Below are 121,896 nucleotides of genomic sequence, written 5' to 3'. Positions count from 1 at the left end.
TTTTAGCAACCAAAAGATGATTTATGAAGAAATTTGAAAGAAAAAGGAGATGTTTTAGATGTTGGTCAAGCTGCATGAAGTTTTTCAGGTAACTTTTTATGTATTTTATGGACTTTCTAAGTAACTTTTATGCAAGTTTCAGTTTATGTTTGCAGAATAAAATGATAAACTAATCGAATACCTTATTTATTTATTTGGTTCGCTATGCTATAGTATAGGCCTTATAGGGCAATATTCAAGTGTCTTGAGCAACCTCATTTGCACAAAATTTTGACCCAAATGTTTTGGCCAGATAGGGAACCAAATGTTGAAAAAAAAAATTTAACCACTGTAACATAATACAGATGCGTGCACACACACACACACACACACACACACACACACACACACACACACGTGCGCGTACACACAGGCTTATATACATATAGTGCGGTAATAGCACTATTACTGCACTTTTTCAAACTGAGATGTCTGATGTTTTTATTGATCAGCTGTTTTTCAGAGGAAAATATGAAAAGAATGGTAAAACACTGAATAAATGGGTTATGATGGTGAGTCAATGATAAAAAATAAAATAAAAAATAAAATAAATGATGCCATTAATACTAATAAAGCCATGTGTTTGTAGTTGCAACAGTTTGGGTGCAGAAAGAGATCAAGTCAAGTGATGGCTGATTACCTGAGGCTCAGAGAAGGCAAACTAATAGTAACAGAAACTACTGTGAATGCTTTGATGAGGGAACAACATTATTACATGGTTATATGGTCAAAAACAAATAATTTGCATAAAATACTTGTGTCCCCTTTAATATTCAGTGTGTTCCTAGCATTCTGGAATAGTATACATATAATGTATAAGGACAAAGTTCATCAGAGTTCATGTTCATCTGCAGGCCACAACTGCAGGCCAATCAGACAAAGGGTTCTACGCCCTGTCTCTTGTCAATCATTCACTTCACTTTATTGCACTTTTACGCACTGACCCTCACCTCCTGCATCATCAATATCTGATAAAATATATAATAATAATGTGAATGTTTTTTTTCAGATTGCATAAAAGTAGGTGGTCCCTCAAAGTCCCCTCCCACCTATACACATAAAAGTTCAGGCACTCCAAGACCAAGTGCTGTCTTTCTAGTACAAACAGCCTGTATACACACAGAGAAAATGGCAGTTCTCATAGGAAATTACTCAGTTTCAATGATACTGGTCAGCGCTTTCATTCTGGCTTTAACATATATCACCTACAAACTCCTAGGGGACTATGTTTCCAAGTATATTATTATGAAGCCCATTCCTGAGATGGGACCAACATACCCCATCATTGGAAATGCACATCAGCTGAAAACCGAAGCAGAAGGTAAGACTCTTTTTTAACATGTGCAAATCAAATGTTGCTAAAGATTTTATGTTTAAATGTTATTCTTCCCAGCATTTTTTAAACAAGTGGTGGAACTCAGTAAAGAAAAGTTCACACTGCCAATGTATAAGATTTGGATTGGAACCGTCCCATTTGTCATCCTGTACCATGCTGACACTGTTGAGGTAAAGCATGTTCCCTAGGTACTATTCATAATCTTAAATAGGAGCAAATTATATTCCAGGTACTTGCAAAATGTTACAAACCACTGCATAGCCCTATACTGTATATACTACATACAGAATGTTTATATCTTTCCTTATGTCAGTGTTATTGGTCAATCTTAGTAAGTAGAATTCACAGTCAAAATATTTACCATAATTTCTTTATTATTTAGACCATTCTGAACAACGCCATTCACATGGACAAAGCTCATGCATACAACTTCCTGCACCCCTGGCTTGGCACAGGTCTGCTCACAAGGTACAGCATTATTATGACTCACATTTATTGTATATTTTAAAAGTGAGATGACATTTATATATATTATTTAATGTTAAAAACGTGAACCTTATGTGGCAGTGGGTCTGTGTGCCTGCCGGTAGTCTATCGCGTGTGGCCTGAACATTTGAGAGGGAGGGTCCCTCACCTGCTCGAGCTCTTGGTCGCCTCTGACGTCACCCGCTGTTTAGGAGCAGTGCAGCAGCACGAGCGCCGGATTAAACTTTAATATCTCTTTCAAATCACCTTTCATAGGTTTAAAACCTGGTGATTGTGCTTCGTGTTGCGTGTTCCACACCGGCGCGCGCACGAGGGTCATCTCGGGACATCTCCCGGCTCGTGCGTGTAGCGTGGCGTCCAGAGCTTCTCCGTGCACCAGGACACCTTCAGCCTCGCGCTGCGCCCCTTTCATTCATACGCTCTGGTGGGGCTCCCAGATTTCACCCACTCTCTGCGCTTGGTGCTTCTGTGCGTGCGACGCATCTTTAGAACTTTGGTTTGGAGGCTCCCGAGCTTCCCCTTCTCCCCTTCCTCCTCCTCGTTTTCTCCTCCTCCTTTTCTCCTCCTCTTCTCAAACTGGACTCAACCTGTAAATCAGTGTTGTTGTTTTTGATTCAAGCCGCTGTGGGTGTTGGAATTGTATAGCAGATCTAACCTAGGTAAATACTGTCATTATTTACACTGAGAGTGAGTGGAAACAACCTTTTATGAATCATGAAAAATTATTTTGTGTACCTCAAGCCAGTAACTTCATAAAATTGTATATTTTTCCTAGTTCATGTTTTTGTCACTTCATACTTACCCGTGGTGCCTTTATATTATAACTTACCTGTTCCCTTCAGGGTGGTGTTGTTGGACAAACATTTATGGTTACAAGTTGGGGATAGTGAGCAAAATTGTCGCCTATTTATATTTTAGGCCCTTCTGCCCCTGTGGCACAACAATCTACTTTGAGTAATTTGAAGTAGAGAGATAAGGGATAGACGAAAACAAAAACATTTTCTAAGCATGAACATTCCCAAATTCAATTTAATTCAATTTAAATATATAAGTTTGGGTAGCCAGTGATGAGTGAATACCATTATAATATGACTGAAAGCTCATAAACATTAAATTTTTGGATCAAGTGTCTCCTTTAAGAAGAACATAGTAACCCAGATATTAAGACAAATATGTCATCATCTTTTGTACTTAGAAACTGTCAAAAAAAAAAAAAAAAAAAAAAAAAAGATTGATTTATCTTAAACTGGCTCATGCCAGCTCTGAATTGATTTCTAAAAATTATCAGTCTGGGATGGCTCCTGTTTTTTTCAAAAACATAAGAGTCTATATTTTCACTAAAATATGATGAAGTATATCCAAGTACCAAACTGAAAAACAGTTCTGTGTAGTCTGCTCCCTAATTATGACTTTTTTGTTCTTCCTTATTCCCACAGCACTGGCACCAAATGGCGACAGAGGAGGAAGATGCTGACCCCAACCTTCCACTTCTCTATTCTGGCTGACTTCCTGGATGTGATGAATGAGCAGGCTGAGATCCTGGTGGAGAAGCTGCAGAAGAAGGCTGGCATGGGAGTGTTTGACTGCTTCCCCTATGTCACCCTGTGTGCTCTGGACATTATCTGTGGTAAGAAGATAGAAGATAAACGTTTATTTCACTTGCTGTGTGTGTCAAATGTTACACACAATGTTTCAAATGCTTTTCAATATGTCTCCTTAGAAACTGCCATGGGAAAGAAAATCTATGCTCAGAGCAACTCTGAGTCTGAGTATGTCAAGTGTGTATACAAGTAAGGAAAAAAAAAAAAACTTTTACAATTTTATTTGAATTTTTTAGTTGTTTACACTTACATTCATTGGTTTTCTCAGAATGAGTGACATTGTCAGTCGAAGACAGAGGGCCCCCTGGTTTTGGACGGACTTCCTGTACTATATTATTGGAGATGGCAAGGAACACGATAAGACACTCAAGGTTCTACATTCCTTCACATACAAAGTGAGTCAATACTTCTCCATTACACTTGTACTATCACAGAGAGCCAATAGTCCATTTTTAGTGCCTACATTCTAGGTTGGCATATACAAAGTTGCAAAATATTGAAAAACCTGCATCCAGCTAAAATACATTTTATAGGTGATACATGACAGAGCGGAGAACATTTCCAACATTGAATCAGACAGTGAGACAGACGGGAAGAAGAGGCGGGCATTTCTGGACATGCTCCTGAAGACCACAGACGAAGAGGGCAACAGCATGAGCCACCAGGACATTCAAGAGGAGGTGGACACCTTCATGTTTGAGGTGAGCCATTGTTACAGAATGGATGAAAAAAATATTCATTTTCAGTTATAATGCTGATGGTTATTTGCAAGATAATTTACATGCTGATGTTTAAGATGTAACAATTTGAATCCGGCTTGTGTTTTCAGGGTCATGATACCACAGCTGCTGCCATGAACTGGACTCTACATCTGGTGGGCTCCCACCCCGAGGTACAGCGTAAAGTGCACCAAGAACTGGACGAGGTGTTCGGTAAGGGCAACATGCATAAATCATATTTACTTCCTTTCATTTTTTATATGTTGTTACATAAGAAAATAACTATGCATTGGTCAAAAATGATTTGTGTGTGTATTTATTTATTATCTATTTATATCTGTTATTTTATTGCAAGCTATGTGAAATAAAAATAAATAAATAAATAAACGCATATAAAAATAGCAAAACAAGTATGACAAAATCTTATATATTCTTGATGGTGAATGTTATCAACCTGTTAGACATTAATGAAAGCATGTAGTGTAAACATATTTGTGTGTAGAATTATCACAGCATGTTGTTGAGTTAAGACTCCCTTGCAAAAGAATAGAAAAGATCAGTGACTGTTTATGTAATGTTTTCAGGGACATCAGAGAGGCCCATAAATATAGAAGACTTAAAGAAGCTCAAATACCTGGAGTGTGTGATCAAAGAGGGACTTCGGCTGTTCCCCTCCGTCCCATTCTTTGCCCGCACCATTTGCCAGGACACTACCATCAGTAAGTCCAGCTGCTTCTCTGACATGTGTTTCAATATTTGGTCCCAGACACAACAGAGATTTTGAAGTTATAGACTGCATGGTACTGCATTGATTCAGTGCACAAATATACTACTGTCTATCTACATCTCCAAAACTCAAAATACTCTGTTCCACCTTATAATGATGAAGAAGCGGTAGTTTTCAAGTTAACAGCTACTGAACACACAGCTTATATACTGAACAAATACAGATACTGAAACTTCTGTTCAGTAGAGACGGGCAATTCCAGCTCTGAAATTATCCAAATGATTCTTGTGAAGTTGTATGGAGATTAAAAACACAATTATTAACATTACAAGGTGGAACAGAGTGTTTTCTGTTTGAGAGAAGAACAAAACACAACTCCTGGTACATTTTTGATGAGGAAAGAACATTATAGCATAGATCAGAAAAGCATAATATGGGGCCTATAACTATGAATATACTTTCTAGATTACAGCAGTCAGCCAATGGATTAGATGGTCATGTTTCTGTGTAACAATCTCTAAAATCTCTGGATTGCATTTTTCGGCAGAGGGCTTCAAAATTCCTAAAGGTTCCAACGTCATAATCTTCGCATATGTGCTGCATCGAGACCCACGGTACTTCCCAGATCCTGAGGAGTTCAGACCAGAGCGATTCCTCCCAGAAAACTCAATGGGACGACCTGCCTATGCCTACATACCCTTCTCTGCTGGACTCCGCAACTGCATTGGTAAGACGACAGACTACGTTTTTGAAATGGACTTGATCAAAGTCTGATAATCATATTTAGGAACAGTAGCCCAACCTCTTGTTAGTATATATATCCCTAAAATGGACACTTTTTCCTTCTTTCATTTTACTGTAGTTTATTTAGTAGTTTTTCCCCTTTAGTTTGGTGGTTAACGTACTGGCGTTTGGTCGTCTATCTTTCTCTTATATCTTTTTTACTGGACATAGGATGGATTGTGACTCTCAAAGGACTAAAATAAATGAAAAAACGTGATTACCCTTCAGTGTAATGTGTAGATGAGATGGGTACAGAAACCGACACTGATAAAGCTAAAAGTCCTTTATTATTAAGCAAGGAATTCCCAAGCTTAGTTGTTTATTTGGCCTTCTTTCAGGCCAGCGTTTTGCCCTGATGGAGGAGAAGGTCGTGTTGGCGTCCATATTGCGGAGCTTCACTGTGGAGGCGTGTCAGAAACGAGACGAACTACATCCAGTAGGAGAACTGATCCTACGTCCAGAGAAGGGCATCAGGATCAAACTAGAGAGAAGGACTCCATGTAACACCAAACATTAACTGTGTTTTACTATTGTTCTTTGCCCAGTGTTTTGTATTTATCTAACTGAATTAAAATATAAACCTGCCTTGGTCATTTCCATCTGTATTTTCAAATATTTCATAAATTATATTCTAATGTAATGTAGTAGCCTAACAGTGTTTTTTATCTGTTGTGCTATGGATGGTATGTTGTCAATATATTTGGATTCAACATGTATAATGTTTTTGGATATTTAGTTTTTAATTATCACGTGTCTGGGGTCAAGGCCCCTATAAATGGTCACACCTGCTGCTCACACATTTCAACTAAGTAGGACTAAGTATACACCACAAAACAGAGTGCCTCTGCCATCCTGTACACGTAAGTTTTGATCCAGTGCAGGACTCCAATATTGTTATTTTTAACTCAGAACTTACATTTGGGATTTTACCCCTAGCCACTTTTAGCACTGATCACAGCTTTACACTCTTGACATTCTTTGACCTTAACCAGACACAGCTGTGATGTGAAAACCATTTCAGGAGATTTCATTAAGAATCTCAGTGAGAGAAAGCAGAGAGTTTTAATATTAATAATGTATTTTGTTAATTTTTTCTCTTGACTACATAATTCCCCAGTGTTTCCCACAGCACTTTATCGTTAAGGCCTCTGAAAAAATCAAATCAAAACAAAACAAAAAAACTATATCTCCGTACCCCCCCACCCCACCCCCCATCACCACCTTGACTAACCAATGAAACATATGCCGCATATTTTGCTTCAAATATTTGATGCCTTTTGTATGTATCTGAGATGTACAGAGTAGGAAATTAGGAAAAAAAAAGTATTTGAAATTGTTAATAATGTCAGAGATGAATCACAGAATCAATCGCAAAGATCAGGCACACATGCAGTAATAAGGTGAGCAAAGTGTACAAATGATTAGTCCTAGTCTAAAGTACATTATGCAGTTTTAAATGGCTGTCATAAGTAAGATATCATTGGTATAATGAAATCTCCATAAACAGTACCAGCTGATACCTGTTACCACAGATAAAGATTTAGGAAAAGAGCCAGTACGCTGTGCTGTCCCAAATACAACATGTACTCTGGACTGACAGTGAAGAGTCCAGTGTTCAAACTCAACTCGGTGACAATTTCATTACCTTTTTTTCCCACACAGACCTTTTGTCGATATTTAAATGTTTGTCCTATATCAGCCTTTAAATAAATGCAAAGGGACAAGAAGTACTGTGCAAGAAACTTTTCAAATAAATGATGCTTCTCAAATCATGTCATATAAATCATGTCACTACCAAGAGACACAGTTCAGTTCTGCTCCAACTCAATAAGGCCAGGTCAAACTGAACCAGGTCAATTCCCTGTCAATTATTAACATTACTAGACTGCAATAAACGCAACAAGGTTTATAGCTCTTTGTTCACCCACCCACCCTCAAGTTTTCCTACGTTATGAATATGTCTAATAACACTGTGCACTTTGCTGAGTTAGTCAGGAAGTAGGCAGTGCCCCAAAAGCCCTCCTCCCACCTTGATTTGTGCACATAAAGTGTCCAGGAACCAGAAGACCAGCTTTTCTAGTACAGACAGCCTGTACACACAGAAAAAATGTCAGTTCTTATAGGCAGTTACTCGCTTCCAGTGATATTGGTGAGTGGCTTCATCTTGGCTCTAACATTCCTCACGTACAAACTGCTAGGCGACTATGTGTACAGGTACATTATAATGAAGCCCATTCCTGAGATTGGGACATCATTCCCAATTATTGGAAATGCACACCAGCTGAAAACCAATGCAGGAGGTAAGACAACATTTTATACATCTAATAGCACAGAGCAGTGTATCAAAAATTATATTACTAAGTAACAATGGTAACAGTAAGTGTGGTATAATAATAATAATAATCATCATCATCATCATAATCATCATAATACATAACAAGTACTGCTTTTAAAATTTCTTGTTAATCATCATTGTAAATGCGTTGCAGAATTTTTCAACCAGATTGCAGAGCTCACCAGGGAGTATTACACATTACCACTGTTCAAAATCTGGATTGGCACTGTCCCATTTGTCATCTTGTACCATTCTGAAACTGTTGAGGTAGGAGCACAAATAAAATGATAACTGTAAAAACACGATTTGATTTTGGTCATACTTGATTTTAACAAATGTACATATTTGTAGTTATCATAGCAATGTAAAATGTTCATGCACTGTATCACATCTACTTTATGCTGCAGTCTCTTTGATTTTGATCTGTTATTTAGTTTCATTGTAAAAACAGATGTAGAAAACAGTACAAAAGTAGAAATAACTGTCATAAACAAAACTAGCTCAAGATTAATTAGCATCTGGTTCTCTAACCCTAACTCAAAATACTGTAAGACAAATATTAATGAACTTCTATATTTGTTTGTGTCATTTCCTGTATAGGTGTGCTTGTCACGATACTAATATTTCAATCTTGATTTCGACGCTAAGGAATAGGGCTCAGAATACTCAATACTGTTTCCAATTTGGCTCTTTCTTTAGACAATAAAATCCCATTCTCAGTATTAAATAAAATCATAGTACTTTTTATTGTATGGTCTTATGCAGCCTATCTGATATATCTTATGATCATTCTAAAGCTGTTGAGGAAAAGTTAATTTCTGTCCTATAAATGTGACTTTATTAGTGTTGATACCTGCTCAAATCAAGTATCTAGTTTCAATACTGGTTTTAGTATCACTTAGTATCTTATTTTTGACACTTCTGACAAACTTAAGCAGTTGAGTGTGTTTATTGTAACAGCCAGCATGAACTGAGCTGAACTACATTCCCCTTGTTTACTCTTTGACGGTCTAAACTCAGCTGAACTCCAAACCATGGTAACGCCCCTGTTTATCATTATGTGCACAGCGTGGTAGGAAAACCACCCCCTTTGGATACTTAATGTTGATTCTGAAACCACGATGGTAATAATACTCTAATAATAATAATATCATTTTTAGACAACAGAATGTCATTTTCAACATTCTGCTATTAAGGAAAGGTTCATTTATGAATGTAACTTTATTAGTGGCGATACCTGTTCAAATGTGTATCTAGTTTCAGTCCTACTTTATGATGGGACATGACGGGATTTGTTTCTACACAGACCATTTTGAACAACTCCATCCACATGGACAAGGCAGATGCATATAAATTCTTGCACCCCTGGCTTGGCACTGGTCTTCTCACAAGGTACAAGCTCATAATCAAGCATGAAGAAGTTGACTTAATTTACATCTAAGTTTTCATGAATGTATTTAAAATGGGGGTGTTAAACTTCTATGGACTATTAATTGTTCAGTGTTCGCACATTACGTATTTAGATCACATGTTGCATTTTATTGTTTTGAAAATCCTATTCACATTCAAATGTTTCAGTCACTTCACCTTCAGAGAGCCATCACAACACAATCAGCAGTGTTGTGCAAGTTCACACTTTTCATGAACTAGTTCAAAGTTCAGTTCATTTTATATTTAGATGAGATCTGTAAATGAAAGGCTGCATTTATTTTTCAAACTGACTTCTAGTTTACAACAACTTTACAAGATACACTGTTGGACAAGTGACTTTAAAACTGTAATGTGTTATTTATGACTTGTTACTGTCATTTCAAAGTCATTTGTTACATTACAATATTACTGTATTTAAAATGTAAAACATTACACAACTATTGCAGCACTTTTAATTTACTCTCACCAAAAGAACTGTTAAGATGCTGAACTTTTGCGACGTATATGGACTGAACCAGGACTGAACCAGACTAAACCAGGACTAAACCAGGTCTAAACCAGGTCTAAACCAGAACTGAACCAGGTCTAAACCAGGACTAAACCAGGTCTATACCAGAACTGAACCAGGACTAAACCAAGTCTAAACCAGGTCTAAACCAGGACTAAACCAGGACTAAACCAGGACTAAACCAGGTCTATACCAGAACTGAACCAGGACTAAACCAGGTCTAAACCAGGTCTAAACCAGGACTAAACCAGGACTAAACCAGAACTGAACCAGGTCTAAACCAGGAATAAACCAAGACTAAACCAGAACTGAACCAGAATTGAACCAGGTCTAAACCAGGACTGAACCAGGACTGAACCAGGTCTAAACCAGGAATAAACCAAGACTAAACCAGGACTGAACCAGAATTGAACCAGGTCTAAACCAGAACTGAACCAGGACTAAACCAGGTCTAAACCAGAACTGAACCAGGACTAAACCAGGACTAAACCAAGACTAAACCAGGACCAAACCAGGACTAATCCTGGACTAGAACTTGGAATCTAGGACCGCCCCTGAGAGAACCCCGAGTGCGATCGGGCGTCAGCTGCGTTTAGTTCGGTGGAGCGCGGACTTCTGCGTCGGTCCTTTCGCTCAGGATCACGGTCTACGCGGGCGAACCTCCGGCGTTTCACCGCTGCTGATATCGCGGTGATTTTAGCAAATTTGTATGAAGAAAAACGAAAAACCCACCATTTCAATCCAGGTTAAAAAGCATTGTGACGCGCGTTACTGACATATGTACCAAGTAAAATAATACGCGCGCGGAGCAGCACGTCCTGTGCGTGTAGATTTCAGAAAATAGAGCCATCCTATTTTTTGACGCTCATACACGAGGCGCGTATCCCCGTCAAAATACACAGAGAGCATGTATCTATTGTTGTATCTGTGCATTTACCATTGTGCTCCCTGGGCAGTTGTGTATCATGTGAAAGAGCCCAGATCCACATACACTGTTAATTAGTGCTTTGAAATTTACTTTTGAAATCCTTGCGTTTGCCGTGGTCAGCCTGTACAGAAGGTAAATACAAGCAGCTAAACGCGCCCAGTCAAGTTTAATTGACTTCCCATTGAGAGACACAAGAGCCCGTACGTTCCGTTAAAGCTGCCGGTGGAGTCGCCTTCGCGTTGACACGCGGCTGTGGTTTCACGAGGTGAAGTGCGAGCAGATCGTCACTCGTCAGGTGAAAACAAATTCCGACGTTTAACTGAACCCCAACAGTGACGTACGTCGTTCATCACACATAATTTGAACAAATTCACGTTCAAGTTCTTGATTTACAAAAGTGTTGCGTTCAGTTCAAAGTTCACTGAAAAATGAACGTGTTCAATGAACGCGTTCTTTTGTACTCGTTCATGCACAACACTGACAATCAGCATGTATTTACTAATGAAACTACTGCACATTACATAAAGGGAAGTGAAGTTGTAGTGGATTGTTTTGTATCATGCTTTTGTATATTTATGAAAAATTGTTGTGTGGGGGCATGGGTGAGGTTGGCTTGTGGGCTGAGCCTTACAGACTCACACTGTTAACTGCGAGGAGCATCTGAATAGTGAGAAGACCATCCCAAGCAACTTTGCATAATACAAATATAATATGATTAAATATAATATAATACAAATATAATATGAACAAAATAAAAACAAAACAAACATATAAAACAGCCTTTTGTATGCATGTGGGTAGGCTATCTTGTTATAAGTATATGTTGGCTTGAATTACTGTTTTGGGGGGAATAATTCAATAATAAAAATATGTGATAAAGATTCTGCCCTCATTACTGTTAACCCATTAACAAAAAACATACTTCACAGTTCATACTTGCCTTACTATGTGTAATATTTAGGACTGTCAGCAGATGGCACTATAGGAATGCATTTGGTTAGTGCTTTAGTCTATGAAGATGTTCAAGACCAGCATGAATGACAAGTTGGTAGGTTCCTGTTTTATTGTATTTCTAATATTTTCTTTTTCTTATCCCCACAGCACTGGCACCAAATGGCGACAGAGGAGGAAGATGCTGACCCCAACCTTCCACTTCTCTATTCTAGCTGACTTCCTGGATGTTATGAATGAGCAGGCTGAGATCCTGGTGGAGAAGCTGCAGAAGAAAGCTGGCATGGGCGAGTTTAACTGCTTTCCCCATGTCACCCTGTGTGCTCTGGACATTATCTGTGGTCAGTAGTGTACACCAAGTCATCTCAGCCACATACACTGCATCTTCAGCAGTTGGCCGCTGGGCTAAGAGATCCACCTCACATTATTATAAAATCTCAAAATCATTATTGAAATTATATTCATCTGATCTTGACCTCTAATCCAGCAGGATTTTATGTGAGGGCACCCACAGTTAATTCAGTAACAGGCCCTCCACATGTTTACCATCATGCATGTGCAATTGAGCAATGATCAATTGACTTTTTTATACAAGTCAATTGGATGGATGGAACCAATTCATGTCCATGCTCACTTTCCATTTAGAAGGCTACAACTAGCAGGCTGGCTGTGCCCGTGTATATCTATGTCCATCTATATATAAGGTCTACAGTCAAAAGCTACCACATTAAAATTGCAATATGTATGCAATATTGGCAAAGTTGTGATGTTGCAAAAAAAAAAAAAAAAATATATATATATATATATATATATATATATATATATATATATATATATATATATATATATATATATATATATATAAACCTTGATCACATCTGTTTTTATTATTGTTATTATTGTTGTTTGTCTTTGTAGAAACTGCCATGGGAAAGAAAATCTATGCGCAAAGCAATGCCGAATCCGAGTATGTCAAGTGTGTGTACAGGTATGTGAGTATGCTTTTTTTTTTTTTTTACAAAATATGTTTTATTACGTTAAATTATTATAATTTACCACTGTATTTGCTCCCTCAGAATGAGTGACATTGTCAGTCGGAGACAGAGAATGCCATGGTATTGGCCAGACCTTTTGTACTATTCTATAGGAGATGGCAAAGAGCATGACAGGATCCTCAAGGTTCTTCACTCCTTTACGTACAAAGTGAGTGATCACATCCCCATTCTTTCAAATAACATAAATGTAAACAGACATGGGGTAATAGGTGTGCTACAATTTGAATAGATTTAAATGATTAAAATTTAAAGTCGAAATGAAACCATGTCTAAATATATAAAATAGTCATCTAATATCCAACAGAAACCAAAAATGAAAGTTCACTGAGGGTAATATGGGAGCTCAAATGCATAGAAACTAACATGTCACTTCTAACACTGCCTGCAAGGTAATACATGAGAGAGCCGAGAGCATTTCCAACACTGAATCAGACAGTGAGACAGACGGGAAGAAGAGGCGGGCATTTCTGGACATGCTCCTGAAGACCACAGACGAAGAGGGCAACAGCATGAGTCACCAAGACATTCAGGAGGAGGTGGACACCTTCATGTTTGAGGTGGGTGTGAATGACTAATGAGTAATAAAAACAATCAGCAAAATCCATAAGGCTAGTACAGTGGCCCTCAAACTTTTCACACAAAGTACAATAGAAAAGATTTGTTTTTTCAAGTACCACTAGATCTACAGACACAGGCTAAAACCATAACTATTCCAGGTAGGGCTGGGTATCATTGCCTGGATGATACATACCTCAATACATAGGCCATGGTATGATATGTATCTCGATACAGTGAGCTTTCGATGTGATGCGATGTTTCAAATCCATTCGATACAGTTCAGTAAAAAATAATTGGTAAATCATGGCTCTGATACTAAGTCTTTATTAAACCTTTTCTTCTGCAAAGTTACCATGAAACACACCCATATGTTAAATGTGTTGCATAAACAAATTTTCTTCCTCTGAACAAGCAACAGAACTGTAGGGCTATAACAAAATAATTAGTAAAATACATACAAAAAATACTTTTGCCATTACTGATACAGCACAAAAATCTATACTGTATCATCATATTAACTGATACAATATATTGATGTTTATTATTATTTATTATTGATGAATATTTTTTCACACTCCTAATTCTAGGTCTAATTAAGGGCTATGTCAAGTCTAAAAATGTCCAAAGAAGAACAGAAAAGAGGACTAAATTAACTTTGAATTAGGCAAACCCACAAACTGAAGAGCTGTCCATGTACCAACTGAAGGAGCTTGCATACCACCAGTAGTACATGTACCACAATTTCAGAAACACTGGACTAATATTCCACATTGTCACTTTGCTTACGCCAGGTTCCTATATAAATGAAAAAGTGCTGTGATTCTCACCTCTTCTTCTCCCCAGGGTCATGATACCACGGCTGCTGCCATGAACTGGACTCTACACCTGGTGGGGTCTCACCCAGAGGTGCAACGTAAAGTGCACCAAGAGCTGGATGAGGTGTTTGGTAAGATCAACATTGCTGCTCTGATACTGCTCACCTGCTGACTTCACATGTGGCTTTTGACTCTGGCACAATCTTAGACCAAGCACGAATTTCGAATGAATAAATAGACAGCAATTTAATTTGTGTAGATTAGTGTTGTCGCAATAAGGATATGACTTGATATACTGATGACGATATCACAAAGAAAATAAAACATGCTCTTTTTTTATAATGGAATGTAATTTTCACATACAGAATAATGGTACTTTATTTATTACTATGAGATGTTAGACTTGTTCTGATGAAGCTCAAAATGACACAAAAAATGATACATTAGGGTTGATCATCGGGCATATTCTGGTTTTTATAAAAAAATGTTAAGCAATTTTGGTAACCTTACTTACTAGTAACTAAACCTACACATTTTTATAAGCTTGATATCATAGTGTTCCCTCATAACAAACTTACTCTAAGTTGTTTGTTTAAGAATGTAGTTTAATCATTGGCTTGTAGTATAAAACTTACTTGTGATTGAGTGAAAAATCATATCATATTTTTTGCTACTCTACCAACTATTACAGGTATTGTACATACAGCAGTACAACAATATGACAGCATTATGTGGGTGTTAATGTGATGTGTTCAGGAACATTAGAGAGGCCTGTCAGCACAGATGACCTGAAGAAGTTGCGTTACCTGGAGTGTGTAATTAAAGAAGGGCTGCGGCTGTACCCATCAGTCCCATTCTTTGCACGCACCATCTGCCAGGACACCACCATCAGTGAGTACTACCAGGTGGCTCATTATGCTTACCACATTGTTCACTATTAATACTTTGCAACTGATATCATCAACATTCCCGGTGGTGTGATGCTAACCATATGCACTGCTCTGTCTGAGGGTCTGTTAGACTTTTTAACACAATATGACCAAAAAGAAAGAACTGACTTCTTTCTCAAATAACATTACAGTCACAAGCTAGCTAGCATTAGCCAATTGTGTTTTAATATGTCACACTCACACTTTTTGTTGAAAATCAAACACCTAAAGCTGGGCTTTTCCAAATTTTTTTCAAATTTACGAAGCTCACGACGGGAGTATGCACACAGTAAAGTGCAATGGTCGTATACGCTGACCTGTTCACACTGTGCGAGGGACATGAGCAGGAAGACTGTGTGCAGGGCTGTGGACATGGTTGTGACCTTTTCTGTGTGATCTTTTCATATATGCCTAAACTCCCAAAACATCATAGAAGTACATTAGGAGTTCTGGCAGTTGTATGTGTGGTGATGTCATCAGTTGATGTGTCAGGCCCGCTTTATTGCCTTACTTCACCTCTGCGTCTTGCCCAACACACCGGAGCTGTGTTTACAATTACAATGTTTACATTTACAACGTCATTACGTTTACGCTGCTCTCACTGGTTTACAGCAGTGCTTCTTAAAGCTTCTTTGGCTGTGTGCTAATGTGGGCATTGTGTCACTATGGTAACTGCTGAACGTTCCACCATAGGCATACATGAATTGACCCTTCCCCCCCATCCTCAAAGTATCAATACACAATAAAGTAGGCTATAATGCTGTACAATTAATCATGTACAATACATTTTCATCCTTTCTTGAAATTCAATGTTGTCAAATTTTGCAGAGGGCTTCAAGGTACTCAAAGGTTCCACTATCATAATTGTGACATACGCACTACATCGGGACCCGAGGTACTTCCCAGAGCCTGAGGAGTTCAGACCTGAGCGATTCCTCCCAGAAAACTCAGTGGGACGTCCTGCCTATGCATACATACCCTTCTCTGCTGGACTCCGCAACTGCATTGGTAATCCTGACTTTTCAAACTTTAAAGATGAGTTAATATGCCAAACTGATTTTTTGGTGCTTTCTGCAATGATATGATGTTATCTTATCAAAAACATGCTTGAAAAGGTTTTACAAGTCTTTCATGCACGTTGAGTAATCTAGCAATCCCTCCAGGCACTATTTGAACCCTTCTTACAGTTGGCCATATGATCCAGTACAATTTTAATTAAAAGGTCCCATATTACACGAAATTAACTCTTGTGAGTTTTAAACCATGTTAGTATGTTATTATTGTAGTGACCCATTCACTACAACAGGCAATTAAATCACAGTGTGTGGCACAGCACAGAGGAGTGGAGAGGCATTTGGTGGAATCTGCCCGTTTGCCATTTTAACTTCATCTCCAAAATGCAAAATCAAAATGCTTTGTTCCAGCTTGTGACATCATGAAGAGGTAGTTTTCAAGTTAACAGCTACCTTTTACATGATTGTTTACATCACCTGTGTTTAGTAGAGATTGGAAATTCCAGGGCTGAAATTATCCAAATGTAGCACTTCTTGCATTACCACATGATACCACTGGTTTGAGTGTTTTCTGTTTGAGAGAAGTCTAAATATGCAGGAATTGTGTTAAAAGTGTGAATGAAACAAAACACAACTCCTATGTTTTTGATGAGGAAATAATATTGTAACAGATCAGAAAATAGCCTAATATGGGCCCTTTAAACATGTCAATATATTGTTTTCTGTGAATATAGCTTTTTAAAACTATAAATGGTAACATGATCTAAATGTTATGTCTTAGCAGTTAATGACCCATATAAGTGTAATACCCCTTCTTTATACATGACCTGCTCTTCTTGAAGAGACACATTTATTTGTATGATTGTTTCCAGGCCAGCGTTTTGCCCTGATGGAGGAGAAGGTGGTATTAGCATCCATATTGCGGCGTTTCACTGTGGAGGCGTGTCAGAAACGAGAGGAACTACAGCCAGTGGGAGAACTCATCCTACGTCCAGAGAAGGGCATTTACATCAAATTGGAAAAGAGGACTCCAGGGGCGTCTGCACAGTAACTGTATTTCTTTATTCAATATTTTGTAACTGTCTTGAATAAATGTGTAAATAAAACTATTGTTGTCACCTTATTATGGAAGTAGCAATTACTTAAACTGATAAATATAGCACAGTAACTGGGATGACAGTTCTAACCTTGCACAGCAACATGAACTCTTGCAATATTTATAAGTGAGATTCAAATAGTGGTCATGACTTTCAGCTATAGCTGTTCTAGATTGATAATGTGTAGAACTCAAGGCCTTTTAATGTGTAGAATTAAACTCTGAATTTACCATGTAATAATGTTCCCCTAAAGGTCAATCATTTTAAGATTTGTTCTACAATCTGGGATAGCAGCAAAATATTACATATTATAGTACATAATAATTCACAATTAATTCAAAGTATAGCATGTAACTTTCTGGAGTTGAATGTCACCTGAATGATTCCATTGAAATAGAAAGTTAAAACCAACTTCAGAACATTCTCCATGAAGAAAAGAGTCAGGTTTCTGGAGATGCAAGCCTGTACAGAGACCCATATTTTAAGTGAAATAAACACACCCAAAATGGAAAAAACAAGTTGAGTTTTTTTGGGCTAAAAAGTAAAAGAGACCTTTAAATTAATTTGCTGGAGGTGTAATATTTTGACTTTGTACAGTAAGCCCAACTAAGCAAGAATGACTTTGAAGATAGATTGCTCAATCTCATCATTCATTCCTGCAGCTCAAAAATAATGAATGGAGTTTTAATGTATTCAGCATTCACACACGGCCTTCCTCGTGTGCTGCTGTACATTTATGCAGATAATCATTTGCTGTGAGGACATATTTGTGTGTGCGTGAGAGTTGGAACAGCACACATATGTGGAGATCACTGACCCCAATAATCCTCTTTCTACCGGCATACACATCTCTTTCCTGGTTGGAGCTGAGCTGTTGTCAAGGCAACTGGCACGAGTGGGCGGGGCGATGGCAGATAAAAGCAAATGGTCTTGTTTCTCAGTGGGACTCTGGGATGAGCAGTAGAGCGGCAGAGACATTAGCCCTGACACTTCTCGCTGGGATGCAGGTTAAAGGTCTTAATCAGGAGTGGTTAACCTTGTAAGTACAGTAGGGGTTAGGGTTGTCAAAAGTGTCAAAAATTAGATACTAATCGACTCTAAAACTAATATTGAAACTTAGTACTCATTTCAGCAGGTAACGATACAAAAAAGTTACATACACAGGACAGAAATTAACCTTTGCTGAACAGCTTTAGAATGATCTTGAGCTGTATCAGAATAAGTTCAAGATCACATAGACCAGGGGTGTCCAAACTTTTTTCGTCAAGGGCCACATATCTAAACACAGATGAAGCAGAGGACCAATCGAGGGCCATAGACTGGTGCTCAATTCAGTGAATAATTGAAATATGTGCACGTTTAACATGTTAGAATGAACCATCAGACTTTATTCATGCTAAGATTCTTAACACCACACACTAAATGTTAAATATTAGCTTTTTCAAAATTGATTTTCAAAAAACTTATATGCCCATGGACCACTAGGGAACCTACCTCGGTGACTAGGGGATTACATGGATATAACATTGCATGGTAACATAAAACAAAGTGTGAAAATCACATGATATTGTCTAAACACAGTGAAAAATGTTTTTTTCATTGTAGTATCAGAGTCAGTATTGAGTATCGCACCTGCTATAACTTAGGACTCTTCTAGGCTTCACAGGTTCATCTACTCTGCAAATACCAAACGAGTCCATTTTGCAGCAATGATAATTTGATTTATTTTACTATGGCTAGTAGAAACGAGTAACCTTTATTAGTCAATTATCTATTTGTATGGATATTTGAAATTACTATCAATATTAAAATGTGGTGTAATCCATTTTTAAAATCAGGGTAAACTGAGGCTGCAAGGTGGCCACAAAAGGGCACCTTGGGCACAGCAGACACAAAATAACAACAGTCATATAATAATAAAATAGGAATAGTATTCCTACTTTTTGATCTTTTACAAATGGCTCATAGAATTTCATTTGTTTTCCAACCAGCAGATCATGAGTCCCCAATGTTGACCATCTGGAAAAATACAAAGTGGTTTAACTGAAGTTTAACTGGCCAAGCTAGTAGTCAATCTCTGTGAGTGCTGAAGCCCTCCAACCCACAGTTGTCACCATGGGGCTATCTTGGGCTGGCACACATGAGGCACAGCTGATAATCAAAACAAAGATTACAACTATTATTAGAACTATTTGTTGTCTGAAAAAGTGTCCTTCACTCGCTCATGAGAAGTTAGATAGGACCTAGGAGTTGCATGAATCCTGATGCGTTCTTGTAGCTCAAGGAAGGATGTAACTTTTACATAGCCAGTGGTAACAAACAGCAGTTTTACTACTGAGAGGTCTGAGCTAACCTGCGCTGGGGTGGAGAAAGGCAAAGGGGCACCAGTCAACAGGGGAAAATGCAGGATTATTGTTTGTTTGTCCAAAACAACCAACACTACAATGTATAACAGCAACTTCTCCTATCTGCAGACACAATGCCTGAAGAAACACAGATTTATAGCTTACTGAAATTGGAAATCTTTAGGTGGCTCAAATAATTTAAATCTGTGTGTACTGAAACTATGTTTTTGAAACAGAAACAATTGTTTTTGCACATAATAATCATTATAGTTGACGCATTATGAATGTTATGAACCATTAAAGCTCAGGCTAAAAAATATGACATTAATGGGCTAATACCTTCATCAAACCTACGCCCTTACTCTTCATATGGCCTTTCCCTCCCCCACATCAACCACTTCAGTGTGGAAACACTGCCCTTCCCCTATCCCTGCACAGCTCCTCCTCAAAACTCCCAGCAGCACTTCAGCCAACACATGACGTATGCACCCAGATATACACACCGCCACTCTCATTTATGTATTTTTCATCCATAACATGCAAGGAAAGCTATTCTAGTGTTGTCACCAGACTAAATTCCAAACTCGAACCTGAGACTAAGGAATAGACTCAATACTCTATATTGATTCCAATACTACGATGATAAAAAAACAAAACAAAAAAAAAAAAAAAAAAAAAAAAAAAAAACATTTAGACAATAGAATGTGATTTTCAACATTAAATAGTTAAGATTTTATTAATGAGTAACCTGCACCACCTACAGAAACCAAAATGTTAAATAAATGTATTTATATTGAAATTCCACCCTTTCCAAAAAGCGAACTATTATCCTGTCATAACTGTTGTTTTTTTTCCCAATTTCCTCTCAGTGGTCAGCAGGGCCAGTTTGCTTAAGCACTCTTCACCCACTGTGTTACGTGTGTAAGACTTCACATTTTTCAAGCTGAAGTTTCTCTCTACCTCAGCTGATGTAGCAAGCAAAAGCTTGTACGGTTCTGGCATTGCTCCATATCTTTAAAAAAAGAAGTCACATAAATCGCCACATTAACTGCATCCTGTGGAAACCTGTGCCTCAAACTGTTTTTTATTTCCTAGTTCAAGAAACTGCAGGCTTTAGAAGTTCGAGAAACACCTTGAAATCTGTTCAATGACATTGGCAATGATTGCCATGTACACATTTCTGTAGTATCTTGAGAAGCAGCCAGTTGTGACTGAGTCCTCTTTCTTCTGGGCTCATCTCAAGGGTCTCTCGTGAGGCCGTTTCCTTTTGAGAAAACCAGTCGGAAAACCTCCGCTGATCTTTTCTCTGAAGATATTCTATTTTGTTTTTGCAAAAAATACATACATTGCCCTCTGCTGGGCAATGTCAAAAACAATATCTGTTTCACAGACAATCCGGTTTAAGCGTGCAGAAAGAAAACAAATTCCTCAAGCTGCATAATGTACCCCTCTATATCCTCATCATCCATGTTCTTATCTGCTTTTACCCTATCAAACACCTGTGAGTATCATCATACTTGTGCTCAATATTTGAGGTAAACTTTCATCTGTTTGGAACATTTTTTGGCAATTTAGAACACTGTAGAAAAAACTCCATCTTTGTAGATTTGGAAGATAAAGTGGCAAACCCAGACAGTGTTGCAAAGAATATGTTTGACTGAGACGCGCATTGAGCCTCCTGAGACAAGCTTCAGCCTGTGTACATAAAAATAAACATAAACATAATAATACACAAATGCGGAACAGCAGCAGCACATATGACACTCATTGACTTCTTTAAACTCGCACACGTCTTTCCTTAAAATGCTTTTCTCCCTCTCTCCTCTGTCCCGTCTCTCCCTATCAACCAGCACAAGCGTCAAGGACCACTCTGTCCACATACACACACGCTGTCGCTTGACGTCTGGGCGGGACTTTTTTTTGCACATTCTCCAATCAGCGCATTATTTCTTCACTGTTCTGATTGGCTAAGCATCTCTCTCACACACTAGCTGAAGCTGGCAAACAGCCAGCTGCCCTTATGCCCTGCATCAACAAAGTAGTGACAAAGAGGTTAGGAACACCTTAAAAAACATACTCATGAAACACAAAAGGGACAAATTTTAGGGTAAGTTTAACCTGTCATATAGTCAAAAAGAAATTGTTTGGTTAAATGCAGAGGACAAATTTCCCTATGGGGAAAATAAAGTGTAACTTACCTTATTACCACTGGAGTATATAGAGATGCAAATGGAAATATTAAGCTGTCAAAGATGGTAAATAGTAATAAATATGCAAATTGTACTTACAATATTTACTGACAACAACAGTGTTGAATCATGCATTCATATTGTGTTTCTCATGAAAACAACATTGTGGGATAACTCTCTACACAAACCTGGCATTATCCCCTGCAGATTCACCATGGGTTGGTTGTGTGTTCTCTCACTACTTCACTGCTGGAATGACTGATTCATAAAGCCTTCAATTATCCATTAGATAAGAGCTTGGCTGCTTGGGATGATGATGATCATGATTATGTTCAGCAGGGAAATCTATGAATCATGGACTGCAAAGAGGAAAGCAGAATGGGAGCTTCAGATAATCATTCACAATTACAAATATTGGTATAAAAACTATACTCATTATAACTTCACAAACAGTTATCTATTATACACAATATTCATGTACCCATAAAACATGGATTAAATCTGAGCAATATTTTTGTTTATATTACACAAATAATCAAAAACTCATCAAGGAACTACCAGTGACACCTTATGAATGATTTATGACAATCAATTAGCCTACTAATAGCACAATTATTAGTGTTTCTACTTCAGTGGCTGATTGTACTAAGTTTCATATATTATATTATATTAACTTAAAATAAATGGTGAGAGGAACTCATATTAAATAAAGGAGCAGCAGTGATGGTCAGACGTTCTGGTGTTATTTTCTATATTTTATGTTCTAGGCTATGTTACAAGACTGAGAAACATTTAAGTGAAACCACAGAATGCCAACCACATAAAGTGCATTAAGGTAGAAGTGTCCGTGTGGTGGTAAGTGTCCAGCATCAACATTTTGGCAGAGCTGGACCTCTCTACCATCCAAGTGAATGAGTGCTCAAGCCTCAGGCACTGTTTGTTGACGTGAAAGATGAAATGCCAACAAAAAGTCTGCCACAAAATGGAAACAAATTTTAGGGCTGTTATCTGAGGATATACAGCATGCAGCCTACCTGGATCGAGACTGTGACATTTCAGTTGTGCTGTGCCAGTAATGAAGTAGTAATGAATGAAAAAATTGCCTAAAAAATAACTTACTGACTTTAGGCTACTTTACTTGGGTTATCTAGCTGAATTCACTAACTTACCTTAGATTATGACACATTGCGGAAATGTGTTGAATTGCTTATCTAATGATACATTATAATCTAATATACATACAAGAATACCTTAACATGTAGCCTGCATAGGCTATGTAGACTACGTTCTTTTTAAGCCCTTCTACACGTGCCGAGATTTTCACTGAACAGTTTAAAACGTGAATGATTCTCTTGCAAATAATAATGAATGGGCAGCTGAACTAAAGCTAAGCCATGAATGGGAGCGTGGATGAAAAAAGTAGGACGCGCTCGGGAGCTTATAATGCAATTCCTACATACCGCCGCCATGCGGCCGTGTTTCTCCCTGTAAATAAAAAGCGCTCCTGCCCGGGCTATTTGGTCACATGCTGGGAAGGTTTGAAGTTGTCACACACACACGCGTATCGACAAAGTGAATGGCACAGCGGAGCTGGAGTGATACCGAGGCGAGAGAGCGCAGGAAGGGCAGCATCACTGCCAAAGCGCAGAGCAACCACCGGCATCCAGAGCGCGCATCCAAAGCACCGAGAAGCGAGAGAAGACCAAGCGCGGTGAAAGGATGAGAACCGCGGGGGGCAACAGCGTCTCTCCACCCGCGTCTTCCAAACCCAGGCTCCGCTGATTTCTTCTGTTCGGCTCCACTTTGTGAAAGTTCCGCGGCTGTATACAATGATTATAAATGGGTCTGACCTGAACAGCTCCACAACGCCAGACCCCGCTGACACCGTCCTGAACCGGCCGCCTTGGGTTACCACAACTTTGGGCTGCTTTCTCATCTTCACCATAGTTGTTGACATCCTGGGCAACCTCCTCGTCATCTTCTCTGTGTATCGCAACAAGAAGCTGAGGAACGCAGGTGAGTGATCAGACAGAGGGAATAACACTACAAAACTAACTCAAAGTCAAAATTCTTTTGTACTTTTACTTAAGCCTACAGTTGTTGGATGCATGGTGACATTGCTATACTACATGCTGCATCACAGCGAGGAAAATGCCGTGTTTTCTACATTTATCTCCACTAGCTTGCTCACCCTGCCGTGTCTTAAGTGGGCTAAAGCCACTGTACACTATAAAACAATAACATCAAAGGAACCGCTATAAATCCGCGCGGAGGGATATCTTTTAACCGATTTTTCTCCATTCACTGTTTAAGATCTAGTTTTCCCACACTCTGCTGTACTTTACCCGTGTAAGCACGGGTAGGAATAGATTTGAATCGACCTCGCACTGGCCATAGCCTACTTCTCAAGCGGATATAATTTCCCTGACCTCCAGCAAGTGAACGGGCAGAGTTATAAGCGCGGCTCGTGGAGGAGAGTCAAGCCAAGAGAAACATTAGCAGTTATTGACAGGGGAAGCCCACCTCGGCTCTACTTATCCTAATGCTTCCAGGCTTTTCCACAGTCAGTGCTGCTCCGCCGGGAGCTTAAATTCAATAATCATAATGACAATATTACATTGTTATTGCCAAGTCCGTGATTTCAGTAATGACATGGGAGTTTAGTGTGTTTTATATATATATCAGAGTTTTTCATTGAATTGAGGACAAGTGAAAAAGTGCGCTCCATACAGAGTATGGCCAAGACTAATCAAACCATGTCAAAATAATTTGATTTGTGGTGGTGAAACGCGTGTGCCTATGTTGAAACTAAGCAGATGTATGCAGGGCTCTTGTCTGTTTTGATTCACTTTCAACAGCAGCAAATGATAATGACATCTGCTTGTCTTCTCTGTATAAGGGCAAGTTGACTGGCCAAGAATTTTAGTTGGAAACAGAGCACTGATACAACAATAAAGTAGAATTTATTTTTATGACAGTAACAGTATAAAATTAGGTTGCCACCAAAAAGAAAATTATTTCATATAGCCTACTGAATATTTTGTAGCCAGTGTTATGAGCAATTGGTTAGATAAAGACAACTTCAAGCTTCAATAAAGTTTTACTGTTCTGAATCAGATGCCAACAGGTTTCAAGATTTAGTATTGGTTGTTCGTAGAAATATTCCGTAGCCTATTTAATTGAACTGAATCTATAAAATGTGTTGTCTATAAATGTGGGTTCGAAGCAGGACTGGGGAAGCGTTGCATGTGTACAGCTCACAAGGACAAGACTAAACTACCAGAGTTTTTATGTGCTTGATATCCAATGTAAACTTTTGTGTTTATTAGCAATTGTAAGTGCTTTTTCTACATTCCTAGATGCGCCCGACCATCGCTCAGTCCCCTGCTGATGCCTTTGCAATGAATTAATGATAAAGCTACAGTTTGGTGTAAAACGTTAGGAAAAAAATCAAATGTACTGGGAGACAGCAAAGGAGTTTGACCTTGAACTTCTTGTGCTTCTTTTCAGTTTAAATGAATACAAATGATGACTGTATCACTCTTAGGGCCAAATGAAACAAATTAGTATCTAGTATAAACACATATACTTGTTATAAACTTGAATAAATTACAGTTATTTATCATCCACTATTTAAAAAAAAAATGTAAGCAAGTATCTTAAAACATTAAACCCAAAGTAAATCAAATATAGAATGAAATAAATAGATTTCCATAAGTGCTCAGCCTGATCACGGATCTACAGGGATTTCATTGCTTTGTCGTAATCTGTATTATAGAGAAAACGCTGTGGCATGACGGGCAAAGTGGGACTATTTTTTAGTTTTTCAGGCTTAAAGGTGCACTGCGTAACATTTCTAGTAGAGGGTCCGCCACCTGATTGTCTCCACTGAAATTCTATAGCTTTTCCTAGAATGTTTCACAGTTTAGGTTAAACCTATCACGAGGGAGACGAGCAGGGATACAGCAGTTCAGGCGCTACATTACAATTCAGATCTGTGGAGTCGCCCCTATTCACAGAAGGAATTATTGTATTTTTGAGCAATAAAAACACCCGTAATGAATAAACGCTTGATGAGATGTGTATATCTTTAATGTCTTACCATGGGACATTCCAGGCAAAGCAATAACATCTCCATGGAGACAAATAGGTACTAGAAAAGTTGCGCAGTGCACCTTTAACCTACAGCTTTTGAAAATAGAGATTTAAAACAGATTATAAATCTCTCTATGTCATCCTTTGCATTTCCAATTGAAAGAATGTGCTGAGGACAAGAGGCGAGATAAATTTAGGAAATCTTTGAAGTTCCATTAATTATGACTAATTACATGGAAAGAGGTCAGAATACAACATCAAATTAACCATGCATGTATTTAACATATATTCAAGGCTGTATTGAGAATTACCAGCTGGGATTTTTGTTGGACCATGCGATGCTATTTTTAACAAGCATATTTTCATTATCTAAGCTTGTTTGAAGATCAATGCTTGTGACGTCTCTCTCATATCCAGGGCTTTTGGACACTGTTTTCCATTCAAGCTCCAACAGAGTACGTGCTAAACTCAAAGCTGTTTCAATATACTCAAAAAAATGAATGCAAATTGGCAGACATATTGATCGACATCATTCATATTTGGTTGGCTTGTGATGCCCTTAGGTTGGTTTATTTTAGCAAACTTTCTCAGTGAGAATTTGACACGATTTTGGCAAGTTGAAATTTAGCTTGGAATCTGTAATCGGTGGAGGGATCAGAAGTGTATTTTAGCTGTCAAGAAAGAACTTCTAGATTGTTGGCAAGATTAGGTGTCTGTTATAAAATGACCCATTGTGTAACTGTTTTGGTATATGGAATAGTTTTGTCATGGGGATAAAATTCAATCATTTAGATACTAAGGAATAGACTTGATTCTGATTCCACTACCATGATGATGAGAATTTAGACAGCAGAATGTGATTTTCAACATTACATATTAGTGGAGCGACGGTAGCTCAGTTCATAGAGTCCGAAGGCTGTCAGTTCTTATCCCGTTCTAGAAAAAAACATCATTGACAGAGCGGTTAGATCCACTGACCTACAGGTTGGCGTTGCGATTCCAGTTCCGACAGATGAAAACTGTTTTTATGTCCTTGTACAAGACACTTAATCCATCTCGCCTCACAGTGTCTGCGTACACTGGTGTATGAGTGTTTATGTGAATGGGTGAGTGGTTCCTTGATATGAAGTGCTTTGAGAGCCTTGAAGGTGGAAAAGCGCTATATAAAAATGTTACCATTTACATCCACAGTCGTCCATGTAGGTTCTTTAGTGATCCACTGTTTATGCGGTGTAATACTTGTTCTGATACAGCTCATGATCATTCTAAAGCTATTCAGGAAAGATTCATTTCTGTCTTGTGTATATGATTTGTTCTTTACTTTTTTTTAGCATCGATACTTGCTCAAATTAGTATCTAGTTTCGATACTGGTTTTAGTATCGATTAGTAACACATTTTCAATACTTTTGACGTCCCTAGTATAGAAGGAACATTAGGTAACTGAAAATCTTTTCAATAAAAAGTGCCAGGCTTGATGATGGATTGTAGTCACGTATTGAAAAGTTAGTCTATACCTCTGATTCAGTGCAATAACATGAAGAGGCAGCTTGTGTGCGTGGAGCAGGCGCCACATGGTGAGCGGTCCAAACTGCAGGTGAATGTAATTTAACTGCTTAACAAGGAATTGATGTCTTTGGTCACAGGGACCACAGACCCTTCATAACGCTAAACGAATTTTGCTTCTTGGTAAGATTTTTTTCTTTTCAAAATCTTTATTGTATTTTTTAAAGCTACAGTATGTAAATTGTAAGCGACTTTTGAGAAAAATACGCATCCTTCTTTTTACTCTTCTTTGTACTGAGACTGTTAATTAATTTTTTTTAATGTTATATTAATACAGTCTGTAAACTTGTGTTAGAAAATGCCTGTAGGTCAGAAGTAACTAAAATATTTTCTCTTCACTGTGATGGTTAAAACACCTGTCACTCAGACAAGAGACTGAAAAAGAGGAGTGGTTGAAACAAATGCAGAGGTCTGGGTAGGACACTGCGCAATATGGGGAAAAAAAGAATCACGACTCTCCCCCCTTCCCATATGGTAAGGAAATAGCCGTTTACTTTTGTAACTTGGAGTATAAAGGTGAGAAACACCAGAGGAGAGAAAGAGAGAAGAAAAAGTGAGGAGCTGGAGCTGGATCAGAGAGAGAGGGAGGGGGACGCAGAGAGACACTGGACTTTTAGTTAGATTGTGCAGATTTAAGTTTTAACTTGTGAACACGTGAGGAGACATGTGGTTCAGGCTGCTTCTTCCTAACCAAGAGAGCACAAATCCTCATCAGCACCACACGCTCTTACTGCCATTGTCGATTAATATGCGCTCGCCTTATCTACGAGATCGTCTAAAGTAGTGATCGCTCTTTCGGTCTCACAATTTTTGGCACAGCCCTAGATCTGGGTGTGGATCTTTTCCTTTTACAACATCTACAACACATTGTGCCGAACTATTTCTTCCCATGTTTTGCTGTACTGTTCTGTACAAGGCCGTCAGCTGGTGCATGAAATGGCCAGTGTGCTCACAAGCGTGAAGCTCTTACACCACATGGCAAACGGTCAGGGGCTGCATGGCCACTGTGAAATCAGCTCAGAGCCAATAAATCATCTCCAGTGTATCTGCTGGTTTGGAGATAAAAACCTTTGTTGAATTAACTCAGAAGAAGCGAAAGATAGTTGTATCCAGTTCTTTCAGGCTCTCTCACACTGATATGATTCCAGCATCGTCTCTCACATCACACAGGGACAAGAAACTGATTGGACATGCCCGAAAAGCGGTTAACATTGAATTTTAAGAGCAGCAATGGAGTGGAAAATGGGAGCGGTTTGTTAAGTCTGCGATGGGTGTCAGCAGTCTTCATTGGCAAACAGTGATCTGGCATCAGTTCCCTCCCCACTCTTCATGAGCTGTCAGCTTCACTTAAAGAAAGTACTTTGTAATAGGGATGTCCCCAGCCTCTGTTTAGCCATAAATCATCCTTTGAGGAAACAGCCTGCTCTTTTCTTCCCATACTACTGCATAGCAAAACTTGGAGATGGGGGATGTTTACATTTATTTGGAATGACTGGTGCAATGTGAAATTTAAACCATATTTCAGTCCGTAATTTTACCTGAAGGCCTTGCTGGAAATGGAGGTGAATTGATTTTCCAAACATATAAAACACGAACTACTTATCCCATGGCAGGGGCACTGCCAGGTCGGGGCTTGAAGGGGCACTAGCCTCCCCTTGAATGGCCAATGCACCCCCGTACCTCTCCCAAAGATTACCCCATTTTCAAAGGACATTCAATCTTGAATAAAAATGTTCAAATGGCAACCCCAGGGAATTTAAAATGAGACTACAATAAAAAAATAAAAAATAAAAAAAAAATCTACATTAATAAATCACAAATCAGGATGGGACAATAAACAATAATATAATTTATTGATAATAATTGTTTTATATAATCATGATAATCACCAACAAAGATAATGTCCATAAATCACCAGAATGTGCAGAAACAAACACATACTTACATGATGTTTTCTTCTAGATCATTGTTGTTTTCACTTTCACTTTTTCAAGTACAACACTAAAACAGTTGTTTAAATATGGAACCTATTCTTAATATTCAAATGATCCTTCTGCATATCCTTAACATTTTAAAACTGTCAGCAAGTTTCATATTTATTATTGCAATATAATGGTTAATTGCAATTATTGTGGCCATGATAATCGTGACACCACATTTCCATATCGTTCCATGCCTAATCACTACAGGGGCAAACCACATGTAAAGCTGTTTTAAAACAGCAAAGCAAACCTGGTAGGGGGTGTGCTCACATCCATAAAAGGCTCTAAATGAACATGTCAAGTGTGCAACCCCACTGAAGAACTTAGCACCCCCATAGCTCCTGTAATCAAAAATGTCAGGCACTGCCCCTATCTAAAGGTGACCAAAAGCACAATTGAAGCCACAAGAATGCATAGATAGTCAAATTGCAGCTCAAATGTATTATTCTTGCTACTTCTCTGTCTCTCCCAAGCAGTTCTTAGTCAAGCACCAAGTATCAAGACCTCTGCAGTGGTTGAGTCGCTATGACAGTAACTCACCTACTGTAGTGCTGATGTGATAAGAGGAAAAGGATCTGACATATGCAAGGCCCAATACTTCACTGTTGTGCTGGTGACAAACCCCAGCACTGTTCCCTTCTTGGCTATGTGCCTCAACAATGTTATTTCTCATTGTCAGTGCTGCTAGCGTAAGGAACATTTTCGAGCATTAGCACAGATTAAGTGGCATTTGGATGCATCTTTAATTAAGATGGATATTTTAGTTTTTTCTCAATATCGTACAGCCCTTGTTTGAAGCGGAAATTGACTCAGAAATACACAGGCCTAATGACGAAAATGAGTGTGTGAAGAAAACAAATAGGGACGGTTTTACAGGAATAGTTGATTTCACAGCTTCCTGTTTGAATTTAATCGGGAGGAAACCCCAAACAAAGACTGGTTTGGTGAGAAACTGTGATCCTCTTGGCTGAGACTTATTTTCAGCTTCTGAGCCCTCTGCTGGCAACATGCGTGAGCAAAGCAGAATAAAATATGGCTCAACACAATTTATTGGTATTCAGTACTTTTTTGCTTACTATTAAACATGAATACAAACTAAACAAAACTTGAGATTGACTCCGATCCAAACCAATTTGCTGGATGCGATGTCAGTTCCAGGATATCGGTTCAACAAGTGTCTTTATGATCATTCATTTCTCAAACTAAAGCATTCCCCAACCCTAACATGTCTGTCCATAGAGCTGTGGCATCAAGGTCACTTCAGACTGTGTTATGCAAGAAAAACATGTTCCTTTATTTATTTTTTTTAAGCAACATATGGTACATAATTACAAAGTTGTTCATACTAAATAAAGAGTTGCTCATGACAAAGGTTGCCTCTAGTTTACTACATTAATCTTAATATATTGAATATTCCTAATCTTACGAAAAGTTGCAAGACAATGACAGTAGCCTCAATTTCCCTTCGCAAACTTACTTAGATCAAAAAGCATCTAAATTTGAACAGTTACTATGTGGCCACACTCTTCCCTCAGTGTGAGTCCTTTGATTTAAAAATACACCGACAAACACTGCTTTGTTATTTTTAGACCCCATCAGTGTAGATGACCACTTTGGCTTTTTGGAAGTCCATTAAACCTCAGCAGCAGCAGCGCGGTTTGTTTAGTGCCTTTATAATGTATCGCCAGTCACTGTATATATCTGAAGGCTGTATCATGTGATGCCAGTCAGGCCCCCCCACAGCGCCCCCTGCATCTCCCCCCGCCCCACTCTCACCCACAGCGTCTAATGGTATACGGTTCCCAACCTTATCTTCACTTGACTGGCCTTAGCTCACCCACCATGCTCTGTACCGCTGCCAGGTGAGCACTGTCTGCACCTCAGTGAGTCTAAAGGCAAAGCTGTGCATGAGAAATGTGCCCATCAGTCAAAGAGTCTGTGTCGAGTAAACACAGATACAAGTGCCGCTGCTACAGCCTGTAGCAACTGTTTGGGATATGTTGACTGGAGGGCACATTTTAAACCCTTTGAAAAGAGTTTGCACAATAACACTTTCATATTCAACTCTGTGATATTGTGGTTTTGAGGTAGGCGGTTGTGGAAATGTGAAACATCTAAAACATGTCTACACAAAACTTCTAGGTACCTTTTTGTAAGTAAAGAATACACATAAAGCTTTATTCGAACACTTAAATGTTTAGAGATTACTGCACAAAATGTGACTGCACTGTACTTTTATAGATTTGAGACAACAAAATAGGGTGTGCAGAAGTTTGTAGTAAATTTAAATAACATATTTGGGGGGAAATAATCAAAATCAGCCCTACATATGTGCCCAAAAATATTGGTCTAAAAAAATATTGGCAAAGCTTATGGGCCATGGGTTTCTCTGGATTCTAAACAATCGGCATCAGCCATGAAAATACCTACATCAGTTGATCTCTAGCTGAGACCCATTGAATCCTGGTTTAATCTCGGCTTTACATTTCTTGATTATTTGTTCTTGTGCCCTATCATTGTTTTTTTTAACTGAATGTCTTTCCTGATGCACCTGTCTGGAAACTGAGACAAAGAATATCCTGGAAACATTTATGGTTCTTTAAGTCAGGAATGCATCGATGTCAATACTTGTATCAGATATCGACTCTGATCCAGACCAATTTGCTGCATGCGATATCAGTTTCTGGCACATTGCTTCAGTCAGTGTCCTTATTATTATCATAGTAAGGTTCCCATATGAACTTCTCAAACTGAAGCATAGCCCTACACTAATATGCTTGTCCATAGAGCTGTGCCCTCAAGGTCACTGCAGACTATGTAATGCAAGAAAAACATGTTCCTAACAGTTTCCTTTTATATAAAGTTCAGGTCAGGCCCTGGCAGCTATTGATACCCAGCTGAAAAGATTGTTTGTTGACACAGAAGAAATATATGCCGCCTGGACATTATCTGCTTTTACGACTAATAAAACAAACTTCTATCCAGAATCTTGATGGGAATATTGGTTTAAAATGTGAGAGCAGAGCAGGTTTACCCTTTTGCTCAATAAAAACACCACGCATAATAGCATACAGACTAGCTTATTTGTCCAAGGTCTATGTTGGTGTAGTATGACCTGTCTTGGTGTAGTGTATGCTGTCATTCATGTCTTTGTTTTGCTGTAGACTTGGCAGAGTGCAGAAGTCACTCGGTGCTTTTGAGTTTCTGGGGAGACGGTGGAGATCGGCATCAGAGCAGCGCAGTAAGACGGAACGCTAACTACTACACGCTCAAGGCTCACACACTAATTGGAGCCCTGTCTGAGTTAAGGGGTCAAGACTTAGCAATTAATACAAACAGTGCGGTGGTTACAAACAATACGTCAACTATGTGAGAGTCAAAGTAAGACAGGACATGTTTCATCAGAAGCATACCTGGAGTTTTGTTTGTTCATTCATGCATGTTAAGGTAATCTTTTCATCTAAGCTGCTGTCTCTTTGATAAGGCTTTATTTGCCTTGCCCCACCCACTGTCCCCATCTCCTCCTGCTACTCGAAAACTGTGCTATTCCAGTTTGCTCTAGAGTTGTCAAAGATACTAATCTATGCTAAAACTAGTGATGAAACTAGATTCTCTTGTGAGCAGATATTTACTATTTTAGTATTAAGACAACACCTCTCTGCTCTAGGGGTGGTCAATATTGACAAAAATATAACGATTTCCAAACCATATTCTACCAACAAAAATGTGCTAAATCATGTAGTTGAGGTTTAAACTTTCCACGGAAACATGAACGTGAACTGATTAACTGATTATAAAATTATCCAAAACATTACCCTATATTCTTTATATTTCAACATATATTTCACATTATTTTTTTTATATTCATTTATATTTTTAAACAATTCTTTTTCAACAATATATTCAAAATTATCTTCAAAAAAACTTTTAAAAATATTTGTCTAAGCAAAGCTAAAGTTTTAATAGTGTGTAGTTTGGCATTATGCGCATCTTGCACTAATATTGTTGGCAGTAGGTAATTATTAATTGAAATGGCATCTTTGCTAGTTACTTTGTTCTTCTGTTATACGCAAGTGGCACTTGAGATATTTGCAGGTTACTCACAACTTGAAAGACTTTACAGTTCAATACATGCTGTCAGTGTTGTGTAAGTAAAAAAAATTTTTCTTTACATAAAATCAATGCCAACACTTTGTCCTCTTCTTGATGTTGGTCTATAGTTTCCTGAAACAGAACAGACAAAGACAAGGAGATAAGGATTTCCATTCGCTGTCCTTCCTCTTAAGTTGCACTATAGATTAGTTAATGTCCCTATTCTCAGTCTGCGCATAAAAAGAGTGTCCTGAGAGTGTGCCTGAGGGCTTCTCTGCACCTGATAACTTCTTAAGCGTCGGTGTTGACACTTCTGCTTTTAGAGCTGGACTATGTGCCATTTGATTCATTACGACAGATTTACTTTCAGGGTTATCCGGTAAGAAACCTGCTCGACTCTCAAAAGGATAGGATTTAAAATGGTTAAAAGGATTTAAAATGCAAATATTAGGTCACAAAGGAGCAAATGAATTCAGTGGAAGAAACCCAAATGAATCAGTATTAAAACTAGTAACGAAACTAGATCTTCATTTGATCAAGTATCACTACTGAAAAAGCCACAGTCACAGGTCAGTAATAAAGCTTTAGAATGATCTGTAGCTCATTCTACAGATCTCTATCAGAACCTGGACAACTGAGGGAGTTTATAGATATAACACCATATGTTAATATAAAACAATGTCCTGCTATTCCATGCTCATGTCACATTCTAATGTTTCGAGAAAGATTTTTTTTTTTTTATTATTATCATTGTGGTTTCAGAATCAGTTGTGAGTATTTAGTCTATTTCTTAGTATCAAAATCAAGATTGAAATTTGAGTATTGTGACTACACTAGTGGTAGGACTGGCACTGGCTGTGTGTGCACCTTTTGTCATGTCTTCAAACAGGTCCTGCCAGTGGCTGCTTTACTAAGTCATGGAGAGCATCAGCACTCAAGTTTAATACTGGAGATAAATATGCGAACCAGAGGCCTGGGCTAGTATTGTATGTATTACACTGTTTGAGTAACTTCTAATAAGGGTTGTGAGATATGATGATACATATCTAATTGTGATCCTAGTCCTTTGGCAGTTTCTGGGTTTTAGTTACTTGACCAGCCAGAACCACACGCTTTGAGGTTGTGACTGACAGGTGGATTAACCAATCAGAGAGATGCATGGGCCATTTGTTTTAAAACAAACATGGTGGTTTACACATAAAAAAGGGGGGAAAGTCTTAAGAATGCTGTAGGTGACAGGTGGAATCAATCAATGCAATGTGTGAACTTTCAGAGGAATCAGAAGACATCTTTAGGTCAATATAAATATACACATGAATTGTGATAGAAATCAAAATTGTGATCTGGCTCCAAGAAAATCATGCTATTAATATTTTGGCATATCGTCCACCCCTACTTCTGATAAACTTTTTTGATCAGTGCATGCTTTTACTTGATATTGATGTAACAGTATATTTTTTTCTTTCTCTCTCCATTATGACCAACTGTATAAAAATACAGTGCATAGACACTGTTACGCTCCCCTCAAAGCAAGATGTTTCTAGATTTAGTTCCTGGATCATGTGGAGTCTGTATTGTTCTCTCTGTTTTTGGGTGGGTTTTACTTCTTCCGCCAATTATTTTAAAGCATGCACAGTTAGATATTGTTATAGTCAGGTTCTCTTGATCAACTCCAAGTCTTTTTCATTTGTCTTTTCCATGACTTTTGGAGAGCTGGCAAGCTCTTCTTTTAGATGCACATTTTTCTTTAGGCCAGAGCCTTCAGGTTGAAGTCCTCATCATAGAGGTGGGCGTAATCCTCTGATGTATAGAGGTACCAGGGCTTTATTGAGAGTAGTCGAGCTCTCCATGTTTGCACATATTCACCAGTGTACTGAGAAGTTATGAGCCAAAACTTCTCTCTTGAGAACAGAAAATTGTCACAATCTACATATAGAATGTAACATCATATTTATGGTGATCAAGGAATATATCGTCTCCATGGTCAAGCTTTAGTCTGCTGGCTCAGAGGTTAGTTTTTATGTTTGTCCTTTAATCGTTATTTATCCTGATTGCATCTTCTTAAACTTTGTGTTGTAACACTGTAATTTCCCCTTTGGGGGACAAATAAAGGTTTCTTATCTTATCTTGTATGAAAGAAGAAGTGCCCAGTAAGGCATCATTTGACTTCTGCTGCTGTTCACAAGGTAATATGTGAAGGATGAAGGCAAAGAGCGCTTACAGTAGCAGGTTTCTTATTATGCCCTTATCCACCTTGATTCTCAAATCACTTTTCTTTTGTTGACATCATTGCCTTTCCTCTTTCTGTTGGTTGATGTAGCATGTGATATTACAATTCCAGTTTGAACACACTCTCTCAGACATCAAATATATGATGCAATATTTTTAGAATTATGTAGTGAAGAAAATAAAGTTAAATAACTTTATTTTTTTCATATTCAAAGTAGCCACGCTTTGCTTTCAGCTGTCAATGACCTCCTTGATTAAGTCTTCTGAAATGGTTTTCATTTTAAGTTGAGCGATTTCAGGGTCTGTTTCTTTCATTCCTTATGTGTTCATGCATAGTTTTGATTATCATGGAAATAAAGACAAAACATACATTAAAACTGTGTCCAAACTTTTGACTGGTGGTGTTTATGGAAGAACGATATAAATTGAGCTCAAACATTTTGCAGGCATGACCATAAGCAGGGAGAAGCAGATAGACGCTCACGCACACGCACACATGCACACACGCACACACACACACACACACACACACACACACACACACACACACACACACACACACACACACACACACACACACACACACACACACACACACACACACACACACACACACACACACACACACACACACACACACACACACAGAGCAGGGCATTTTAACAGCTATGACCACACCTTCATAGGGCTCATTGAATATCATTTTGCCAACCCTTGAACCACGTCCACTGCAACTTTTCCAAATTTTAATGTAAAAACATCATATTTACCCCAGTTTAATTTTCGTCTTGGTTTAATCTCTTTCTTAGACCTCTTGTTGTGTCAAAACTGTCTGCTCAAAAATCTTGTACATGTGAGTTTTAAACGAGTCCCCCCCAAATAAAAACAGGATAGTAGTCTGTAATACAGTCGTCTTTATGATTTACAAAGTGTGGCCTTTAACATCGCCTCTTCAGTACAATTATGATTTGTCTTGCAGCCCCTTCATGCATATAGGGCCTATAGACTCTTTGTAGACCATAGCACTTTTCTCTGTAGTCTGTGCCTCACCATACTCCATATTATTTTTGTACAATAACTAAATCACTCTGATCCCAAAAGGACTTCTTAAGCATGCAGCAAGAACAGATCTAAATAAACACACTCCTCCTGTTAAATTTATTCTGCCTGTCACTGTGGTCCTGCAGTTTCTTTGTACTCTTCCGGCGCTTATCCCGTCACATGCTGTCCGGATTTCACATTGTTTTTCACTTAATTTCGAACCCTCTGGGCAGATATTCCATGACTCTCTGTCTGTTTTCATCACTCTGATCCGACACCCCCACCCCTCTCCCAGGAAGCCATGTTGCCGGTGCGTATACCTGTGGAGGGCCTCTGCCAATAGCAATCAAACTGCTCAACCAGTAAGATTATTCATCAGTGCAGATTTCTTAAAGGGCCCATATTATCCTATTCTCTGATTTCAGTTATAATGTTGTTTCCTCATAAAAAACAAACATTGTTTTGTTTCATTCACACATGTTTGAGTAACTCTTTATCATTCTGTCAGTCTGTCTACGTCTCCAGATCTCAAAATGCTCAGTTGCACCTTTTCCCCATTGTTCAGTAGTGATTCGCTGTTTCAGGGATTATAATGAAGGTTTATGGAGTTTCAAGACACAGCAGCACTTCCTGTGACATCACAAGGTGAAACAGTGTTTTCTGTTGGTGAAAAGAACTCTGCCTAAATCTGCAGGTTCTGAAAATAGTGTAATACTGTATGGGTCCTTTAATGCACAAATCCTGCATGTTTAGGCTGTGTTCATCTCTCAAGCAGAAACACTGTTCTACTTTGTGATGTCATGTGGTAGGAAGTGCTCAACTGTGTTTTTAAAATCCATGCACCTTCATTAGAATCATTTGGATCATTTCAGCACTGGAATTTCCATTCTCCACTGAACAAAATGCAATATATTCATGCAGCAGCACTACCTGATCCACCACTCACAACCAGCCCCAACAACATCAGCGAAACTACAATCAGAGGATTTTCTTTTCTTGCTTGGCAGAAAGGTCCCACTGAAGAGAAGACATATTACTTGCTAAAAACTGTTCCTCTAATGCACTTTGACTTGAAGTTGAACTAGTCATAACTCCTGTAGCACATAGCACTGTCGTTATCCATTCATTAGCCTATAGTAGCAAAATGCCGCCGGTGGAGAGTTGGCTGTGGGCGGGAGAGAGCTGCACGCTGAATCACAATAGATCGGGTGTGTGATAAACCAATCACTCGCTTTGAGTTTGCCCCAAGCTACACCCCCAAGACACACTTCAGGGCTACAGTGTAAAGTAATGGATAGAAGTGCTGTATTTGTCAGCAAATTTTCCTCTCTCCCATAGAACTCCATTGAGTTTGCTCCACCCAGTGAACTCAAAGGGCAAACACATGAATCAAATAAAGTGATATGACTACATTTAACGTGATAAAAATATATCTATAGAGATACACATTCAGTTTGAACCAAATATGAAACATATAGCCTAATGCAAAATAATTGTATAAATGTTTCATCTAGGTTGAGTTAGGGAGCACTTGCGCCCTCTATTGACCAGCTGCCACTGTTGGAGATGTAGACAGACACACACTAGAGGAATACTCAAGCGTGTGTGAATGAAACAAAAGACAACTCCAGGTATGTGTTTGAGAAGAACATTATAACATGACTTAAAGCTCACAAGAGTCAATTTCGCGTAATATAAGACGTTTAAATTTACTTAGCTGAAACATACGGGGGTTGGTTTGAGTATTATATAAAGAAGAACCTTTTCCTGATTTTGTGGCAATGAGCTTTTCTTACTTCTAGTGATACACATACTACAAATGACTTCATTTGTCTGACTGTAAACATCCTACTTGCTACTGTACCTTCCCCCTACTCCCTCCTCTTGACATGCTTTCCCCGTGCTATTTTTAATCATTTACAATATTATACAGTGCAAAGTTGTTTCTGCTTGATAGGAGCTGGGGATGACGCACGCGGGGGAGCTTGGGCAGTGAGATTAAGTAAAACCTAATGCTCATCTGAGGGGAAGTACTCAACACATGCATTCATACTGCACACGAAGCCTACTGTAATGCACTGTCTGATGGCATATAGAGACTGATATTGGCTGACGTAGAGGAAGATGTGAGTTTAAAGGAGATGTATCATCTTAAAGGGGACGTACAAGCTTTAAAAAAGACATATTGTGCTTGTGTCTGCTTTATAGTTATAATGTATGGTGCTTGTGGATCATTATATTATAATTTGCACATGAAATATCGATCTGAAACAACTTAATAAAATGAACAATTTCGCAGTCCTTCTGTTTAGAAAACTGTGGTGCCCAATGGGTGCTGATGTTGCCGTAAATGTTATAACAAAGAGCTCTTATATCTTCTTCATCAATATATCATACTTCAAAATTTGTTATCGTGACAAGTAGGGTTGTGAGTAATGTTGAACATCAGATCTTAAAACTGGTATCAAAGCATACTCATTTGAGCAAGTATTGATTTAGGTATGAGCTTTAGAATGGGATTTAGTTGTATATATAAGACCACATAATATGCCTATGGACCACTATGGAACATACCTGGACAGCTGAGGGATAACATAGATATGACACCGCATGGTAATATAACAGAAAGTACTCTTATTTAATGTTGAAAATCACTATCTATTGACTAAAAAAAGAGTATTTTTTGTAATTATCATGGTATCAGTCTGAATCGGCTTTTTAGTATCGTGACTACATATTGTGACAAGCCTACCACGTGTCCCCTTTAAAGTGCACTGGCATTTGAAGGTGCTCTTGGCTGCAGCACACAGTTCACCATTAAGTTTTAAGTCTGATGCTGGCGAAGCCCTCAGGTTCGACCCAGAGACCTCCTGCTGTGAGAGCGTCACATTGCATGACTGTAAAAGCTGCACAGACAAAAACAGAAGAAGAAGACTCCCCAGTGAGACCTGCTCTTACGTGGCTTTTAGAGAGTGGCCAACAAGGAAAGGGTTTTAAAAATCCCAAGTATTGATGAAGCCACACATTTTTGAATTGCTGATTTTTGTGGTTAAATATTTTGTGATTTTGTTCCATCAATAAACTAGACTGGATATAAGTCGAGAGCTAATCTGCCAGCTACCACATTCTAAATAGAACAAGAATTGGCTCCATCAACTCTGGGTCTAGTTCATGTTCTATTGAAAAATCATTTCGGCTCTCTCTGTAACTCTGCAGATGCAAAAGGTTGAGATCTTTTTTTGTCTTGCATACCCCCAAAGCAGTGTCTCACACTCTTGAGTACCCCCTATTGTATTATATTCCATACTGGTGCTCATTAAGAAGTTGCCAATATGATACATACATCGATACATAGGCCATGATACGATACATATCTCTATACAGTGTGCTTTTGATTCAGTACGATATATTTTAAATTGATTTGATACAGTTCAACAAAAAATAATGGCAAAGTCTTTGTTAAACCACTTCTTGTGTGAATATGAAACACAAACATTTTAAGCATCAAAACAGTGAATATATCAAATGTGTCGCATAAACGAGTTTCCTTCCACTAAACAAGCAACAAAAATGTAGCTCTGTGACAAAATAATTAAGTAAAATATACCAAAAAATATTCTTGGTGATATATCGATACAGTAGCCCATGATATCGATACTGTATCATCACATTAAACGATACGATACATTAATATTTTGATATTTTGTTTTAAATCTGATATAATTTCAAGCATCCCCTGGCAAGTGTTCGTGCAGGAGTCCGATGGGTTGGGAAACACTGCTGTAACTGCTGCTGTCAGAGTTGTTGTTCTGGCCTTGTTCGTATTGCATGATCCTGCTGTTTGTATTTCGCTATATTGCCTGTAAATCAAGATATGAAGAATAACCAATCAGATGTCTTCTTGCACTTCTTAGAAGCAATAGCAAGAAGTTTAACTGACAGCTATTGCACCTCCCTGTCAAATTAGTGTGGGTAGGAAGGGGGCAAGTACGTCACTCTTGATTGGCTCTGGTTGCCATGAAACGTACACTCCGAATAACAATTATGGAACTTGTCTTCAGATTAGCTGCTATAACTACTGGCCTTGATTGTACGACGTCCCTTAATCCCTATAGTATATGGTTCCACTCTGTAATATGGTACATTCTAGATAGTGCTCCCCTGTCTTTAGAAAATCTACACACAATTTGGCCATTTCCGCGCTGGAATTACACTTATTTAGATCCACTGCATCTGTTTCCCTCATCAGTGTAACAGCAGAGGGCAGATCTTGGCTCTTTACCCTAGGGATGCTTTAGACTCAGGGCTGTGTCACTTGCAATTTTGGTTTTCTATTGAAGTATATAGAAATGTCAAGGCATATCCTCCATATGTGTTCAGTTAGTTCTGAAATCATGTAGTGCCTTGGATTTTTGTTTTGGGGGAAATTTCACATGTCTTTTTCACCCAAATAGAACAGTTTTCTCCTATAAATAAGCACCCATTTCTGCAACTGAGCACTTAGATTACAAAAATATAACACTGACAACTCTGTCAACAAATAAACCCCAAAACAATGCCACTTTTTAATAGTCTATGTACTCATCTTTATCTATATTTTGTATTTTGTATGTAGTTTATTTCCTCCATATTTCTTTTTGTCTGTCTTTAAACTAAAAAAAAGTCTGCCTCATTTAGTCGACAGCTCTACCTAAAAGCCCCATCACTCTACATTGTATTTCTGGTGATTGTCGTGGCAGACACATGAATCTAAATGCAGTCCTGCTTGATTCGGGACATGATTGTTGTCACTTTATATCTTCTGGTGCACCATTGTTGTTAAACCCCACAGAAGCTTTGAGCAGTAGTAAACAAATGCAGAGTGGAGCTTTAATGACAATAATAATAATAATAACTGTGAGGCCATTTCAAAGAGCTGTATCTTCCAAAACATTCAGTCAAATCCAGAGCGTTCACTTATCTTTTAAAGACTCCTTTTGTTGGCTGTTTGCGTCACATGGAGAGTACATTTTAGAGATGTGATTTTGTATATGTGCTTTTATTTTGAATTACCGTAAATATCCATGACTAATACGCTTGTGGACCAGATTTGTAATGTGATCCATATTCGTGATTCTAAAACCTTTACTCCTGACAAGAACAATTTAAATGTAGCCTTAATCTAATTAAATGCCCTGCACAGATTTTTTTTTCCCCATATGAGCAAAATCTGCCTTGCCCCGGTGATATATTGAAATAACATCTCTTCAGGTCAGCTTCGTGCTGTCGGCATCTAATTAAAGTATTTTAATCAGGAAGAGCACAATAGCATGCTAGTTAGCTTTACTTTGTGGCAAAATCACGTATAAACTCGTGGTGAATAATTAGGAAGGCAAACGAGGAATAACGTTGGACCACTGCAAACTGTTTAAAATGAACTAGTTATATTTCTCACATTTGTGCCTTTAAAAAAAACTACCTTAAAACTAGTGAGTAGAAGTTTTTTTTTTTTTTTTTTTTACAAACACTGACCCCAACCAATGAGTAAAGTGATAAAAAAGTAAACAAATATCCAATGTGGACCAAGCAATTGAGTCTCAGGGAGGTTTTTCCTTCCTCCTAAAACCTTTTAACACAGTGGACCCAAGTAAATGTGGGTGATGTTTCTTCTCACTATTTGACGGATGTAATAGGCAAGACAAAATCAATATATTTTCACCTGAAGGAACATGTTTAATTGGCTAAATTGCTGAGAGAAATCCAAAATCATAAATTAAACACATCCAACTATATTATCTTACCAGTGACAAGGAAAAGATTGGCAATGTGGCTTTCAAAAATATTGGATTAGCCCATAGTCAAATGAACAATATTGAGCTCAGTTTTATGGTACACGGAGATCCTAAAGAGGCTCTGACAGTGATATGAACCAGTATTGGCAGAGGGGGACTATGGGAGATGATTGACAGGATGATTGGAATGGCTGTTCTCCGGAGAGATTGTCGCTTCCTGAGCTTCTGACCTATGAGGGCACCTAGGGGGGCTAAATGATATTTAAATGAGCCCTGGAATACTTCTCCTAAATGTCTTTTTGCAAGCAATAACAATTAAAAAGACTTCATTTCTCTGCATGCAGAACATTGATGACTTAGTGACTACAATTGCAACAAAAATAAATTAAACTTGGCATTTTGCAAAACAGAAACAAATTAATAAAATAAACTTACATTACGCTATAACAATGCAAATGAAGAAAAACGCAAAATTATACACTGCTGATATGTGTAGGGGCATGTGCGTCTTTTATTTTATGAATGGAAGTGTTGTGTCCATACTTGCACTTGTGCTCTGTCTGCAACTGAATTTCCTAAAAGATAAATAAAGTTATGTTGATTTTAATTGGAAACTTCAGGGGCACTGTGTAACTTTTTGGTTGGGGTCCATCACCTGCGTGTTCTTCTGGATATGTCACGACTCATGTTCTCATGTCATGTTCCATGTTGACATTAAACAGATCTACTTTACATTTATTCAATTACAAGTGGCTTTAAAGCTCAAAAGTACCTAGAAAAACAGGCATTCTCTCTGAGCGGGGTTGCCTCTCCAGAGATCTGACCAGTAATTTGGCCTGGTTTGGGCTCCACACTGTAAAACATTTCTGAAAAAACAATAATATCTCGATAGAGAAAAGCCTTTGACAGACCCTCCACCAGAAAAGTTACACAATGCACCTTTCTATCCAAATATAGTCAGCTGGAAATGACATTGCATTTTTACATTTTATCTTCAAATATTAAATTATTTCACAATTTGATCAAATCCGAACAATGACTAACAAACAAGCAATGAGTTAATTTTTCAATTCATGCCATGACTGAGAGGGCAAATGGCTGAACAGAACAGAATCTTTCATTCATGTACTCATATGCCCCCCCCCCCCAAATATTATAAAAAAACATTTGTATCACTTTAACAACAATCACTTTGTTCTAGCTACAAGCTGCTCTGAAACCTCTATTGCAAAAAATTCAGCTGATAGAAGTCACAGTATCGCCTGAATAAGCAACAAAAAACAACCTGACCAGCACACGGAATAAATTACAGTTCGATTAGCCACCCAGGAGGTAAATTTAACATTACCTAGCATGGTGCGTTCTTTAATTAGCAGCGTGTGTTTGTGCGAAAATTGTGAATCACACTGTGCTGTTCATTAGGAGCACAGAGACCCCCTCTTTTTGTCATCATGGACTAAATGAGGGTTTTAAGCACGTTTCATTTGGGTGATGCGGAGAACAGCTGTGGGATAAAGTCAAATGTAGCAGTGGGGAGTTGAGTTTAATCAGGAGGTTTTAAGAGATTTTGTTTTGTTTTTTAATAAAGGGCCTTATTTAAAACAGGGTGTCAGGAAAATCTAGCTGAGCACATGATCTAGTCTAGTGGATCTTCCCTGGCCTTGGGGCACATGAAGAAAATAATTTCTCATGACTTTTTGGTCTTGGGCTTAATTTGTGTAATGGACAAAATACAGCAGGTATGCAATACAGACACAAGTTTAAATGGACTGAATTCCTTGTATGATATAAATGTGATTTCCGGTTTTATACTCCTCACTAGTTTAATTAAAAGATCACTTATATGGTGAGATAAGGGACTTGTGAGGAATGTGTGGTTATTAGGCACTGTTTTTTACTGTTTTAAAAATGTGATGAACAGAGCGAGTTCAGTACAAACTGTTTTCACCAGTCCAAAGTCATTCCTCCCTTCCTTAAAGAGGGGATATTAAACAAAAAATTGATTTTTGGAGCTTTCTACATAATGTTGTTCCCTCATCAAAACATGTCTGAAGAGGTTTTATCCTCTTATGTCATCCATGCATGCTTCAGTAATTTAGTGATCTCTCCTGGGCCCTATTTGAACCCTTCACAGCCCATAAGCGCACATTATCTATATTGCCCTACAAAGGCAAAAGACCTTAACTTGCCAGAGTGTGAAACTGAGAAAAATGACTTCAAAGTTTCTGTTTTGTCCAAACAAGCATATAATAGGGCTCCAAAAATTTGACAAATAGTTGCTAGAATGAAAAAATATTTGTATGTGAAAAATACTGAGCTCAAAATATGAACTTTTTTTCAGTTACTGTACTGTACTTTTATACCATATGTCAAAAATAAGGAATCGTGCAAAGGCAAAAGGCAAACTGTAACAGTAACTGCCAAATAAGAGTCAAAGGTAAATTCTGAGCTCAATATTTTTCATGATATTTATTCACATGATGAAGGAGGTCTCAAATACCCCCAAATGACATTAACTTAAGTTTTCACCAAACATGATGTTACTGCCTTCTGTCTTTGTATGGCAGCATACTCCCAGGTGCCAATTTTCCATACTTTTACAAAAGCATGATACAAAACTCCACAACAACTTGACAAACCTGATGCGACTGATTGTGAGCTCTGAAGGGGAGTGACTTAGCATGGAGATATACAGCAACTATAGCATGGTGTATAGCATGGTGATCTAAATGCATTTTCAAATTAAAGTTACTGCTGGTTTGAAACTCATCTTGAGAATGTTTTTCTTGCAAAGATGGTTTTCTGGTCCCACACAAAAGGTGACGAGGTAACATTTCACTTAGCATAACAAATTGGGCTATTTTCAAGAAGTAAATCATCTCAAAATTCACTCACTTGTATTGTTATCCTGTTGCGTGGTTAATGAATGGATGCATTGTGTGAGAATTTGGCCCCATCTTGCAATGCACTCCAGAGCAATTACTGTCCAAATGATGTGTATTTAGTCACAAAACGAAACACATTAGCACAGCGCTGGACTTCCTTGGGCCCATTCCAAAAACAACTGAGGATTATGAGTTAGGAAGCTGTCGGGACACCTACTCCAGCCCTAAGAGGATGACAGTGAACTGACATGGCGTGGAATGTGGAGTTAAGCAGGGATAAAGAGAGAGTTTATGGAAAATTTCACTGGGTTTTGTGTATGCAATAATAACGTGGCTTTGGAACACTTAATAAAGGCCGCTCTGCCGACTTCAAGGCCATGTCCGTTTTTTTATGTGACCACTCATGATATTAGAGCCACAGATTATATGGGAAAATCACAATATTGACTGACGCAACAATTGACATTGCAACATACTCGAAACAATTGCATGACACTGTCCCAGACCCCCTGTGTTCAGTATCATAGCAATAGAAAGTGGGCAAAGCTAAAAGTTCAACCTGAAGCATGTCCCTGACTCATGGTACGAAATCAGATACAGGTTTAAAGAATCTATATTACGCAGAACTGACTCTTGTGAGTTTTAAGACACGTTATAATGTTGTTTCCAAATCAAAAATATTGTTGTCTTTTAATTAGTGGAGGGTGTGCCATCTGCTTGTCTCCATGCCTGAAGTGTTCCACAGTATGGCATTTAAATTATCACTTACCATAGAGAAAAGCAAGTGATGCACCACATCAAATTACATGCTAGATTTGCGGAGATGTGAACCTTGTGCATAAAAGAAGGCATATTTCTCAATGTTTGTTTGAGCAATAAGGACATGCAATTGAAGATGAATAAAATAATACTACTAATAAATAAATAGATAGATAAATTTAATGTATAAGGGTGGTATATTCCAAGCAAAGCAATATAATCTTCATGCAGATATACAGACCCTCAAACCTAAATGTAACTTTAGGAATCTTTAAGAACGTATACATTTTTCTCCATAAAAAATCTGACTTTGAACTGGTTTATTTGGGACTGGAGTGATTTTTGGAGTACCTTTCCACTTCATATGATGTTTGCTGTTCAAATATTAAACATATATATTTTAATAACATAATATTTCAATATGAGCAAACAAGAACTAATAAAATTGACAAGAGAAAACTATATTAGCACACACCCACATAATCGAGCTCCATGTTTGTTTTGAGGGGCTGACCTCTTGTTCCCTTTGACCTCTCCAGTGCCCCTTTCCAATGACAACATAATTATTGACTCACTCCCAGAGGAATCCTGAAAAATGTTTCAAAATAACTTTTTTTTAATGTAATTAACTTATTTATTATCTGTAACATTTTTTCCAGCAAAAAAATTGAACAGTTTAACCTCAATATTAATGGTTCTGTTTATATTGTATAGGAACATATAGTCAGATGATAACAATAGGATTAAAGGTGATTAAAAACATGTTCTGTTAAACCTAAATTTACCAAAGTAACTATGATTAAGTATTAGTATTAGGATTTGTATTACTTAAGCAGTTACTAAGCCTGAATCATTCTTTGTTCAGGCTTTATTAAAGTGTATAAATTATCCAAAATGTACTTTATTTTAACCATGTTATATTGTTGTCCCCTCATCAAATGCATACCTGGAGCTGTATATGTTTGCATTAATGTTTGTTTCATTCATCTATTAATCCAAAATTATCTTCTCTAAGCACTCAAAAATAGTTTGTTTGCATTTTGCCCGCATTGTTGCATCACAGGTAAAAATACAGACTTTTCCAAGGCCTAAATACCTAATCAGAAACAGAGATGTAATTTATAAAATGTGTTTTCCAAATGTAGACATTATTTTAAGTTAGAAAATGTGAAATACTCCTCATAGGTCATCTATACTAACCTTCCTCATTAAAGCTTCAACTGATTTATTAAAGGTTAATTTGCTGGAAATTGAGAAGGATATCTAGCTGTATTTCTTATACAGATCCATGCCAACCACTGGTACAGCGAGTCTGGATTTTTCCAGGCAAAAACTAGACACAATTTGAGGGTAAATCTTAAGTATCATGATTTTAACTATGTGTTAGTGAAATGAATAGTCTAACCTGTCCTATGCACTTTAAATAATCCTTTAGAGAGCATAAAAGCGTTACATTGTGGAGAGACATACCCCGAGGTCAGGTGCGCTGACGTAACCACGGCAACTTAACCTAATTCCTGTACAGAGAGTGGAAAATGTATGAAGCTTTACATGTCAAAGCGGAGCCAGTGCAGAATATGAGATGTATTTGAGGATATCCTGATGATTCAAGTGGCCTGACAATGGCTGCTGCACAAGTCGTGACCAATTCTGCACATGGCCTTAAATACAATATCAAAACAAGATCACTCATTCAACACCGGTATGCAGCTCCAGCAAAGGCCAAAGTCAGCCTTAATTAGCCTTATCATTATTTTATCATTCAGTATACAAATGCTGGAACAATATATTCTGGGGCTCATAATTTATTGTGTGTACAATTGTTTTCAAAAGTGGGGAGATCTTGTGTATTTTTGTTTGTGTAAGGCGATACAATTTGAGCTGTAGAGGGTTGAATAAATAACTTCTATGAGTAATTATTGCTTCATTCTGCTATTTATTTGTTGCAGCTCAGGGCTTTTAAATAATACTGTCTATTTACTTGTATTATTGTTTTCGTATGAGACATAAAGTAGTTTCAATATTACCATTTATCACAATATTTCTCTGTAGCGATTGTGTTTCCTCAAGTACTTTACGAAGATGTGAGTCTGGTCATCTGTGAATCTCCCCGTATCAGAAAAAATAAAGCAAAAAATATCACAAGGGACTAAAAAAACATCACAGATTTCTGCAGAATCACTGAGCCAAGCACTAAACTCTTTTAATGAGTTCCTTTGTTTCACATGCGTCACTGAAATAAACAAACCTGATTAGACGATCATGTTTGGCCAGGCCTGAGAATAAATAATAAAGAGATATCATTTTGGATTTTCAGGCAAGGTAAATGCAGTATGTTTGTTTTGTTGTGATCACTTTTCCAGGAGCAGGGGTGGGCTATTACATGCTTGAGCCTGAAGATAATGACAGGTGCTGAGCCTGTCTCAAACTGAATTTGACACACACTGACAGGCAGGAGAACTCTTTTGTAGAAGAAAAAATATTGTAATGACAGCTTCATAAGATTAAAAATACTGTGGAGATGCACGATTTTGGCATTATGGGTACATTTTTACCTATAATTGTTCATTTTTTAAAGTTTTCCTGAAGTTGGTTTGTTAATTGGAGGGCTGTAGGCCTTTAGTTGTTTAGTCGATTAATCAGTTGATGGTGTTGATTAGTATGATTTATTTGGGACAGCAGTAGAAAGGAGTAAGTGAGCGAGTTAGCTCATAATTGCGAATCTGTCTTATATCTGTCTTTTTTCAAAACATCAAATTGGGAAACAAGAACAGCTGTTGTTTTCTGCTTGTTTAAACATACAGACTGTGGAAATGTCTGCTGATATGGACCAGAGTAGATTAGGGTCGTCAAAAGTATTGAAAATCAATACTAAAATGTAAGAAAACTCGAAAGTAGATGCTCGTTTGAGCACTTTGGGTCACGTATTAAAACTAAAATTTAAAAAAGTCACATTCACAGTACAGAAATTAGCCTTTCCTGAATAGCTTTAGAATGATCTGTATCAGAGCAAAGAAGACAAGTAACACCACAGAGACTAGTGTGTGTCCATGAACCACAGAACAGGGATAGCACTGCATACAGAATACAGTTATTACATTCTGAAAATCATATTCTATTGTTTAAAGAAATGGTGTTTGTTATTATGATCCTTGTATCGAAATCATCATTGAGTAGCAAGTCAAAATCGAGTTCCAAATGTTAGTATTGTGACAAGACTACAGGTGATGCTTCCATAAAAGGAGGCTTTGGCATTGGTGTGATGGATCATGTCTTCCAGCTCCACCTCTCTTTACACGCTATGGTCACATTATTCAACAAGGCCCCATTTTTCTACACGCTGGTACAGACATGTCAGCAAGAGAAATCACTATGTCAGCTTGGTGTTATGAATACTGTCAGAAGTTTTTTATTTATTTATTTATTTATTTTTGTTACAGTTGTCATGAACATAAACTATTAAAGAGATTCAGTATTATGTGACCTTGAGGTGGGAGATATATATAGGGATATGAGTGATATGGTGATGGCTGTGATTGAGACGTGCAAAATTGCGCAATTTAGCATAGTCCATAAAAAGTCCATAAAAATATTTGAAAAGGCTGCTAATATAAATAAAGGGCTGATTAAAACTAAAATAAATCAGTGTTTTCTAATAAGAATAAGAAGATATTAGTAGTTGCTTAGTTGCTTAACCACAAGATTTACAGGCATGTGTTCCATTGATATTCTGAATACGGCTATCGATATAATATTCATTCACGTCAATATTGCCCACCTCTTTCTCATGCTGTCATTGTGTTCTTGAGCAAGGCACTTCAGTCAGTTCCTTCCTTCAGTCTGTCCCAGGGGAGTTGTGCCATGGGAGAAATTTACCATCAATGAGTTTGCGTGAGAAGTGAATGAAAGATGCAATATTATAACAGTGGTTGGAGTATTCTTAGACTTTGACAAACTTCAATGATCCACAAGGGGATTATTTGGACACAGTGGCTCAAATATAAAAATAACAAAGAGCTAAATATAAATTCATAATACAGTTTCAAAATAATTAAATAAGCAAAAATAGCGACGACTTCTCTCTCATGTGGGTTGCCAGGTTCAATGCTGAAATCAATTGGTTTAAACCTAAAAGGACTTTGTCACTACCTAAACTCCAGCACCGGCAGCCAATCGTGAACCAGCTCTGTGTATTGACTATGTATTGTATTTGCAGGTTAAGGCACTGCAACCCAGCCTAATTCATCAGCCCGTTTCACTTCGTGGAAACCGTGTGACCTCGCAGCATTAGAATTATTGTGCTCGATGGTAGGCGGGTACTTTTTTTATTTAACCAATCGCTGCTATTTGGTCATGACGTATGTAATGCGCCAATAATGGGGCTAACTGGTATATTAAGCTTTTCCCAAATCCCAGAGGAAGAAAGGCAATAACGTCTTTCCCCTTGATAAAATTCACAAAACATTCTCTTTTTTCTGGCTTTAAATCCTCCATCTCGGGAATCGTTGCCAACACAGAATGTATGGCTCTTTGCTGAGTGACTGGTGCCTGGGCTCAAACTTCTGGGTTCTTGCAAACCGTCTAGTATATTCTGATTCCTGACCTAATCGCTGGAGAGAAATTAAATTGAGGAGAGACACTGCGGTGGCGCCAGACTGGCTACTGGTAACCCAAGTTCAGTTAAATATGAGCACAGGCTACATACAGCTCATTTAAATCACATATAGTCACCTCTAAAATTTCCATAATTATACTAACGGTAATTAATCCCAGTTTGGGGATCATCTCATTACGAATAATTAGACTTGGGAACATTCGCATGGAAAGGTTAAGCGACCCTGATGAGAAAAAGGAGGCGATCTACAAAAGATGGCGCCCTTTAATACGCAGATTAGGGAAAAATCTGACATTTGGGTTGCTTTGGATATGACTTTAAAGAGGCGATGCTGCGTGACGTCAATATGAAACCAGCTACTGTGTCCAAGTCTTGAATGCGCGACGAAAATGACGAGATAAGCCATTAACCGCAGCCAATCAAACGTGCCTCATTTGATCAAAGCTTGTAACCGTTTTGGCACGCATTTCTGAAAATAGTCCAACGTTGACATCTAAAAGAAAAAAAAAAACAGTGAAAGAATGCCAGCTATGAAATAAGAAGATTATATTGAGCTCTTTGGGTCAATTGGGGTCAGAGAGGATGATGGGAATGTCTGCAGCACAAACGAATCATATATAATAAAGTTCAACACATGCTTCCACTCAAAGTGACCTAGTTTTTCCATGGGAACATTGAGAATATAACCAAATATACAATGGGTAGCTGGATTACTGCGATTACATAAGACATTGCTCAGAATGGGATCGGTGTCGGTGTATAAATCCGACTGGACATAGTTGGTAATAAAGAACGGCAATGTTATTAGTATGTCAATGTTAAGGTGAAAATGTAAAGGTGAAACTGAATTGTATTTGAATATAAAGTTTTCTATGTAGTAAATGTTGCATTCTTAAGAGTTTGGACATCAATATTATTCAAAGTAATAGTAGTAAACAGATTTACTTATGTACCAAAGTTAGAAATATTATGGAGTTTTGTGAAAATGGGTAAGAATCTCGAGTGGCGACAAAGCAGTTCTTTTTGAGTAAATTATTCTACTTACAATGTAAAAACTAAAATCTAGCCATGTTAAGATTACATGAATTAAGAAAGTTTTATTAAAATGTTAGTAAATTTAACTTAACAAGCAAAATTATCTGCCAATGGAACAAGACTTTTCATAGTTAAAATATAAAAAATACATCTGGCTACTCTTAAAATAAGAAAAGCAACAACTCTTTGCACTTAAAATAAGAAACAAAATCAATTGTTGCTTGAATTAAGAAAAACACACTTTCTATTAGTAATATCATTTTACTCAAGTTGAATCCAATCAAATAAAGTAAAATGTGCTTAATTTAAGTCTTTTTAACTTACCTAGATATTGCTTTTTGCAATGTATATGTTGAAGTCAGTGGAGCACGTAGACCTATGTTTTCACAGAAGAAAGCAGATAGACACTCAGCCCACAGTCTATATGCCATGGATGTGTGTATATTTAGAATAGGGCAACATACGCAAACACACAACTAAACTAAACCGAGACTAAAACAGTACAAATTTTAAGACTAAAAAGACCACTATGTCTAAAATGTGGCATTTTTCTGAATATTAGAATTTTGCTAATTTTACAATTGTGTATTTTTCAGCTCTAATTCAGAATGTCAGGAGTAGCTAGTATTTCAAAGACATCACTTTCAAACACACTGAAAAATAGCAGTTTAAACGGGACCATGCAAAGTTTGTTAGCTGCATAATTGAAGGCAGTTTCACTCCTACAGTGATCACAACATGCTCAAAAATCCTTTAGCTATTCAAATGTTTGTAACATCTCTGTTTTTGCTAGGTTTATAATTGGATCTTATGCAAATAGATGAACTGCATACTACACCTACTGTGCGTCAGTTATCAATAAAGTGGATCAGCTTGTCCAAAGTATCGAAACCCAGATACTCAATCAGAAACTCGATCAAAACTAGATACTCATTTAAGCAAGTAAGGTTTCTGAAAAAAAAAAAAAAAATATCTGGACAGAATAACTGAATAAAATTACCTTTTCTAAACAGTTTCTTCTTGAGTTTTAGTGCAGTGTAGTGTAGTGTAAGACCACATGCTATAACAAACAAATACTACTACTTTGTGCTGAAAATGAAAATTCACGAGTCTACTTTTAGTATTGAAATCGAGTTTGAAATTTTATTATCGTGACAACACTACACCATACCATACAGCAGAGCAAGTCCTAAAGTTGCTTGTGACATGTTTAAGCACTAACTTCCCTGTGATGGCTGGCAGGGTCGAGGCAGGGGGTAAACATGACCCACTCCCACTGCTGAATAATTGAATTGAGAGCTGTGTTCACCACCTGCTAACTACATTAGACTGTCTGCAGCTTGGCATCAGCAGCATGTGTAAAGGCGTGTCAATGGGAGGTGGGAACAAACGCACGAATGAGCTGGACACTGCAAACATACAGAGCAAAGAACCATGCAGTACTAACACCGCAGTCATGGGTTAGTACCTGTACGTATCACAATACTTGCATTTCAAACTTGATGTTGGCAACACTTTAGAAGACTATGGTAAAAGTTAAACATGCACAATGTAACTTTTTGGTTGGGGGTCTGTCACCTGCTTGTTTCTATGGATATGTCATTGTTCTGTTTGGAATGTACATTAAATCGTTCTACCTTATGTTTATTAAATTACAGGTGGTTTTACAGCTCAAAAATATCTACAAAAACAGGCATTCTGAATGTGAACAGGCTTGCCTTTCCGCAGATATGACCTGTAACTTGGTCTGGTTTGGTCTCCTTAAAAAGATAAGAAGGTTTAATGCCATACTGTGAAACAAAGCAATAACATCTCCATGGACAAAAGCAGGTAGCTTCACCAGAAAAGTAACAGTATGCATCTTTGGATTTGGCTCTGGAGGAGGCTGGGCCCCTGAGCATGAGACTTCATTGCCTATTGATACTTTTCAGTGACATCGTGCTGGGGTGTTCTTGGTCTGGTTTAGGTGTTTGAATTTAAACATAAAAAGGTGACTAAAAAAATGTTAGTTTGTGACTGTAACGTTATTTGAGAGGGACTTGTTTAACTGCAGAAATCAGCTCTCCTCTTGTAGTTCCAACTAAGGTTACGTTTACACTGCACTGAATCACCGCACAGACATGTTGTTTCTGTGTCCGCAAGCCTTCCCTATGCACACAGCTTTGTGCATATTTGTTTACATTTTACAGAAGCGAAACTTAGTGCTAAACTAAGTGCTCAAAAAACAGCTCGCTCCTTATGCGCTGATGCAATTCAGCTTCTGTCGGACTAAAGGACATCACTCAGTGGAATATATGTGTTCTTTCTGTGACAAAGGGTGTTCTGCGAACCGTGTCTGAAGTTGCAGCAGCCGGCTTCAGGCTGAGGAAGATAGCAAGCGTGAAAACAGTCTTTTCATGGGCCGTGTACTAGCAAGTAGTTCTAGCTACGCAGTTTCCCGTTTGTGTATGGTTTGCTTAAACTGTTTTCCGCAATAGCATCACATAACCAATGCCACGAACCCAGAGAATCATGAAGAGCTCCTACGTCAGCGTATCAGTGTTTTCAGGTGTCCACACAGTGCCGTATCAGATCCATACTCAGATGAATTCGTGGGAGCAGGCCGCACCAGATCGTTCTGTCTCTGGAGCCGTTTTCCATTGGATTAGTGTGGACGAACACTGTAACGAAAATGACTCAAATATGTACTAGTGTGGATGGGGCCTAAGTCAGATCTTTATGATTAGATTGCATTAAAAAGCTTGAAGTCTTAAAGATTAAAGTCTAACAAAGACTCAGACAGAGCAGTGCCTACAGTTAGCATCACACCCCCAGTGAATGTTGATTACATTAGCATCAATGTATCAGTAGACATATAATCTACAATGAGCTGATGAAAGCTCAAGATGAAAAGATACATTTGAAGCTAGTTTTAATTGTATTAGGCTAAATTATAAAAGAAAAACCTACAGATAGAAAAGTCATATCAGTGAGTTATATAGTGGAAATATACCCCCAACTGTAATTACTATAAATGCATAAAATAAAACCATGTGCATGTGGACATGAGCCTGAGGAAATGGAGTAAGAGTTTTCCTCAGAATCAGCTGTGTGCAGTGATAAGCTTTGACTTCCATTTCCGCTGTCAAATATATTAATGGATATCTATAAATAAATCCATCTGCATGCATAAATATTTACTATCACTTTCTTACTTCATTTAGTGCCTGTTTAAAATTGGTACATCTCACAGAAAGCGATCTTCTCTCCATAATACTGGATCATATTTTGTTTTATGAGGATACAAATGAATGTTCAATAGAAAAGTCTAAGCTCTAATCATATATTTGAGTAAAATGTGTCTTGCTCCTGCTGTGTACTGTGTATCGGATGTAATCATGAAGTGTTTTATTTTCTGATAATCAGGAAGTACATGTTGGCATGCTAGTTTTTGTTTAATATAAGACTTTTATGAACTAAAAAGACTTGACATGTGATGGTTTAAGTTGTTAGTGAATACAATGAGCTTTTTGATTAATCTCTGGTTTAAAAACAAATATTTAGCCACATTTCACCAAACCAGGTTTTCTTAAGTCATGCGTTCTATAAAAAAGAAACACTACATTATGCATGGTCCGAAAGTTAATCTGTTTCACAAATTTTATAAAAATAAGCTGTCATATGTTTAACAATAGCTGTGATAGTGTTAGAGTGTTAAATGAGTGCTGCTTTATCAGTGGTGTTTTCACAAAGCTCCAATTAGAATAGAATTCACAACTTGCTTATTACCTATAAGCACCTATTGTTGCATGTGCTACTTTATTATATCCTTGTAAGTATATCTAACACAGTGAGTGTATAGCTATTTTTTATCACATTAACATCATGATGACTTTTTAAATTTGATTTGTCAAAGTGTCATAACATCAGAACAAGCCAAAAAATCTGATTTTGTTACATCCAGCTGAGAGAAAAGCACAGACATGTTCCCTGTCCACAAATGCACAGCGCTTACCTTCTGCACGCTTTTCACAAACAAAATAGTCTGTATTGATGCTAATATAGGCTGAAGTAAGTCTGTCGGCGTTGCCATATTTGTTTTGGTTTGTTTGAGCACTTGGCCTATTGTATTCTTTTTAAGCTTTTAGGACAACAGCAGAAAGGAGAATATATGATGTGAGTTATATTATGATATGGGATCTTCTTTACATTAAAATACACAGTTTCCTTGTATATTTCTGTTTAAATAATTGATTTTGCATGAACACCCACCCTGTTTGGGTCAGATACATGGCCAGTTGGTGAAAACAAACATTTTCTAAACACTCAGTACAGGATTATTCAGACTATTCTGGCTTATTTTGCATTCATACTTTATCATTTCACATTTCTTCTGGATGTATTTAAAATGAAACCTTGGGACACAAATAGTAAATCTAACCATAATACTTGTCAGAAAAAACGGTCCATTTCATGCATGACTCTTGAGACCACTTGAGACAACTTTGAGACCATTATAATGCAGTTAAAAGCTTGTCAAGTCATTTTGCATAATACGTCTCCTTTAATCTGGTCCTCCTCACCTGTTTGAGAGCTTTGCATGTCCCTTTGTATGTCCCACTAGTCAGTCCCAGTAAAGCAGATGTCTAATAATTCATGACTTATGCATGATTAATGTTCTGCACTCTTAAATTTGTGGCATTCCAGGTTGTCCCGTTGCCGAGCCTGGATTCTTATATAGTGGCGTGACCCTGGTACCCCTGAAGCCTGATGGGGGTGCTCTTTTCATAATGGGTGGCAGTGACTCCTCATTAAGGATTTGCTTTCAAGGGAATGACATAAATGGGATCTGGCCAATCTCCTGACAGGTTCAAGCTTCCTGGTAATTGCAAATGGGAGCTGGAGTTGCACTGTAAATGACGTCTTTGTGAGCGCTGCCGGGGTCAAATGCATGAAGTCGAGTTTGTTTACAGTGTAGATTAAAGGTGCTGTGTCTTAAAGGTCCTATATTATGCAAAATTGATTCTTATGAGCATTAACCCGTGTTATAATAATGTTGCCTTGTCAAAAATGTACCTGGAGTTGTGTTTTGTTTCATTCATATTCACATGTATAAGTAATCCTGGATAATTAATCTACATCTCCATTGCTCAAAATGCTCTGTTCCACCTTGTGATGACATGTCATGAAGCGGTACTTTTCAAATTAACAGATATCTTTTACCTTTAGTGCAGTGATTTTCTAGACAGGCTGGCGCCACCTAGTGCCTCCACTCAATTTCATTTCTCTCCAGCGACTAGGTCATGAATCGGAATACACTAGACGGTTTGGAAGAACCCTGGAAGTGCGAGTTCGAGCACCAGCCAATCAGTGAAGAGCCATACGATTCCCGAGATCGAGGATTTAAGAACAAAGGTTTAGGAACAAAGAGAATGTTTGGTGAATTTTATGAAAGATATTATTGCCCCTCTTCCTATGGGATTTGGGAAAAGCTTAATATACCAGTTAGCCCCATTAGCGGCACATTACATACGCCATAACCAAATAGCAGCAGTTGGTTAAATGCAATAAAGTACCCGCATACCACTAACACTGCGAGGTCAGACAGTTTCTCAATGTGAAACCAGCTGATGAATCAGGCTAGTGATTGGCAAATCCAGGGCTGAGATTATCCAAATTTTAGTGAAGATGTGTGGAGCACTTCCTGTATTACCACATGACATGATGGTCAAAAAATAACTCAGCCTAAATATGCAGGATTTATGAGTTAAAAGTGTGAATGAAACAAAACACAACTCCAGGTATGTTTTTTGGTGATTTTATGATTTTAATGATGAGTGATGAGTTTATAATCCTTTTTCACATGTTCAAAGACCTGAGTGGAGTTTGCGGTCACGGTAACGCTAACAATAACTAGCATCCTAACTGTCCACTTCCTGATTTTTTGACTCTCTATTGCGTATTATCAGATGTAGGCAGTGGCGAGCCAGTACACTGGTTCAATATTTTTGGGATTTCTCTGTCTCACTAACCTGCTGAACCAGGATCCTCCATGTGACCACAGGCTGACATCATCTGCACACTAGCTCTCTGTGTTTTGAGCTCTACTTATGCTCTTATGTAACCAACAAATGTACCTTTTGTTGTTTGTTTGCTGCTAATTTTCACTTTGTCTTGAGGAAATGAAGCAACATGTAGGTCACAATAATTATTATATGGGCTTATCTATGAATCATCGTCATAGTGTTTCATTTATTTATTGCCTGCAGTCATGTTCATTAAATAGACAGTGTTTTACTTCCATAGGGGGGATTAACTGCATAACATATTAAGATCACCACGATGCCTTTTATTTTTCTGAAAATGCTAAAAACAACCAATCACCAAAAACAACATATTAACAAGTTTCACTTTCAGTTTTAAGTCTCCCTTTCCTTTCCTCCACGCTAAATCACTCCCCCTTCAGAGCACTATCACAACACAATCAGTGTGCATCCCGCTAATGAAACAGCTGCATGATGCACAGGCTGGGCCAGTTGTTGTGTATCATGCTTTTGTATATTTATGGAGAATTGTTGTGTGGGTGCATGGATGACGTAGCCTTGTGGACTGAGCACTGGACAGAATCTTAGAGCTAACCATAAGGAGGGTTCAAATAGGGCATGATGACATCTCTTCAGGCATGTTTTTGATGAGGGAAAATGCTATAAGATGATAGAAAGCTGAAAAATACTTTAATACTGTACTAATACAGTAGATGTTACTTTGTGGAAATCCTGCTTTAGGTGGGTGTTAGTGGCATCTTGGTATTCACTATTATAGTTTATCATCTATATTTTCTTCAGTAATATATTGTATTGTAACAGGCCTAGTAATGTGGCAGAGGGGACACGGTTTGTGAGTCTATTCAGCATAGAAACATTAGATCATTGGCAGTGTTCATGTCCATTAAGGGAACATTAAAAACTGAAACAAGGAGGCAGGCGAGCAGTTCAGTATGGCATGAAATTATTTTATCAGCAAACAAAATATGCAAATAGCTACAGTCAGAAAAAAACAGCATACATCAGATAGACATATACAGTTTTTGCCCACAACAGAAGCTAAAATCTTTATAGAGGTGTTATTGATTGAAAATGGTCCACTCTTCATTATTTGTCTCCAAAACCAAAATGAAAAAGCAGATAACGATTAGTTTGTTCAGTTTTCGATTTTGTGTTTAAATGAATAATGGAATCCGTGATTTAAACTGCAATACCAGACTGAACCAGGACTCAACCAGGACTGAGACCTGGTTTAGTCCTGTTTCAATTCTGGTTTAGAGCTGGTTTAGACCTGTTCAGTCCTGTTTAAGTCCTGGTTCAGGACTATTTGTTTTGGAGACAAATAATGAAGAAAACAGTTGTTTTTTGTTTTCTTATCTTTGGTTTTATAATGAAAAATGAATGAATGATACATAGATTTTAATTCATCTGTCTTGCATGTATTTAATTACTTAATGTACTTAATGTGTTTTTATAACCTCCTGGAGATAGAGGTTAGTGCTATATGTGGAACATGCCAGGCTAAACAATAACTACTGCATGGAGACAACCAGGTGGTGCACCCTATGTAACTTTTCATGTGGAAGGTTCATAACCTCCCCCTGTCTCCATAGAGATTGTACTGCTTGGCATTAAATGGCATTAAATTTATCTATCTTCATACCATACCACATAATATTATGGTATTGTAGGTGTATGGAATGCTACAGCTCCCTCAACAAATATGCACCATAAATGATCTTTTTGTTACTAGAATACACGCTTATTCACACAATCACAACAGCTTCTGAAATACATTTTTGTTCAGTATTCTTCTTGGGTCTGTGCCCGGTGTATGTGAGGACAATGGTTAAACAGTAACACAGTGGTCACAACAACAGTGTATTCAAAGCTGTGCCGCACGTCCCAGCTGAAGCGGAAAGATGCCCATCACTATCTAGGTCAAGCCACCAATCCATCAGATGCCTGCAGAGCTCAGGCTTTCACACCCCAGCCACAACACCCTAAAGAATCACCTGTAGTACAGACTCAACCAGGATCATACAGATCTAGTACACTCTGCGTTAGTGTTGTCACGATTCTAAGATTTCAGACTCAATTTCAATATCAAAGAATACTTAATTTTATTCTTTATTTGTCAGGGATCATGTACCGATTCATGTAGGCAGGTGAAAACACTTGAAAAAATACCCATTACAATTACATTACAAGACTAATCTGGTTCATCATTAACATTAGCAGTAAAATACAATAAGTAAAATACAATAAAGAATCACCATTCCCAACACATTACAGTACAGTTACATTAATTTGACTGATGCTTACACTCTTAAAATTTCCCAATTTTAGTGAAACTATAAAGATTTAAAGACAGTTTCAAACTGTTTGGAAGCTGATCTGATTCTCAATACTTATTCAGATTCAATGATAATATAAAAACACCTTTCCTTTAGACAACAGAATGAATTTTTCAACATTAAATTGTAGTACTTTTTAAATTACTGTGCAGTCTTATATCTGTGTAATCCCCCCATTGTTCCATTGTTGTCCATGGGCATGAAGTAGTGTGTGTGGTCTTATACTTGTTCTGATACAGCTCATGATCATTCTAATACTATTCAGGTAAAGTATAACTTTTTTAATACGGATACTTGCTCAGTTCAGTATCTGAGTCTAGCTTTGATACTATTTTTTAGTATTTATTGGTATCTTATTTTCAATACTTTTCACATCCTTACCTTGAATCCACGGTCACTATAGCTGTCATTTGGGTGAGGGGGAGGGCAGATCCCATAGCAGTAAACAGCAGCGTGTGAGTGTGGAACAGCGTGACACATCAGCCCACCACAGGACCACCAGCACTCCCCATCGTGATGCATCTCACCGGTCACCTCACGCCCACACTACAACACAAACATACACACACGCTGTGACTCATGCTATATTTGCATTATATATTTTCTCCCAAGCCACTGGAAAGGGTTTGTATCTATGACAGTTGTGTCAGTTTTTAAGTCAATATTTGGATACTCTGGTTTGGAGCATTTATTACTTAACCTAAAGTTTAAAATATAGCAGAATTAGAATGACCTTTTGAATGGTCAGATTAAGTGTCAGGCCTCCTTTGCTGGCCACAGTGGGGAGTGCGGCATGTTGAAATGTCAAATTAACAGCATGGGTGTTGTCAAAAGGATGCCAGTGGATAGATGCTTCATAGACAGGTCAAAACTCAAATGATCCCAGGAGTCCAAATTGAAAATTGAATCGAATAGTGACTTAAGTGAATCGTGGCATCCCTACTGTTCATTTAAGTGTAGTTAACAAAAAGATAAACTAAAAATAACTCCAATGGTTTGGTATTATAGTTTATTAAAATTCAAAATACTGTCAATGCATTTATTGTCATCGCTTTTAAACAAAAGGAGCATACTTTCGGAAATAATCATAATAGCCTAGTGATAGCTTAACAGAACGCTGTAGTTGCATGAAAGAGATACTAAATTTCCATGACTTTTCCAGGATTTCCATGACTGTGGGAACTCTGCTTACTGCAGTGAATAATAAGGATGCTCAGAATACACAAGGTATGTGAGAAATAACTTTGGACCATTACAAACCATTTAAAATTAACTAGTTCTCTTTTTCATTGTTTAAGACAGTCAAAATCAGGTTCAACACCTTTAAGATGATATTGTATACAGGCTTTTGCCCATGTATCCACGTGAAACAAACTCTGACCTCAAGCTGCTCAGGACAAATGGAAGTCAGCAGTGTTCAGACTGCTGAGTTTTGTTCTGCATTCAGTTACAGTAAAACTAGACTGTGGTGAATATATTTTCCCTACCAGTGCTATTTCTTTTTCCTCTCCCAATAGAGCCTTGGATTATAACAGGATTGCTCGGGACTAAAATCATGTTTATTTACAAGTCAATTTCTGAGATTTCTTTAGTCAGGGATAGAGGGAGTTAGGAGTGGAAGGGAATCTCTTTGTGTATGGAATGGGATTGCAGACAGCTGGACTTTGTGCCAGCTCCACTCGCATTTCATTGTCTTTGCGAGTGCAATGCTCAAGTGCTGATTTGACTGGCACGGTCGCTGTATAACAGGGCTGGAAGAATTTTGGTTTTCATTAATATTAACATTTATTTGTTCATTCTATCTCAAAGCCTTTACTCACCACATTTCAACCTTTATTTGGTTGATACTTTATTTAAAACATTTTTGATGTACAATGGAAGGACTGCACTCTTCCGAATATTGTGATTACTGGTACTGCACTTTCTCTAAAAAATGGGGGGACATGTCACCTCCCAAAGTCTTCTTCTATACTGTGTGCTGCAAGGCTCCATTCTTGAGCCATTACTGTTCTGTCTCTATCCTCTAACCCTAGGGGACTTCATCTGCAAATTTTATGAAGTTCCACTGCTATGAAGATGATACAGATGTCCTGCCAACAAAATACTAATGCCCAACTACTTGAATGTTGTATTGTTCTTCAAATAAATTAATTTAAAACTGAAATTTTTAAAATTTGGAATATATAAACGTTCCACCTCCCTCAATATGATAGTTAGAAAGCCAGGGTACAATAAAGAAATCTGCATGAATACTGGGCGGAGTGACGGACTGAAATCTTGTGTTGTTAGGATTCTTGTTGCTGGACTAACTGAGGCAATGAATTGTTGTTGTTGATCCCTGAGTAAAGAGTGTTGCTGTATCAATCTTGAAATGAAATGAACTACAACAATCTTTTCTAGATTAGGTTGGGATAGAAATGGCCTTGGCGATTTGATGATGGGAAGAGAACATGAGTCAAGGATTCCAGTATTGGCCTCCTGACTTATTTTTGATGAGGGGGATATTATGCAAAACTGACTTTGGAGCTAACTATGTTGTTGTTGTTGTTTTTTATTATTCCCCTGATCAAAACCATGCCTGAAGTGATTTTATATGTCATTTATGCATATTTGAGTAATATTTTAATTGCTTCCAGCCACTGTTCAAACTCTCCTTGTGCATTTCGAGCAGGCTGAGCCAAGGCCCAGCCCACAAGTTTACATAAACCATGCTCCTGCACAGTCATCTTTAATAGATACACACAAGTATGTTACAAAACAATACAACTTCACAAACCTGATGTGTACTCATTTCATTAACTAAATGCACTAGGGACTGTAATCATCTATAATGACAATTAATAACAATTAATATTCAATACTGTCAAAAGTATTAGCCTCTATTTTCATTTCATCTGATGAGCCAGTAAACAAAATAAAGCAACATCATTGTGCTCTATAACGATCTTAGAGCAAGTTTGACTGTATTTAACACACTGAAGTTTAACTGTATTTAGGCCCAAGCGCCAGAAGCTGGCGAAGGGCCTATTAGTATTGCAAAGCAATGCTCCTAGTTAATACATTGAAGTTTAACTGTATTTAGCACATTGAACATTGAAATATTTGTGGATATTGCTGACAGTACCCATACTGTACATGTACATGTTGAGAGTATAAGATATTGTCAACATGAGTTCATAGTTTAATTTCTCATCCAGTGTCACACCTATAGATTGAATAAAGAAGGGGACTAAAGGAGTGTGATGTCACGTGTAATGCCATACTATGAAATATTAAAGCAAAATAACAACATCTCCATGGAGACAAGCAGGTGGCACACCCTCCAAAAAAGTTACTTAGTGCTCCTAAGTATTTTTATTGGAAGCATGAAACAATGTCAGTACAGGCTCCACAAGGTTATGCATGCTTCTTTTTTGTGCATTATACAAAGGGCAACAATGACAAATAGAAGGTTAAAAAAGTACAATAAAAGTGGGGACATGTGTGTATATATGTATATGTAGTACCATGTGTATGCTACTGGCCAATTTAACCTGCATGTTTATAACTAGCGCTTCTTAATGTCACATAGAGATTATGTAATCGGAATGACAACATGACAGGGGACGAGTGGAGTCTGCGTGCAGGGAGATGTGACCTGCACTGTCAGCCTGTGTGGGGCCCCCGGCTGCAGGGCTCTGGCTCATCCAACGTGACTCTGCTCATGTTCTTTTGCCTTCCCTCTCACTCACAACAACAACACAAAGGGAAGCACAACAGGCAGGTATTTGCCCAACACAAGATGCTCAAAGTCATTGTAGAAAATGTACTGCTAGGTAGTTTGAAGGGCCTGTATTACGCAATTTTTAATTTATGTTATAATGTTTTCGCTTCAAAAACATACCTGGAGTTTTGTTCCCTTCACACATGTTTAACACACAAACCCTGCATATTTAAGCTAAGTTCTTCTCAAAAGGTAAATGGTAGCTGTTAAAGGGACAGGTTGAAATTTTAGACAAGGGGTCTCATTTTCTAGTGAGCCAGAGTGTTGGAGACGTGTGGAGACACTTAAAAAAAAAAAAATCATCCAGTCCTTGTATTTGCAGAGGTCGCTGGTGCTAGGCTAGCGCATGTCAATGGCCATAGTTATCCTGCTACTAAAACCAGCCTTACCCACTCCACAAAACTAACCTTGCATCTCATGAATCATCGCATGTTAAGGGACTATTTTCTCATATATCAGTCCACCGCTGCCAAGCTTTCTATCAGGAAGAACTCGCTGCTGCTGCTCAGACATAAATCCTTCAAATGCGAGGTTGGTTTTACTTATAAAATTATTCTATCGACACAGACATTCACATCGACAGTTTGGGGTAATAATAGATTTGCTTTGGGTGTTTTATGGAGTGGGTAAGACTGTTTTTAGTAGCAGGCTAACTATGGCCATTGACATGCACTAGCCTAGCACCAGCGACCTCTGTAAATACAAGGACTGAATGGAATATTTTAAAAAGTGTCTCCACACGTCTCCAACACTCTGGCTCACTAGGAAATGAGGTCCTATGTCCTAAATTCTGAACTGTCCCTTTAATTTGAAAACTACTGCTTCATGACATCACAAGGTAGAACAGAACATTTTGAGCTTGTGTGAACGAAACAAAACACAACTCCAGAAATGTTTTTGAGGAGGTAACAACATTATAATAAGGCTTAAAGCTCACAAGAGTCAATTTTTGTGTAATACAGGTGATTGATGACAACAAATAAAGTTCGAAAGATGGCCATTTGTTTTTGCTGGTATAAATAACATTAACACATTTTATAAACACGTGAAGCTATTTCATGATGTGGCGTGGCTGAACTGCTTTCTTCAGTGTAACAGGGTTAAGCTTCCAGTGGAGCCGAGGTGTCACAGAAATTCTCACTTCAGATGCGTCCCACTGCTAAACCCCATGGGATATTAAGGCTGTGCTATCCAAAACCGGAGCTCATTAATCTTTCCTTAAATAAAACTAAGACATGGTTAAAAATGTGGCGTGGCTCTCAGCGAATTCACCTTTATTGGGAGGAAAAAAGCAAAAGTGGTATAGGAAGACAAAGGAACGTATTTGTAGGCCTGTCACAGTAATTATTATATTTACTTAAAGGTGCATTGTGTAACTTTTTGGTGGAGGGTCCGTCAAATACTTTACTCCATGGAGATGTTATTGCTTTATCTGGAATGTTTCACAGTATGGCATTAAACCTTTCAATCTTCATGGAGACCAAACCAGGCCAAGTTACAGGTCAGATCTGGCAACCCCACTCACAGTCAGAATGCCTGTTTTTCTAGGTATTTTTGAGTTATAAAACCACCTGCAATTGAAGAAATATAAGGCAGAGCTGTTTATTGTCATACTATGGAACATTCCAGGCAGAGCAATAACATTTCCATAGAAACAAGCAGGTGACGGACCCTCCACCACTCCGCTTAATCTGATTTGTGAGCTCAAAATGTATCTAGTGTGTAATTTCTTTACAATAGCAAGAAGGTTTTAGCCATTTTTGTTGTAATATGAGAAGGTTTGAACTGTAGAAAGTAACTTTTATGGCTAAATTTTAGTTCAGTCTGCAGTTTATTTGTTACAACCCATGCCTATGTTGATACTGTATATTTATAAACTGGTTTACTGGGATTATCCTGTTTTTCTTTCAGTGGCATAAAGTAGTTTCAATATTTTATCATTTATCGCAGTATGTATATAGTGATTCTTTTTCTGAGTTTTGCTTTGTGCATTTTGCAGGGCTATTGTGCTCATATGAGTTATAGCCATAATTGTTCCAATCGGCGCAAACAAAAGGATACGTAGCTGAGTCTGCTGCTGACCACAGTGAAGCACCCTGGGACAGTTTTGCTTGGGTTGAGATTTTGCATTAGCTGGAGGATTAGTCTACTTTTTTCTGCCAGAAAAGGGGTGAAATGACTTGTTAATTTTTGTAATCTTTTCTGGTAGAGAGCCCATCAGTTACTTGTCTCCGTGGAGAGGCTATTGCATTACCTCCAGTGTTCCAAAGTATGCCATTCCACTTTTCAATCTCAGTAGAAACAAGCAGAAACCACAAATCTTCTGTTATACCAAGGCCAAACAAGGTAAAAAACACAGAAATGTTTTGAGGCTATGCAAACATGCATAACAGCGGGCATCTTTGACTTGGAAATTCCTTCTTGTTGAAAGCAGTTCATTGTTTAAAAACCAGAGATTGTCTCACCACACAAAAGTCTCACATTTGATAAGTCTGTTGATGTTGGGCATGAGTCATGGACAGGAACATTTGCTTAAAGCGACAGTATGAATCTATTAGCCAAAGAATTTGAATAAAATAAAGCTTGTTTTTCATATTGGCTGTGTTTATTACTCTGAAACATATGCCCCAAAAAATATAATAATAACAAACAAGTAGGTCTCCTTCTGCTTGTTGTCATGGAAATTTTCTTCTTATAATATACCACACTATGGCATAAACCGTATCTACCTCCATGGGGAATTACGGTTTGAAAGGTGCACTGTGTAACTTTTCTGGTGGAGGGTCTGTTAAATGTTTTTCTTTGTGGAGATCTTATTGCTTTGTCTGGAAAGTTTCCCTCTAAATCTTCATGGAGACCAAACATGACCAACCAGTTACACGTCAGATCTGTGAAGAGGCAACTCCGCTCACAGTCAGAATGCCTGTTTTTCTATGCATTTTTGAGCTCTAAAACTACCTGTAATGTAATAAATGTAAGGTAGAGCTGTTTAATGTCACACTGTGGAACATTCCAGGCAGAGCAATAGCATTTCCATAGAAACAAGCAGGTGATGGACCCCAACCAAAAAGTTACATGGTGCACCTTTAACTTTCTGTTTCCATGGAATTATACAGATAATGTTGCATTCAGTATCCTTAACTTTGCCTAACCATTTTTAAATCTTTCTCATTTCATTGGTTTTGCTTCACTTGATTTCATCTTGTCAGAGTTTTGTTAGTCGGCAAATTCCATTTTATTGGCAGGAAAAAAGGAAAAGTGGTACAGGAAGACTTTGTGTAATCTTTTAGTGGAGGGTCCTTCAAATACTTTTCTCCATGGAGATGTTATTGCTTTATCTGGAATGTTTCACAGTATGATATTAAACCTTTCTATCTTCAGAGACCAAACCAAATCAAGTTACAGGTCAGATCTGCAATGAGGCAAACTCACTCAGAGTCAGAATGCCTGGTTTTCTAGGTATTTTTGAGATATAAAACCACCTGCAATTGAAGAAATTTAAGGTAGAGCTGTTTAATGTCATACTGTGGAACATTCCAGGCAGAGCAATGAGATTTCCATAGAAACAAGCAGGTGACGGACCCTCCACCAGTTAAGTGAAACTCTGAAACTCTTTTTGGCATTGTATTCAGTGTAGGTGTTTCCATGTGGTTTCTGGGTGGTACGGTGGCCTGGCAGTTAGCACTATCACCTCACAGCGAGAAGGTGAGGGGCCTTATTGACCCCAAAAGCTACTTTCACAAGACAAATTTTGCTCAAATACATGAAAAAAATCGAACAAACTTAGGTTAACACTCATAAACTGCCGATGCTTCCCTCATTTGAAGCCAAGTAAACTGTCACCGTTAGCATAGTGCTGCGACACGGGAGCGCCCCTGAGGCTACACGGTGCCTGCTCAAATCAGCTGTTGTGTCGATGATTCTTAAGAAGTGCAAGACAGCGTTGCATTCATGCCCCTCTCCGCTCAGGCCACTCGAGGTCACTGTTGAAAATACATTCTTTTTCATGTCTCCTTTCTGCCACACCAAGTGCTGAAATACTCATGCTCCTGTAAAACCCATGTTCAAACTGCTTATCTAAAACAATATGGGTTAAGTACATCTTTTTTCAAGAGATGGTTGGTACAGTTTTGACAATTTGCATAGCTAGTTACTGATATTTTTGGTTTGGTAGTCCTCTTGCCTTAAAACAGCGTAGTTCTGGAATTTGTGTTTTTGCATGTTTTCTCTTCCTCTGGAGTTCCCACGGTCATGGAAATCCTGGAAAAGTCATGGTAATTGAAAATGTCATTTTCCAGGCCTGGAATAGTCATGGAATTTTTAGTAAATTTAATGAAAGTTTTAGAAAAGTCATGGAATTTTAGTGTCTTTCAGACAACTACAGCGTTCTGTTAAGTTCTCATTAGGCTATTAGGATTATTTCCAAACATATGCGCCTTTTGTTTAAAAGAGACGACAACAAATGCACTGACAGTATTTTGAATTAAAAGAAAATATATAATACTAAACCATAAGGTGAATGGAAAGAGTTAACATTTCATATTTAGCCCTAAACCTATGCTCAATTCTACACATGTAGGTGCTGTAAAGTTATGAAAAATTCACTTTAGATCATGAAAAACTCTTGGAAAGGTTTGGAAATTTCATCAGTGAAAAAGAGTGGGAACCCTGATTAAACTCCTGTGTCTAGTCCATAATGGACAAAGCTAACCCACTGACCGCAGTGTTCCAAATAGGAAATGAGCATGGAGATACTTCTGGCTCCAGGACTCTGGCTCCAATTGTCTTTACATAAAAAAATTGTCACCCCTCTCTCTCTGTAACAGCTGCAGTGAGCCTCATCATTTCAGTCTTAAATTATTCATATTTACCCACTCTATTTGCTATTTTGTCTGTTAATAAATTCCTATTTCTAATATAAAACTTGACTTCAAATTTGTTCCTCTAACTGCCTCATGAGCTTAATTTGACTGTGAACACTATGGGTGACGTCATATTGTCTTAGTCCATGTCTATACAGTCTTTTGTCTAGACTAGTGTAGTGTGTTAAATAGCACTGGTTAACTGCCTACTTCAACTTTTTTTTTCTAAAAGATTAAGAAGACAAAGAAGAAGTTTTATTATGCGGTGTGGCATGGATTTTTTTCAACCAAAAAATTGTGCAGTGGCTAAAAAAAATAATACTGATGTAAAGGATGACTACAAGCTGACGTTAGAAAACTCCCACTTCAGGTCATCCTTTCCTTGCTGCTTCCTGTAGTATTCAAATATGGCTTGCTCCTGTAAAGCCCAGATTATGTGCTTGATTTTCAACAATGCATCCTGAAAGGGCATGTTGTTTCGGTAAAGCTCCTGTCACATTTTGTTTTATGGAGTCGTGTAATAACACAATGTGTGCTCTGCTAAACCCACGCCCGCTTCATATGCTTACGTACAGCAATTATTGTTGAATCCACATTCATTCCTTTTCCTCTCCTTTCTCCTTATCCTCTGCATTTAGAATTATTATGAACATTCCAAAAATTGGCCAACGATACTGATATATATAATTTTAACAATATTATGAGAATTATGAGGATCTCCACTCTACGAAGCTTGCCAAAAAAAACAAAAAAAAAGACTTTTTTTTAAAGCATTTTAAAGGTGATATATTGGGCAAAATTGACTTTTTAGAGCTTTTAACCATGTTATAATTTTTCTCTTCTCATTTACTCACATTGTATTTAGAGTGATTTGTGCATGTTTGAGTATTCTCTGTATTCAAGACATCATTGTTCCGATCTAACCCTGTTTTCACCATTATCAGAACACACTATATCAAACAAAATATATCAAACAAAAGCACAATATGTCTTCTTTAAACTGTAAAGGTATTCTTTGTGCAGTAATACTGGTAGTAGGCCTGTCATGACAATTACTATATCGATTTACCTTTCAATAAGGGCAGATGGAACAGTTTTTTGGAGGGTCAGTATTTATTGTGTGCACTTTTTCTTCGTACTAGTGGGAAATGCTTTGTTATTTTTACTGTATAATAAGATTTTAGCTGAAGAAGGTCTGAATTATGACCTAAAATTATACAAATTAATCAAGTGTTGGATTCTACTATTTAGCTTAACAATATTTAATAATATGGTACAAATGTACCATATTACAAACATAATTATGTTTTATGGTTTGGTTTCAGTATTATTGTTTATAGTCCATATTTATTGCAGCCATATATTGCACTTCAAAATTTGTGATCATGACAGACCTAAATACTGGTAAAAATGTTACAGGAAATGCAAATGCTTCCATCAGAACATAGATTAATCTAAAATCATACAGGCTGTGGAATATCCTATTATAATTAAGATTAACACATGCTGAATAAAACATTTTGTTAATGTTGCCAGTGCACACCACCAAACAGAAATAGCTTTGAGTGATTTTCTGTGTGTTAATGGCAGGAGATTAAAGGTGCCTTAGGGTCTCGTGCTCTCTGCCTGTCACAGCTTCATTCATAAACACAATAGGCGTAACTGGTGACCCGGGGACATAATGATTCCCTAATGTCATTTCACATCCTGCTTTTCTCTCTCCCTCCTGCTCTATTTTATTAGCACTAATGCCACGCTCCGAGCTGGCAAATCTCCAATAAAGATCACGTTCAGCTTCTCCGAGGTTCAAATGGAGTTCCTAATCTGGATCACGTTTGAGACCAGTAATAGACTTCCCATTGTATTTGGAGGATAAATTCACACATTCATAAAACATGTGATCAATCAAAACTGTGTAAAACTGAATTTAGTTTCAAACCACAAGGAGATGCAGTGCTGTTTTGAGTGAGTTTTCTAGTTTGAATGTGGTAGAAAAGAGCAAAAACAGCCATGAATTGGTACAATTAGGACTTGTACTATATTGAGTACAGGTACTGTACAGTATTGAAGTAGTTTCTATTATTTAAAATGTTACTAATTACAATTATAAGGGTAGAATTATACTCAATAACAAGTACAAGTACAGGTTTAAAAATCTACTTGAAAAGTACATTTACCAAAAAAAAAAATCTACTCAGTTACAGTATGTGAGTATGTTATATTTGTAAAGAGTTACAGGTCACCACAGTGAGTCAGTATCTCCTACTTTCTGTTCAAGAGCAGCACTATATACAGAACCATGGAGCACATCAGACAACTGTCAATTGTTGAATGAACCAATCACAGATGCTTATTGGTCGTGCGTGTCTCTCAGATGCAGAAGACATCTGAAAAATATTTTCATATCATTCAGAACAAAATCTATAACTTTTACATCAGACACATGTGGCTATAGTGCTTCGATTGCTGATTCTGCAGAATTCTCATTGTTTCTCAGTGTTATTTTTTCTTTTATTTTTCCATTCTTGTTTTGACCCCAGCTGACCATGTGTTTCTTTGATCCACCATCCGGCCTGTCAGAAATCATGGAAACAGGATAAACATCTTTACTGACTGTGGTAAAAGCATTTGGCTTTAAGTCAGGATTTGAATAATGGCCAACATTGTAAAGCAACATTCAGCATCAGATAAATATATATAGTATGATAGTGTCCTGTAGAAGTCAAAAACATCTTGAAAACATATATGACAGTGACCGTTCTACAGTTTAAAAAGATAACTTAGTTATAACATTGTAGCCCCAAGTTTGTCCCAAAGTCCAAATTCCATGTTGCCATCTCCTCTTTCAACAGTGTCACACACTAACATATGATGGGCAGGTGCAGGCTCCGGCACTCAGTCTGGAGCAGCCTAATGAAGCCCTACAGTCACACAGTCTGCACATCCCACCATAGAGTTACACGGGTCAGACCTGAGAGTGCCAATAAAGAAGTCTTTATAGTGAAGCCCTGTGGAGCGCTATTCTAATGTATGCTAATGTGCACACAATCACCCCAGGAATGTGAATACATTTTCTAGTCAAAAACAAGAGGCACATCTCTGCTACTCATTAAAGATAAAGATTTATCATCAAGGACACCGTGAAAACGGGCTTCAGTAATGAAATGGGAATTTTACATATTGTTTGTGTCTATAGGGATAATTATTTATAATTTTGTAAAAGTTAAAGGTAGTGGTGGGAGAGTCTGGCACCTGCTTGTTTATGGAGGTTTTATTACTTTACCTGAAATGTTCCACAGTATAACATAAAAACATCTCTGTGAAATGTATAAAAAAACATCTAGTTAAAAAATGTGAAGTTCAACATTTTTGTGGAAACAAGCAGGAAGAGGTCCTCCTCCATGGAGGAGTCAGGTTTGTGGAGATGCAAGATCAAGCGTAAGAACACATGTTTTTTCAGTGCAATAAAAACAATCAAAGCCTCAATATTTATTTTTTGGGCTAAATACTGGGGCTTTAAGCACTTAAGACATCAATAATAAAAAAATAAATAATGTTATACTTTGAAACATTCCAGGAAAAAAAATGTTTATGGAGCAAGAAGGTACCACAGTGATGTGCCCCCACCTGAAAAGCAAGTGAGTGCACTGCTTAAAATGAATTTTTAGGATAGTCTCTTGATATCTGTAGATATCTTTAGTGTCCATCAATATAATCAATTGTGCTGATCTTTAAAATACTCACCTGAATCATTCCACCAACATCCACACTTTTGAATAGATCTTACTGCAAAGAAGCATACAAAATGTGAGTGGAAGGGAGCTGACGAAGGCTTTAACTCTCAGACTGAAGTGGTGAAACGAACAAGATTTAAGGAGAGGAAATAGACCGACTGCACTTATGCTAAGCTCCATGTCAAATCACAAAGCTCCCATCTCTGCCAAACGGCTGGAGGACAGCAGAGACAGTCCCTGCATGACCCAGTGGAAAGCTTGACGGAAAATTTCAAGATTGACTGAAAAAAATGCATATTTAGCCAGGAAATATTTCACAAACACAGGTGCACGATGGTGGGAAACTGTATCTTGGACAACTCTATCTTCAGACCCAAACCAAAACAAAGAACAGTGAGGTCTGTAGTCTGTGTGTAGGTGTTAGATTAGGTGTTTAATCAGTCATGCAAAATGTAACTTAGAGACAGTTCATGTTATTCAGTGCTTACCAGAACCTATAGTTGCCTAGCTTCTATATAATGACTTGGTGCTTCTTCTTTTCAGTTGTTAAAATATGTAGTTTTAAGTAATAAACTCAGTCCCTATTTATTTGTTCACCTATTCAATAAGTTAATGAAATACATAAATTAATTGTCATTAGTATAATTTTACAGAGAAAAACTGCTGAATTATCTGTACACATTTGAAAATGTCAGACCAACCTAGACCAACCTCATCATGATTATCCAGATCAAAATATTAGAACTCAAATATTTCATTTCAGTTCAACCTGCTCTCCAATGCTTTTTATGTCACATTAACTTTACTGACTTTATCATTCAGAAAGTTACTACAGGAATTGTGATCTATAATCAGACAATATGAATGAATACTGAATTAAGAATTTCTTCTAACGATGACACTAAAATGTTAAATTATAACATCCATAAAGCAGCTGCATAAACAGTAAAAACATACTGGCTCGTGTCCATATTAAAGCACAATCCTCAATGTGCATGTGGATGTCAGAAATAGGAAAAGGCCCTATCTCTGCTGCCGCCAAATGAAAAGTCAGAGCCACACGTCACCCTCAGTCCACAGTGAGAGTCCATTTGCCCCCGGCCCACAGCACTCAACCTTGCCAAGGTCAAGGCTAATGATAACACTGGGTACGCAAACTGGAAGACTGCAATACTGTCAGTCATGCAAGAGTACTGCAAATTTGTACTCAACTAAACTACAGATATGTGAGTAAAAATCTATCCATTTAGAAGTATTGCTGCTAACATTAGTAAAAATACCATACCATACTACGTATTTAAATCCATATTTTATATAATTGAAACAATTAAAAGCTGAATTTTATAGTTTCAAACCACAATCTGCATATTTTGAGGTTTAAAAACATGGAGAAGCTTCTTGGATTACCACAAGACATATTCCATAATGATTTGAGATCTTAATAAGTATATGAACTATATATACAAGGGTTCTGTGTTTACGATATCAATGCTACTTCTCAATACATTCTTTATCAATTATCAGTTATTGGGTCTACATTTAGCTACATATAGTCATAAAACACATAAAAAAAACAACTGAACATTGAACAAACAGTGTATTTCTTGTGAACATAAGTTGTACTTACCTTGGTTGCTACATATTGTGTATTTTATTGTTAATTAACACCTTCCCTTCACTCGTGTCATTGGGTCCAAATGAAACCCTGTACACCGCCCCTGACCAGCTCAGATCGATACTTTTAAATGAAGAACACGAACAGTTAAGTCTATTGTGTGGCCTGATGCATCTGCAAAGAGTTCCCCTGACTCTGCACTTTGATTTATCCTGCTCTAGAGCCCACATCTCTCACAGTGTTCAGGTGATTGCGTTGGTGTTGCTGTCCATTTATTATTATTGGCTCATAGTCAGTGGAATATGAAAAAAAAAGTATAACCATCCATTTATTTTATACATGTATCATTTAGATTTCATTATCACTATCATTATTACAGATATAGTATGGAAATTTCTGGAGGTGGTACATCAACTGTTTGGTGCCATGGAAATAAAAACCTAATACCATTTTACAGAACATTAACCGCAGATATTGATACATTTCAAGCCATAGTGTGGAACATTATTAGCCAGGCTGGTATCACCTAGTGCCTCCGCTCAATTTAATTTCTCTCCAGTGACTAAGTCAGGAATCAAAATACACTAGACGGTTTGCAAAAAAAAACAACAGAAGTGCAAGTCTGGGCACCAGCCAATCAACGAAGAGCCATATATTCAGTGTTGTCAACGATTCTCGAGATCGAGGATTTAAAGCCGGATAAAGAGAATGGTTGGTGAATTTCATCAAGGGGAAAGACGTTATTGCCCTTCTTCCTATGGGATTTGGGAAAAGCTTAATATACCAGTTAGCCCTGTTAGCGGCGCATTACATACGTGACTACCAAATAGCAGCGATTGGTTAAATGATAAAAAAATACCCGCCTACCGTCAAGCGAACGATTTCTAACACTGCAAGGTCAGACAGTTTCTACAAAGTGAAACCAGCTGATGAATCAAGCTAGAAGATTATAGTCAAAGTAACAACATTTACATGGAAACAAGCAGGAAGAGCTCCTCCTCCAGACCAAATAGGAGTCAGGTTTGTGGAGCTGCAAGGACACTCACAGTAAAGATGTATATATTTCTTAGTTTTCAGTGCAAAATAAACAAAATGAATAGTGTTATAGTGTTAAAATTATGAAGTAGCTTTGCATCACACTCCGTTAGTCCACTCGTTTTCACATGGTCTTGATCTTTCATTGAGTTATCAGTATTACATATTTTTTCTTTCCACAACTTAAAGGTACATTATGTAACTTGCTTGTCTCCATGGAACTATTATTGCTTGGCCTAATTGCACATTTAACTAATCTATCTCCCTGGAGAAAAGCAGGTGACACCACTACGCCAAGTTCCAGGTCAGATCTGTAGAGAAACATTTTGAACAATAAAAACACCTGTAATTGAATACATGCAACATTACATAGTGTAGCTTTAACTTCACAATTACCTCACATTATATTGTCAAAGTGAACTCTGAAACACTATTTTGGTCCATCTTCTCTCAGATAGCTCTGTGTGTCCTCAAACAGTCACATGGGAAATAATTTGAGGGGGTAAATTTAACTCAAAGCAAATCCCGTTTGAATAGGACATTTGAAAAACATGTAAGGCTCCCTCTCTGTTGCACGCTAAGCTAGAGATACAATCATAACGGGGCTCATAACCGGCTCACACTAAGCTCTGTCCAAACCCAGGATCTGAAGCAACAACAGGTGCGGTGCATTCCCAGTAGAGGACACTGGAATGACACTAACTAAAGGACAAACTTTCTAATTAACTGCACAACTGATGTAAAGTTATTCAATTTCACTAATAAAACAAATGTTACTGTAAGCAAAGGTGGGTACAGTAGTCATAAATTGTACAGGTAACTTAAAGAGTAACTGTCAGGACGTACCAACATGTACAACTGGAATTAAAAACATTGAATCTTGCACTAAATCTGGTCATTTCAAAGGATAGACACAAAAACTAAAAGACTAAACTAAATCATATAAGAAGGAGCTGTACAAGCAACAATGTTCAAATCATTTCATATTGTCAACATAAAGCTTTTGCCACTTTTAAACTTATAGTGGAAAGACAATCCAAAACCTTTACTCAAACAGCATATTGTTTCTTAAATAAAATACTGTGTGACTGTGTACTCTGAAAAGTACAATTTCTTTAAAATGTTACTCAAATAAATGTAACTGGGCACTATCCACCTCAACTCATGTAATTCAGGCTTTAGGAATCATTCAAACAAGAGGCAACAGTATTGTTTGTTGGGCTGCATCAGTGAAGGTTGGTCTGCCTCTAGCTAAACTCAAATACAGTTTTGTACCTTACACTATCATGGTTTCTTTGCTGTGGTGGAAATAGCTAGCCGGGCTGGTGCCATCTAGTGTCTCTGCTCAATTCCATTTCTCTCCAGCGACTAGGTCAGAACTCAAGCACCTGTCTGTGTCCCTTTTGTAGCACAGCACAAAAGTAAACCAAGTGGTCGAGATGGATGTAGACAAAGCCATACATTCTGTGCTGGCAACAATTCCCAATATAGAAGATTTAAAGCTGGAACAAAGAGAATGTTTGGTGAATTTAATCAAGGGGAAATATGTTTTACCTGTTAGCCCCATTAACGGTGCATTACATACGTCATGACCAAATAGCAGCAATTTGTTAAATAAAAAAGTACCCACCTACCATCGAGCGAACGAATCCTAAGGCTGCGAGGTCAGACGGTTTCCACAAAGTGAACCGGCTGATGAATCACGCTAGGAAATAGGGTGGAGGTTCACAAACTCAAAGCTGTGAGTGATTGATGCCAGAAACAAAACCTTCAGTTGAACAAAGAGTAGAAATGTATATGCATGAGCAGCAGTGTATTAACCACTGATATTAATGACAACACAAAAATAAATCAAATGAATTACCAGACAAAATACCATCCCATCAACGGTGGGGCTAATTGGCTGATGGGAGTGACAGGTCCACGGGCACCACTCTGATACAGGTGCACCAAATGCCAGGGCTGAAATTGGCCTGCCTCTCAGCGCGGGCCGATAGGAGCGATATACACTGTGTTTAGCTCTGGCTGACATACAGCGAATGCATGGTGTCATAGTGATAGGCCTGGTGACATGATGAGCGAGGACCCCAGCACTCGTGTGCACCCTGCTCACTGCTCTGTACAGTGCTGATAGTCATTACACCAGGCTGGAGAGGAGAGAGGCATGATGATAGCAAAGAAGCCACAGAATATAAAGATGGAAAAGTGTAGTTTGATTTACAGTAAAGGTTTGTAGAGACTAAGGACTTTTAACAGAAGATGGGAATCTCAGTATATATGTTAGACAAATCAATTCTGTCATGTAGCCCTGACACAAAGAATAGCACTGACTTGGAAAACACATTAGAAAATGGTGGTGGTTGGGACTGTATTTGAAATATGATATGTCAATCTATTTATTCTTATTATTGTTTGCACTGCTGATGACATGGACCTGAGTGCAGTGTTTTGTGTCAGTGTATTTTTTTATACTGGAATGACAAATAAATTCTGATTCTGATTCTGATTCTGATGTGCAATACATGGGTTTTGATGCAGGTCATTTCACAATGATGGCACACCGTGCCAGTAAACCTGACCCAAACTGATGTGTAGCACTGAAATGAGTTTTACACATGATCAGTCTGGGATGGTTCTCTCAGGAGTGAGCAGCGGGTCTGGACCAAACTGAGTGAACAGTGTAGCTGAGTTTCAAAAAAGAATAGTAGTAGTATCCCATTAAGTGTATTTATTTATCCTGCCTCCTTCTGCCTAGTGAGGGACAAACATTTTACATGACAACATTCCTGTGTTGTGCACTTCAAATTATAATGCTCTCCACTAAAAAGAAAGGACAAAGAGTTCTTCATAATACATCAAGTTCAATAAAGTTTGTAATGATTCCTGCTTTCCTGAATTAAAGCAATAAGAGCTTTTGAACCAGTAGCAGTAATGCAGCCATAGCAGGTCCATTCCATGCAACAGGTGCAGACAGGTGCGGCGTTGGATAAGAGCTGTATTCCCATATGGACAGCCTACTATATTTGCCTTAGAACTGAACTGAACTTCCAAGACTCATCAATAACAAAAATATCCAATATGTGTCTTGCTGTTGTGGCCGATAACTGTTTGGGTTCGGATGATAAAAACAGAATTGTGACTGCCGCTCTGTGCTCAAACGCTCGTCTCCTATTCATGCCATTGGTCAGCCTCTGTCTGCTCTTAGAGAGTGACAGTTGGATTTAACCAATCACAATGACATGTGAACTCTCAGCCTCTTACAAGACTCTGAGACTATGTGCTGTTAAATGTTTTTGGTCCCCTTTACATTAGTGCTGTGGATTTGACATAAAAGGCAAACAGTACCAAACACTGGCCATTTCAATATTGAGCCCAAACTGACACAGCATTCTTTACTATTAATAAAACATGGCTGTGAATCTGCAATGCAAAATTGCTAGTTTAATGAACAAATTCTTGAATGTCACTTTCAACTCCATCCACATCCCCTCTTTCAGTTTATACTGAATATCTTATAAAGATCAAGGGCGTAACACTGCCACCTTGAAAGGCTGCAACCCGAATGTCCTTCAACAACATGCTCATATATAATCCACTGGATCAGACTGAAAGACTTGTTTGCCCTTGACTGTGGCCCAACCTCAAATCAAATCCAATTTGTCTGGCAAATGTACTGTGTGAACCTCTCTCCAGCAATTACAATTAAAACCATTTCATGATTCATTAGTGTCCAAAAGTCAATATTAAATGGAAGTCCGGCAAATTGTCAAGGGATGCTCCTGGGTACATTTATGCTAATTCAGAGCTGCATAAATGGACGTTATGTTTCTCGCTGAGACATATATGACTGCTACGCCTGGTTTCTGGGTCATTTAGTATAAATTCATTAATTATTGTTACTCTATGATTGTTTTAGCATTTTCACTTAAACTGTATGTAGCTGTATGTGCTCTTATAGTTCTAGAAAAGGTACTAAAGACCCAACAAATGCTCAATGTGCTGTCTCTCAGATTATCCCCAGGGACACCAGCTAAACCTATTCTTATATTTACCAAACAATTCAAGCACAATTTGAAATCTGACTTTCCTTTGTGTAGAGCTGGCTCCAACTTATAATGAGAATAAATCAGACAGCACAGGCCCAAACTACAGAGTCTCAACTTCACAAAGAGTCCAGCTATTTGTCTGTGCTCCAAAGGTTTCAGAAACAGATTCAGTTTGAATTGAGATATTATTTTACTTACACATTTTAGGAAAAATAGACTGCAATGGGAGGGGTTAAGTGGATGTGCCACGTTCAGAAAGTTACACACTGTGCCTTTAAAGCTCGGGTAACACATTTTATTTGTTTACATCTCTCTGAATTCTCAAAAATCCCTTGCACATTATTAGTATTCACATGGATTGATTTTTTAGCCTCTTGAACGGCTTTAGAACATCTTTTTCAAACACAAAAGTGTAGCAGGGTGGACCACCCTCGTTCAATCAATCAGCTCATATAATGAGTCACATGGCTCATTCTTAAAAGTTTGCAAATGTAGTAGAAGTAGTAGTTCTGCTTTTACAGTATATTTCGTTGCTTTTTATTATGAGGAAAAAAGTTGAGTATTTCAGCTTTAATAGATGAAGAAGGTTAAAGGAGTTTGGGCTTCCCTTTGTGGTTTGAGGTTCTCGGTAAAGATCCATACACATGTCTGCGTATGTCTCACTGCTGTCTTTTCTGTCTTCAGGGAACATCTTTGTGGTGAGCTTGGCAGTGGCAGATCTGGTCGTGGCCATCTACCCATACCCCCTGGTCTTATCGTCCATCTTCCACAATGGCTGGAGCCTGGGCTACATGCACTGTCAGATCAGTGGCTTCCTCATGGGTGTCAGCGTCATCGGCTCCATTTTCAACATCACCGGGATCGCCATCAACCGCTACTGCTACATCTGCCACAGTCTCAAGTACGACAAACTGTACAGTGACAAGAACTCCATATGCTACGTCATACTAATATGGGCACTAACCGTAGTAGCCATCGTGCCCAATCTTTTCGTAGGCTCCTTGCAGTACGATCCGCGGGTATACTCTTGCACTTTCGAGCAGTCGGCTAGCTCGGCGTACACTATCGCCGTGGTATTCTTTCACTTCATCCTGCCCATCATGATTGTGACATACTGCTACCTCCGGATCTGGGTACTGGTCATTCAGGTGAGACGCAGGGTGAAGCCGGACAATCGGCCCAAGCTAACGCCGCACGACGTGAGGAACTTTGTCACCATGTTTGTTGTGTTCGTGCTCTTCGCAGTTTGCTGGGCGCCCCTCAACTTCATAGGCTTAGCGGTGGCCATCAAACCGGAAGTAGTGGTACCTCTCATCCCAGAGTGGCTCTTTGTGTCCAGCTACTTCATGGCCTACTTCAACAGCTGCCTTAATGCCATAGTGTACGGTGTGCTGAATCAGAACTTCCGGCGCGAGTACAAGCGCATAGTCGTGTCAGTGTGCACGGCTAGAATCTTCTTCCAGGACAGCTCCAACGATGCGGTGGAGCGCCTCAAAAGCAAGCCGTCCCCGCTCATGACGAACAATAACCAGGTGAAAGTGGACTCTGTTTGAGCAGCAAATGGGATAACTGTGATTCAGAGCAAAACAAATACCAAATATGGACCTCGTGGTTTCTTTTGTTTGAAAATGTCTGCGAAACTGTTACAAGGTGCTATCTGACCTCAGAACAATCACAGTAAAAAAAAAAAAAAGGGTGCATATTATTATTGTTTATCGAGCACTTGCTTTGAATTTGCAGTACCAGTAGTACAGTAATATATGATGTCTGTTTACACATACATGTATCATGCATTATATGAGTATTTTTTCAGATGTCCTGTAGATATTAAACTATATCAGACTGAGATGGCAGTGGGAGTTATGGTTAGTGTTGTACTTGGCAGTTAAACTTAGTAAACAACTTTGTGTGAAATTTACCAAAGGCGAGCAACAATTGAGACACTGAGAAGATGAAACTTGGATGTCACTGCCAAAGTTATGGAGCAAAGTATTGGAGTCTGGAAACAAAATATAAAAGGTACAGGAGAAAGTCTTGGAGCAATTCATGATCATATCAAGTTCAGATGAATTATGTGTAAACTTGACAAAAGGCAAAATGTGTTTGTAACTGAAGTTTTATATATACTGTAGTGTTTGTAGTTGTTTTATGGTCACTTAAAAAAAAATAAAATTAAAAAAAATCTGCCAAGTACAACCAACCAAAAAACTGCAACTATAATTTTTACATTTTAAGAGGCCAATTAAACTTTTTTTTTTTTTTTTTTTTACAAAATGTGCTGAGAGAGAAGTTTATAAATAAATTTATTAACCTTCTTTGTGACACTGTAACACTGAGTGGAAACAATGTGGGTTGCTGCTGTTTTATTATTGTAACTATTATGAGACCTTGAAAAACTGTCCCTTTCATTAGGTGGAGTATATACTATATTTTAGTAGAAAAACCTCACTGTTTTGCCACCCTGTGGGCTCATTTATCGTATGCATGGATATCAGGAATTCTTCATATGCAAAATAAAGCTGATATTGATGGAGGATATATATATATATATAAAAACACTGTGTTCCGTTTATTCGACTTTACCATTTATTTTGTACAACTTACAAAAACTATGTTCTCATAGAAAACATACAGCAGACCACTTAGAAGAAAAAACTATGTTCTAACAAGTCTCAGAGAGACAAGCCAGTCAGCACAATCAGTTTATTTATATAATACATTCATAATATACAAACCCTCTGGATAGCTCTTTCATAGATGTGTGTTCTTCCAGCTGATGGCTACATCATTTAGCTTGCTTACATTTAATGGGCCAAGATAGCTGGACAATGAGTTTTTATTGATTGAGCTGGCAGTCAGACATTAGCGCTCATTTCTCATTGGCAAACCTAATCAGCATTAGGTCAAAATGTTATTTTAGATTGTACAGTGCTGTGTGCACAACTCTTTTAGTCCTGGAAGGCTCAATTTATGAAAGTTCTCTTTGAAAAGTTATATCATTATCACAGTACATTGCATAGTTCCCAAATATAGTATCTTTATCTCTTGTAGCCCTAATTTACACCTTAAAGAGTTGTGAAAAGCATTTATAAACTCATAGCAGTGAATAATTAGGATGCTTGGAATATATAGTATAGTAAGTGAGGAATAACTTTGGACCTCTGCAAACTTCATTCTTTTATGTTTTAAGACAATAAAAATCACATCATTTTATTTCTGTCCTAATACCATTGTTGCAAAAAAAAAAAAAAAAAAAATCCAAGATGCCATCCTGAAGCACTGTGTGTGACCTCTTTTTCCTCTTGTTCTGAACATGTGGCGGTCGGAGCATGGCACAGATCCTTGTTGTGTGGTACAGCTGCTGCAGGGACGAGACAAAGACAGCGTGTATCTGAGGCATGAATGGTCCCGCTCGCCACAGGAAATCCACTGGGCTTACATAACGCCTGTCGACCAGCCCTCATGCTCAACACTGACCCACTCCACAGAGGTTTAATCCCAAGCGGAGCTGAATAGAACAGGCGACAAGCAAATGAAAAAAAGAAAAAAGAAAAACAGATTTACTCTGTGGTTATCTGAAAGCGAGATTTTTTATGCGTGTTGTCCGAGGGAATGGAAAATCAGGTGTAACAGACAGATTGCATTCATTTAGGATTAAAGGTCCTATACCTGATTCCCTCGACTTGAATTCAGAATGTCATATATATTTTTATTGTTTGGTGATTCAATTTGTTTTATCTTCAAGCTAAATTTTCTACAAAGTAAACAAAATCATACACAAAATGATACTAAAACTAGTGACAACAGTAGATACTAGAGTTGTCAATTCTAGGATTGTCAAAAGTATCAGTTTTGATATTGAGTATCGAGTAGTTCCTTAGTTTCGTAATCAAGTAAAACATTTTATTATCAGGGCAACCCTAATCAACACTGAAGAAAATCATGAATAGGACAAAATACTTTTAGAAAGGTTTTGATCTCTCACAAAGATTAAACTGCATGTTTAAAAGTGTCACGTATAAAGTCTCTTTTCTATCAGAATCAGGTGTCAAATGTTTCTGTTGTTTCTACTCTGCTCATCAGTATTTTTAGTTAATATTTTAAAAGACTAGTTCTGTTAAACAAAAACAGTATGATGGAGATTTGAAATAATCCAAATATTCAGTTTCAAAAAGCCCGTGGTTATCTGTCAGTGCTCTTAAGTATTAGCAGTGATGGGAGACATCTTCAACTGCAGACACCCACATATCCCAGGGCTCAGCGTGTTAAGTGAGCCCAAAAGGAGAGCCAGGCTGAAGCTGAAAGTTCAAAAGGTTTATTGGACTAAAGTGAGTGAACAGGGCGAGTGTGGCCAGTGCAAATGAAGCGAGTGGCAGGGCTGGCAAACTGTGACAATTAGCAGGCAAATCATTCCAACAGCTGGCCCCAAGTCAAGGCAAAAGTGGGAAAATTGTTCAAGAAAAGTAAAAGAAATGAGAAGAAAGGAAAGAATTATGAAGTGATTACAATATATATTCTAGGGGTCGCCAATCTCTGGTGATCTACCTTTACACAAAAAAAAGCCTGACAGCTTTAATAATAAATTGAGCTAAAATTGATCTAAAGTTTTAAAACAGTGATTGTTCAATGTTCAAATATGTCACCATGTTTAACAAAATTAAATTTTTTATATTGAGGGGTTGTTGGTTTAATTCTTTAATTCTTGACTTCACACTTCAAATGAACTGTCTGGAATGACTTTTCAGACAAACAGAAGAAGAAGAAGAGGAGTAAATATAAGAGCCAGGGCGATCCTTAGATGGGGTACAATTAAATGCATATAACACATAAACCATTATCCATGTATTAGTTTATAAAGTTAGGCATCAACATGATACACATCCCTTGGTGAGCTACTTTGAACGGGGTGGAGACCTACTTGTAGACCCTTGATATATTTACATGCACAACAAAAAATCTGACATTATCTGATTTTCTGTAGTAGTCAGATTAGATAAATGGGGGGGAAAAAATGCATGTTTGTGTTTCTTTCTGATCTTTCATACCTGTGCAGTGAAGTAGATATGGCAAAGATGCAACCCCAAATACTCAATCTTTTTCAATGTATTTGAGCAAAATGTTTCTTGCGCCAGTACAGATCTATTATAGAAGCTGCTCCTGCGGTCAAAATAGGTAAGTTGAGTGCTGGCATACTAATTGTTGTTAGCTTTACAGTAACAACAAAAGTCCACTCTGGTCTCTGTAAGTTATATTAAAAAAAAAACTTATAAAATGATTGCAGTGAATAACTAGGATGCACCAAATGCATAGGGTAAGTGATGCATAAGGTAACGTTTGTTTTTCACATTTTTAAGACATTAAAATCAGCTACAGCGTCTTTATGAACAAAAATATATACAACATACAAGATAAAACACACTATTTCAAATAGTATTTGAACTTTGACTTCCAAATATGATTGTTACTCTAAAATCTGTTTCTGATCTGACACATATGCACACGCAGTTTGAAGAATCAGATTTCTGCTGTCCATTTAGACACATGCCAATATCACTCCTACAGTAAGTAGTGCGTTATCTGATTACTCCAGTTATGACATTTTCCTGCTCAGCAATCAACACCAAACATGGAACCTGAATGAGGACGTGTGTGGTTAGCATACTAGCTGTTGTTGGCTTTGGCGTCTGACAGTTGTGCTCTAATAAACTAATTTCAGTATTATTAGGATACTCAGAATGTATTAGGTAAATGAGAAATAACAGTAGAGCACTTCATTCATTAAATCAGGTACAGTGATTTTAATGAAAACTTGCTTTATTAATTTGTTCGCAGACTTATAATTTGAACATTCCAGTCATGTAGATTGACCCTTTCAAAGGAATACCAGAGTAAATTAGAAATGTTATAAAAGAACAAGGTCAACATTCTGCTTTTCAGAGAACTCTTTCCTTCCAACTGCACATTTCATCTACAGTTCTAAGTAAACACATGTTTCTTAACGTCCAGTGTCCACAGACAGTGAGTCAATGGTCAATTGACTTCTTGATTTGAAATTGCATGTTCCAATGAAGTCATTGCAATATTAGTCAAACATAACATGATGACTAGGGCTGGAGTCACAGTCAGGCATCAGACAGAATAAAATAGACAGAAGAAGAAGAAGAACAACAACAACAAAAAATATTTGAAAAAAAAAAAAAAAAAAGAAAGAAAAGAAATAGTGGGTAAATCTATGTGAAGTTATTGTTTTTATCATTTTATGTGACAGAAACAATACAAGTTATTCTATTTGTCTGCTGGTCGACTGCATGTCTGTAAGAAAAAGAACATCCCCTTGGTGAATAAAAGTAATTCTGATCCAGATCTGAATTTCGGAAGGAAGTGGGAAAAAGTTGTCTACAAAAATGGGAAAAATTTCAAGTTTTATTTGTGCTTTACAGAGCATATTCATTTAGCTCATTTGAATGAAGTTCTTAAATATTAACACTATGAGGTCAGAAAGTGCTACTGGCAGAAGATCTTGACATGTATTCCAAGGTTCCTCCTCACAGTTCTACCCAGGAGCACTGAAGAATGGTTTAAAATATATAAAAAATTGAATAATAAATAACTTCCAACTTCCGAGTGGTTGGCCATTTACATAAACATAACTGTCTCTCTTGATCGCTCTCTCTCTCTGTCTCTCTCTCTGTTACAGTCCTTAGAACACCATGGGGCATCTGAGCTGATAAAAATGCAGTGAATACCTTCAAATTTCACCAAAAGGCCCACACCATTCGGGCACAAACCTTGACCCACACCTCGGTTCATTATACAGTTTTATGAATGCGCTCGGAGCGACACAGATAAGAGGTCAGTACTCATGCAGTGATTTAGGCCCGAAGAGGACCATTTCACACACGAGTGGAGCAAGACAGCCACTTTATTTTTTACGAGAGTCGTGTGTAGGAATATAATATACAGGGCCTAATAGCTTTTTTCACAGTTAAAAATAGATTGGGACATCATGTCATCAAGACAAATAATCTCTAGCTCCATAGGCAAGGCAAGGCAAGGCAAGTTTATTTGTATAGCACAATTCGTACACAAAGTAATTCAAAGTGCTTTACAGAATAAGAAATACATTAAAATAATAATAAAAACAAATCAAAACATAAATAATCATGAAGATTAAAATTAAAAAAGAGAGACATAAATTGGAGAGAAGAGTGCGGAATGAAAACCTTTCAGTTATATGCACAGTTAAACAGAAATGTTTTGAGCCTGGAATTTAAACAGCGTCACAGAAGAGGCCTGTCTCACATGTTCAGGAAGACTGTTCCAGGTTTTAGCTGCATGAACCTGAAACGCTGACTCCCCTTGTTTAGTCCTGACTCTGGGCACCAGCAGGAGGCCGGTCCCTGAGGACCTCAGAGTGCGAGATGGTTCATATGACACTAACATGTCACAGATGTACTTTGGTGCTTGGCCATGGAGAGACTTGTACACAAGCAGAGCTGCTTTAAAGTCTATTCTCTGAGGCACAGGAAGCCAGTGCAGAGACCTGAGCACAGGACTTATGTGCTCGTACTTCCTAGTTCGAGTAAGGACCCGAGCTGCAGCGTTCTGGATGTTCTGCAGCGTCTCACAGCTCGTTTGGAGAGACCAGTGAGCAGACCATTACAGTAGTCTAATCTACTGGAGACAAACGCATGGATAAGTTTCTCCAAGTCTGCTTTAGACAGTAAACCTTAGATTTTTGCTATGTTTTTTAGATGGTAAAAGGCTGCAGATGTTATTGATTTGATGTGGCTGTTAAAGTTCAAGTCTGAGTCCATTATTACCCCTAGATTTCTTGCCTGATTTGAAGGTTTTTAGAGAGAGAGACTGGAGGTGAATGCTGACACTGTCCCTTTGTTTCTGTGGACCAAACACTATGACTTCAGTCTTGTCAGAGTTTAGCTGGAGAAAGTTGTTTTGCATCCACACACTGATCTGTTGGATGCAGTGACAAAGTGAGTCCACTGGTCCATAATCTCCTGCTGCCAGAGAGACGTAGATCTGAGTGTCATCTGCATAATTGTGGTAGGATACATTATTGCTGCTTATTAACTGGCCTAATGGCAGCATGTAGAGATTGAACAACAGGGGGCCCAGGACTGACCCCTGAGGCACCCCACAGGTCAGGGCCATGTGATCTGAGACACAGTTTCCAATTTTAACAAAATACTTCCTGTCTTCTAGATAGGACTTGAACCAGTTTAGTACAGAACCACAGATGCCCACCCAGTCCTCTAGTCTCTGTAAGAGGATCCCATGATCGACAGTGTCAAAAGCAGCACTCAGATCTAACAGGATCAAGACTGAGACTTTGCCTGCATCATGTTCAGGCGGATGTAATTTGTCACCTTGATAAGAGCAGTCTCAGTGCTGTGGTGGGCTCTAAAACCTGACTGGAAAACATCAAAGGAGTTGTTCATTTGGAGAAAGTTCGTAAGCTGTTGGTAAACAGCTTTTTCAAGGACTTTGCCAAAAAACGGCAGATTTGAGATGGGTCGGAAATTGTTCAGTACTGTGGCATCAAGACTGCTCTTCTTTAGGAGAGGCTTAATGACCACAGTTTTCAACGCGTTTGGGAATGTTCCAGATTGAAGTGACATGTTAACTATGTGAGTGAGTGGTGAAAGTAAACTGTTGAGGACGGACTTTAGAAATCTAGTGGGTAACATGTCCAGGCAGCAAGTAGATGAACTCAGACTGGTAACAATCTCTAAAACAGTTTTGTCAGTTACAGGTGCAAAGTGATTCAGCTCTAAGTGTCTCTGTGGCTGCATGCTTGTTATTTGTGTTGTGCAATTGATGGCATTTTTGATGCCCTGAACTTTGTCATTAAAGAAAACTGCAAACTCATTACATTTAGATGTGGAAATTAGTTCTAGTGGCAGTGGAGCTGGAGGGTTTGTTAATCTGTTCACTGTTGCAAACAGGACACGAGAGAGTTGTTACTGCAATTACCAATAATGTCCGAAAAAATACTTCTCTCTTGTTTTACTCAAAGTGTAGTTGTACATATGCATTGTTCCTCTGTAAATCTCATAATGAACCTGGAGGTTTGACTTGCGCCATTTCCGCTCAGCCTTCCGGCACTCCCTTTTCTGTGCTCTGACTGAGTCATCATTCCTCCACGGAGCTTTTTGCCTATCTTTAACCATTTTAAACCTTTATCGGGGCGATGGCCTCCAGAACATTCAAAACACTCAAAGTCACAGAGTTCAACACATCATCAACATTAGAACATGAGGCAATTTCAAAATTTATCATTTCCATGAACAGTGCACCTGTGTTGTCATTTATGTGTCTCCTTCGAACAACTGTAGGAGCAGCCGGTGGTTTGGGAATAACAGACAGGTCAAAGAAGACACAGAAATGATCAGACAGAGCAACATCAACCACATTGACATTTGAAATATTTACACCCTTTGTAATGAGCAGGTCCAGAGTGTGCCCTCTGTTGTGAGTGGGCTCACTGACATGCTGAGTCAGACCAAAAGTTTCAAGGACAACACTAAGCTCTTTGGCATTTTTGTCACACACATTATCCACATGTACATTAAAATCACCTGTAATGACTAAACCATCAAAGTCTGTGCATACAACTGAAAGCATCTCAGTAAAAATCATCAATAAAACTTTGACAGTGCTGAGGAGGTTTGTATATGACTATGTAGAGTCTGGACGGTGATTGTTTTAGCTCCATTTTGAAGGAAACATACTCAAATGATGAAAAACACCCCAAATGACAACCTGTGTGTAACCAAATGATCTCTAAAAAATGCACACACTCCTTCACCCTTTTTATTTGCTCGTGTTTCAGATTCAAATTTGAAGTTGGGAGGGGTTGATTCCACTAGCACTGCATGACCTGTGTTTTTGTCAAGCCATGTTTCAGTTAAAAACATAAAGTCAAGATTAAAAGAAGAAATAAAATCATAAATTAGAAATGATTTGTTACATAAAGATCTGACATTGAGCACAGCAAGTTTCTGCTTAGTTTCAGTAGGACTGGATGTTATCTTCTTACAGGGAATGTGAACTAAATTTCTCTGATTGGACAGTCTAACTGTCCTTCTTTTAATCCGTCTACGTGTTGTAACTGGAGATATAGCTCCATCGCAGGGCCCCAGCCTGATATTACCTTTATCATGACTGTATGTCCTGGGACAACAGAGGCCCTGTGCGTCCTAGCTCTTGGTGATAACAGCTCTGGGGAAAGGCAGGGGAAGGCGAGCAGGGGAGAGTTTGGGTGAGTGACCAGGTGAGGGACCAGGTGAGGGCCGAGGGGGTGGCCGAGGAGGTGGAATACAGGGAGGTTTGGGTGAGGGACCAGGTAAGGACCGAGGAGGTGGAGTAGGGGGAGATTTGGGTGAGGGTAGAGCTGAGAGAGTCTCTGGTGGTGAAACAGGCACAGTTTTGTATGGGGGAGAGTTCAACATAGTTGATGTCAGAACCCTTGACCGTGCTGTATTAGGTGTGAGAGGAACCATCTTGATTCCCAATCTGATGAGGCTTTCTAGATGGTTGGGCAGTGCCATGGGTGAAGGTGGGGAGGAGAAGGAGAGTGAAGAGTCCGTTGATGGAGTAGATGTAGCAATGGGGACTCCAGGCTGGTCTGTGGGCAGCGGAGGTGATGGGTGTGCTGGTGGCGCTGGGGGAGGTGGTGGTGGTGTAGCTGACTCATTCTCTGGGGGAGGTGGTGCTGCTGACTTGTTCTCTGGGGGAGGGGGAGGTGGTTCTGCTAACTTGTTCTCTCTCGGGAGGGGGAGGTGGTTCTGCTGACTTGTTCTCTGGGGGAGGTGGTTCTGCTGACTTGTTCTCTGGGGGAGGTGGTTCTGCTGACTTGTTCTCTGGGGGAGGTGGTTCTGCTGACTTGTTCTCTGGGGGAGTGGGGAGGTGGTGATGCTGCTGAGTTGTTGTCTGGGGGAGGGGGAAGTGGTTGTGGTTGTGGCAGTGGTGGTGCTGTCAATGGTGCTGACTTGTTGGCTGGTTCTCTGTTTGGTGCAGTATGGATGCTTCTCCCATTTCTCTTTTCTCTCACTGGATGCACAGGACCCTGTCCAGGCCGGTGCCTCAGAGCGTGGAGGAGGTTTTCCGTCAACACTCTCACTCCACCTCTGCTTAGGTGTGGGCCATTTCCCTCAAACAGGTCCTTCTGTTTCCAAAAAAGATCAAAGTTCTCAATGTAGTGCAATCCTCTGGCCGTGCACACATTCAGCAGCCACGTGTTCAGCTGAAACAGTCGGGTAAATTTGTTCCTGTTCCTTAGGTCTATGTTGGGAAGAGGTCCACTGATAAATGTCTTAACCTCCACTTTATTAAGCTCCTCGAATAATTTAGTGAAATCCCTTTTCAAGACTTCACTCTGTTCCATTCTGATGTCCACTGCACCCACGTGCACAATCAGCTGTTTAACCCGTTGGTGTGTTGACAAAACTTTTGGCAGGAGTTTTGTTATCTCAGAAACAGTGAAGGTCGGGTAGCAGCATGTTAGGATTCTTCTGCTCCATAGGGGTCACATGTAGATTAAAGCTGCATTGTGTAACTTTTCTGGAGGATGTTATTGCTTTGTCTTAAACCTTGCTATCTTCCTGGAGCCCAATCAGAAGAAGTTACAGGTCAGATCTGTGGAGAGACGACCCCACTCCTTGTCAGAATGCCTGTTTTTAAGCTGTGAAACCACCTGTAATTTAATCAATGTAAATTAGAACTGTTTAATGTTTAAGGGCAACGCAACTCACTTGGCAGGAGAGTTTGTCCATTGATTAGAAGGTTGGTGGTTCAAATCCCGCTGTTGTTAATTGCTCGGGTAAGACACTAACCCACCTTGCCCCTAGTGTCTGCATACACTGGTGTATGATGTAAAGCGTTTTGAGTGCCTTGAAGGTGGAAAAGCGCTGTATAAAAATGTGACCATTAATGTCATACTATGTAATAGGGATGTAACAATAACCAAAATATTGTGATATCCTATAGTCAAAAGTTAATATAATATCGTGGGCTATCACAATATATCGAATCACAAGTTCCTTTGCTTAAATGCATGGTTTTATAGCAGCAACAGCTTATAAATATAGGGAACTACATATCCCATGATTCATTTCAGTGCAGACAACATGAAGATATATTTGTATATGATATGTTTTTTTCTGAATTCTTGGGATTATGACAGAAATAATTCACAGCAAATCTTGTCAAGGTATTTTAAAAGCAATCTACAAAATATCGCAAAAAATATTGTACTGTGAGATGCATGGATGGATATCGTTACATCCCTTACTACGTAACATTCCAGGAAGAGTAATGACATATCCATAGAAACAAGCAGGTGACAGACCCTTAACATTTACACAATGCTCCTTTAAGGTACTTTGAAAAATGTTTCACTTGTATTTTCACAAGCTACAACATGTCAAAACAGTAAGGAACCAAGCACTAACTGGATAAATTACACAAATATCATGAAATAAAAATTAAGTGTACTCAATTATGGACATTTGCTTCACCATCCATTTGTCTGTGAGTCCTAGTCTGCAGGTGTATGCGTACAGAGCTCTTTCAATTTCAGTTCATACCATTTACTATCATCCACTCCTGAATAAACCTTTATTCTGAGTTGTGATCATAGACTGTATATGCACATGGACATAGTTAGCCACCTTGTTCCAAATAGGAGGTGAGCAGGCATGGGGGCGCTTTTGGCTCCATTAACTCTGGCATCAATTGAAAACATCACCCCGCTCTCTGTAACTGCTGTGAGCCTCATCAATTTGGTCTTAAATGTTCAAATTAACCCGGTCTGCATGATCCTGGTATTTTGATTTCTCTATTTTGTCCATAAATCAATTCCTAATATGAAACTCTGCTCCAGATTCGCTCCTATGAATCAATCAAATAAACTTTATACAACCTTTACAACACTCAAGGTGTCCAAAGTGCTTTACATTAAAATACAATATAACTCAACACAATATAAAATGTACAAAAACATTCCTCGCCTCATGAGCTTCATTTGACTGAAGCCAAATGCTGTGGGTGACCTTAGTCCATTTCAGTCTATGGTTCTGACAGATGATAGTTAGCAGGATCGCTAACAAACAAAACAACCTTCTGCATTTTAAGTTCTTTCCATCTGTAACATTATCTCTTTTTTCACACATAATTTCAGGCTTTACAGAGGGTTTGAATGTAGAATGGCTGCCTTTTCAATATGCAAGTGCTGGTTTATTTGTCTCGACAATTGTCCCAGCAGCACTTGCGTGACAAAATTGTGATGTCAGTGGTAAAGTGTACTATTGACAATTCATTATATCTCTAACCACAAAGCCACAAAGATCTGAGCTGTTCTTTGTTTCGTTGTGTTACCAGAAGGAATGCAAAGTAAGTTTCTGTAAATAGATTTTTGAAGCAACTGTAGATTTTTAGTAGATTTTGAAATTTGTCTTTTGGGTTGAGTTTGAATTCCAGTGTCACGATAACAAATTTTAAAGCATGATATATTGCGACAGAGGATTGTTTTGGCAAACGCTAATATTTATGCCAAAGGTGGGACCAAGTCGTTGTTTTGCAAGTCTCAAATAAGTCTCAAGTCTTTGACCTCAAGTCCGAGTCAAGTCCAAGTCAAAGACGGGCAAGTCCAAGTCGAGTTTCGACTCAGTGGCCCATAAGCCCAAGTCGTCTGCTTTGAGCTTCAAGTCATTTCAAGTCTTTAAACCAACGTACCAGATTTTTGTAATTTATATGAATTTTAAACTAAATTGTACTTAAAAGTCATGGTATGTTTATATATGAATATTTATATATGAGTTGTATGCTATATGCTATTTTTTCCTTTAAAATGTCTTGATAAGAGCCTAGTGTGAATTATTATAGTCAGAAAAGAAAGAATTCTGATTCAAAAGTGTTAAATAACAGTTATTTTGTCATGTAGTTTGTATTGAAATGGAAGGATCATGCTCTGTGTAGTTCCGTATGTTTTACTGTATTGTACTGTTCAGTTACAACCAAAGTAACAAACAGAGACATGGGAGGGACATGTTCCACTTTGTTCCTTTAAAATTAAGCACCATATTTAGCAACTGTAAAGAGAAAAGTATTTTCCAAAAACATATATATTTTTAGGAGAAGGATCAAGTTTTCTCAAGTCACACACCTCAAGTCCCAGTCCCAAGTCCCAAGTCATTGACCTTCAAGTCACAAGTTTTAGTCCATTTTATCAAGTCAAGTCTCAAGTCCTAAAAATAGTGACTCAAGTCTGACTCGAGTACAAGTCAAGACTTGCAAGTCCCCACCTCAGTTTTATACCACTGACACTGCAAAAACTAAAATCTAGCCAGGTTACGATTACATGAATTTAGAAAGTTTTATCATGATTTGAGTAAATTTCACTTGACAAGAAAAATGATCTCTTAGTAATTAAAACACTTCAGCTAAGAAACTAAATCTAATGTTGCCTGAATCAAGAAAAACACACTTATTCCATTAGTAGATCATAATTGTCAAGTTGAATCTAGTCAAATAAAGTAAAATGTTCATTTTTACTTACCCAGATATTGCTTCATGCAGTGCACAATAATAATAATGCAAGATAATGCCAGTAAATCATTTTTGAAATATACAGTATCGTTCAAAAGGACTGAACTGTAATAAACAGCAGAATGAATCAATAATTGATCCTGAAAGTGTCTTTTTTCATGCCTGACTATATTACATTAAAAAAAATAAAATAAAAATACCAGAAACCTCCCCACTGTTGCAACAAGAATATACCCACCATAAATACTGAGCCTCAAAATATATTTTCAAGCTGTCATATATTGATATAATAATTACTAAATTGTAGTTGAATTCTAGGCTAACCTTGCAACTCTCTGATACATTTAATATGTTATGAGTTTACATTGCAAGTCCAACTGAAGTTTTATCACATACTCTAAAATGCTACTAAAATTATGCTTAAAAGTATCTAGTGGAATAGAGTTCATTTTGAGTTTGTAACATAGATTAGCTTTTTGTTTTTTTTTTTTTAGGTATTTTGGGATTTTATGTACTCTGTTTATAAGCATTTCTTAATAGTAATTATAATAAAAAAGAGAAACTTCAAACTCTCTGCAGAAGTAACTTGTATTGTCTGACTAAAAATTCATCCTTACGCTGTTTTTAAAGTCTGTTCTTTGTCTTTATGCCAGTTCATAAATTGCAATAAGTGACAGGAGCAGTTGCAGGAGCACAAGCAGAGTCCAGGGATCTCTCTTCATTATGACTGCTCTCAGGAGCCAGCGCTGCACTGCCAACCCCACAGCTGCCATATGCTCCTAAATGAATGCATATTAGTTAAGTGCACTGTAATAGAATGTACTAGAATGTCCATACATCTAAACTATTAAGTGCCCAGCTTTTATCCCTGTAATGGATCTACGGGCGCTATGTTGTCACTTAAAGGGCCTATATTACACTATTTTATGATCTATGTTTTAATGTTGTTTCCTCATCAAAAACAGGCCTGAAATTGTGTTTTGTTTCATTCACACATAACTCCTTCACTAGAATCATTTAGATGACTTCAGGCTGGAATTTCCAATCTCTTCTCAGTGGCGGAGTTCGCAGTGTGGGGGTCCTAGGCGAATTTGAGTTTGGGAACCTGACTATAATGCACCGTTTTTTTTGTTTTGTTTATGATTTTGTTGTTTGTTTTGTTATTGTTTAAATGTAAACTACTCCCATTTAATGTCATATTGAGAGAAAATTTAATTGCTCTGAGGCCTCGGCCATTAGTCGCACTGAGAACAATTGGTAGGGGGCCCCTCCAGGTTTGAGGGCCCTAGGAAGCCACCTACTTTTGCCTAATGGTAGCGCTGTCTCTGTCTCTACTGAACAACAGGTAAAAAGTGGTTGAAAAATACCATTACATGACATCACAAGGTAGAACAGAGCATTTTGAGCTTTGGAGATATAAATTGTTTGTTTTTAATTATATTGGCATATTACAGAAGACTTGGTTTTGTGTGTGTGTTTCTAAAGAGAGGGAAGATCCCTATCATGAACTCTCTACTTGCCTAGGATCCAGAATATGCACTTCACTAATACTTTATAAAAATGGAAGTTTTGGTCACCTGGTTCTTTTCGTGGCTGTGAAGGTGCCAGTGAAAGGGCCTGTACCATATGTAAGTGAACATAATCTGTCTTCCTGCAGTACAGTTTTATTGCATAAGCAGCTCTGGAGGTCAAAATAAATCAGTTGTGTACCATTTTTCTGTCTTCATGAAGACCAAACCAGACCAAGTCACAGGTCAGATCTGTGGAGAGGAAACTTCGCTCGCTGTCAGTAATGCCTGTTTTCTGAGTATGTTTGAGCAAAAAAAATTATAAATGTAAGGTAGAGCCGTTTAATGTCATACTATGAAACATTCCAGGCAGAGCAATGACATATTAATAGAAAAAAGTGGGTGACAGACCCCAAACCACAAAGTTACATAGTGCACCTTTAAGTGAAGAACAACTTTGGACCATTGCAAAAAGTTTAAAATGAAATCAGTTTCAACTAATTTAATTCAACTAAATAAACAAACTAAAAAAACAAAAAATTCAAAAATATATAACACAAGAAGTACTTCTTTGGGGCCTTGTCTCTATCTCACAGTTCAGACCAACAAAGCGCTGTATTGTTAAGGCTTGTATTTATGGAAAAATTACACCACAAGTTAAACAGCATTTTGTTTGCAACCATATGGAAGCAACTGCCAGGGATTTGTCATTAAAATACAATCAGATATGTTTTGGTTGTGGACTGGATGTAAACAATACTCATGAGCCCACACGAGAGAAAGTGGGCAAAGCTAACAGCTCAAACTGAAACTTGTCCCTTCCTCATGGTTCAACATCTGAGGTTTTATTGTTAAAAACATCTTCACTACAAAGCACATCTTATTAAAAGTTAAATACCAAGATCAGTGTGTCTAATGTACTAAACATGGAAATGTGTGAGTGAGCAGATTTTATTTTAAGTTTGTACTTTTTGTTCTGTTCTTTTACAGAGGCTTAACTGAGTTGTTTTGGACATGCACAAAGATATGGGGATGGTCAGACAGTGAACAGCTATATTTTACTTTATGTTCAGCAGACATGGGCAATTCCAGGCCTGAAATCATCCAAAGGTAAAGGTGTACGGACTTTAATAACACAGTGGAGCACTTCCTGTATTACCAAATGACATCACAAGGTGGAACAGAGTGGTTTCTGTTTTAGAGAAGAACTCTAAATATGCAGGGTCTGTGTGTTAAACATGTGTTAGCAACAAGGATAAAACACCATTATAACAGATTAGAAAATAGTGTAAAATTGACGCTTTAAATGGAGGCGGGTGATATGAAAATGTTAAAGACAGGTGTTAAAAAACAAAGTAGGATCGCAGCTGAACTTGGGTTGTCGGTGCATTTAACCTTCAAATAACACACAAGTTTTTCTCATTCTCAGTATATAAGGTGCTGGGGTTTAGGTCGTGAAGATTCAGATCAGAGAGAGTCATTTTAGGTTTAAACTGGATTTCAACATTGGCTTATTTTCTTGAGAACAACTTGGCCACCATGTTCAGTGTTTTCAGAATTAAGAATAAATTACCATTGTTATTAATAAGAGCAATAATTGATTTGAACATGTTACATAAACACAAGTCAGTAATGCAGATACAATCCAGATGTTGACGTGAGTTCATGGTCAGGACAGAAATATCTAACTGGAGAATGAAACAGATATGTACATTTTAGTTTCTGATCTTCCCATGCATAACTAATCTCTTTAACTTTTTTGCATGATCTAAACTTTTGAACACTGAACAGTTATGGAAACAGAAAAAAAAAAATCCTATTTCAATTGGCTTTGAGGCAGTGATGGTGTAGAGAGCTGATCTTCACCTGGGGCGCATTTGTGAGCGTGATGACTGCACTCTTCTCCGCCTCTCACGGCGCAGAAGAGCTGGACACGCACGAAAGTAAATACAAGCTTTGAGGAGAGTTATTTGGATAGCTTCAGTCCCAAATGCAGTCCATCCCCGGTCTCTGGCTCCCCATCACACAGAGTAATTAAAATCAGGACTGTTAGGTACTGCACAGCAATGCCATTTTGGGACAGGCATTGTGTGTATCCTCAGTGGAGCTCAAGTGGTGTGTTCAAGAGTTTGATTTGGGGACATACAGATTCAAATGGTTAAACAGCCTATATTATGCTATTTTGTGAACTATGTTATAATGTTGTTACATGATCAAAACATACCTGGAGTTGTGTTTTGTTTCATTCACAGATATTTAACACAGAAATCCTGCATGGGCTTTTTTCCTCTCAAACAGAAAACACTCTTGTGATGACATGTAGTACCTACCACTGCATGACATCACATGGTGGAACACAGCATTTTGAGCTCTGAAGTTGAAGACAGACTAATAATAAAGGATCAGTCAAACATGTGAATGAAACAAACGACAACTGTGGATATGTTATAGATAACAACATTATAACATGGCCTAAAGCTAACAGGAGTCATTTTTATGTAATATAGGGTTTTTAAAACTGTGAAGAATGTATTTTTGTGTATAGTGATTTAATTATGCAACATAGTTTAGACTTTTCAGAAATTTTAACTGTGCGTGAGTCGTTGATGCTTGTTTATGTAGCTTAATCTTTTCTTCTCCTGCAGAGGTGGGGACTTGCAAGTCATGACTTGGATTCTAGTCAGACTTGAGTCACTATTTTTAGAACTTGACACAGTTGATGAAATGGACTAAGACTTGGGACTTGACTTGGACTTGATTCAGACTTGAGGCCTGTGACTTGAGAAGACTTGAGAATAGGGGTGGGCGATATATCGATATTTTAAATATATCGATATGAATTCTGACATATCGTATATATCGATATAATGCTTATATTCAATTTAGATTTCGTCTCTTCACTTGTTTAGCTTCTCTCTCGTCGCCTCCGCGCGCCTCCGCCTCCCTGATTTTGTTCGCTCGCGTCTCCTTCACTCCTCACTACCACCGTGAACGCCGCCAGTGAAAAGCTTCAAGCACCACGAACCTTTTGAACCATTTACAGACAAAACCACCAGCAGCACATCCTCATATTCCACCGAGTCACGTCCTTTAGCCCGAAAGAAGCTAAACGAGCTGAGCTGCAGGAGAAGTGCGCTGTTTATGCAAATGAGCCATGCGCTTAAGTTTCGTTTCTGTAAAATGTAAACACACGTGCGCAAAACTGCATTAAACACATTATTATCGCAAACGGGCTGATGTGGCTCTAGAGTCGTTATGCTTTATTTATTATAAAGTTTAGCAATATAAAGTTTATTTATGCAGAAGATTTTAATAAATAATCTGCTGCAGTGTCACTTGTACAATAGTGTTTGGAAGCGTTGGGTTTGATCTGCAGTGGATTGTGGGAAACCTCAGAGCTCCTTACTGCTGGATAATAACATGGATCTATTAAAATAAGGAACATCCTGAACTTCCTCTGCTAAATGAGCTCATGATTATGATCTGGATAACAGAGTTAATGCAAAGATGAGCTTGTGTTGAGTTGTTTTATTTATGAATGAAAAGAAGGAAATATGTATTATTTCTTTTATTTTACAGTTAAATTATTATTTATGTAATTAGGTTTTTTGTAATCTTAAATGTTCCTATATGAACTGCCGACCTCTTACACTTCAATAAAAAAAAAGGACCTTGTGGAATTTGGCAGATTTGTTTTTGCAGTTTTCAGTTTTAGGGGGTTATTTTTTCTTGAACATATATCGAGATATATATCGTATATCGAGATATAGCAAAATATATCCAGATATATTTTTTGATCCATATCGCCCAGCCCTACTTGAGAAGCACTTTTAAATCTGAATTATTTTTTTTGTGACCATAATAATTCACACTAAAATCTTGTCAAAACATTTAAAAACAAAAAAATTAACTAAACTAATTTCTACAACTCTTATATACTCTATAAATACTCTATAAATACCATTATTTTTAAGTACAACTTAGTTAAAATTAATATAAATTGCAAAAATCTAAGCTATATTTGGGACTTTGGTTTAAAGACTTGAAATGACTTGAAGCTCAAAGCAGACAACTTGGACTTGACTTGGACTTATGGGCCAGTGACTCGAGACTTGACTTGAAACTTGCCTGTCTTTGACTTGGGACTTGACTCGGACTTGAGGTCAAAGACTTGAGACTTACTTGAGACTTGCAAACAAATATTTGGTCCCACTTGTGTTCTCCTGTATTCAAGATGTCATTGCTGCAACCCTGTTTTCAATGCCGCCTTTATACATCCACTTCTCTGTACTTCTTTCTCGAGTTAAAATTTCTCTATTGGTCATACACTTTGGATTTGGCTGTGTTACAAACACATTTGAGCACAGATTACAAAAAAAACAAACAAACATGCCGTGCCTGCTGGCATGATCATGAGGTATCCATAGGAGGAGCCTGCAGCACAGTCATCAAGGCAAGGTGACACTATACTATACTGTGATGACGTTTATGGCCACTTACCATAAAGCATGTCTATATACGCACGTTTCACAAAGGAGATAGAGCAGAGTTTTATCATCACAGTAATGCTAACAACAACTAGCATGCTAACAGTGCACCAGCTCTACTTCCTATTTTGCAGCTAAAAGAAATGCTTCATAATGAGATGCAGACAGCACACAGTGGTTTCTTTCTGACACTAAGAAAAGGTTTTATAGATATAGATCAATAGATCTGTGCTCGGCGATAACAGATTTGACATAATTACATAAAAACATTGTGTAAAGCCTCTTTAAGCAGACCGCCGCACCAGTCCTGGCAATTCTAAAATAAAGATAGAATCACTTCCTCTGCCTTGTGCAACCTTTCAACAGTTTTTAATAACTCATATTATGAACTTTCCATCATCAGCCCAATCATCGGCGCTATTATACTGCTCCATGCACACGCACAGTAAACCATGCCACCTAAAGGCAGCAGCATAAAAAGGAGTTTGTTTAACATTTTCTTTTCTTAAACTTATTTTTATTTATTTTTGCAGATGTACTATGTTTGCCTGGATCCAGAAAGCACACTTCTTTAATATTTTGTGAAGATGTGAGTCTGGCCCCCGGGTGAATCTCCCCGTTTTCAGATGGAATGATGAGATGATGTGATTGACAGGTGGATTAATAGATTGGGTAAATGCATGGGCCATCCTTAATGGAAAAAAATAAAGGAGAACATATCACAGGGAGCTGAAAAACATGCAGAATTAATGGGAAAAGCCCATATCCTTGTGTAAATGAGAATACAGAGATATCATTCTGGATTTGACAGGCAAGCAGCATGTACCTTTTCTGGAATGTTGTCATGCAGCCACTTACTCCCCCCACTGAGATGCTATTGCTTTTCCCGGAATCTTCACAGTACAGATGTTTGTATTTCTAAAAATATACATTAAAATACATTCTTCCTGTAAATGGGCTCACATCTTCAAGTACTTGGTTGCATTTCCACGGGGATACAGTAGATAATTTTAATGCCCTCATCTAAATATTCCAGACAAAGCAATATCATCTCACTACAAAAATATATCCTCTACTGTAAAATTGACATAGTGCCATTTTAGTGTTTCTGTAATAATTATAATATACATACATTACATATACATTTTGTTACACCTACAGTCATGGACAAAATTGTTGGTACCCCTCTTATAATGAAAGAAAAATCAACAATGGTCACTGAAATAACTTGAAACTGAAAAAAGCAATAATAAATACAAAATTTCCTGACAAATAACCAATGAAAATCAGACACTGTTTTTGAATTGTTGTTCAACAGAATTATTAAAAAACAACAACTAATGAAACTGGCCTGGACAAAAATGATGGTACCTCTAGAAAAGATTGTAAATAATTGGACAATAGGGACATGTTAAACTTAGGTGTGTCCTCTAATCTGAATCACAGGTGTCTTCAAACTTGTCCTCAGTCAGTCTGCCTGTTTAAAGGGAGACATGTTATCATTGTGCTGTTTGGAGACGTGATGGAGACAACACTGAACATGGACCAGAGAAAGAGAAGAAGAGAACTGTGTCAGGAGACTAGTAAGAAAATGATAGACAAGCAGGATAAAGATAAAGGTCACAGGACCATCTCCAAGCAGATTGATGTTCCTGCGATTACAGTTGCACATGTTCTTCAGAAGTTTAAGGTCCACAGGACTGTAGCCAACCTCCCTGGACGTGACTGCAAGAGGCAAGTTTATGACAAATTGAAGAGATGGATCATACTAATGGTAACCAAAGAGCCCAGAACAACCTCCAAACAAATTAAATGTGAACTCGAAGGGCAAGGTACATCAGTGTCAGATCGCACCATCCGTCACTGTTTGAGCCAAAGTCGACTTCAAAGTGGACCACTGTTGAGAGCAAATCATAAAAAAAGTGAGACTGGAATTTGCCACAATGCATATGGACAAGCCACAAAGCTTCTGGGAGAATGTCCTTTGGACAGATGAGACAAAACTAGAGCTCTTTGGCAAAGCACATCAGCTCTATGTTCACAGATGCAAAAATGAAGCACACCAAGAAAAGAACACTGTCCCTACTGTGAAGCCTGGAGGAGGCTTGGTTTTGTTCTGGGGCTGTTTTGCTGCATCTGGCACAGGGTCTCTTGAATCTGTGCAAGATACAATGAAATCTCAAAACTATCAATGTATTTTGTAACAAAATGTGTTGCCTAGTGTCAGAAACCTCAGTCTCAGTCGTAGGTCATGGGTCTTCCAACAGGACAATGACCCAAAACACAAAGCTAAAAATACCCAAGAATGGCTAAGAACAAAACACTGGACTGTTCTGGAGTGTTCTTCTGTGAGCCCAGCTCTCAATCCTAATGAACATCTGTGAAATGAGCTGAAACATGCTGTCTGGAAAAGGCATCCTTCAAACCTAAGGCAACTAGAGCATTTTGCTCACAAGAAATGGGTAAAAATGCCTGTTGACCAGTGCAGAAGTCTCATTGACAGTGACTGAAATCATTTGTTTGCAGAGTTTGCCTCAAAAGGTTGTGCAACAAAATATTATGTTAAGTGTACCATCATTTTTGTCCAGGCCAGCGTCATTATTTTGTTTTTTCTAATAATTCTGTTGAACCACAGGTGAAAAGCAATGTTTGATTTTTGTTGGACAATTTTCAGTATATTTTTATTTATTATTGCTTTTCTCAGTTTCGAGTTATTTCAGTGACCATGGGTGATTTTTCTTTCATTGCCAGAGGGATACCAAAAATTTTGTCCACGACTGTATGCCATATTATTACTGTATTTGTTTTTTTGTTTTTGTTTTTATTCAGTTGTTTATTCATCTACTTTTACACCTGTATGTGACCTACCGTCTATTCTAAAGTTTCTTCAATAGAGCCACATTGTACATTCATGCATCGTACTGTCTGCACATTACAAAATCAAGAATATTGTTCAGCGGTCTTCTCAGTCTGACACAGTATCACCTAACAGAGCTGTAAGAGGGCTGCATTATATTAGATGTATTGCATTACAATGACATTGGTGCATTTTTAATATTACACGGTCTGTATTAGAAGTCATTAAACACATTAACCTGTGCAGTGTTTTATTGTGTGGCACAATTTGTTGTTCATAAGATTTGGAACCAAAACAATATAAGATTCTTGGATATTAAACCAGTCTGAAATTGAAATAATGTTGATGTGAGCAAGGAGGAGTAAGATATTAAATTGGGAAAATAATCATATACTGAGATCATCTTTTTTGTATTAATAAGAATATGTGTTTGCCTGGATTACTTCATCAGTGCATGGGGGTGCACAGGCCTATATGATGACTCACTATGGGGTAATTGTATTTCAGCTTGTGGGCTGTGCTCACAGTGCTTTATCTCTCTTATATACTGTGGGACTTATTCAGCTGCTGATCTTGAAGTAGTAAAGCAAATATGCACTATATGTTTAATATTCTTTGAGCACGTTCATAATATTTTGGATAAGAATAGTTTTTAATACAGAATAAATTATTTTATTTCTCATTATCATAATATAACTCCATTAATTTCTGCTGCATTATAAAAGTTAACTATTTGAGATGTATGTTTAAAGAAACTTACTAAACCTGTGTTTTCTGTTTGTGCTTGTGCCAAATCAAATCTCACTTTTTAATTCTTAGATTTTAGTGGTACTCTATATTGCTTTTCTGGTGGAGGGTCTACCATCTGACTTCACAAGTGGGGTTGCACAATTAAGCAACAGCATCACACAACCTTAATGAGGACACTGCAGATCACAAAAAAGGTAGAAAAAAAGTGGAAAAGGGAAAATTAAAAGACATCTGCATTCATGAGTAGTATATCTTCTCATTCATCTCTTTGTTTTTAATTATTTTGAACTCTCCTTTGCACAGCAGTCACATCCTTAGCTTGGAATAACACAGTTCAGTCATATTCTCCACAGTAGTCATGATAACTGTCAATAGTGACGGACATCTTACGTAAAAATCTGCCATATTACTGTTGTAACTGTGATACAACCCATGGTAAAAAAAAAAAAAAAAGAGACCTAGTGAGCATAATTCTAATTCCACACATGTGTACTAATGCATAGGCCACCTCTCCTTTACGGAATGTTCACTCTGTGCATTAAAATAGGAAGGACAAGCCAAAATAAGCCCTCTGTAAATGTCCCCACTTCAGCATGTTAATTAATCTGACCTCACGTTGTAGCAGTAACTAGCGCACACACTGGGGATACACAGGGAGGGTGTGATGTCCTAATAGAGTGAGGTTAAATGTCCGTGCCCTAATTAGCGTAATACCTCTTTTACTCTGGGAGATAATGAGATTTTATTTAAAAATCACTTTGCAGGTGATGTCGTTATCTGCCAGGAAATACAGTCCCAGCTCCCTCCTCCTCCCTCATCTCATCACGGAGACTCGTGGTCCCTGAAGCCGCACTAACTCTGCCACATAGAGAGGGGCGTTATATCACAGGAAATGTATGTTTATGTTTTAACTGTGGGGACAAATACTAAAACAATGCATTGGTTCATAATTGAAGGTCTAAATCATGTTATGCTAACGGACATAGTTTAATAATGCATTGAATAATAATGTTGACAGGAATGACATTAAAGGTGCATTGTGTAACTCTTCTGGTGGAGGGTCCATCAAATGTAGTATGACATTAAACCTTTCTATCTTCATGGAGACCAGACCAAACCAAGTTACAGGTCAGCTCTGTGGACAGCCAGAATGCCTGTTTTGCTAGGTATTCTGTATGGTGGCCAACGGGGGTCAAATACACTGCAGCGGTATCGTTTCTGTACTTGAAGCTGTTTTTTCTCTAATTGAGATGCATTAGGCTGTTGCAGTGTATTTGATCCCCGTCAGCCACCATAATTCTGAACTATAAACCCACCTGTAATTTAATACATGTAAGGGAGAGCTGTTTAATGTCATACTGTGGAACCTTCAAGGCAAAGCAATGACATAACCAACAAACAAGCAGGTGATGAACCTGAAAGTTACATTGTGCACCTTTAAAATACATAATTTATCTGAGTTGAGGCCAATAGTAATACAAATATTAAAGCCATGCAGGCATTATAGGCCCATCCTTGCACCCTGAGGAAACATGCCTGTCTAAATTACTACTATTACTATACATGGTATGATTGCAGATAGAGGTATGTCCTCCTTAATCAGTGATACGCACAGGATTCAGCACTATGTAGTTATTTTGATACATATGAAAAGAAAAGCCACTGCTTGCTAGAGTGATCTGCAGCTATCAAAAAAAGTTTTTTCTTATCATTTTATTTGTCAAATAATAATTTATGTGTACATTATAGGAGTTTTGTAGCCTGATTTATCAGCCAGCTTCACACCTTGCAGCATTAGGATTCGTTCGCTCAACAGTAGGTGGGCACTTTTTTTATTTAACCAATCGCTGCTATTTGGTCATGACATATGTAAATCACCACTAACGGGGCTAACTGGTACATTAAGCTTTTCCCAAATCCTCTAGGAGGAAGGACAATAACGTCTTTCCTTAAATCCTCGATTTTTTGGAATCATTGCCAACACAGAATGTCTGGCTTCATCTATATCCATCTCGACTGCTTTGTTTATTGTTGTGTTGTACTACACAAAGGGACCCAGCCATGGCTTCACAGCGCTTTGCTGATTGGCCGGTGTGCGGTCTACAACTTCCAGGGTTCTTGCAAACTGTCTCGTGTATTCCAGTTCCTGACCTAGTCACTGGAGAGAAATAAAATTGAGTGGAGGCACTTGGTGGCGGCAGCCTGGCTAGGAGTTTTGCCCCATTGTATAAAATGGTTGCCAGGTCTCTAGTGTGATGTCATAATTTATAACCAAGAAGTAAGAACTGAAACCTGAAAAGAAAAAAAAAAAAGGCAAACTGGGAAAGAAAGCCTAAAATGTTTTGTTAAATCTTAAATATAATATATCTTAGTAAAATGTGTAGTCTAACCTGTCACAGGCACTTAAACTACCTCAGATGTTTCCAGTATTCATAACAAAACAGAATGTCAGGTATTTCACTTTTTTATGTATTCTGGTTTGTACATGCCATGACACATTTTATTCACATGTTTAAAAGTGCAGTGAGTCTGAAGAAAAGAGGGGCTTCTGAAATAAAGATAATTTGTCTTTCTCTGTAATAAATTTCTCTTACATCACTTGGGAGCTATCCCAAATTGCCCACATGCCAGTTATCTTCATACAAAAGCACTGACGCAGAGCACACAGCAAATGAGGCAATGGATTTGGAAATGTGATCAATTATATTTTTTGGATATGAGCCACTGGTACCACTCTCAATTAACTAAATACAGAGATATTACTGGAAGCCACAACTGGATTGACAAATTTGAGCTCCATGCACTTTTTAAAATTGCTTTCGATATTTAATCCTATATTTTGTGTATGATTCATGTCTAACATTTCTAATGACATTCTTTGTCACAGGTTTGTACATTTATATAAAAACTGCATGTATTTTAGGTTCAGAGTTTAAAACTTGGGAGTGTTATGGTGGTGTCAGGGATCAGCTCTTAAATCAGTGCTGTTTGTTTTGTAGCTCTTCCCAATGCCTAAAATGTTATAAAAACATAACCTCATACTGATGTTTTGCTGTTTATTCTTAAAATTATTTCCAAAAATGACAAATACCCAGTACCAAAACAGTAAAAGCATTGTATTTTATCTTTATTTATATATTAGTTTATTTTAACAGGGACAATACATGGGTGAAGAAAACTCAAAAACTTTCTTCAGAGTAGGAGTTTACAAAATTATCCTGGTGAAATATATAACAATATTGTGAGGTTTTGCAATTTGTCACTCACATACATTATTTTATGTTTTATTTTGTACATTAGAAGTCCAGAACCCCATTCTATCATCATCCATTATCAAAATTCAAATTTAGTAATCTTTTTTTTTGCTTTTATTTTCGTGCATCAGGTTTGGAATTGTCAGTTGTAATTGTAGTATTTTATTGATGTGTTTGTATATTTATGGAAAATTGCATTTAATAAACTAGGGTGACGTAGGCTTACGGGCTGAGGGTTCAAATAGGGCCCGGAAGAGAACACAAAATTATCCAAACATCTTATACATGGACATCTGAAACTTCTTCAGGCAAGTTTTAGATGACAGAACAACATCACAACACGGTAGAAAGCGCAGCAAAGTTGATAAGGCATAACACCCCTTCTTTAACACGCCCTTTAACATTTTCCAACAAAAAGTAAACAACTAAAACATCAAAATACACCACATTTGAGGCTAACATGAGTGAGGCGAAGGAAAATAAGTAATTGCCCAGAGCTGGATGTGTGCATTTAACCACGGGCTGCATTATTCACATTGAAGCGAAGTCATATTTGATTTAATGTAAGCTGCTATTTATATCTGTGTAAGAGGCATGTAAGCACACAGGGTCGAGGGGGCATCAGGGAGAGTGCTGGTGCATGGTGCAGTAGTCCATGGAGGGCAGACAGTGTCCATTAGAGCTGCTGTTGACATCCTAAGTTTCCTATGACCTTATAGTTCTATAGGTCTGAGGTATATACAAGAGATGTTGGTAAAATGAAAATATGGTGGTGTGGTTGCAGTGCTTAATGGGGATAACTGTGACCTTTTGGTATTAAAACACCTTTAAACAAAAACACCGGCATTATTAAATCAAAATGTCAGAAAAGAATAAACAACTTCTGACTTTCATTAAAGGGTCACATTTTTATATAGAGCTTTTCCACTCAAAGCGCTTTACATCAAGGAAGCACTCACCCATTCACACATTCACACAATCACCCATTCACACATTCACAGACTATTACACAGACATTGGGGCAAGGTGAGTTAAGTGTCTTGCGCAACGACACAGCATGAAAGGGCATGAAAACCTCCACCTGTTCCCTCGATCCCATCCCGTCCACCCTCGTCAAAGCCTGCCTGCCGCTGTTCTGTCAAAATTGGCTGCCCCGTCAAAATGAGCTCCCCGCAGCCTAAATCAATCATGTTTTTCTGTGTACAGTTGTATAGATTCTAAAAAGTTAACCTCCCCAGTTTTATTTCTTTGGATTAGAGACAGCAGGTTGATCACAATTTATACCATAGTTATGTACAATTTCAACTCATGAAAATGCATAGGTAGTTCATTTGGACAGTCACATTATGCTCAAATAGGGCTCAAACTAGCACATATCGAAAGGACAATTTAGCCATTGAATAATGCTCCGACTGCAGAATGAGCATTAGAGGAGCTCATTTCGACAGGTCTATATCTTCTGTCAAATAAGGCTCCTACTATATAAGAGAAAGAAATGACTGGAAACATCTTTATATTAAATAGTAATATTGTAGGCTACAGTGTCAATTTTGATGTATAATATAGTGATATTTTATTTATACAGTGCCTTTCTAAACAAAGTTACAACATTTTCTACGCATGGAAGCAAAAGAAAATATGATGTAATGAAAAGGATAACGATAAAATTAAATATTAAATCCAAACTATCCAACTAATCACCTAATGTAGGTATTCAGCCGCACATCTAACATGCACATGTCGTTGCTTTACTGGTGAAAAAAATACAGTAAAACCAATACACTTTTAAAATGTTACTTGTTACTCCACTTCTGCCTCGAGAGCTCAAATTGATGGCATTCAAACTGTAACAGTGCTTGGGGGTCGTGCGTATGCGCAATAGTGCTAGGTAGCTCAAATCATCAGGTAGCTCAAATCGACAGGACTCTGTCGTCACTCATCACCTCCGTCATCAACTCTTTGTCCACTGGCTCCGTTGCACCCACTCTCAAGTTTGCTGCTATCACCACCACCCTTAAAAAACATGCACTTGACCCTAACATCCCCCTTAATTACAGACCCATCTCCAACCTCCCATTTCTTTCCAAACTTATAGAACGTTCTGTCACCACTCAACTTAAATCCCACCTCACAACCAATAACCTGTTTGTACAAGTCCCCGCCTTCCTCTCTGAGCTCCTCCACCACCACCACACCCTCACCCGTGCCCTCTGATCAGCTCCGATCGACGCCAACCTCCTGTCTCCCCCCACCAGGACAAAACACAAGACCTGGGGGGACAGGGTCTTCTCCGCTGCTGCCCCCACCCTCTGGAACTCCCTGTCCAAACACATCAAAGACTCATCTACACTCACTATCTTTAAAAAGCCCTGAAAATTCATCTGTTCAAAACTGTCTGAAAATAACTGCATCTCCTGTTTATCTGTTTCTTTCATTTGTGTTTGTGTCTGATTTGCTCTATGTGAAGCGTCTTTAAGTGCCATGAAAAGCACTATGCAAGTGTTATGTATTATTATTATTATTATTATTATTATTATTATTACATACATCACGACCAAATAGCAGCGCTTGGTTGAATTAAACAGTATCTGCCTACCGTCGAGCAAACGAATCCTAATGCTGCGAGGTCAGACGGTTTCCACAAAGTGAAACTGGCTATTATTATTACTAGCCTGGCTGAATCAGCCTTGCAATGAATATAAAGGTTTACCTAAAGATGTATGAATATGTTTTTGTAGGTATTCTCAATCTAGAAGCCTTCAGTCACTATAGCTGACCCTTTTATTGGGTTTAAATGTATAAAATAAAATCTCAAATCTGCTAATTGGATAAATATACTGAGATAATGACCCTTTCACTAAAATGATCAGGTTTTTCAAGGGGTTTATTTGGGAATTCTGTCTCAGTAATAGTATTAGTATATAGGTTGCAATTAACCCTTAGAACTTTGAAGTGATGGAATACCAATGCAGACATCGGCAGGACATGCAAACTCCACAGGCAGAGGCCACTTTTTGTCCAACCTAGAATCAAAATTGTAATATATTGTTGTGAGAAGAAAGTTCAAAATACCACACTACTACTACAACATGTGAGCATAAGTGTAATTACATATAACTTTAAATTGGTGAACTTTCTTTGTACAATATCAATACTACAACACGGTTTACCTTGTCCCCATTGACTATTCTATCTCCAGCTGCGAATCCATCACAAAAGATAGAATGGCCTATCTTGTTTTAAACATTTTCCCCAAAACAACACAGACGACTGAATCTGCTTCAATGTTTGTCAACAAAACCTTCGTATTTCACAATACAATGTGGCAACTCAAACTGGAGCTCAAGAAGAAAATGCAGGTGGTTTTGCAATGTGGACAATGTAAGATGGAGAATTGGAAGTCAAACAGAGACGTCTGCTCCATTAGAACCGTGCTTTTTGTTTGTTGGTGATTGTTTTGGTAATGGTGGTGCCCAGACAGAAGCACAGCATGTGGCTTGTGACCTAGCACAAAGGCTCCCAGAAAGCACAAGTTCTATTTTGATCTTTACTGTATTAAAATGTGAAAAACTGAACTAGTTCATTTTATACAGTTTGCAATTGTTCAAAGTTTATCTTATGCATCATGAGCCTAATGATTCACTGTGGTGATTTCATAAGCACTTTTCACAACTTTCAGAGGCCAGAGCAGTGTTTTGCCATCACAGTAAGGAATAAGTTTCCTGATATTTTGATGGTAAAACAATTTATAATAAGATGCAGACAATACACAGCAAACTTATTTTGACCTCAAGATCTGCTTATTCAGTATATTTGTACAGGGGTAAGACAGATTTTGCTCAAATACTTACGTCACATGTTATAGCTCTGTCTGGAATGTTCCACAGTAGGGCATTAAATGTAAACATGAATGGAAACCAGCAGGTGGTGGTCTTCAGGTAGTATTCTCGACTTTGACTTGACTTCGATAACTTAGCTTGATCCTAACATGCTTGTTCCATTTAGTGCCTGTTACCTGGTACCACATGTTGTGCTCCGTATACTGTATGTGTCTCTTGTCCAGGATAGTTGCGGTACTGCTGTCGAAGCCCCGCAGTAGCCTATGAGTCCAAAGTGGTATGTTGGAGCTACGGACCTATGTTGCCAGTTTAGCTGTAGGATTAGAAATAGCTTAATTTTTATTTCTAGATGTGACTCCTGGGAGCTGCGGTGTGGGTGCTGGAGCTGTTGCCTTGCCCTTTTTGTACATGTGTGATTGACTGGGTTGAATTGCCCATTCATATGAACCTGTCCTGTGAATCCTAATGATAACTTAGTTGCCAACTTGTTATTTCACTTTGAGCTGAACTAATGAAACACACAGAACTATTTATGCACATTTCCTCTCAAATACATTATGTGTAAAATAAATGTACAACTTATTTTAAAATGGAACCTTGCCTCTGTGTTATCAAGAACAAACCTGTGTGACCTTTTTAGTTATTTTCTGGGCTGTGCCCAGTAGAGTTGTCTTGGTTATAATTTAGCTATTTTATTTACTTTTCTTGACCATCAGCACTCCATCTTGCCACACATACAGTATTTAAGCTATGTTCTTTCTCAAACTGAAAACACTTGGCTCCCCCTTGTGATGTCATCAAGTGGTAATGCAGGAAGCACTTCACTGAGTTTATAAACACCATACACCTTCACTAGAATTATTAAAATGTTTGAAGCTACAGCAACTGTTGAAGCCTCATTGAATGTTTTCGTTCCTTGGTGCACCAGAACATACAGATGCTCATCGAGGCAAATTTGGAGCTGAGTTCCACATTTGGAATTCCAATTGTCCAAATATCATAGCAACCAAAAAGCCTGGTGAAAGTAACACCCCTTCCTGCTCTCACCACTGGTTTAGCAGAGAGCGGGTGCTTAGCAACGCTGTCAATCAAACTTGTTGCTAACGCTACCTCAGGGATAGAAGGCACCTGATGTGTTATTCATGATTTATGGATAAAATAGCGATGATCATGAAGTGGGTTAATACAAACATTTTAGGACCAATATGATGAACCTGCAGCAGCAGCTATGGAGAGAGGGGTCACAGTTTTTCAATAGCGAACTGGAGTCTTCGGAGTTGTAAGTGCACGCTCTCCTTTTATTTGGAATGCAGTGGCTAGCAGATTAACAATGTCAATACAGTATTTTGTGTCAAAAAAAAAAAAATTCCTGATATGTTTTTGATGAGGTAACAACATGACTGCAATTTTGTGTAATACGGGACCTTCAAAATAAAAACTACCACCCCAAAGCCACTCATGCTGCACGAAGGCGCTTTTCCAGCTTCAAGGCTATCAAAAAGCTTTACATCAAGGGACTACTCACCCATTCAGACACGCATTCATACACACATATACACAGACACTGGGGGCGTGAGGGGTTAAGTGTGTTGCCCAAGGACACAGCAGCATTCATTTGTGGGAGCTGGAATCTCACTGCCAATGATATGACTGCTCATTGAATGGTGTCGAGAGCTGGATTAAAACTGCCAACCTTTAGATCAGTGGACAAACACTCTGCCAGCTGAGCTACTGTCAGTTATAATGTTTACCGCTCGCTACTGGAACGTGAAAGTAAACAAACGTCGCTCTGCTTTGGAATACTGCTAAGCTTGCCAACCACTCTGCTATAATGACCACCACCATATTTCATCTGCTTAATTATACACCTATTGTAGTCAGAGCGTATTCCAAAAGCGTTATAAATTGATGTGAGTAATCTGGCAGAGAACAGACGCGCGGGCCACATTTAGGAGCTTATCATGGCAGCTGCCTGAGATGGTGTTGCGTATACGGTCCGATTGTGCAGCATTAATAAGTGGAACATTGTGTGAGCTTTAGAGGCTGTCTTTATGGGATAAGTTTTCGCAGGTCTGACCACATCTGCATACAGGCCCACATGACCATATGGTCTCCCCACAGAATGATGGTCCCGTGACAGAATCCATATTTCATGTCTGAAACTATGACAGTGTTCAATATGGGGCAAATGCAAATGTATTCGAAAATTATGCCAACAATCTGTACATTCCTGTTTACATTATAGAATGTTTTCTTCTTGTTTAAAGGTCCTATATAACACAAAATTTATTCTTTCCCACTTTAATCCATGTTATAATGTATCATGTTTTTCCTTATCAAAAATGTCTGTGTTAAATATGTTTGAATGAAACAAAACTCAGGTATGTTTTTGATGAGGAGACATTATTACAACATAGATTAAAAAATAGCAAAATATAGGCCCTAAAAGTGTTTGCCTTGGTAGTTTGCAGTTCCATTCACCCAGTATTAAGTTCTGCTAGCCAGGCTGGTGCCACCTATTGCCTCTGCTCAATTTAATTTCTCTCCAGTAACTAGGTCAGGAATCAGAATAATACACTGGACATTTTACAAAAACCCCAGAAGTGCGAGTTTGGGCATCAGCCAATCAACAAAGAGCCATATATTCTGTGTTGGCAACGATTCCCGAGATTGAGAATTTAAAACCGGAAGAGAAAATGTTTGGTGAATTTTATCAAGGGGAAACACGTTATTGTCCTTCTTCCTATGGGATTTGGGAAAAGCTTAATGTATCAGTGAGCTCCGTTAGTGGCGCATTACATACGACACGACAAATTGCAGCGATTTGTTAAATGAAAAAAGTACTCGCCTACCGTCGAGTGAACGAATTCTAACACTGCGAGGTCAGACAGTTTCTATGAAGTGAAACCTGTTGATGAATCAAGCTAAAGTTCTCCTTCTCAGCAGAAAAAAAATGTTAAAAATCTTATTTAGGAGATGCTCTTCCATGTTTTTAAGTCTGTCCATCATCACTATTTGTTCTGATCATTTGAAAGTCTAAATTGAATCCACTGTAACAGATTTTGAAGTAGCCAGTTAAGTATTTCATTTTGAACTGCTTCACTCTTCCCTGTTGCCAGCAGAGGACATAGACACTAATCATTCTGTTCACTAGTCATCTGGTTGTCTTCAAAGAGATGTTATTGCTACAGAATGTTACCTTTCATGTCTGTGGAGAGGCGACAGGATAAACGCTTTTTTTTTTTTTTTTTTTTGAGTAATAAAAACACCCATAAAGAAGAAAATAGATATGCTTAATGCCATACTGTGTAACATTCCAGGCAATGCAATAACAGCTCCACAGAGAGAAGCAGATGGCCTCCTCAACCAGAAGAGTTACACAGTGCATCTCTAAGTAAAGCAATCAAAACTTATTTATTCAAATGCCTGAAAGAGTAAAATTGGAGGGACCCCTCAATGAAAACATGGTTAAAAGTCTGTCTATCTAGTCTAAAGGAAGATTTATACATACAGTTGAGCAGGGACGAGTCGGTCCAGCTTTTTCAGTTTAGATACTATACCTTTAAGTATTTGCTACTACCCAGTATCAACTAGTACCAGAGCAGTGACTGAAAACAACAACAATTTCTTTTTAACAAAAATAATCAAATACTGCACAATGTGTCATGCAGCTGTGATTTATCACTCAAGTAACCACAGAACACATTTGTATAAATAAAAGTTGAATAAAACACTATGAGGTTTTCTGGGCTGACTATGAGCAGTAAAGGATCTTATTACATTGATTTATATACTCTATGTCCAGCCAGAATATTAACCAATATCCAATCCAGCACATTTTTCAGTATTAGGGCCAATATCCAATACCAGTATTTGATCTGTGCGTTCCTACAGGAGAGATGTCACGAAAAGACTATAACCTGGATACTTTTTCTCACGGCAGAATGTTTCTCATTAGTCATTATCTCTATGGAATGTAGAATATGTGGACAGACTCATCATATCAGCAGTTGCATAAAGAGAATGTAACCATAGCAACATAATTGTGACATAAACTACCACTAATCAGCTGTTTTTGATCAGGCTGCACCTAAATCCAACATGAGCAGACTACAAATATGCACATCAGGAAATTAAAAAACTCTGTACCTGAGTTTTTTCTTAAAAATATGAAAAACAGAATAGATCATTTTAAATGTTTTGCTGTGGTCCAGGTACTTATCTTAAACATTCCCAGCATAAGCATTCCATCATGATCTTACAACAACAACATGGTAACACACACCTGATTAGATGCAAACTGTACACAGGAACATATTCTGACCTCAGGAGCTGCTTATACAATAGCTCCATACTTGGGCAAGACACATTTTGACCAGATACATGAGAAAAAGTGAGTTGATTTAAAGCTCCTGTTATGTCATGAATACATCTATCAGGGGCGGCAGTAGCTCAGTTGGTAGAGCATTTGCCCACTGATCTGAAGGTTGGCAGTTTGAATCCAGCTCTTGACATAAAACATCAGAGGTTGAGCGGTCAGATCCACTGACCCACAGGTTGGCTGGTGTGATTCCAGCTCCCACAGATGAATGCTGCCGTTGAGTCCTTGGGCAAGACACTTAACCCACCTTGCCCACAGTGTCTGCGTACACTGATGTGTGAATGTGTGTGTGAATGGGTGAGTGGTTCCTTGTTGTAAAGCGCTTTGAGTGCCTTGAAGGTGGAAAAGTGCTATTGAAAAATGTGACCATTTACCATAATAAGACTGTTCATCTCTGTATATTATATATTTGAACAAAATGCATTTGGGATGTTTGGACTGAAAAGGTGGATTGGTGTGTTTCTTCTGGTAATCTCGGTGTGGCAAAAGGCAACTTTTAATCTGTAAACAATACAGAAAAGGCAGACAGTTCCTATCAGATGAGATAATCTAAATGTGACAAAAATTGTTGACATGCCTTCCTCTTGAATGAGATGTCAAAAAAAGCATACATTTAAAGGTCACAAGGTAAAGCAACATTGCATAACTTTCTGGAGATGGCACATCATCTGCATGATTCCATGGAAATTGAAAGTTAAAATAATATTTTGGGACATCCCCATGATGATAGACACATTGTGTATAATAACAAGAAATATTATAATCAAAAAACAACAGGCCCACTAAGAGTCGGGTTTGTGGAGGTACTAGCTCTGATAAAAGTTTTTTCTACAATTTTCATTGCAATAAGAACAATTCTATTTTTTTATTTTGGCTATGCAGTGAGGCAATTAGCAAATGCCTTCTAGGGATAATATTGTACATTTGCAGGTCTTCCATTTTAACCAAGGTTGGTTTGCCAAGGTAACTGTCTAAGCAGGGAGGCCCAGACTTCGCTCTCCACACACACTAACTCCAGCTCTTGTGGGGGGATCCCGAGGTGTTCCCAGGCCAGCCGAGAGACATAGTCCCTCCAGCGTGTCCTGGGTCTTCCCCAAGGCTTTCTCCCTGTACTTCAGATAAATACAGCACAGTACATGGATGGATATGACATGCCTGGAATCCAGACTACACATTTCTTCTATAATTTACACTCATCAATATGTAAGTCTGTCACGGGTGAATCTCAGCGAATTCAGATGGCTGTGATTGACAGTTGAATTAGTCATCAGGAATACACATGGTGCATCCATATCAAAACAAATATGACTGCTTACAGAAAAAAAAGGAAAAAAAAATATCACAAGGGACTGATAAACATCTGCAGAATCAGTGAGCGAAGCACTGTACTCTGTTAATATTTTAGTTTCACACCCATCACTGAAAAAACAAATTTGATTGCACAATCACAGGAAGTGGGGACAAGACTAGTAAACCCCAGTGAGATATCATTCTGGATTTGACTCTGTGATTCCTGGAGTAAATGAGACATGCTAAATATGACTCAGTTATACATGAATAAACTCTAGGTTTCTTTACATGTCAGAACTACTATATAATGGGTTAGTAAATGCACTGTACCTCCCCTTTAAGAAAGCAAGCTCACATACGAGGCCTCCATTCTATATGTCCCATTAACGTTTCACCACCCTCTGCATTAATTAAGCCATCCTCCCTCCAGTGGGGTGGATAAAACCGGAAAGAACCATGATGGATGTCTCCGGAGATAAAGATGGAGGGGGCGTGTAGAGAAGCACCCAAGGACAGCACCTGTAGGACACAACACAGCGGGGTGCTCTTTCAGCCCAAGCCCATCCACTGACACAAGCCGCTAATGAGGGTGTGAGGAGCTTTTCTACACACCAGGAAGTCATCATGGGGTTAACCGGGCGCCCCGCAAGACACAATGCTCTCCATGCTTCTTCTTCTATGCACATTGGGATAATGACATTTAGAAAATCCTAGGTCATTGATTTTCAACCAGCGTGCCGGGGAACACTAGTGTGCCTCCAGGTATTGCCAGGCGTGTCTAGGAGTAAAGGGCAATCTCAGATAAGTTTATTCCCACATGCACTTTATTGAATAATTCACAGTTTTGTCCAGAGTGTCCTGAGCAACTTTCAGAAACAGTAGAAGAAGCAAGACAATCATCAATGTCAAATACAAAGAACCAGACACAGGGCAAATGAAAATATCTGCACCCTGGATTTAAAAACTTTCATTTCTACAGTCATTGGCCTCATTAACAACTCGTCCACTCATGTTTTAGTAATTTAGCGATTTCTCCAGCTGTAAGATTCTGTCCAATGCTGAGCCCACAGTTCTACTTCATCCATGCGCTCACACGACAATTCTCCAAGACTATCATAATGCATAATACAACATCTTCACAAACCTGATGTCATGTGAAGTAGTTTTCTTAGCAAGATACACGGTGATTGTGTTCGGATAGTTATCTGAAGCAGGAGTGACTTAGTGTGTAGAACAAAGGAAGGAGAGATTCAGAGCATCAAAAATGACAATGAAATGTATAAAACATGTTAATATGTTCAGGGCACCCCCAGGTTTGACTACCCCAAATTTAAGACTATTTAAGACCTTTTTAAGACCTTTTTAAGACCACTAAAATGAAAATTAAGACCAACATCGTATCCATTATGCAGGTGAAAAACACCAGATCCAATTCTAATAATGACCAACCAACTACCATATTTTCTGGCCTCTACTTTTTTCCCACACTTTGAACCCTGCGGCTAATAAAACGATGCGGCTAATGTATGGACAGGTTATTTATTTGGCACATTGTCCATTTATATGTACGATCTATGGTTTGGCAACACAGCAGAGTGTGTCCGGTTAACACATGGATCTATGGTTAATATGAAGTTGCAACGTCAGCTAGTGATATTGTGAGCACACTCACACACTAAAATACATTATGTTGTTAAATTAACATTAGTGAGGGGGAAATGACGAGAAGATTGATTCCATAAGAAACCAAAGTATTGTTTGAGAATACTCTAGATTAGACATTCATTCACATTAAGTGATTTCACGTTGTTGTTGTTTTTTTTTCCCCCTCCAATTAATATTGCACTACAGCCCAGTTGAGTATACAAAAAAATAATGAAAATAATGAAATATAAGACCTTTGTGGAAAAAATAAGATTTGGACAGCATAATTTTAGACTTTTTAAGGTCGTAATTTAGACCTTTTTAAGACTTTTAAGACCCCGTGCTTACCCTGATGTTGTTTTCTGCAAATATAGAAGTTTCGAAACAATAAACAGTAACATGGTGATCTAAAAATGTTATGTGTTAGCATGTTAACACCCCACAGAACTAAAATACCCTCTTTAACCAAAAAAGATCTAAAAGCTGTACGCCTCATACATTGCAGAACTCCAGGCGATGGTTTGACCAGCCAAAAAAGACTTCCCCGTTATACTAAACCAAGGCCTTCTGACAAGACAGTGTGCTTATGTCTGATGCCCCCGCCCCTACGGTTCAAGAGTTACTGTAACACCAGCGCACCAGAGGGGATGGTATGAATTGCAATTTACTCTGTTTCCCAGTAGGCCCTTTTCACGCTGCCATTTTCTCTCTCAAAAGTGCAGATCCTCACTTCCCACTCCATTAATTCTCTATGGGAAATATGCCAAGTCTCACTAAAATAAACCAATATTTAAAAATCAGGTTGCGGACTGTCAACAATCAATCAACAATCTCAGAGGGCATATTGTCACGGCCCCTTTCCTGCCTGTGGAGGTGGTTCCTTCTGCAGGCAGGGGAGGGTCCTGTGCACTTCTCAATTGCTGTGTGTCTCAGTCTAACACTCTCTGCTTTCTCCAGGTACAGTATGCTCAGGTTTTGCCTTCATGTTTAGTTCACAGCCTGACCAACACTTTAGCAGTACACTTCTACTCACATACATAACACTGTAGACACTAACTCTTATGCTCACATCTCATTATTGTTATTTTACCTTTGCTTATTATTTTACAACAAACAAACTTCAGTTGGCCCATACCTTGCCTCTCTCCCTCATTGTTGGTCACCAGCCATGACCTATCTTGTGACACAGAGGAACCATCTCCATACGCAGCCCAGGGGCCATGACAATGTTAGGGCCTCAAAGCTAATGCTATCTGAAATTAAAATGAATCACTGTTTTCATGTCTATAGGCTGCATGGCGAAATGATCTGGAAATGGTCATCCTCGCCTTCATCAAATACCGCTCTAAAGTCATTCCAGAGTCGGCTGGTCAAGCATAGGAGCTCTGCCTCGAAAATGCAAATCTCCACATATGGCGGTGTTGAAATGCAGGAGTTTGGAGTCTGTTTGCAGTACTTCTTTTCCAGGTCTGCTGGCATTTACTGGCACTGATCACATATGCACCAGGTGGGCTCATTTTAACAGGTGATGTTCTTCCAGGAGGCGTGGAGAGACTGAGGACATCAATAGGACCTTATATCTCTGTTCTGCACGAGCTTCAGAACTGAGCTTATGGCAGATTCTGATGCTTTATGTGCTCCTATAAATGATTAAGTGTGATTACTACAGAGATAGAAATACAAAATATGCAAAATGGTTCTTCTATAGTTGTGATATTACTTATGTGGTCAAATGTATTTATTGGACCCTTAGATTTTCAACACAGACTATGTTATCTGATGGAGTCTCCCATAATCCAAATCTTTATTATACAATAAAAGTTTAAATATTTGGCTTTACAAAATGTAGCACGTGAATAAACATAACCAAGGCCTAAACATGGTTTCTACAACCAAATACAAATACAATGTTTTCACAACTTATGCTTTGATAAGATTTCGTAATCTGTAGTTTGTAAATTAGCAAAAAATGACAATGTTATACAGTGCAATCAGGATAAGAATGTGAATCATATATTTAGAGGCAATGATGATACAAATAAGGGTTAAAGCGTTCAGCACAAACATACTATACATTTGTATTTTTTATCTATGCTATTAATTGGTTACAACCTACTCATCTAGTGAGTAAGGGAAATAAACATCAAGAGTTAAAATAGGAATTTATTAACAGAAAGAAAAGTACAAAGAGTAACATAAGTTGTTCTAAATTTGAATAAGTATATTTGGAATATTTTGGAAGGTTGGGCTGCCGCGCACCGCATGTGGGAAAACATCATGGAAAAGTCAACGGTGGTTGATCACAAACTGGACGGGACTTTGGCCTTGGAGCACAGTATTGATACCATCTCTGAGAGACTTGAAGCTTTACAAAGCGTGGTGTGTAGACCTTGAGACCAAGAGTCGATCAGAGCTGTAGTGAAACGAGTGCAGCTGCTTCCCAAAATCAAAACACAAAACTGACACCTGTGAGCTTTAAGTCATGTTATAATGTTGTTATGTCCTCAACTACATACATGGAGTTGTGTTTTGTTTCTTTCACACATGGTTGAGTAACCATCTAGTGTTAGTCGGTCTACATCTCCAAACCTTAAAACCCTTTGTTCCACCTTATAATGTCATTTAGCTGTAGTTTATCTTTTACCTTTAGCTCAACAGAGATCGTATATTCCACAGCTGAAACTGTCCAAATGCTTCCAGTTAAATGTGTTCAAGTACAAGTTGAAGATGAAGATGACATTTTCTCAGAGCACCCTCACATCGCCGACACTGAACAGATGCCTGTTCATAAAGTATTTTCACCTTGATTGCCATGTCAAAAATGTCATGAAACGTAATTAACCGAGCAAGGAGCCACACTCACATGGAATTACAATGGGTTAAAATGCCGCAGAGAATATGATTAAAAATACTTTGGGTCATTAGGCCTTCATTGACAGTCATCATATTAGTGCTAATGCCTTTCTCTGCAACAGTTGGAGGGATAGCTTCTTGATGAAAACGTGACCCGGGTTGCGATGGTTAGCTTAGAAGTATTTGCTTCGGCTCGCCATCTGTCGCGGAATAAGGCTACATATAACATTCTCCAAAGAGACCCCAAGTTCACAGAGGTGGGTTGTGGGTCATTTATGGCGTGAACAATTCATGAGCTAATTACCATGGAGTTCCACACATATGCACACATGCAGGCATGATGTGACGTGATAAAACTTCAAATTCAAAAAGGAAGCCAAAGGTTACATTTCCCCCTGGTATCATTATGTGCTTGAAAAATACATTTGACCTAATAATTTATCAGCTTATGCAACAGTTGTGTTTAGCAAGTTTTAATGCCTTTTTTAGATGCCTTTATCTGCCTAAAACACTTTTACATTTTACTCTTTAAAAACATTTATAAATGGGTACTTTAACTTAAGTAGATTTTTTATCCCAGATACTTTTACGTTTACCTGAGTACTTTTTATTATTATTATTTTTATTTTGCTCCGGTATCTGTATTTTCATAAATTTTTATAATCAAAATCGAGTACTTCTTCCACCACTGTACTTTGTGTGGCATATCTAATTTTCTTTAATCAATTACTGAAAATACCAACAAGGCAACCCCATGGGAAATTATTAAAATAAGGTTCACGTTTGACTGATGGGCAGAGACATGTATATTTATGTTCAGTATGATATGTGAATATTAAGCAGTATAGAGTATAATATTACCGTGACATGATGGGGGCGATTATGGGCAAAAGCAACTCAAGGTAAGAGCAAAGACAAATGAGCGCGCTGACATCTGACATCTGTGCACTGAGAAGCTCAGGCTGAGTTTGGGGTTGCCAGATCTGCTCTACATCTCGTATAAACATATGTCTCTAGGGGGCGCAATGACGTTCAGAGCTGCCAAGTGCAAAGTCACCTTGTCTGTGGACTGGGCTTGATGTGTTACAGCTGTTTGTGACAAGACCACAGGAGAAGC

At 38.1% G+C, this 121,896-nt stretch overlaps 3 protein-coding genes across 4 annotated transcripts; all 3 read left to right on the top strand.

Moving 5' to 3' along the window:
* Positions 1-1,167: 1,167 nt before the first annotated feature.
* Positions 1,168-6,208, top strand: LOC110166101 (cytochrome P450 4V2-like). Its single transcript, XM_020931299.2, has 11 exons — positions 1,168-1,360; positions 1,433-1,545; positions 1,758-1,843; positions 3,298-3,488; positions 3,582-3,651; positions 3,731-3,857; positions 3,996-4,163; positions 4,292-4,394; positions 4,766-4,900; positions 5,456-5,635; positions 6,030-6,208. Exons 1-11 carry the CDS (start codon positions 1,168-1,170, stop codon positions 6,206-6,208), a joined length of 1,545 nt encoding a protein of 514 aa, XP_020786958.2.
* Positions 6,209-7,633: 1,425 nt separating this feature from the next.
* On the top strand, positions 7,634-17,323 carry LOC110166102 (cytochrome P450 4V2). Of its 2 annotated transcripts, XM_055158290.1 has the most exons (11): positions 7,634-7,991; positions 8,181-8,293; positions 9,333-9,418; positions 11,995-12,185; positions 12,763-12,832; positions 12,921-13,047; positions 13,289-13,456; positions 14,301-14,403; positions 15,029-15,163; positions 16,030-16,209; positions 17,087-17,323. In XM_055158290.1, exons 1-11 carry the CDS (start codon positions 7,799-7,801, stop codon positions 17,263-17,265), a joined length of 1,545 nt encoding a protein of 514 aa, XP_055014265.1. In that variant the 5' UTR covers positions 7,634-7,798; the 3' UTR covers positions 17,266-17,323. The 2 variants fall into 2 exon arrangements, with proteins under 2 accessions (XP_055014265.1, XP_055014266.1); XM_055158291.1 differs by lacking the exon at positions 9,333-9,418 and having other exon boundaries at positions 7,922-7,991.
* Positions 17,324-23,368: 6,045 nt separating this feature from the next.
* Positions 23,369-81,039, top strand: mtnr1aa (melatonin receptor 1A a). The gene is made up of 2 exons (XM_020931399.2): positions 23,369-23,861; positions 80,033-81,039. The coding sequence occupies exons 1-2, from the start codon at positions 23,675-23,677 to the stop codon at positions 80,899-80,901; spliced, it is 1,056 nt and encodes a 351-aa protein (XP_020787058.1). The 5' UTR covers positions 23,369-23,674; the 3' UTR covers positions 80,902-81,039.
* The last annotated feature ends 40,857 nt before the right edge of the window (positions 81,040-121,896 follow it).

Source organism: Boleophthalmus pectinirostris, unplaced genomic scaffold (genome assembly GCF_026225935.1).
Source record: "Boleophthalmus pectinirostris isolate CB_2022bp ecotype Guang Dong unplaced genomic scaffold, ASM2622593v1 HiC_scaffold_22, whole genome shotgun sequence".
In the NCBI taxonomy this organism is placed as follows: Eukaryota; Metazoa; Chordata; class Actinopteri; order Gobiiformes; family Gobiidae; genus Boleophthalmus; species Boleophthalmus pectinirostris.
Note: the sequence above shows the minus strand (reverse complement) of the source record. Positions and strands in the feature narration are given on the sequence as shown.

Coding starts and splice junctions, on each gene's coding strand:
- mtnr1aa (XM_020931399.2), top strand. CDS start 23,675: ATGATTATAAATGGGTCTGACCTGAACAGCTCCACAACGCCAGACCCC. Junction 23,862..80,032: donor CAAGAAGCTGAGGAACGCAG/GTGAGTGATCAG, acceptor TTCTGTCTTCAG/GGAACATCTTTGTGGTGAGC.
- LOC110166101 (XM_020931299.2), top strand. CDS start 1,168: ATGGCAGTTCTCATAGGAAATTACTCAGTTTCAATGATACTGGTCAGC. Junction 1,361..1,432: donor GCTGAAAACCGAAGCAGAAG/GTAAGACTCTTT, acceptor TATTCTTCCCAG/CATTTTTTAAACAAGTGGTG. Junction 1,546..1,757: donor ACCATGCTGACACTGTTGAG/GTAAAGCATGTT, acceptor TTTATTATTTAG/ACCATTCTGAACAACGCCAT.
- LOC110166102 (XM_055158290.1), top strand. CDS start 7,799: ATGTCAGTTCTTATAGGCAGTTACTCGCTTCCAGTGATATTGGTGAGT. Junction 12,186..12,762: donor TGCTCTGGACATTATCTGTG/GTCAGTAGTGTA, acceptor TTGTCTTTGTAG/AAACTGCCATGGGAAAGAAA. Junction 15,164..16,029: donor CTGCCAGGACACCACCATCA/GTGAGTACTACC, acceptor CAAATTTTGCAG/AGGGCTTCAAGGTACTCAAA.